The 121,896-nt window shown below is 42.8% G+C and overlaps 1 protein-coding gene across 1 annotated transcript; it reads right to left on the bottom strand.

The window, feature by feature from the left end:
* Positions 1 to 2,397: 2,397 nt before the first annotated feature.
* On the bottom strand, positions 2,398 to 118,554 carry ULK2 (unc-51 like autophagy activating kinase 2). The gene is made up of 27 exons (XM_081110789.1): positions 118,346 to 118,554; positions 117,122 to 117,214; positions 114,806 to 114,847; positions 92,083 to 92,115; positions 91,753 to 91,789; positions 78,024 to 78,197; positions 77,130 to 77,203; positions 74,726 to 74,827; positions 73,352 to 73,410; positions 71,245 to 71,327; positions 67,926 to 67,973; positions 67,501 to 67,589; positions 60,898 to 61,069; positions 46,200 to 46,260; positions 32,760 to 32,897; positions 23,529 to 23,674; positions 21,679 to 21,759; positions 19,304 to 19,590; positions 18,320 to 18,507; positions 17,657 to 17,760; positions 13,118 to 13,258; positions 11,383 to 11,591; positions 9,636 to 9,814; positions 9,078 to 9,196; positions 8,612 to 8,769; positions 5,345 to 5,480; positions 2,398 to 4,543 (listed from the first exon to the last, which is right to left on the bottom strand). The coding sequence occupies exons 1-27, from the start codon at positions 118,433 to 118,435 to the stop codon at positions 4,485 to 4,487; spliced, it is 3,102 nt and encodes a 1,033-aa protein (XP_080966915.1). The 5' UTR covers positions 118,436 to 118,554; the 3' UTR covers positions 2,398 to 4,484.
* Positions 118,555 to 121,896: the final 3,342 nt, after the last annotated feature.

The following is a 121,896-nucleotide window of genomic DNA, read 5'->3' on the forward strand; positions in this document are numbered from 1 at the left end:
AACCACCATGTTGTGGGTACCTAGGTCTTCTCTAAAGCGATGTCCCAGGAGGTCAGGGCCATGCCTCCTGCTCAGGCGGTCCCCCAGGGGTTAGCGGAGTTGGTGCTGAACAGTTTGAATGTATGAGTGAAGCAGACTTAAAGCCGACATCACAGTTCCTTGCGATTTCCCATCAGCCCCTGGCGTAGGAAGCATCTCCAGGGGAGGGTGTGCTGCCTAGACCTTGCCTCACACCAACCCCCTTCCCTCAACTCCAGGCCTTCACTCCTAAATCCAATTATGTTGCAACCCGGGATTGTTTCTTCTATAGCCTTTCTCATCGCCCAGGGCTGTCCTCAACACAAAAGCATCCCCTGCCTGGCTGAGGATGAGGGCCCCTGGGAGGCAGAGTGGGAGGCGCCGTAGGGCACCCTGGGACCCTGCCTCCTGCTCCTCTGGGCTAGCCCCACTCCCGTCCCCCTCAGGGAGCGGCTGATCGGCCCAGCCCAGGGGGCGCCGTTTCCACGGGGAAGAGGCACTGAGGACCCACCTCACTGCCCTCAGGAAGGGCGAGGCTTCTGGGGCCAGGTGGGCATTCAGAGAGCTGGGACCTGTGGGAGCCTGCGTGCCTTCCCTGGGGTTTGTTTTTCTGTTTTAATATATTTTTATTGATTTCAGAGATGGAGAGGGGAGAGAGAAATATCAATGAAAAAGAATCATCGATTGGTTGCCTCTTGAACCCCCGCCCACTGGGGACCAAGCCCGAAACCCGGGCATGTGCCCTTGACCAGAATCGAACCTGGGACCCTTGTCCACAGGTCGACACTCTATCCACTAAGCCAAACCAATCAGGGCTTCCCTGAGGTTTTAAGGTCATTCCTGGGGGGTGGGCGCCCTCTGTCGGCAGTGGCGGGACTTGCCCGGTGGGACCTGGGTGCTGCTCTCATCTGGGCAGGTGGGGCCACCAGGGCCACAGCTGGGCCAGGGTGACCTGATCTGGGGGGCCTTCTCCACGGCCCTGCGGAGGGGCCTGCTGCTGACACGGTGGCTGTGGGGATCCAGAGACTGACGACCTCAGGAAATGACTTGTCTCAATTGACACACACACAGGGTTAAAATATCCATTCATTTCCTACTTCAAACAGAAAAAAAGAGAGAACTAAAATGTTTATGGAGAATCAGCCCCACAGCAAGGCACTGGGACTTGGTGCTGCAAAGCCCACGCGCGTCAGTGCCGGGAGATGGCGAGGGCGCGGGCAAGGCAGACGGAGGAGCCGGGAAGGGTCCGAGTCCCCCGCCAGCGCCAGCCGGGAGAGCTGGCCAGGCAGCAGGGCCTGGGAGTCCCCGCGCACTGGTCGGGGTTCCTCGCCTGGGGTTGGACCCACCCCCTGCTATTCAACTTCCCTGGAACCGGGAAGTGGGCCAATCAAATCCCCGAGTTTATTACCAGCCCCAGAGGCCCTTCAGGGTGCAGGGTGGTTTCTGACTTCACCTGCGTCTCTAAATGCCTGCTTCTGCGAGGCGGAGGGCGGAGGCTCCAGCAGGGCACGAACCAAATGGCTGACTGCCTTCCCCGCCACTCCCCTCCTGGTGCGCCTCCGGGAGGGGGTCAGGGGCGCGGGTGAGGACCTGGGCGCTGTGCAGAGCCCGCCATCACCTGGTCATGGGAAAACTACTCCCCAAGTCCTTTTTTCCATTTGTAAAGGGAACTAAGGGTTAGTATGAGAATCCAGGAAAGTAATAAACATTAGATACAAACATTTCTTTATTAAAGCTGCCGGGTTGACCCAAGGGTCATTAAAGGACACCTTGAAAGCAGGGTGCCCGGTGGGATCGCTGGGGAAGATGCTGTGTCCTTTTTCTTTTAAATCCTCACCTAAGGAGATGTTTACTGATATGAGAGAGAAGGGCTAAGAGGGAGGGAGAAACATCATTCCATTGCCTCCAGTTTGCACCCCAACCCATTGACCAATCGGGGATCAAACCTGCAACCAAGGTATGCTCACCGATCGGGAATCGAACCGGCAACCTTTTGGTGCAGCGGACGGCGGCCTGAGTAACTGAGCCACCCACCAGGGCAAGAAGCCGAGTCCTTGCAGAAAACTGTCTGGAGTACTGTGTTCCAGGAGCCCCACACCCAGGCCTGGCCTCACACACAAAAAACAGATCGTTCTCCGACTGGCTACTCTGCGGATCCCTCTTGGTGGGGAGAAGGGAGCATGTGACTGTGGGAACCATCGGGTCCAGCCCAGGGCGTAAAGGCAGGTTCTCACAGAAGGAAGAGCCCATTAGCAATTCTCTGATCTACATGTGTGTGGTCAATAGCTTTGCAGTTAATGGCCCGAATATACATGTCAACCATGAATGTACGCGCTGTCAATTTCTACGTCATGAAATAGATATGAAATTAAAGAATACTCATGGAAACAAAGTCTTTATTATTGCTATAATCAAGGCAAAAATCTCTTAAAACAATTAGCCTTGATAATGGAAATATAATCAGAACCATTATTCATGATTTTACAGTTTGATCTTCTCTGCTGCTCAGACTTCAGTTTCACAAATACTACCTCCCATAAACCTTCGTTACACAAGAGGATGAGAGAACATGGAAGCCACAGAGCACAGCAAGGCCCCTTCTTAGTGATCCAGCTTCAGACCAACCATTTGCTCACTGTGAACCTGTTTCATCCTGTGTTCAAAACACTGGAGACAAAGGCGGAGAATGACCCGCCCCTTGGAGGGTCCGTTGGGACAGCATGGTGAGAACCACCCTGTAACTTCCAAACCCCACAAAAGGAACATCACTCACACTGGTGCCTAGAGCCCTGGGCGGGGCAGCGTCCTTCTCCAGTCCGTGTTCCTGGCAGTCACGTGACAGACCCTGAGCTTGAAATCCTGGGCAGGGCAAAGGGTACCCATGACCGAGCTCCACGCTCAGTAGGCAAGGACCTGGCTCCAAGAGCCACGCAAAATGGACCCCGCTTTACCCTAGAAAGACTTTGTCCGGTTTATTTTACCTTAATTTACATCTGTACAGGCAATAATAAAAAGGCTATTTATTATACAACAATTCAGTGATTTTTACCTAGTTTCAAGAATAATGCATGCAATTACAAATGAGAGGTAGAAACACTGTATTAAAGACCTAAGAATACAAACATCATATAAATAAGTGTTCAAATTAACTGCTGGAATTTCATACAGATAAATAAGGTAAATTACATTACTTGGTCAAAGTAAAGGGAAGCCTTGTTTATGTTTTTATCATGTCACTAAATTAGATTAATGCCAAAGAGCTTCTGTGCAATTTGTCAGTTCAAATTTATTATCTAAAAGGATTAAAATAAAAGGATTAAAACTGGAGAGTGGTTTATTCAAGTATTCAAGCAGGTAATAAAAGAAACCAAACAATGTACAAGGTAGGAACCATTTCTGGAGGGATGCTAACTGCCCACCTTCTCCATAACCAGCTATTTGGTAAACTGTCAGGATTAACATGAATAACACGTATTAGGCTAGAGAGCTGCCGCTTTCCTAAGAGAAAACAAACCTCACTTCTCAATAATTTCATGTAGGCACTCCCCATCATTAACAAGCCTTTAGATCCCAACATGACTTGGCCCTATTAGAATTCTAGCGGGTATCCCTTGATTGACATTTTTTTCTAATACTGCCCAAATAAACCAGCTGTTAAGAAGCCAAGAAGTCCCGGCCACCAATGCACATCCGCATGCACAATAAAGAATGCAACCAAACGCCAACAGCTGCAGCTCAAAAACATCACAGAGAAAACCTGGGGGTGCAGATGAAGAGGTTAGACAAACGCAAAGGTTCACCTGAACACAGGCTCTCACCACTGAAAAGCCTACTAGCGACTACATGTGATTCTGGAAAGGGTGTGTGTATACAATCAAGTAAAGTATTTTTCAAACAAGTCCATTGTGCCTCAGTTAGTTTTAAATTGCAAAATCTAATACAGAGTTGTTTTAATAAATTAGTGCAATATATGAAAGATTTGGGAAGATTAACAATAACAAGAGTCCATATTAGATCAAATTGAAGATTTCACAATTCCTTTTAACTGCCATTTTTCCCGTCTCCTTAAGCTGTTTCTTCCTGAGCTGTTTAAGGGTCATGCTCAGACTTAGACAACATACCCCCAGGACCAAGCTGCCTGGACGAGATGTCGCTGTTTACTTTACATTCAGCAGACACGTGGAATTCCACACACTGCTCTGGTGAGCTAGCGAAGAGCGACTCATTTTGTTTCCTTAATTGTCCTTAAGAATAAATGTACTAGTGATTCTAGCTCTAAGGTACATTTATTTACCAAGTTCACACAGAGCCAAGCGACATACTCTTGCTTCTGCTTCTACAAAGAAAAAGGAAAGGGTGGCTTTCCAATAAGGCAGGTTTCCTACAAACAGGTGGTTTTTGTTTTGAAATCGCTGCTCATTCTCTGGCAGTGACCAGGCGGCACCAGCCCGGACACCTGCTGCTCCTCAGGGCGTGGGAGAGCTGCCGCAGAGCGCTGACAACCTTCTTTCAATACTAGATTTATCTAGAAACAAAACAAAGTAAGTCACAATGAAGATCATTTATATTTTCAAAACCAAGGAAAGAAAAACTAATAAAAAATCACTAACACTCTACCCACATCCGCATCTCTGTTCTGTTTTAGCGTGAGGTTAGCAATTCTGAACACTTTTTCTTCTTTCTGCCTGCTAATTGTCCGGATATGATTTGTAGTTTAGTACTGCACATTGGTAAGGTTTAGATTAGCATGTTAAATAAAGAACATTTAGATTTTAACAGTGGGCTTGCTCACAACTGCAAATAAATTTTAGAACTTCCATCCCTTATAGTTCCTCAAAACGTGGTATGACCACATGCACTCCAGTGGGCCCACCACCCGCCTCAACGCCCAGGTCGCTGCGCTTGTCTTTGACAAGTGACACATGCTGGCATCCTGGCATCCGACCAGCCTCCACTCTGCCGTCTATACCCAATATGCAGTGCACAGGGTCTTAGGATTCTTCAGTCACTAAGCCCACGAGCTTGAAATAATTGCATGTGTTATTATTTAATAATGAAAACAGTGCTCTGCACACAGACACGCCCACCAGCTCAGCAATGCGGAGGGGACACCCAGGGTAACGGCAGAGCATCAGCTCTTCACAAGCCTCGTCTCTGAGCCTCACAACTCTGCTCCTTTATCTTCCAGGAGGAACTGAGGCCACAGAAAGGCGAAGTGACTTGCCCACGAGTGGAAAACCACCACTCAAACCCAGGCAGCATGACTCCAAACTCTAAGCCCTTCCTAATGGGCCCTGGGAGGCACACCCCCGTCTAAGTCACTTACACTTCTGCACATTTTCCACGTCCGCGGGATCCTGGAGAATCTTGGTCAGGCCTTCGAGGAGGAGGGCCGCCTTGTGATAGCGGTACGCGATGTCCTCCGTCTGCTGAAACATCTCGTCCAGGGCCGCAGACTGCACCTGCGCAGCAACAAGACCAGGAGAGTCAGCTTTCCCCAGACATGTACCCCCGTCTGGGCAATGTGGCTCCAAGATTAGTACCATCTACCGAACCACAGAAAGCTTCAAAGACTCATCGGATGAGCAATATCAAAAAGGAGCTGCCTGCTCTAGCTGGTTTGGCTCAGTGGATAGAGCGTCGGCCTACGGACTGAAGGGCCCCGGGTTTGATTCCAGTCAAGGGCATGCACCTCGGTTGCAGGCTCCTCCTTGGCCCGGGCCCTGGTTGGGACTGGCGTAGGAGGCAACAGATGAATGTGTTTCTCTCACATCGATGCTTCTCTCTGACTTTCCCTTTCTCTTCCACTCTCTAAAAAACAAAAGGAGTTTCCTGACGAGTTATTCTGCATGCAAACACAGCCTTCTTGTCCTCAGACATTTGTGACTCACAGGAATTTGCAATTCCAAACTGGTCCTTCTTCGACGTCACTGCAGAGTTTATTTTAAATATACACATTCACACTAGGATAACCTGGCATTTCATTAAAGTAGATTGTTATAATAAAATAAATCATGTTGAAAGTCATTTCTCAGCTTCCTCTTTTAGTTAAGCGATTATCTGGAAAAGTCACTCATTTCTTCAGAGATACTATTTGAGCACCCATGCTGAGGCTAAGTCCAGCGGGGTCATAATAAAGGCAGAAGTCCTCAAAAGGTTGAGTGGACTCTCTCAGCAGGGCTGAAAATCTGCCTGTTATTACCTGCTTCTGGAACAGCCGAAGGCAGTCCCCCAACCTGATGGTCCTTTATTGTTTACCAGGCCTTAACTGTGACATGTATATCTGCTTTGTTAGACTGCAAAATGTGTGAATAAAAAGCCCTGGGTCTGGAGATCCAGGGAGCCCATGTCACTAGAAAGTGGAGCCTCCCCTAGCTCCCCCATGCCTTCCAAATTTATATTTCATGTCTAGTTTCTACTCATTTACATCGCAGCCCCTTCCAGATCCCTGAACCCTTGCAGCTGCGAAAGGACCCTAGCACACCCACTAAGTGCCAGGCACTGGGCACGCGGGGAGGAAGAGCTCCCGCTCTGGGACAGAGGCCTGCAGGACATGCCATTCCGATTCCCAGGATACGTGGTGTTCTTGGAGGAAGCCCCAGGTGGCACAGGACACGTATGAAGTGCACCCCACATGACTACAGGAGGAAGAGGTCAGGGCAAGTTGCCATGATGTGATGCTCAGGCCAAGTCACAGCGAAGCAGGAGTCAGCCAGGTGATGGGGAAGGGGAGTAGGGCCTTGCCATAAATAGGGGACAGCAGAATTATTCACCGGGTTATCCGTTTTCTCTCTCATTATTAAATGCCTGGACTGTCAGTAACCCAGTATCGCCATTTACTTGTCAATATGCACTGTCCCCATCAAAACATAACTTAAAGCCACGCACAGTAAGATAAATACAGCGCATACAGAAAATCAGAGCCTGGGAAAGGAAGAAGAAATACATGGTAATAGCTCTAAGCTTGCTAAGCAGCCAGGGCAAAGGGAGGGGCGTGTTGAAGTCACATGGCTCTATTATCAGAAGAGGAGGAGCACAATTCCCTCTGAGAGGGCACTTCCGTGGCACAACTTCTATAAAAAACTATCGTGTGAATCTTAATTCAGCATAGAGTGATGCAATGCATGCTATTTGTGTCAACAGTTTATATTCAAAAGTTATTTTCATAGGACTTTTTATTATAATGGCTTTCAAAATTAAGTCCAAGGGTGTACTATAACAGTGCAATGCAAATAAACAAATTTGAGGAGCAGAATGGAGGTCTATTATGTTAATGTGGTAAAAATAAGCTCAGTCAACAATTTTTCCCCACTGAAACTATATTTTTATTGATTTCAGAGAGGAAGGGAGAGAAAGAGAGAGAAACATCAATGATGAGAGAGAATCATTGATTGGCTTCCTCCTGCACACCTGCTATTGGGGAATCGAACCGTCATCTCCTGGGTCATAGGTCAATGCTCAACCACTGAGCCATGGCAGCCAGGGTTACCACTATCCTTTAACAGTCCCTAATTTCATCTGCACTTTAGAGCAATTTGCCCCATGAGTCTGAAGACAAATTCTTCCCAACTGTAAAGCAGATTTTACTTTGTGTCTACACTTAAGGAATCTGAGCACATGAATTTCTGTGGATTAACTAATCTCTATCAAGCCAGTTTCTTATACTGAGGAAAATGCAGAAACAGATCCACGAAAGCCTCAGGACACAAACTGTGGGACGATCAGATCCTGCTATTAGCAACTTTAAAGAGGAATCGTGGAGTGTTACCAAACGTGGTAACCACCCTGACTTACTGTGTTACTTCAACGTTAAGTCCAAGTTACTCAGAGGTGAACACAACACTTGGGACTTGGCCGTGTGGGGCATCAACCCTCTTTAAAGGGCTCGATCAGTGGTCGGCAAACTCATTAGTCACCAGAGCCAAATAGCAACAGTACAACGATTGAAATTTCTTTTGAGAGCCAAATTTTTTAAACTTAAACTACATAGGTAGGTACATTGTTATTAACTTAATTAGGGGACTCCTAAGCTGGCCTTTGCTAAAAATGTCCTCAATCTGATGGAGGTACGCTCACTGAGGTCGACCCCTTCCAACTCTCCCATCCACACTCGTCTTTGTATACTTGTCTCGTCTACCTCCTTTCCGAAAACCGACTTCTGCGCATGGGCCACGAAGTTTCAATTGCACATTACGTGTGCGCCCGCACGTGGTATTTTGTGGAAGAGCCACACTCAAGGGGGCCAAAGAGCCGCATGTGGCTCGCGAGCCGCGGTTTGCCAGCCACTGGGCAATGTCAAGCAGGCATTCGATTCAGAAGATCCTTTTCCTGCCCAGGCCTGTTTGGCTCAGTGGATAGGGCGTTGGTCTGTGGACTCAAGGGTCCCGGGTTCGATTCCGATCAAGGGCACATGCCCGGATTGCAAGGCTCAGTCCCCAGTGCAGGAGGCAGCCAATCAATGATTCCCTCTCATCACTGATGTTTCTCTCTCGCTCTTCCTTTCCCTTCCTCTCTGAAACCAATAAAAATATATTTAAAACAAAAAAGATCCTCTTCCAGACGAGAGCACGCGCAGCGAGCGTGCGAGGCTTACCATCTCTACAGCGCAGCTATAGATGAGCTTCTCTGCAGTGACGCTGTTCACTTCATCGATAAACCTCTGTTTGTCGGAGAAGAAGCGGTTCAGCTTCTCTGTAAGTTTCTTGCACATGGTGATGCACAATTTGTATCGTTCATTCATATTTTTGACAACTGAAAAAGAGAATGAATTTTAATTTTCCTCCAGAGATAAAATCGCAGTGATATGCACCTGTCCTGCTGATTTGAGGAAAGTAACACTAAACAATCATTAAAAAAATGACTGAAAGGTTCATATGCTCTCTTTCCGTGAGAGGACTGAGATAAAGTGCTTCTGACTGCTCTCCGTATCAGTTAAGTGGCAAAAACAAAACACAGAAAAGCTGGCACCTTCTGCCATGTAAGAGTATTTAATAACTGATTCCTCACCCAAAACCTGCCTGGAGTCATGGGGAGGGGCAGCCCCGACACGCCACCCATACCTTGTTTCACTGCCGAGGACGGGCTCAACTTCCCGGCCTTGATCTGGGCTTTAGCAAGATGCAGCGACGCCGCCAGCAGCTGGGCCGCTTTCATGTACAACACCAGCTGCTCCACCCGCCTGCACAGAAGGCAGCAAGTGAGCGTTAGCCTGCGAGCCACCGCCAGACGCGGCCCTGCACGTCTCAGCACCATGACAGCAGCCCTCCACGGAAGGGCACGCGCCGGGATATTTTTAACGCACAAACGACTCCGAAGGGCCAAGTTTCGGCATGGAGAAAGATGTGTGTACTTTGAACACAATGATGCACCCGGATAAAAATCAGTGCGATCGCTGTATCATCAGTACCTTCCCCAATGTAATCTACAGGGAGAAGGCGACACTGAGGGTGCAGAGCCTCAAGCCTGGGCTCATGCAGTGGAATCCAGCAGGACGAGGTAACTCAGGGCCTTCCTGAAGCCTGAGCAGCGAGACAGGACCTTCAGCGATGACAGGCCTCCCTCTCAGACAGGACTACAGAAGCATCAAGAACATGGAAATGAACGCAAAGGGCACCTACCCCCAGTCCTTGCTCAGCTGGCTGATCTGGTCCACGAGCACACTCTCCTGGACCTGGTACCAGGAGACGGCGGACGAGCACAGCTCCGGGAGGCCGCCCCGCGCCGCTGTCAGGTCCAGCACACACTCCGTGAACATCAGCATCACGTTCAGGTGGCGCAGGGTGTCGGTGTGTTCCCGCTGCAGCAAAGCCAGCTTGTCTTAGAAACTCTCAGGTTACGGAGAGGTGATGCTCACCTCTGTGCACAGACCACGCACTGCTGACACTGTCTATACTTCTCAATATCAGAGTGAGCAAAGGAGATGGACATTTTTAAATTCCAGGAAACCAGTGAGAATATAAACACAAATAAAACCAAATGTGGATGTGAGCACGTTTGTGTGTATATATGAGAACCCACAGAATTTAGCTTCAAAGATACGAGGTCACCGTGCTTTTACCAGAAAAAAATGAAACACCAAAGGATTCTATCACTATACACGAGACAAACCATGACAAAATAGATACCAAGATTGCAAGGATATTCTGCACAGTAAACCATTCTTGATGGTTTAGTGAATGCTACTGACTTATAACTTGACTTCTGGTGGTTTTTCAGTTAACAGCGATTCCTAACACCAAAGCTCTGTGATCTTTTCAGTTAGAGAGGGAAGCATAGACAGACACAATTGCATGCAGTGAAAATGTATTTTAAAGTTAATGTTGTTTGGAGATTATTTTTTACCTATAAATATATTTTCAAATCTGAAATAAGAGACTAAGTTTCTTCCTCTCCCAGAGAATCATTTTCCTAGAGACAAGAGCATGAACCAATCAACTCCTGGAAGTCTGCTCCACGCCAGCACCTGGACCGTGTGCTCCAACACAGACACACCCATGATGTCCCACACACAGTGGACACAATTTACATCAAAGTTGATGGAGATGGAAAAACCTCTGAAGATTGCCTTCCCAGTCTCAGATTGTATTACACATTTTCAAAATCACCACTAACCCTGCCACAAGATCACCACTAAAGCTTTGTATGCAGTCTATTGTGTGAAATATGTAATTCTCATTCACACAAGATAGAAATGTTAGAGGCCCAGCACTGAGAGAAAGTTTCTTTTTCAGTTGGTCCAGAGAAGCAACCATTTTAGATTGAAATGCAGACTACATTGGCATTGTACTCAGGGACAGGACCAGCAGAGCCCACAGAATGCTGCCCCAGAGGCCAGTGGGAGCAGGGAGTCTTTGGAGTCACAAAACACACCTCTCTTTTCTGGACTGGTGCTCAGCAAGCTTGCGACATGCTTCTCCCTGCAGAGCTGGGCCCATGGAGACACGATGCTGCACTACAAACCTAAGTGAGCACCCGTCTGCTTGGCAGGTTTCCTTTCCAATGTTAGTAACTAACCTGGCATCATGGTTTATTTTTTAAAACCTGACTTTAAGTGTATTATTTCTATCTTATGAAGAAACAGCAGCTTTAAGAATAAGAAGTTATGGTTTCAGGAGAAAGATTATACTTCAGAAGTCCTATAAGTAGTAAGATTATACTTCAGAAGTCCTGTAAGTAGTAAATAAACTTCAGATTAAAAAACTAAGACCACAAAATCTATGTGTGTCACTTCCCATCAACCAAAGCTTGCCATGGATGAGTGGCATGGTCAACATTATTCTGAAAATACGCCAGTAGCGTTTTTCAAACAGAAAAGGTCAGTTAAAGAGAAGAAAAAAACTTCAGAGTTCTGATTCTCTTCCCTACCTCCATCAGCGTCTCCTCCGGCAGCTCAGGCGCTTCAAAGGTGATGAGCCCCTCCAGGCTGGGGGGCGAAGCCCCATAAGGCATGTATCTCAGGCTGGGGGCTGCCTCTGCTCCCGGAGGGGATGGCCCCCAGCATGGCCCGGGTGGGGAGCCCACACACACGCGGCTGCTTGCGGAGCACAGGGAGCCCCCCGAGCTGCTGGAGCCCACTGCAAGGAGACAGGACACGGCGGCTCAGTGCCAGCAAGGTGCACAGTCCCTCATGCTGCTCCCACTACCAGAGAAACACAGGAAACACGCAACGAGAAGCACTGATCCTACTGAAACATACGAATAGCTTTTATTTTGCCTGTCAACCTTTACACCTTGTCATTATGTATTTCTTATAGAGGTCATCACAGCTACTTTTTAAATATTGCTATAAACAAATTTATAGCTAATACATTTCTTCCTGTTTCTCCACATTTTCATAATTATAAAACTCAGTGGATGCCATAGTCGTTAATTAAATTTATATACATAATGCTCATCTGAAAGCATTTTATACTATTTGTGATCTTTTAATATCAAAAATAACACTAGCCCTAAACGGTTTGGCTCAGTGGATAGAGCGTCGGCCTGGGGACTCAAGGGTCCCAGGTTCGATTCCGGTCAAGGGCATGTACCTTGGTTGCGGGCACATTCCCAGTGGGGGTTGTGCAGGAGGCAGCTGATCGATGTTTCTCTCTCATCTGATGTTTCCAACTCTCTATCCCTCTAACCTTCCTCTCTGTAAAAAAATCAATAAAATATATTAAAAAAAAACATTCCAACTTTTATAAAAAAAAAAAAAAATAACACTAATAAAATCTAAATTTCCCCTTCTTTGCAGTAATTCCCTTGTGATTAATGCTCCAAAGAAGTATGATAAACAGGAATGGGATTACCACAGAGCAAATATCGTAAACTTTCAACAGCTTTGTAAGAACCACCACCACTCTCTGCAGCAGCTGTGAGCCAGCACGAGCCCGCTAACCACACAGCCAGGGAGCCTCTGCTCTGAACGCTGGCTTAGTTAACAGGCGTCAAATGCTCCTTTCTTAGAATGAAAGCTTCTTCTTATTTAATACTTTTTCAATCTTAAAAACAAGATTATTAGCTCTACTTGCTCTCTTGTGGTCTATTTATATCCTTTGCTTACTGATCTACTGAATCTTGATTAGTAACTTATTTAGCATGAGAGAACTTAAAGGACACACTGTGTAATCTATAAAGTAATGTAAATGATGGCTCATTTCAAGTCCAATCTAAATATTCTCTCAAGTTTTGGTATAAATAACCTATTTATAGAGTATAAATGATAAACCCAATCTACCATCCTGTCTAAATGTAGGATTAAGTGCCAAGATTGGGACCCAAAGTACAAAGGAAAAAAAGGGTAAATTAGGTTTTAAAATACACAAAACAAAGATAAACCACCTGTCATTTTCAAAACCTTTCCTGGATGCACTAAAACCAGCCTTCAGTATAACACAAGTATATAAGTATACAACATAGTGCTTTTACTTCATAAAGTTTTTTTAATAAATATTGCCTCATTTATTTCTTATAACCCTTTAAGAAAATAGTTATTTCCGTGTCATTGGAAAAAGAAAGCGAACTCCAGAGCGGCTCAGTGACTCAGCCATCCAGCCACACTATGCCATTCTCAGAACACCCGCTCCAAGCGTGAGACAGACTAGAGGCGAGTCTTCACCTGAGGTTGTCCTTGGTCGAAGGACCGTGTGGGTCCGAGTGGGGGCCGTGGCGCTGTGTGGAGGGGACCCCACAGTGAACAGGACGGCCCTGGAGCTGGCTGCTGCTCCCCCGGGAGGCACTAGGGCCACACCACAGGCTCCTGCAGGGGCGGCCACAGAAAGGCACATTACTTTATAGTGTTTATATTGGGGGTGGGATTATAGGAGACCTTCACTTTTATATTGTTTGTTTTTACAGTAAGCATTCAATACAGATACCCATTAAAACTATTTTATAGTAATCTTTTCATGGCTATGAATCTTTTTCACACCAAAGCCCAGTATTCAGTTACTTCTGTGTACTTTTAAAACACACGAACTGGCCCTGGCTGGGTGGCTCAGTTGATTGGAGCATTGTCCCATACATTAAAAGGTTGCAGGTTCCACCCTAACCAGTTTGGCTCAGTGGATAGAGTATCGGCCTGCGGACCGAAGGGTCCCGGGTTCCATTCCAGTTAAGGGCATGTACCTTGGTTGCAGGCACATCCCCAGTAGAGGGTGTGCAGGAGGCAGCTGGTCGATGTTTCTAACTCTCTATCCCTCTTCCTTCCTCTCTGTGAAAAATCAATGAAATAACTTAAAAAATATAAAATAAAAATATGGGTTTTTTTTTAAAAAAAGGTTGCAGGTTCGATCCCCAATTGGGGCATGTGCAGAAGGCAACCGATCAATATTTCTCTCAAAAAAAAAAATCAATAAAAACATATCTCCAGGTGAGGATAGAAAACAAAACACATTAACTGCAGTCAATTATCCTGTTGAGAATAATTTGAAAAAGTGGAAACCAAGAATAGGGGATAAAAATTTGAGGTAAAGCTGAAGGTAGATCAGGAGTCTCCATAGCAACAGAGCTACAGAAGGATGTTGAAAACTGAGTGAAAGTATATTTATGCCTTAGAATCGCACTCTTACAACTGCAGGAAGACAGGGAGCTGCAACAGGTGTCGAAGGGGCTTAATGGGCTGAAGTTGGGCTAAAGAAGAGAAGGTGAAAAATCTCCCATCCACCAAACTAAGCAGAATCAAGAAAAGTTGTCCAAAGCGGTTCCACACTCAAGCATCTGAAACACATTACATTTCTGAGACCACAGAATGGAGGCAGGAGTTAACTACATACATCATGAATTTAAAGGAGAGACTTAACCAGATACAGAAAAAAATTGCCTCTCAATGTTCATCTTCTCTGCAACAGAGCATAGCACATTTAAAGCATCGACTTAACGGCAAAAATGTGGGTTCATAAAACCTTCCTGGGAGCAAGGAATAAGTGGGAAGTAATTAACAGTACCTACTGTTACACAAAATGTACAAAATGACATAGGTACTCTTGTCACTTACTGTAATATCTTTATGATTTTATTCTATTAGGTATAAAAGTATTTAAAGATGGTCATGGGTATATTTTCAGAGCCAATGACCCTCTTTTTTTTCACTAAGGCTTAAGTTTTTCCTATTTCCTACTATCAATAATTTTTATTTCCAGAAACTGAAATTTCATGATTAGAAAAAATTTATAATTTCAAATGATGATAATAAAATTCATGTGGGCCCTGGCCGGTTTGGCTCAGTGGATAGAGCCTCGGCCTGCGGACTGAAGGGTCCCAGGTTCGATTCTGGTCAGGGGCGTGTGCCTCGGTTGCGGGCACATCCCCAGTGGGAGGTGTGCAGGAGGCAGCTGGTCGGTGTTTCTCTCTCATCGATGTTTCTAACTCTCTGTCCCTCTCCCTTCCTCTCTGTAAAAAATCAGTAAAATATATTAAAAAAAAAAATTCATGTGGAAGAGAGAAAAAAGAATAAGTTATAAAAAATTCATTTTATGGCTAAAAATTTTTTAAGTATGTTTTTATTATTTTAGAGAGAGTGGGAGAAGAAGAGGGAGAGGGAGGAGAGAAAGAGAAAGAGAAATATCAATCGCCTTCTGCGTGCACCCTGACCCAGGATCAAACCCACAACCTGGGCATGTGCCCTGACTGGGAATCAAACCGGTGACCTTTTGGTGCAATGGTTCTCTCATCTCTGCTCAACCAACTGAACCACACTGGCCAGGGCATGCCTAAAAATTAAGAAAAAAAGATCTGGTTTCACATGCACAAACTTGGCCTTAACACCTATTCATGTAGAACTCAAAAGCTCTATGAAATTTAAATTTCTTTCTAAAAGAGAATTAGAAAAAGTCATTCTACATAATATAATCATTCAGGCAAGCTGTTTTCAAAAAATTGGTAAAAAGCACATAGAACGGAGAATTCTGAAACTCTTCCAAGGAAACTGACTTTATTTGAAACAGAACATGGGGAAGTTCATGCCTAAGGGCACTGTCCCCCCAGAATGAAGACGGTGATGGTAGGAAACTGAGCTAAGGGCTCTAATGGAGAAAGTAAAGAACATGTAAGAACCGATGGGTAGCCTAAGTAGAGAGAGGGACACTCGAGAAAAGGAAATGTTACAAGTAAAAATCACTGAAAGACCGATGAATAACGAATTTGATAAGCTCATCGTAGCCTGGACATGGCAGAGGGGAGAATCAGCTTGGAGATACGTCAATAGGAACTTCCAAAACTGAAAAGCAAAGAGGAAGAAGAATGAAAGAATAGAAACAAAAACCACAGAATACCCAAGAACTGTGGACGCCTATAACGGAGTCCCATATGCACAATGGGAATATCAGAAGGCAAAGAAAGAGAAAAGGAACAGCAGAAATATCTGAAGTACTAATGACCGAGACTTTTTCAAAATTAATGACAAAACCCAACCACAGCTCCAGGAAGCTTAGAACACCAAGCATGATGAATACCAAAAAGTCCACACCTGGGCATATGTTCTTTGGATTAGAGATCCTGTTCAATCAGTTATCTGCTAGTCCAGATATTCCCTCCTTCGGATGCTCATGGGAAAATCAATTAAAAAATTATAGTGTGTCCAAGAGACCTCTGCCTGGAGCTCCCAAGCCACAGCTCCTAGGCCACACAACACCTTGGCCCCAGAGGAAACCAATTCTCAGGAATTCTTTGTGGCTTCTTCAAATTCCTACACTAGCTCTATATATTTGGCATGCATAAAGGCGTGTAAAACAGTAAAAACTCTGAGATATTAAAGAGACTATACATTTACCCATTTCTTACTCCTGTGCATACATCTTGACAAATATGACTTTTAAAAAATGATAGCCCTAGCCAGTTTGCCTCAGTGGGTAGTGTCGGCCTGTGGCAACAAAGGGTGCCAGGTTCAATTCCAGTCAGGGGCATGTACCTCGGCTGCAGGTTCCTCCCCAGCCTGGGCCCTGGTCAGGGCTCATGCAGGAGGCAACCAATCCATGTGTTTCTCTCACATTGGTGTTTCTCTCTTCCACTCTCTCTATAAAAGATCAGTGGAAAAAATCCTCAGGTGAGGATTAAAAAAATAATACAGTGGGGCCTTGACTTACGAGTGTCCTGAATAACGAGTTTTTCGAGATATGAGCTGTCTCTCGGCGGATTTTTTGCTTTGAGTTGCGAGCTAAAATTCGGGTTATGAGCCAGCTTCAGATACCCCACCGCTAGTTGGCGCAGCGAACGTCACAGTGAACACCACAACATCAGCCCAGCATCACGTGTCTCACTCATTCACATTAAGATTTGACATATGAGTAATTTGAGTTATGAGCTCCATCACGGAACAAATTAAACTCGTAAGTCAAGGCCCCACTGTAATAGAGAAAACAAGACTAAAGAGGCTACAATAGTGATTTTGAAATTTAGGTACAGATTCCTAAAATCCAAGTCTGGGTTAGGTCTGGAATCTAAATGTGGGTCTACAGACGTAACAGCCCTTGGAACAGCTATGCAAGGGCCAGGGATCTCAGTGACCTATGGGTCTTTATAGGAACTCCTTGCTGTATAAGAAATAGTTAAGAATGCACGAGTGTTTCGCCTAACTTTAGCCAGTATTATCTTACTGATAAAAAATGATCTTGGTCAGAATTCCTTCTAACTCCTAGGCCAATGGTCATCAAGATATGGAACAAGTCCCTGTCTTGATAGGCTACTGAGAAAGACAAAAAGACAAGGACAGGATAAAGAAATCTAGGCCAGTACGCTCATGATCAATCAGTAGAAGCAGGTAGGTAGAATATATATCTCCAGCCCATGTCCTAAGCCCTGGAACCTTTGCATAGACTATCTTACATGCCAAAAGGAAATTAAAGTTGCAGGTGGAACTAGAATTGCTAACCAACTGACCTTAACATAAAAAGATAACCCAGTGGGTCCCATGTAACCACAAGGGTCCTTTAAGTGCAGAATAGGGAGGCAGGTCAGAATCTAGGCTGGCCACTGCTGATTTCCAGATGGAAGGGGCTGAGCAGGGATGAGAGCAGTGTCCAGAAGCTGGAGAAGGCAAGGAAGCACACCCTCCCCAGAGCCCGCAGGAGCCTGCTGGCACCTGGACTTGTCCAGAGAGACCAATTTCACACTTCTAATTACCTGCTCCCATCCCCCTCAAAAACAAATAGTTTTCTCTTACCTATATCCATTGGTCGTTCTGTATTTAAACTGTCTGTGCTGCCTTGATGTCCACCTAAAGGTGTCTTGACTTGTTGATCGGATAGTTTCCCAGTACTGACAGATCTAAAAAGAAGAGTGATTTTAATAATGAAAAATCCACACGTAAATAATAAGGATTTAAGCCAAGCCATAAAAGGGTTAATGCGAAGCCAGAGAACAAGGAGACAAAAATAGATAACAATTCAGGGTAGAGATAAACTTCATTAACCAATATAAACAAGAGGCAGAAATAGGCTATTCAGGAAATTCAGCAGAGCTCTGTATTTCCAGCTACAGGAAGCATCTATGGTTTTCGGACTCTAAATGTATAGAGTTCATATCCAGCTACTCATTTGGTCTGGTTGTTTTGTAACAGAAATATATGCACTATGGTAGTTTTCATGTTTATTTTTTAATTTTTAAATACATTTTTATTGATTTTAGAGAGAGGAAGGAAGAGGGATAGAGAGAGATAGAAACATTGATTGCCTCCTTCACGCCCCCTACTAGCATCAAGCCAGGCATGTGCCCTGACCGGGAATTGAACCGTGACCTCCTGGTTAATTGGCCAATGCTCAACCACTGAGCCACACCAGCAAGGCAGTTTTCATGTTTAAAGCTGGAAGGAAACGGTGTTTTTTACCTGCCAAACAGTGCCTTGCTTTGCTGCTCAGACGTCTGCCTCTCCCTTCCTGGTAGTAAGAGACAATGAGAGCATTCTCGTGGGTCATCCCCATCTTTAGATTGCCCTTCAGAAGGCCCATGGCGAGGAACCAACGCTAGCAGGTTGGAAGATGCTTGTGTTTTGGGGATTTTGAAAGGAGCTGTGGTCTAAAGAAACACGTAAGCTGGTTATTGCGGTGTGCAAAGCATTCAGGACTGGCAGGCTGCATAGCCCAGCAGCCAGGAGCACTGACTCTGGAGTTGGTCAGAACTGGATTAAAATACTGGCCCTTCCACTTACAGCCTCTAACCGTGGGCACCTCAGTGGGATAATGTACATAAAGCATTCAAGTCAAGGGCCTACACTGTACCTGGCACATAGCAAATGCTCATTAAATTGTAGCTCTTCTCATCCTAAGTCCTTTCCATACTAGTTCATGACCTATTGTAGAGAGCTCAGTTCAGCTATTCCATGGTATCGCTGCCTCTGCATCCATTCTGTTTGGCCAAGTGGACTGCAGGGACCTTAAACTGACACTTGCCTGTAAGTGCACGCCCTAGCTAGCAGCCCACACATCACGAGCAAATGTCAGCTCCTGAGGTGACGCCCCACCTCCCCTTAGGTAAGACCCCTATGGAGCTTACCAGAACCCTGCTTTTTGGTTTGAATTGAGCAATCTAGCCTTAGCCAGGAACCCGAAACACTCTACCCATGAACCACAAAAAAGGCATGCACCCAGACCCTGCCTCTCCCTTGCTGCATGCCATCTGGGCATCCCCCCCACCCCCACCCCCACCCCCACCCCCGCCCAGGATGTGCAGGGTGTCTCTTTCAGGAGCTGTGAGTAAAAGACCTCCATTTCAACTTCTCTTGTGGTCTGTTGTTGAACTGGCTCTCCATCCGTCCACTTCACAATGTTAACCTAACAAAGCCGTAACCCCTACAAAGGTTTAATCAACACACCTTGGTAGGAGAGCCAATGATTGTTGGTAAAGGGGTTTTAAAGAACCAGTCAGAACTCCGCGGAGAGGACCCCAGGTGTTTGGTGGGAGAAGTCCCCAGGCTGCCCGGCCGACTGGGCTGCGGCGAGTGACTGCACCCAGCCCCCGTGTGGGACGGGCACACGGGGTCCGAGTGCTGCTTTCTGAGCTTCTGCTTGTGCTGGTAGATGTCAGTGAGGCTGGGGGCGCTCTGCAGCCTAGCACCCAAGAAGAAAGACTGTGGTGACTGAGCCTGCAGCACTGAAGAACCTACCAAGAAAACAGACGCAGTGTTAACCCAGTGGGAAGAAGCACATGGCACAAACATAAGGATTAAGAGAACAGTCTCCCTCCCGCCCCGCTCCTCCTCTCCCTTCCATTTCAAAGCGGGAGAGGGAGAGAAGCATCAATAATGAGAGAGGATCATTGATTGGCTGCCTCCCGCATGCCCCCTACTGGGGATTGAGCCCGCAACCCAGGTATGTGCCCCTGACCGGAATCAAACCTGGGACCCTTTGGTCTACAGGCCGATGCTCTATCCACTGAGCCAAACCAGCTAGGGCAAGAAGACAATTCTTAAAATGAGAATTTCAATGAAAGCCTTTACTTGGCGGGAGACTATTTTTATGGCATCCTTTACAAACCAGTGACAAGAACATTGTCACTGATATTCTCAGGAGACAGAAGTGGATAACGGGTATATTAGCTGCTTTATCAGCAGCTAGCAAATAACTCAGATTAATGCGAGGTCTAATTAGGACCAAAACAACAAACACTGAGCATGAACAGGATCATTTCCATCCTTTACATAAACACATACTTGGGTTTAACAGTGTGATTATTCCCTTTTCTCACACCTCAACTAAAATAAACTTTTCAAACGAACCCAGAATAACCCTTTCTTCCTTTCTTAAAATAAAAAAAAAAAGATATGTAAAGAGAATTAGATAATACACTGTTCCTGAATTTGATTTTATTTGTTTAAAATTAACAAGCTTATGGCCCTGGCCGATGTGCCTCAGTTGGCTGGACATCATCCCATGAACCAAAAGGTTGCTAATTCGCTTCCCGGTCAGGGCACACACCCAGGTTATGTGCCCAATCCCCGGGAGGGGGTGTGCAGGAGGTAGCCATGCAATGTCTCATTCTCACATCAATGTTTGTCTCGCTCTCTCCCTTCCTCTCTTTTTAAGAATCAATAAAACATCTTCAGATATTCTTGACTCTAAGGGGATGCCTACCAGGGGCCTGGAAGAGTCTTGATATGCTGAGCAGTTGGCCACAAAAAGGGACTTCAACCACACAAACCTGGTTGCTGCCAACTTAAGGTCCACTAAGCCTTGAGCTACACTTACAAATTCTTTGGCACTTCTAAGCCAAACTATCACCGATAATATTAAGAACATACAAATCTTCTCAGTGATCTATAACCATCATCTTTCTAAAAACGGACATCAACAGGAGCTTTTGCTACTGACCACTCCTGGCTAACTTCATACTGAATTTGATATTTAACTTTTCATAACAGGGTTCTGCCAAACACACACAGGCACAGGTATATATATGCATGTGTGTACATGCGCATATGCACAAAAGTAAAAAGTGGCAAAGTGTTATGGTCCGGAAAGCTAATTTGTATGCTTTCCCAAGGATCAGAGTTCCTTTAACTGGCCAACTCAAATGCACGTACAGTAAGATTTGACTTTAAAAAGTACGATTTACACACATCTTTGGAAGCATATATGGTACATAATAAAGCAAATAAACATCTATATTTGTTTTTTATTTGATGCTAACTAGTAGTTCTTATCAAGAATAGTATTACTTGGGGACGGGGATGAGCTAGAAGGGGTCAGCTACATCTGCATCTACGTAATACTGTCAACAATAAGGATTTAAAAAAAAGAATAGTATTAATCAAAGCAATAAAATTTCATTACCTAGGTTTTCATTATCTGTGTGACAATGACCAAAATTTAGCTAAGTTACTTAATTCCTAAGACTTATTTTCATGAAAGAATCATATACCCAAAAACAGATGGCCACACCAACTGGGCACCAATTCTGTTTTTTTGATAAGACTAGAAAAACATAACTCAAATCCATCCTATATAATAAAAGGCTAATATGCAAATTGTCCCCTCGACTGGGAGTTCGACCAGGGAGCTGGGCCTGCCAACCGCCCACAGCCCTGCCCCCGATTGCCCCAATTGGGGGTGGGGCCAGCCCGCCGACTACCCGTGACCCCTCCACCCTCCCACACCCTACGGCCGGACCCCACCTGTGCACTAATTCGTGCACCAGACCTCTAGTTCATAACAGGATTACAGTTATTAATATGCCAACTCCATCTCCTACCTGAAGAGTTCCTCCTCCCGGACTCCTGGCCCTGCGGGCGCCCACAGCAGCACTGACTCCATGGCTCTGGAATGGCACCAACTGCAAAGAGGGAACAGGGGCAGGGCAGACAAATGCTTCAAAACCAGCTAAGAATGGAGACAGGCAATACATGCAGATTGCACAGTACATTGTAGTTTACAAAATTTACCCAGCAAACATTTAGCTCAGCTAAACAACCAATGTGCTGGGTACTGGGCAAACTAGGATCAAAAGTACCTATACTCTTAAAACAAGATCAATAGGAAAGAAAGCCATGTACAATCAGTGTCTGCAACAAGTATGTCCTTAAAACAGGGAAGTACAGTTTGTCCAGAGTTGGGGGCTTGTGGAGCTGAATGACAGCCCAGCAACTGTCCCTCTGAATCCACCCTATTCCTGCTCCCCAGGGCTCCCAGATATGACTGCATATGTTCGAGGCATTCATTCAGGCCTGTTCAAGCAGGTCAGGAAATTTGGACAACTCAGTGCATGGGGACACTCTTTCAGCTGGGCTAACCTCTCTGAGCCCTCACTGTAGCCAGGACTCCTCCTTCCTTCCTTTCCCTCAGATGGTCGCATCTGCATGGCAGTCTCGGGGGGCTCCCTGTGAACTCTTGCTCCCTCCCCTTTATCCAGCACAGGTGTCCCCCAATCTCTCTTGCACATCTCTGCAGCTACCTTCTTTGCATGTACCTCTCAGGACCCAAATCAATAAAAAGGAGAGCTGGTGAAGACTTCAGGCGATTTAAGTAGCAAGAGACCTATGTCTACAAAGAGGAAGAGGCACCGCCAAGGGATTAGGTCGGCAGGCAAAGGGTTAGCAGACCCCGAGGAAGAGCCTGTTCCTGAGTTCAAGGGTAAGTTTTGGAACATTTCTCTGGAAACCTTGGAGTGCCTGAGGAGCTGCTGAAGGATGAGGCAGAGCCAAGATTTTGTTTGAAAAAAAATACCAGCTAAAAACAGCTTCAAAACCATTGCAACAGGTGAGGTGGTGATAAACGTTTTTTGGTGGGTTTCTTTTTTAAACATTATCACTATGGTTTTGAAATCAGGGCTTCTGGGCACTGTCCTTGCTCTGCCTCCTCCCAACCTTCCCATTCCCTCTGAATCCTACTCTGGCAGTCCTGGCTGAGGGTGGCGGCCCTCTCCCTTTAGAAATGTGTGTGCGTGTGTGTATAAAAAGTTTTGCGTTGTTTTTCTGTTTTTTCCATTTTGAGATCTACCCCCACTGGGCCTTCTCTGTACCACCTTTTCTTCCCCACCACACGGATGCTGTTTTACACAAATTCTGCAATCCCAGCTGCTCTGGTCTCTCTGTCCTACTTCCACTAAACGTACGCTTTAAGGCTTGTTTTTGTGTTTGGTTGGGTTTTGTTGCTGCTGCTGTGTTTCTGTTTTAGCTGTTCCTCTGCTGTACATAGTTCCCAGGAGGTGGCAGTCTGTAACGGGGCTACCGCCACACCCCTCCCTGGTCACAGGCAGTGCTGTTATGTACACGACTGTCTTTTAATCCTCAGAAATCTGAGTGGGATGTAGGGTAGGGGTTTTATGTACTTTAACCTAGATTTTCTGACTTTGTGGTTAGAGCCCAAACCCAAAGGAGATACTTTTGATGCAAAAGATCCATTTGTATTATATTTCCAATGGACGTCCTAACAGATTTACCCAGAGGTTCTCAATTGGGACTAAGGGGCAGGGTGTACCCAGGGGGGTGGGATATGGTCCCAGCCAACTGAGACTCTTTGCCAACGTGAGCCAACAGTCCCATACAGAGTGCCAGGTCAGATCTAGCAGTAAAAAGGTTGAAGACAACTGCTTTAAACTCGTACCCAAAGGGGAAGGTGAATAAGGCCTGGAAGACCCAGTGGAGAGTCTTCGTCCGACTGTCTGTGCTGTGTCTGCGGGCGCTGGGGAGCCGGCTCCCACTCGGAGGAAGCCCATAGGGCTGGTGTTGGACCTTCGCACCACTGCAGACCTGGGAAGAAAAAGAAAATGACCCCTCTGACAGGTTCTAGGACTCTCTTTACTGTCTTTTTTCCCTAAAACTTCCTAGAAATATGCCATGGAGTAGATTTTTTAAAAATATGTAACACAGTCACATGGCACAGGTATAAAGTGCGTAACATTATACAGTGAAGTAGCCCTCTCCCCCTAATTCCCAGCACTCCCTCCACCTTATGCACAAGGCTCCCCGTTTTAGCGTCTGATCCTTCCAGAGCTCCTAATTCACTGCAGGCACACCCGGCACTGCACACACTGCCGGCCCCTGGACAACACAGGTTTGAACTGCACGGGTCCACCTATATCAGCCGTGGGCAAACTACGGCCCGCGGGCCGGATCCGGCCGTTTGAAATGAATAAAACTAAAAAAAAAAAAAAAAGACCGTACCCTTTTATGTAATGATGTTTACTTTGAATTTATATTAGTTCACACAAACACTCCATTCATGCTTTTGTTCCGGCCCTCCGGTCCAGTTTAAGAACCCATTGTGGCCCTCGAGTCAAAAAGTTTGCCCACCCCTGACCTATATACATTTTTTTCAATAAATACTATAAATGTATTTTCTCTTATGATTTTAATATTTTCTTCTCTCTAGCTTACTTTATTATAAGAATACAGCATATTATATATAACATACACAATGTTAATCAACATATATTAATCGACTATTTATATGGTAAGGCTTCTGGTCAACAGTAGGCTATTAGTAGCTAAGTTTTGGGGGAGTCGAATTTTCAATCGCACAGGGAATTGGTGCCCTAACCTCTGTGTTGTTCAAAAGCCCACTGTATAATCATACTTTCATCTTTAGAAAAGATAATGTTATATATACCAGCCATTTTCTCTCTCATTTTTAAAATGAACTAGCAGTCAATAGTTCTTTTCTTTAATGCTCAAACTGGTATCTAGTGGATTTTTTAAATGTTTTTATTGATTTTAGAGTGAGAGGAAGGGAGAGGGAGAGATAGAAACACTAATGTATAGAGAAGCATCAACATCAATTGATCACCTCCTGCATGCCTCCTGCTGGGGATTGAGCCCACAACCCGGGCTTGTGCCAAACCAAACCAAACCAGTGACCTCCTGGTTCATGGGTTGATGCTTAACCACTAAGTAGCTGGGCTGTACCAACCATTTTCAAATTTGGGGGTGTTAGTACTCCATTATACTCTTAAAATCACTGACAATCCCAGAGAGATTTTGTTCATGCAATATACAAGCTGATACTTACTGTAGTAGAAGTTAAACAGAAATTTTTGCAATTATCAATTCATTAAAAATAACTTCTCACAGGTAACGTAATTATGAAAAATAATTATGTCTTCCAAAACAAAATAAGTTCGCGAGAAGTGTGACATTATTTTACATTTTTGCGAATCTTAGTATCTGATTGAATAGATGACAAGTGGATTCTCATAACTATTTCTACATTCAATCTATATAACATTGGGTGTAGTATATGAAGGAAACCCAGACTTACACAGATATGTAACTGGAAAGGGGAGAAATATTTTGGTAGCCTTTTCAGATACTTCTCTTTGATGCTACATAAAAACTCAGCAAGTCATCATTTCTGAAAGACTATTCACAGCATGGAATTAGAAAACACGTCAGTGAGACTATGTATTCTGTTACATTTGATCACTTGGAAAATATTGGTTGAGCCTGGCTGGTGTCGCTCAGTGGTTGAAGATCGAACCTCTGAAACAGAAGGTCACGGTTCAATTTCCAGTTAGGGCACATGCCTGGATTTCGGGCTCAATCCCCAGCAGAGTCGTGCAGGAGGCAACCAATCAATGATTCTCTCTCATCATTGATGTCTCTCTCTCTTCTCCCCCTCCCTTCCTCCCTGAAACCAATAAAAATATATTTTTAAAAAAATATTGGTTGACTGAGTTATGCAGATATTCCAAATGTTGACACATTATACAATATTAAAAAGTCACATTCACATCAAAAGACCACCATCAATCTTAGAAATGGCTGTCAAGATTGTAACAGGAGCTGTCAAGATCACAATGATGAATACAAGTTTTCCAAAATTCTAATTTTTGTTCAGGAGCTCAAATCTTATGTCATTTGTTTTCTATAAAGTTACAGACTTAGTTCATTTTTTACAAAATGGCTGCCAAATATCCATAACCATAGTTTTGTTCTTTTAGAATGGTGTTCATGAAAAAGTGGCTAGTTCAGCTTGCAACTAAAACAATCATATGAGTGCTTTTCCTTAAGACAACTACTCCAATGTGCAGCAAAAGTACTTTATGCCTACATTCCACTCAAGGCTAAGATTTTCAAAGAAAAATATTAATTTTTACTGCTTTATTAAAGACATTCTTTGGTACTGCAAGTGTGTGATAGTAAAGAACACAAAGACTAACAGTATAGATGGGGGCCACTAGCTTGAGGCGTTTTAAGGCACCAGCAATTTTTCCATCATTGGTTTTGCACTATCAGTATATGTACCAATGCAGTGAAAAAGCAAACAATATCCTAGTATTATTATGAAAATAGTTTTTTCCTCATGGACCTTACAAAAAGGGAGCCATAAACCACACCTGAGAACCACTGCTAGTAACACTCTTCATCACTCTTTTCACTTTATAAACTAAACAATCTTCTACCTCAGGACATAGAGAGCAGCCTTACTCTTTTTTGGAAGATGCTCCATTGTCAGAGATAATCTATAATAAATCAGTCCCTTACTGGTGGGCATTTGGCTTATTTCTCATCCTCTGCTATTATAACAAGAACTCTGTATACAATTTCATACACAGGCAAGGACTGATTATCTATACAATAAATTACCAGAAGTTGAAGTGCTGCTTTAAAGATATATGCATTAATAATTTTTATACATACTGCAAAATGCCCTTTGTAAAAGTGTTCTCAATGGTGAGGATCATTTTCCACTCATTGAGCTATGTATTTGGTGGGCCCTTTTAACCTAAAATCTTGTATCCACCAATGCTGAAAAAATTTTTTTTAATTTCCCAGAAATTTTCTTCCTCATCGTTTTCTTTTTCTTTCTGGAATACCCATACTAATTAACCCTTGAAGAGTATTTTTCATTTATATTTTCCAGCTTTATCTGGTTCACCTATTCCACATACTTCCTCAACTTTGTCTCCCAGCATTTATTTTAATTATTATAATTTGTAATGTCCAAGAAGAGGGCTTTTTAATTTTGATTTTTTCAATACTATTTCGTTCTTATTTATGGATGCAGTTTCTAACCTTTCTCTAAAGGTACTAATTTTTAAAATAAGTTTATTTTCTTTGCATTCTTGCTATTTCTTTCAGATTCAGTTTTCCTACTTTTCGCCATCTGCCTCACTGTCACCTCTCCACGGAGCTCTCTGAGATCTGTTTCTGAGGGCACCATGGGGCACAGCGGTTCTCACTGGCAGCAGCATTCACCTTCCATTCTCTTTGCTTCCCAGAAATTTATTGAAATCTCCCACCCACTGAATAATTATTCCTATTTTCCTTTTCTTTGTGGACTTATACCACTGTCATTCCTTTGCTACCTCAGCGGGGTTTCAGAATGTAGAAAAAATAAATAATATGTAAATAATCTGCTACTACTGGTGGGATTCCATTTTTTAACACACTTTTCCTCAATTCTTAAAAATAATTATATTTGTGGACAAATATATACATACCATATCAACCTGCCAAGTTTAAATATTATCTAAATACATCCATTATAAAAAAAATTTTTAGTCAATTTTTTGTACCATTTTGTACACCTCCATTTTACAGGGTGGGGAAAAGTAAGTTTACAGTTGTGAGTAGATGAAAATAGAGCTTATTCTTGTATTATTTTTATTAATCATTGTCCATACGAACAGCTTTTAACCCACCCTATACACATACATAAGGGGCAAAGTTGGCTATGGAAAGTAACAGATCTTTCAATAAAAACAAAACTCATTTTTTTTAATTAAATCTTTATTGTTCAGATTATTACATTTGTTCCTCTTTTTTCCTCCCATAACTCCCCTCCTCCCAGTTCCCGCCCCACCCTCCGCCCTCACTCCCCACCCACTGTCCTCATCCATAGGTGCACGATTTTTGTCCAGTCTCTTCCCGCATCTCCCACACCCTTTTCCCCCCCAAGTCAGTCCATTCCCTTTCTATGTCCCTGATTCTATTATGATCACCAGATTATTTATTCACTTGATTCTTAGATTCACTTGTTGATAGATGCATATTTGTTGTTCATAATTTGTATCTTTACCTTTTTCTTCTTCTTCCTCTTCTTAAAGGATACCTTTCAGCATTTCATATAATCCTGGTTTGGTGGTGATGAACTCCTTTAGCTTTTCCTTATCTGTGAAGCTCTTTATCTGACCTTCAGTTCTGAATGATAGCTTTGCTGGATAAAGTAATCTTGGTTGTAGGTTCTAGGTATTCATCACTTTGAATATTTCTTGCCATTCCCTTCTGGCCTGCAAAGTTTCTGTTGAGAAATCAGCTGACAGTCGTATGGGTATTCCCTTGTAGGTAACTGAGTTTCTTTCTCTAGCTGCTTTTAAGATTCTCTCTTTGTCTTTTGCTCTTGGCATTTTAATGATGATGTGTCTTGGCGTGGTCCTCTTTGGATTCCTTTTGTTTGGGGTTCTCTGTGCTTCCTGGACCTGTAAGTCTATTTCTTTCACCAGGTGGGGAAGTTTTCTGTCATTATTTCTTCAAATAGGTTTTCAATATCTTGCTCTCTCTCATCTTCTGGCACCCCTATAATTCTGATGTTGGTACGCTTGAAGCTGTCCCAGAGGCTCCTTACACTATCTTCGTATTTTCGGATTCCTTTTTCATTTTGCTTTTCTGGTTGGGTGTTTTTTTGCTTCTTCGCATTTCAAATCTTTGCCTTGATTCTTGCGCTCCTCTGGTCTGCTGTTGGGAGTCTGTATAGTATTCGTTATTTCAGTCCGTGTATGCTTAATTTCTAGTTGGTTCTTTATCATAACATCGAGGGTCTCATTAGATTTCTTGAGGATCTCACTACATTTATCGGTGGTTTCTAGACAGTTCTTAAGAGACCTTAAAAGTATGGTTCTGAACTCAATATCCTCCATTGACAGTTTTGTCCTGTTTCTTTGTCTCCGCATTTTTTATGCTTTCTTGGTGCACCCCCTAGTGGTCTTTGTGCGCAGTCTTGTTGTAGTTAAGCCTTGATTGTTGTCGGCAATACCGGGGGTGATTTGACCTCCAGGCTAACTGGCTATAAGAGTCCGCTGTGTCTGCAGTGGGAGAGCTTCTGTGCTGGATCTCTAGGGCAGTGCTAATCTCCTCTTTTTTTAATTAAAGTTTTTTTTTTCAATTACAGTTTAACATTCAATATTTTGTATTAGCATGGGGGTATAGCATAATGGTTAGACAATCATCTACTTTACAAAGTGTTCCTCCTGACATTTGCAGTACTCAAGTGACACCATACATAGTTATTAAACTACTAGAGGCCCGATGCACAAATTTGTGCATGGGTGGGGTCCAGCTGGCCCGCCTCAATCGGGGCCAATATGGCCGGGCCAGCCAGGGGGAAGTGACGCAGGAGGCTGGCTGGCCGGCCACGCCCCCTGGTCAAACTCCCTGTAGAGGGGACAATTTGCATGCTAGCCTTTTATTATATAAGATTATTGGCTATATTTCCTATGCTGTACTTTACACCCGGATGACTATATTGTAATTACCAATCTGTACTTCTCAATCCCTTTACCATTTTCACCCACACCCTCAACTCCCTTCTACCAACCATCAGTCTGTTCTCTATGAGTCTGTTTCTGTTTTGTTTGTTTATATTGTTCCTTAGATTCCACATATGAATGAACTCATATGGTATTTGTCTTTCTTCAACTGATTTATTTCACTTAGCGTAATACCCTCCGAGTCCATCCATGCTGTCACAAACGGTAAGATTTTAAAATTTTTTAAGGCTGCTTATTATCTGTATTTTTTTAATCCTTTTCTTTTTTTAAAAAAATTAATTTCAGAGAGGAAGGGAGAGAGAGAAGGAGCTAGAAACATCAATGATGAGAGAGAATCACTGATCAGCTGCCTCCTGCATGCCCCCTACTGGGGATCAAGCCTGCAATCCAGGTATGTGCCCTGAGAGACCCCAACATTTCTTGTAATCCTGGTTTGATGCTGATGAACCTTAGCTTCTTCTTGTCTGGGAAGCTCTTTATCTGTCCTTCGATTCTAAATGATAGCTTTGCTAGATAAAGTAATCTTGGTTGTAGGTCCTAGCTTTTCATCACTTTGAGTATTTCTTGCCAATCCCTTCTGTCCTGCAAGGTTTCTGTGGAGAAATCAGCTGCGAGTCTTATGGGAGCTCCCTTGAAGATAACTGCTTTTCTCTGGCTTCTTTTAACACATTGCTTGCGGGTAGTTTTTATCGCGCGCTAACAGGTGGCGCAGGCCATTTTTGCTAATTTTTTGCACAAATGGCAACATTCAGTAAAATTACGATAACTTTAGTTTACGTATTTATACGTTACCCGCATTCTACCGCTAGTCTATAAAAAATGTATTAATACATGTCCTGCGCTCTACTATACTGGTAGAACGTATAAATACGTAAAACATGTAAACACATTTCCTGCATACAATGTGTTAAGATTCTCTGTCTTTAACCTCTGCCACTTTAATTAGGATGTGTCTTGGTGTGGGCCTCCTTAGGTTCGCCTTGTTTGGGACTCTGTGCTTCCAGGACTTGTATGTTTATTTCCTTCACCAGGTTAGGGAAGTTTTCCGTCATTTTTTCAAACAGGTTTTCAATTTCTTGTTTTTACTCTTCTCCTTCTGGCACCCAATAATGTCAATGTTTTTATGCTTGAATTTGCCCCAAAGGCTCCTTACACTATCCTTTTTTAAAATTCTTTTTGCTGTTCTAATTGTGTATTTTTTGCTTCCCTATATTCCAAATTGCTGATTTGAATCTACTACTGATTCCTGTAATTTATTCTTCATTTCAGTTAGTGTATCTGTCATTTCTAATTGGTGCTTTTTTATGGTTTCCATGTCTTTTTCTATGCTGTGAAGTTCTCACAAAGTTCCTTGAGCATCCTTATAACCATTGCTTTGAACACTGTATCTGGTAGTCTGCTTGTCTCCATTTCATTATTTTTTTTTTCTAGAGATTCCTCCTGTTCTTTCATTTGGTACTTGTTTGTTTGTCTCTGCATTTTGGCGGCTTCCCTAGTTTGTTCCCATGTATTAAGTAGAGTTGTTATGTCTGCTGGACTTGGTAGAGTGGCCTTGTGTAGTAGCTGTCCTGCAGGGCCCCGTGTACAGCCCCCCCAGTCACCCAAGCTGGGCACTGCAGGTATACTTCTGTGTGGGCTGTGTGCACTGTCCTGTTGTTGTTGAGCCTTGATTGCTGTTGGCATCACTGGGAGGAATTGACCCTCAGGCTGATCAGCTGCGAGGACTGGCTGTGACTAGAGTGAAGGAGATGCTGTACAGGGGTCAACCCTACAGAACAGGACTTGCTTCAGTGGGTCTTGGGTGCTTGTCAAGTCTGCCTCTTGGGTGTGTTGCTTGTGGAGGCGGTAGGGTCATAATCTGGCATGGTCTGAAACTGTCCATTGAGTGCACTGGCTCTGGGGCCTCCTGGGAGGTACAAGGTTAGCCTGGGACAGTATGGCACAAGCTACAAAGCAATCTGCAGATGGATGCCACTTGTGCTAGGCTTGGAAGTGCCCAGGAGAGGCCAAGCTGCACATCAAGACCAGCTGCCATTAGTGCTGGGCCTGGGGCCACTTAGTGAGAGGTATGGGGTATGCAGAGTCCAGATGCTGCTTGTTTGAGAGATTTTAGGAAAGTCCAAAGCATGAGGCAAGAGATACCATTTGTATAGAAAAGCCACTGAAAATGGCTTGGGTGTGCCCACTAGTTAGGTAAGGCAAGTCTTGGGGAGTCACCAGGGTGGGGCAAATAGTGAGCCAGGTTGATGGAGACTTAGATATGCATCCACTTGTGGGCAGCTCTGTGTGGGAAGGGCTCAGAAAAGGAACAATGGCCTTTGCCATCACTTTTGTCTGGGAGCTGCCCCTCCAGCTCTCACTCTGATGCCAGTCAACTCAGTCCTCCCAGTATGTCCCTGCTGCCTTCAAGCTTCTTCCCCAGAGCTGGAGCTTAGAGCAAGTGCATCCGAGTAAGTCTGTGCACAGGCTCCTTAAGATGAACTGCCTAGAACTCCAGCTGCCTCTGTCTCATTCAGCCACAATCCCCTTAGTTTTTACAGCCTGAAGTTATGGGCACTCTTCTTCCTGGCACTGGAACTCTTGGCTATGAGGTCTGGTGTGGGGGCTGGGACCCCTCGCTCTTCAAGGGGACCCGCACAGCCAAGATATCCCTCCTGATTTTTACCTGCCACACGTTATGGGACCAGACATTCCATGTCTCTGCCCCTCCTACTAGTCTCGATGTGGTTTCTTCTTTTTTTTAAATATATTTTATTGATTTTCTATAGAGAGGAAGGGAGAGGGATAGAGAGCCAGAAACATTGATGAGAGAGAAACATTGATCAGCTGCCTCCTGCACACCCCCCACTGGGGATACGCCCGCAACCAAGGTATATGCCCTTGACTGGAATGGAACCCGGGACCCTTCAGTCCCCAGGCTGATGCTCTATCCACTGAGCCAAACTGGTCAGGGCTGGTTTCTTCTTTATATCCTTAGTTATAGGACTTCTGTACAGCTTGATTTCAGGTGATTCTAAAGTACGGCTGTTCTGCAGTTTAGTAGTAATTTTGATGAGGTTATGAGTACCGCATTTACCTATGCTGCTGTCTTGTCTGGAACCCCCAACATGTTTAAAAGAAAAGCCTGTGGACAAAAGGGTCCCAGGTTCAATTCCAGTCAAGGGCATGTACCTTGGTTGGCAGGCTCCTTCCCAGCCCAGGTGCGTGCAAGAGGCAACCAATTGATGTGTTTCTCTCACATCGATGTTTCTCTGTCTTTCCTTCTCTCTTCCACTCTCTCTAAAAGATCAATGGAAAAATATCCTTGGGTGAAAACTAACAAAAAAAGATTAAGAATACTAGCTTACCTTGGAGAACCATGTAGATTTGTGCCAGAGCTGGCAGTAGATGTAAGATTCTGCTCCATGCGCTGATAATTCCTTATCTGAGTAGGAACTGGAATTGGTGCTGTTTCACTGTGAGGTGACACAGTAGGCGGACACTGTCTGTAACCATAAGTTATTAAAAAAGAAAGAAATCCAAGTAAGACCCATTGGTAATATTTAGAGAAAAATTCTAGAATAAGCAAAATGATCAGTTCTGCATGTAAATAAGAAATGATGATCTTATAAAAATATATAAAGCAAAAAAATTTCATTTGTCATTAAAAGAACTCTCCTGGCATTCATATGCATATTTAAGACTAAGATTTATAATAAGAACTGGAAAAACATTCCTCTACAATAAGAAAATTAAGTTGGCAAAACTTAGTTTCATCTGCTCACATTCTGCTATTCATTACTATATGAGAGAAAAATATAATTCTAGGAAAATATGTTGGTAAATGAACAGGAAGTTCAAGATCAAAGATGACTGGAATGTTTACAAAAGTTATGAATGCAGTAAGCATTCCCAAGGAACTCTGACTTTTATGAAGACTAAAAATAAACTGTGCAATTCTCAAAGCATAGAACTGATCTGAAGTCCATTTTAAATGTTAGGATTTGATTTCTTAATAGCCTCTCATTGATTTTCATAAATTCAGAAATAGTATGCCCTCAGATGACTTTCAATTCAATTTACAACATAATATAGGGCCTTAAGATAGATGACTTACTTCATTCTTTGCCCTTCTATAATTCTAAAAAATACACAAAAATCTCCCACTTTTCCCCAATTATAACATTACAGATGTAAGAGATTGTATAGTTATCTAAGCAAAACAAAGACTATCGTCTAGCTTCATGTTATAACTTTTTAAACCATTAAGAGTATTTCCTATCTAAATCAAAAGAAAATTTAATCAGTAGAAGAGATGTTAGTTGCTTTCCCAATATCCATTTACCTACTATTTCTTACTATCAGAACTCAAATATTATGGAAGGTATGATGTGCCCAGTTAAATTATGACATATCCCAGACTTCTTTGCAGCCATGAGTAGTCAATATGTCTTTCTTGGCGGAAGTCTTTTATCTATTCTTCCTCCTACCTGGAATGTGGGTAGGCTTACTGAAGTTTCAGCAGCTAACCTGGAACCATGAAGGAAAGGCCAGAAGAACTGCAGAAAAGGTCCTTGAGCCACAGAAACGAAGGCAACAACTATTTACCTTGACTTCTAATCATGCAAGAAAACAAAACCTTTAGTGTTCAACTACACTACAGTCAGGACCCTGTTGTTTACAATCAAGTGGAATTCCTTATTGATACACCATCCAGTGTGTTTTTATAAGCTCTCCCTATTTTTCACTTACCTAATTTTATTAAGTATCTTTTAAATACAATGACTTAGTCGTAAAGTATGAGAATGTGATGTGAATGAACAAATACCATCTTTCTACGGTCCCAATTTAGTAAGTACCAGTACTCAAAGAGTTGGTGAAGCAAGTACATCTAGGTTTTTTGTTTTTTTAAAATATTGTTTGTTGAGGTTTACAGTGGTTCATAAATTAGTTTCAGGTGGACAATTCTATTAATACATTATCTGTATATTGTATTGTGCTTACCACCTCAAGTCAAGTCTCTCTGTCCATCATCATTTATTCCCCCTCTCCTACCCCTCCCTACACCCCTTCTCCCTCTGGTAATCACCATAACTGTTGTCTCCATCTATGAGGTGTGGGTTTTTTTTTTTCTTGCTTAATCCCTTTGCTATTTTCACCCAGTCATCCAACTCCCTTCCCTCTGACAGCTGCCATCTACAGATTTCTGTATCTATGAGTCTGTTTCTATTTTGTTTATTGTGTTCATTAGATTCCACCTGTAAGTGAAATCACATGGTATTTTGTCTTTCCCTGACTGATTTATTTCACTGAGCATAATACTCTCCAGGTCCACCCATGCTGTCACAGAAGGTAATATTTCCTTACTCCCCCCCCCCCCCCTTTTTTTATATCCAAGTAGTATTCCATTTCATACATGCACCACAGTTTCTTAATCCAATCATCTATTGATCGGCACTTAGGTTGCTTTCAAATCTTGGCAACTGTAAACAGTGCTGCAAAAAGTATAGGGGTGCATATATTCTTTCAAATCAGTGTTTCAGGTCTCGTCTGATATATTTTCAGAAGTGGAACTGCTGGATCAAGAAGTTCCATTTTTAATTTTCTGAGATAACTCCATACTATTTCCACAGTGACTGCACCAGTCTGTGTTCTAACAGGGTTCCATTTTTCTGCATCCTTGCCAACATTTGTTATTTGTTGACTCGATGACAGCCATTCTGACAGGTATGAGTTGACACCTCACTGTGCTTTTAATTTGCATTTCTCTAATGATGAGTGATACAGGCATCTTTTCATTGGATATTTTTTAACCTATACATTGTCAGGTTCTAACATCTTCCTGCTAATCACCAAAGGTAAATTAAAAACACGGATAAAAATGCCCTAAGAAGTAAACTTAGCAACCTTGTAACTCAAGGCACTCCTCTCAGAGAATCACAAGCAACCAGCTAGCTGCTCTTATATCTCTGGTGCCTCCCCTGCCCAGAACATCAGGAGATGAACAGCCACGGCAGGTGTTCTGTAAATGTCCCAGTTACTGAACAGGAGCTTCGAGCAGGCTACCCAAGGATCTTCATGAGAGCGTCAAGGGACTTAGTGAGACTTTCAAGGATCTCAGTGAGAATGTCAAAGATATGAAAAAGGACCAGTCAGAAATTAAGCATACACTAACTGAAAGAATAATTTACAGGGATTCAACAGTAGAGTAGAGGATTCCTGGAATCAAATCAATGATTTGGAATATGAGGAAGCAAAAAACACCCAATCAGAAGAGCAAAAAGAAAAAAGAATATAAAAATATGAAGATAGTGTAAGGAGCCTCTGGGACAATTTCAAGCATACCAACATTAGCATTATGGGGGTGCCAGAAGAGAGCGAGCAAGATATTGAAACCTATTTGAAGAAATAATGACAGCCCTGGCCGGTTGTGCTCAGTGCATAGAGCATTGGCAGGCAGATAGAAGGGTCCCGGGTTCGATTCCAGTCAAGGGCACATGCCTGGGTTGCAGGCTCAATCCCCAGTGGGGGGCATGCAGGAGGCAGCTGATCAATGATTCTCTCTCATCATTTATGTTTCTATCTTTCTCTTCTGTGGGAAACCACCTATTGTCTTCACTAGCAGAGAGGTGTAGACAGAGAATCCGGAAGGCTGGTGACCTTTGAAGCCCTAGCAAAGGTCAGAGCTGTGCACCACCTCTGTTAATCCAGATAATGGTAGCTGAAGCAACCTCCCCACCTTTAATCATGTAAATCCTTATTGATAAGATAGTCTATGTGTCACTGGAACCTCCCTGCCTAAGGGCTATACTATGGGTGGATCCCAAACCAAATAAAAGCTTGGTGAGGCCTGAGCACCAGTGGAAGTCTTTCCTCTTGAGTTGGACTTACCTGCCTAGCCCCCATTATTTCCAAATTATCTCTTGTCTTTTCCCTTTCATTTGTGTTCAGCTCCTCTTCCAGATCCTGAACCCTGAACTACGTGGGACGTGGACGGAAACATTTACAACATCTGGCACCCAACGGGAAATCTGGAAGTGAAGGTTTCCCTAGAGCGAAAAAAACGAAGTTTCACCGGCAAGGTGGGGAACAAAGAATTCACTGTAAAGGTGGGGAGATATTTCACCGCACGCAATGCCCAGGATCAACTTCAGAAGTCTGGAATCTGTAAGTAGGGTGGGAACGTTTTCTTAACCAGGCTAACGGGGCAGGATTCGGCTTTAAAAAAGGAAGAAACTTTATTATAGACTTTTGATTTGCATGCTTAAGGAGTTAAAATTTTAAGAAGGTACATTAGATCTTGAAAGTTTGCCAAAAAGTTAGTCAGAACTTGAAAAATAAAAGAAAAAAGCTCAGCAGCAGGAAGAAACTGTTTTTCCATGGGGAACACAATATTGCATTTGCTAGATCTTTTTAGAAAGGCTAAGGAGGAGCCTCCTCACCTGGTTCCCTCCGCTCCTCCTAGAGAGGAGCAGGAAGAAAAATTGGAGGAATGGCCTTCACGGCCCCCTCCACCTCCACCTCCAAGTCCTAATCCTGAAATGTTTAATTCGCCGTCAATAGAATCACCTGTGCAAAAAGCCATCAGAGAAGGATTGAAGGACATGCCGGTGGAAGAAAGGTTTGCTTTTCCTATCATACAGACAGCTGACCCACAGCTCCCGAATCAGATAACAAGACACCATGAAAAAACTGACTTTAAAATGATAAAGGCCTTATGTGTAAGTGTAGTTCAAAACGGTCCAACTGCTCCTTTTACAGGAGAAATTATGAATAATATTTCTGAAGCATTCTTAATTCCTCATGATTGGTATTCGCTAGCTCGTGCAACTCTGGATGGAGATTATTTACTATGGAAGGGAGAATTTTTGGAGAAATGCCAGGAGCAAACCCATGCAAACCACGGGCTGAATGTTCAAATAACTCATGAAATGCTAGCAGGACTGGGACAATATAATGATGTGCAAAATCAGTTAAATTATGTGCAACTAGCATATGAGCAAATTAGAGTTTGTGGAAGGAAAGCTTGGTGGGCTTTACCAGCAAAGGGGGACTCTGAGGGAGTTTTTAGTAAATATATGCAGGGGCCTTTAGAATCATTTTCTGATTTTGTGGCTCGTCTCACTCAAGCAGTGAGACATTTTAATTCAGCAATTATGAAAATTAATTCAGCTTATGAAAACGCCAATGATGATTGTAAGAAATGCCTGAGGCCTCTGAGAAAAGGTAGTACCATTACAGAAATGATTTGAGCATGTCAGAATGTGGGGTCAGGAACTTTCAAGCAAATTTACTCGCCGCTGCTGTAACCGTAAAAAATAAAAGGTGTTATAACTGTGGAAAAACAGGACATTTTAAAAAAGAATGTAGGCAACTAAGAAGGACACAAGGTGACACTCTAGGGGAAGTCGAGAACATCCCACCTCCTGAGCTGATCAACACAGATCCAACCTCTCGGTGTCCTAGGTGTCAGAAGGGCTACCATTGGGCCAGCCATTGTAAATCGAGATTCCATAAAAATGGGCAGCCGTTAGATCAAAAACACAGGGTATGGCCGACTGCAGGGAAACGGCTAGCAGGGCTAGCCCCAGCCCCGTCATTAAAAGGGGAGATCTGCCCTGCAAAGCCCACAGTGGACTCTCTGATCTGGGCCACTCCTAGATCTTAACAGTACTATAGCGGTCACTTTGACCCCCGATATGGCTCAGCAAGCTGTTCCTACAGGAATCTGGGGACCTGTGCCACCAGGAACTTTAGGATTAATTTTAGGGAGGAGTGGAAACACCCTGAAAGGATTCAGGTGATATCCTCAGCCCAAGTAGCACGGGTATAGCCTGAATTGCCTTTATTGGGACAAATTAACCATACTGCAAATAGTCCCACTGGAGTCATCTTCCAAAGTAAAGTCTCTCCCACTATTATTGAATGGGTCCACCTAGGGCAGGGGTGGGCAAACTTTTTGACTCGAGGGCCACAATGGGTTCTTAAACTGGACCGGAGGGCTGGAACAAAAGCATGGATGGAGTGTTTGTGTGAACTAATATAAATTCAAAGCAAACATCATTACATAAAAGGGTACGGTCTTTTTTTTCAATAGATAAAACAGGCCGGATCCAGCCCGCAGGCCGTAGTTTGCCCACGGCTGACCTAGGGCATCAGTCCTCTAAAACTGCTGTTACTTATGTAGAACTGATGGCTCAATTGATATCTCAGCTTAGAAAGCGTTGCAGGCAGCTTAGAGGAGAAGAACCAAAATGCATCTATCTTCCCCTCACTGGGAAGCAATTAGAAATGTTATTTCAGACTGATATAAATTGGCAAATTGGGTTAAGTGGATATTCAGAGGAACTTAACTGTCACCTAATAAAAGATAAAGTACTACAATTTTTATATTATACCCCCATTATTATACCAAAAAATACTAGGCAGGAACCTATCCCTGGAGCATTAACTGTTTTTACTGACGAGTCATCTAATGGGAAAGCCGCCTATCATACAATGAATTCTGACCAAGTCATACTGACCAGTCATACTTCTGTGCAAAGAATTGAATTAGAAGCTATTAAGGCTGCATTGCAAGATTTCCAACAGCCTGTTAACATAATTTCTGATTCCTCTTATGTTTTGGGCCTAGTAGGTAGAATTGAAACTGCCCGGTTGAAATGGCTTAGTGACCAAAGTTTATTCTTACTATTTAAACAAGTTCAGCAGATTGTGCAGCAGAGACAATACCCTTTTCATATCACTCACATCAGGGCTCACAGTGTATTACCTGGCCCATTAACTAAAGAAAATGCACATGCTGATCAATAGGTTGCTTTATTAAAAGAGGCCTCAGAGTCTCATCAGCTTTTACATCAGCCTGCCAGAATGTTGTCCAAACAATTCTCAATCTCTCAACAGCAGGCAAAACAGATTATCAAGGAATGTCCCACTTGCATGTTACATCTACCTCAAGGGCCTAACACAGGAGTCAACCCTAGAGGTTTGCTAAGGGACCATATCTGGCAAATGGATGTAACACATTATACTCCTTTTGGATGTCTTGGGGCACTGTCTCTGTAGATACCTTTTCAAAAGTACTATGGGCTACTGCATCTACAGGAGAAATGGCAGAACAGGTTATTAATCATTGCCTAGCTGCTTTTGCCGTCATGGGAATTCCAAAAATTATTAAAACTGATAATGGGCCTGCTTATACAAGCTGTCAATTCCAGGAATTTTGTAAAAGGTGGAAAATTCAGCACATTACAGGAATACCATATAATTCCCAAGGACAGGCCATTATTGAACGACAGCATCAGCGGCTAAAATCCCAACTTGAAAAACAAAAAGGAGGGATGATGGAGAAATCACCTACGGGTAGGCTGCACCAAGCCTTAATTACTTTAAATTTTTTCACTTGTGATACTGATGGAAAGACACCTATGGAGCTATATTGGTGTCAGAATAAAACAAAAGAAAATGGTCTAGTTAAATGGAAGAATCCCGAATCTGGTTTATGGAAGGGACCTGATCCATTATTAACCTTTGGCAGAGAGTATGCTTGTATATTCCCAGAGAATTTTTCCAAACCCGTGTGGATTCCTGCTAGAAATATTAAACTGCAACAGGGATCCAAGAGAGAAACTGGCCAGACTAATGAGGACCTTGTGCCTGGAGCCACACCATGCAGCTGCAGACAATCAACTACCTCAGCCACAGAGAGCAGCAACTCCAAGCAGTCCACTGAAGATGAGGAGCGGGAGGAGGACGAGCCGGACAACAAACAGCCCAGAGACCACCTGGGGCATGGTAAAAAAGATGGTACAGGCACCTGACACCTGAGAACGTCTTTCCTGCCATGCTAGCAGTAATCATCTGTACGGTAATATTACCTAGGGAAACTTCCCCCAAAGCAAGATGTGGGGAAGGGAAGAAGGGAATACATGGCGATCCAATATGGGTGCCTCCTCCCCAAGTATTCTAATTTAAAGTCTCCTTCTCGAATTTGAAAAGTTTTACAAAATTTAGAGATGCATCTGGGATTTTTGTACTCATAAAGAGAGAAACTGGCTGAAGATAAAATGCGTGCACAGTCCGATTTTGGATTTTAATAAAGTCTTGAGCTAGGCTTAAATCTCTCTTTGTGATGGTATAAAATAAAACCCAAGACTAATAATTTCCAGTCAATGGCAGCCCAAGGCTTTGGGAATTTGCTAAATTGAATTAGATATCCTGAAATAACAAAATGCTAAAAATTGCTAAATAATCTAAATTTACCTCATGAAAAATTTAGAGGACAGAATTGAATATAATCTTTAAATCTTATACACATATATATTTGATGGTCTTTCAAGTTGGATTTCAAAACTATAACCAAAGAATGACTTTGAGACATTTCACAGGCCCTGAAATGTTTTCAAAAGTTTATTCTCTATTTTTAAAGGATTTTTTAACCAAATTTAATGACTTTTGACTTGAAATACATGACCTTGCGGCACTATCAGTCAACATCCAAGAAGTAACCCTGTAGGTTACTTGGTGTAAAAGAAAAAGATTTTTCTTTTTTAAACTGAAATTCTCCAAAGTGTAACCCAGCTGTGAGAGGACAAGGATATTGATTGGAAATTACTCTGCAAGAAAATAATAGAAAGAGGTTTTGCCTTCAAACATCTGGAGGACTGTAATTAAATGTACTAGGTTTAATACTGAAAGGTAAATAATTTGGGTTTTTGCCTCCCTGAATATAGCAAGTGTAAAGTTACTGAAAGACTAATTGAAGAAATTTAATTAATGTCATTTCCAGCTTAAAATTGAATTGCCATGGTCTAGAGCAAAGAATACCCTTACATGATATTATTCTACAATGTACATTTCTCCCAAACTTACAAACTAATTCTTTGAATGTCTGGCAGCAATTTAATAAGGACATGAAAGGATTTAATCCCACTGTGTGGAAGGCCCCCTGGGAAGGCACTTGAGCATTCTATATTGATCTCTCTTGCCCTTTTTGCCAAGAGGGTCCCTCTTCTCACAATCCAATTGCCTTCAGCTGTTTCCTGAGCTCTCTGTTCGTGCTGAGGTTGAAGGCGTGAGCTAGGCCCTCCCTTGAGAACCTGGGTTCCCCAAGATCAATCAGTTACTGGGCGTGGAGGCCACAGGGGCATAGGTTACCAAGGAGACAAAACTGAACCTCACATCACCCTGCTTGGCCCTGGAGGATAGCTGGTTAGCCAGAGACAGGTAAGATTCCTCAGGGAAGGAACAACCTAAGACAGGCACAGTTGCAGAGGGGCCATCAGGAGAGAACTTGGGGGTCAACAGAGGTGGGGCACAGATCCTCACCCCCCCAACTATGCAGGGGCTTGAACACTCGCCCCTTCTGAAGGAGGTCTCCTGCCCCCTTGGCTGCTTCCCGCTTCCCATGCCCAGCTCAGATCCAGACCCAGATAACAGAAAGAGACTTGGCCCAGCTCAGATCTCGACTCAAACAACAGAGACTTGGCTGACAGCAGCTACCCTATATCTAAATCCAGCCTAACACCAGGAACGCTCAGGACCTTCCTAAGGATGCAAAATAATCCTTTCCATTAATATTTACAGTGTAAACTAAGATTGTTGTTAGAGTATTAAATTTGACAGTAAAATAGTAATCAAGTTTTCAGATTAGTTAAAATTGGCTCAAGAAGTATTAATGAAAATTTTCATTTCATGATAAAATCACTTTACATGCAATGAACCTAAAGCAGTCATATTTTTGTGTAAAAAATTAAAATTTAAAGTTATCTAGACTGCATTATAAAAATTTTCCAAAAGTCTCCTAATAATTAAATCAAAAAGGGGGGATAGTGGAATAATACCATGTAAGGAAAAATATCCTGTAACTAAATTACATCTAGAAAAATACTTTTTCATTTGTAATGCTAACAGCAAGACACCCATGAAAAACATACATGCTGTCAAAATAAGCCAAAGGAAAATCATTTGAGCAAATATAAAAAGGACCCCAAGTAAAATTTCCTTTATTAACCTTTGGTCGAGAATACGTTTGTATATTTTTAGAAAACAACTCCAAGACCATGTGGATTCCTGCAACAGAGAGGAATTATCAGGAATGCTCCAGCCATGAGGACAAGAGGAAAAACAATCCAGAGATGGAAGACGCTGACGACGCTTTGCCATGCTAGCAGTCAAGCAGCTGTGCGTCGCTGCAGGTTGCCCAGAATCAAACCAGAGAAGGTCGGACCTGTATTGCCACCATTTGTCCACCATCCAGAACTGAAATATCATTGCTGACATATACACATAAGAACTGTCAGACATTGAAACTTGGACTCAGAACTGTTGGACATTGAATTTGGGACTTAAACAATTTTGTTCTTATATGTTTATTTCTGGTCTACAAATACAAGATTTTTAAGGAAAAAAGAAGGGGGAGATGTGGAAAACCACCTATTGTCTTCATTAGCAGAGAGGTGTAGACAAAGAACCCGGAAGGCTGGTGACCTTTAAAGCCCTAGCAAAGGTCAGAGCTGTGCACCACCTCTGTTAATCCAGATAATGGTAGCTGAAGCAACCTCCCCACCTTTAATCATGTAAATCCTTATTGATAAGAATAGTCTATGTGTCACTGGAACCTCCCGGCCTAAGGGCTATACCAGGGGTGGGCAAACTTTGACTCGAGGGCCACAATGGGTTCTTAAACTGGACCGGAGGGCCGGAACAAAAGTGTGGATGGAGTGTTTGTGTGAACTAATATAAGTTCAAAGTAAACATCATTACATAAAAGGGTACGGTCTTTTCTTTTCAATAGTTTTACTCATTTCAAACGGGCCAGATCTGGCCCGTGGGCCGTTGTTTGCCCACGGCTGGGCTATACTATGGGTGGATCCCGAACCAAATAAAAGCTTGGTGAGGCCTGAGCACCAGTGGAAGTCTTTCCTCTTGAGTTGGACTTACCCACATGGCCCCCATTATTTCCAAATTATCTCTTGTCTTTTCTCTTTCATTTGTGTTCGGCTCCTCTTCCAGATCCTGAACCCTGAACCACGTGGGATGTGGAGGGAAACATTTACCACACTCTCCCTCTCCCTTCCTCTCTGAAATCAATAAAAATATCTTTAAAAAAGAAAAAGAAATTTTCTTCCCCTACCTGGATAGAGAAATACACTTACAAGTCCAGGAAACAGAGTCCCAAACAAGAGGAACACAAAGAGGCCCACACCAAGACACATCACATTTAAAATGCCAACGGTTAAAGACCAAGAGAGAATCTTAAAAGCAGCAAGAGAAAAAGCAGTTAGTTACCTCTAAGGGAGCGCCCATACGGCTGTCAGAAACTTTGCAGGCCAGAAAGAAGTGGCAAGAAATATTCAAAGTGATGAAAAGCAAGGACCTACAACCAGTAATACTCTACCCAGTAAAGCTCTCATTTAGAATTGAAGGTCAGTTAAAGAGCTTCCCGGACAAGGAAAAGTTAAAGAAGTTCATCACCACCAAACTAGTATTACATGAAATGTTGAAGGGTCTTCTTTAAGAGGAAGAAAAGGAAGAAGAAAAAGATTAAAAATATGAATAAAATGCCAATAAATATATATCTATCAACAAATAAATCTAAAAATCTATAAAATAAAGGAACAAGGAATCAAATGAATAAACTGATGAATAAAACAGAATCAGAGGCAAGGAAGGGTGGGGGGAGAGATTAACCAAAGAACTTTATATGCATACTAGTAACCCATCGCGCGATATCCGTGCAGTAGGCCACCCGCCGCTTCCGCCAGCGCCCACAGGAGCCAGGAGGGAGCCGCACCGCTTCCGCGGAAGCCAGGAGGGACCCGCGCCGCTTCCCTGGGAGGCAGGAGGGAGCCACGCTGCTTCCGCGGGAGGCGGGAGGCGGGCCGCCGTCTCCCCTCCAGGCCTGCCGAGGAGGCTGCAGGTTGGCCCCCTGTCCCTGTCTGCTCCGGGTCCAGGGGTCCAGCCCAAGCCAGGGCACGGTGGCTCGCTGGCTCCATCTCTGTTCCGGTCTCCGCTCCAGGCCTCACCTGTGCACGCAACCTCCTCCTGTCTGGTCCTGACCCGGCATCCTGGCCTAATTTGCAAATTTATATATATATTTATATTTATTTATATATATTTTATATATTTATATATTTATATTTATATATAGAATAGATATGCATTACCAATTGACACACAGAGTAGGGTGGTGAACACCTGGGGCAGGGTGGGAGCCATGTGGAGGGGGGAAAAGGAGGACATCTGTAATACTCAATAAAAAAGACTTAAAATAAATTTAAAAAACATTAACTCAAAATGGATTAAAAATCTAAACATAAGATCCAAAAGTATTAATACCTAGAAGAAAACAAAGGGAAAAATTTCAAGCCTAATCATTGTATCAGGCAATGATTCTTGGATATGGATAACAAAAAATAAACGAATGGGACTACATCAAATTTTAAAACTTCTGCGCTCAAAGGACACACCAATGGAGTGAAAAGTCAACCTATGGAATGGGATAAAATATTTGTACATTGCATATCTGATAAAGAGTTAATATCTAAAATATATTAAGAATTCCTACAACCTGACAACAAAAAATAACCTGATTAAAAAATGGGCAAAGGACATGAATAGACAATTTCACCAAAGATGATTTACAAATGGCAAACAAGTATATGAAAAGATGCTCAAAACCACTGACCATTAGAGAAATGCAAATCACAGCCACAGTGAGATACCAGTGCACACCCATTAAGGAGATGACTATTTAGGGGGGGAAAAAGGTGGCTATTATCAAGGGGAAAAAATAACAAATGTTTGCAAGGATATAAAGAAATCAGAACCCTTGTACACTGTTGTAGGAATGTAAAATGGTGCATCCATTATAGAAAACTGTATGGCGTATCCTAAAAAATTAAAAATAGAATTATCATATGACCCAACAACCCCACTTTTCAGTATATATCCAAAAGAATTAAAGCAGGGTCTTTTGCCCGGCCGGCATGGCTCAGTAGTTGAATGCTAACTTATGTACCAGGAGATCATGGTATGATTCCCTGTCAGGGCACATGTCTGGGTTGTGGTCTTGATCCCCAGTGGGGGCATGCAGGAGGCAGATGATCAGTGATTCTCTCTCATCATTGAGGTCTCTCTCTCTCTCTCTCTCTCTCTCCCCCCCCCCTTCATCTCTAGAATCAATAAAAATGTATTTTTTAAAAAGCAAGGTCTTTTAATTAACAGATATTTGCATATTCACATTCATAACAGCATTATTCACAAGAGCCAAGAGGCAGAAGCACTCCAAGTGTCCACAGACAGATGAATGGATAAGCAAATGTGCTATACACCCACAATGGAATATTACTCAGCATTAAAAAAGGAATTCTGAGACATACTACAACATGGATGACCTTGAGGACACTGTACTGACTGAACTAAACCAGTCACATAAAGACATATTGTAGTATTCTACTTATATGAGGTTATAGAAAGTAGTCAGATTAATAGAAACAGACATCGAATGGTCGTTACCAGTGCAGGATGGGGGGAATGGGGAGTGTTGATACACAGAGTTCTGGGTTTCAGTTCTGCAGGATGAAAGAGTTCTGCACAACACTAAATATTCTTTACTGAACTGTAAACTTTAAAATGGTTAAGATGGCAGATTTTATGTGTTTTATTCCACAATTATATATATATTTAAAATGATAAATTGAAAAACAAAATAAATTTTAGACTCAAGAACACACAAAGTTCTATAACTGTACTTACAAGAAAACCAAAATATAAAAAATATTTTAATTACTTATGTGTAAGCATACCCTCCAAACACCAAGAACTCATTTGAAGCTCGTCTGCCGGCAGTTCCCATTGGCATATCATCTAAAGGAGAAAGAGAAGAAAAATGTAGTCAGTTCTGCTGTACTGGCTACTTAAACGTAAACTGTTCTACATGATTATTAGCATGGACGAAAAGGGGCCACATACTAAACCTGACAAGCTCAGGGGAGGCCTGCATGGCAGGACTTGCAAACTCAGATCTAAAGGAACCACATAGAATGGTCTGAAATCAAAACTTCCTGACTACAAGTGAGTCATGGCCAGTAGCTCTGTAGTTGGCTGGCATCTTCCCTGACAGAGGTCAAGCTTTACCTTACCTGAGCCTGCCTACTGTCTCTTTGCATCTAGGATAACATACCTTTGGAATGTCAGGGTAACCCCTTTTTCCAGACCCTTCAGGGCACAACCTCCCACCAGAGCAGGAGCCCACAGAGCCCTCATTGTTATCCTGCTCCCCACATACCATCTCCATGTGTGTAAATGTTAACTGTTTACTATGCCCACCAATGGAAGGAAGCATGTGTCTCTAGGGCTTACTAGTACTTTCTATCCAATCCCAGAGGTTTCCTCATTTTGCTTTCTCCCGCCTCCCTAAGCCATCACCAGTGGATCTCATATAATTCCCTTACACCTTCTACTTTGGTTCTAATGTGTAAAATAAGGAGCAAAGCTGCTGTTCTCTGGAGCATTTTCTCAATCCACTGAGGTTTTGCTTCCTCAGTGGATTTGACAACAGTTTGGCTCAAATAAACTCATAAAAATTCTCTACAGGTTTGGATGTTTCTTAGTTGACATTAGGAAACAATTTGAGTACAATCATTTGCCTACATGCAATTTCATCCATGAGTAACCACAGGTGAACACAGAACACTGTAAGCAGCTGAATTCACAGGTTGCAAGCCTTTCAATTCCCACTTCTATAAGCAAATATCAGGTCTCATCAAGGTAAAGTGTCACATTTATTGTAGTTATGTATTTCTTCACCATTTAACGTGAAAAAACTGTGCTGTTTTTTTTTTAAACTGTGCTGTTTTATTGTGCTCCTTTTTATGTCACTGACAAAAGTTTTGAGTACTGTATCCCTTAACCTCAATTTGCCCATAAACTCTGCTGTTTTTACTGAACTCTGCAGGTTCTGGTGATTTTTAGGAACATACATCACCTTCTAGACAACTGATGGTAAACAAAGTCTAGTTCACTCTCACACTGGAGCACCTCCGTCCTCCTGCATAATAAATACTCTCTTGGGTTGTTGAACAAGCTGTCATGGAAACTGGGGCCTCTCAGAGTCAGAAGCCTAACCTCGAGGCTTGGCTTCTCCACTGTGGCCGGACCTAAGGCCTGGGTCCCAGGTGCCAGAGGAAAACCAGGGCCGGCAGCCAGGGGAAGGAAGGCCTATTGCGCGAATCTTCGTGAAACGGGCTTCTAGTCTATATAGTAAAAGCCTAAGTGACCATTACGGCGGAAAGACCAGAACAACTGGTCACTATGATGCACACTGACCACGAGGGGGCAGACGCTCAATGTAGGAGCTGCTCCCTAGTGGTCAGTGTGCTCCCACAGTAGGAGCGCTGCTCAGCCAGAAGCCAGGCTCACAACTGGTGAGTGCAGCAACTGAGCACTAAGGAGCCAGCGGGTGGGCGGTAAGGAGGGAGGGGTCCAGACTGCGAGAAGGATGTCCGAGTTGTCATGGACTGTGAGAGGGCGCAGGCCAGGCTGAGGGGCCCCCTTTACCCCCAGTGCATGAATTTCGTGCACTGGGCCTCTAGTAATTAATATGTATTCATGTGAAATTAATGTTGACCAAATAATATACATTTTTAAGAAAGTAAACTTTTCTGCTAACTGGTACTCAAAAAGGTGGAGGGGTCACAAAAACCCCTCTGACTCGTCCTGAAGGGGAACTGAGAAATGCATTTATTTGGCACATCTCAGGTCCCTGCTCTAAAGAAGATTCTATTCTAGAAGTGAAAGAGGGTGATCAGGTCAGAAGTGGTAAGAGGTTTAAAGAAAATAAATTAGAATAAAAGAATAAAGACCAGTGGGCAAGGAAGCAGTTCTATTTTAAAGACAACAGTTGCCTATAGGGTAACAGAAGAAAAGAGTAGATGGGGCAGGGATAGAAGCTAGATTTCACTAAGTGTCCTTCATTTTGTAGCTTTGAGTTTGAAACCATACATAATTATGAAACAAAATTAAATTTAAAAAAAAGAACAATCCCTAGAAATCAAAAGTAGAATGTAGCAAGCAAAGGAACCTAACCATATATTAATTTGATAGCATAATCACCAAAATAGAGACAGACTAATAAGCTAGGACAAGCAGAATAGGGAAACTGAGACAAATAATTAAATAGCAGTTTGCAGTCACCTAGAAAATCTAGATGCCAAGCAGTTGGCCGCCATCTAGTAAATCCTATCTTCCATAAACCAAGGACACTTGAGAGGCATAAATGGCTCACACTTCTCCTCCCCAACCAGAGGGCAATAGCTTAAATCACCCTACTCAAGGAGACAGAGCAGAAATCCAGTGAGTGCCATTTTCCAGCCACACCCAAGGACAAATGAAGAGACTAAATCTCATTTTGATACATCAGCATAAAGCTGATGACTATTCTATTGATCCTCCCCTAAAACCTCCCAGCCTTTAAAACCCCTCAAAACACAGGCCCTAGTATGCACTCTCCTTCCCAGGAGCACTCCCGCTCCCCTCTTGTTCCCCCACCAGCATGCACTTCCTAAACTCTAAGGGACCCCACAAGGCTTTCAGCCAGGGCAGCAATGGGGAGTGGCAGTTGGTCTCAGGCTACCCTCCCGAACCTGTCCCCAAAGCCCCCTTTTCTCTGACTTCTTAGTGAGCCCAAGCAGCCCGCCCTTCCTTGTGTGAGGTCCCCAGCGCTAGCAAACGTCCTCTAACATTCACAGGGACTTGTGATGTGAAATCTTTCCTGCACCGAGCCAAGAACACACTCATGGGCAGCCGGCTCTAGGCAGACCCCTCAGGGCCAGGTCCCCTTTCCAATAACAAAATGAATTTTTCAAGAGACTGTAAACTTGGTGATTTAATTGGACATTCCTAATGGTATTATCCTAAGGACAAAAATACCCACAAAAAGTTTTTAAAATGTTTTTTAGTAATCATATTATTCTGATACCATGTTGTTGTTTTGAAACTATAGGGGGAAAGGGAAGGAGAGATTAGAGCCTAAACTTACAAGGGCAAAAGAACAGAAGAGTGAACAGCCACAAAAATTTGGAAGCTAAAAGTTGATGTAAGCGGTGTTTGACCTAGTAGGCCGAAAAAGCCCACAAGTGCCATCTTATCAGACTCACAAGCGGCTGGTCAGTAGTAGTGCCGGATCCCCATATAGGAAAAGACAGGGACAGACTCTTCAGGCAGAAGACAGGCCGAGTCTTCTCTGGGACCCGAGAAGCCGCTCACAAAGGAAGCTCTCCAAGGCAGTGACTCAGCCTTACCACCCGAGAGAGGCTTACTGTTCATAAGACCTGCAGGGCTTTCGAACTACGTTTTAATTTTCCATTCTTAATTATGAGCATACAACAATCACCAAATAGCCCAGGAAACAATCTAATATGAAGCCCAGACTCCAAAACAGGTAGAAAAAAAAAAGAACTACAATATTTTTCAAGGAAAAGTTAAAATATATATATATAATTAATGACTTCAGAGATAAAACAAAATATTTCACCCTAAGGTAAGAACAATACTACTCAAAGGAGGAAAAAAGAGCTTCAGAAAATTCAAAATACGAGAGCATAAATGAAAAATGCAATAGAAGTGTTAGAAAAAAACATTAAGGAAATTTCTCTAAAAATGTAAGACCAAAAGATGGAAAATCAGACCCCCCCCCCCCCCCCCCCCCCGCCAAATAAAGAAAGAAAATCAGAGAAGGGTATTCAGGTATCTGTTATCACTTTTAAATTGTACAGATGTTTTAAATATCTTATATAGGTTCTTCCCATATCTATTTTCCCATGTAAGGGGCTTAAAAGTCATCATTCCAACCTAACAAGTAAAAAGCTGAACAGACTGAAAAGTCAACAATTCTTGGATCCAAAAGAGAGGGGAGGACACAGGGCAAACCGATGCCCCCAAGATGAGTCAGACAGACAAGCCTAGGGAGCTCGGGCTTACCTGAGGAGAGAAACTCGCCAGCAGAAACCTCCCTGGAAATCAGGGCCAGGACAGGGAAGCTTGAACCTAATTGACAATTTGCTGGACACGCAGTGCAGACAACTCCAGGAGTTACAAACCCCAGAGGACCCAGTCAGAGGGAATCAAAGTATTGTCAGATTTAAGTCCAGGAGCTCAGACTCCCACAGTGAATATCTGAGAAAGATCTCTTCTTGCTTCCAGGAGGGAAAGGGGAAAAGAAACATTTTTAAGTCAGAGCATTCTGAGATTATTAACAAGGCCTGCCCTTGGGGAAAACTATTAATCTGCTCAGGTTAAACTCAGAGCCAACTGCCCTGGGGGAGGGGAAATACTCAATGCCGGCCCCTCCGGCCATCCTGTCCCACCTAAGGCAGGAGACTGGAAGACTGAGCCTAATCACAGGCCCCTCCCCTCAAGCCCCACCACCACATCACTAAGGCCTCTTTACAACAGTTCCTTCCCCCTATACATCAAGTGTAGCTATCAAGAAAAAATTACAAGGCATACCAAAAAGCAAAAAATAGTTTGAAGAAACAGACATGGCAGGGATCTTAAAGTTACCAGGCCAGGAATTTGCAACAACTGTAATTAATATGCTACGGATGTTACCCGGGAGATGAGACCTCGGTTGTTGTCTTCTTGAGGGAAAGATCTCAATCAAGAGACAACGTGCAGAAAAGCGAGAACGTATTGGGCGCAGCAAAAATAACACTGAGGAGAGTGAAAGAAGGAAGAGCAGAGAAGCAGCAGCAGGAGAGCCCAGGCTAGGCTGCTCGGGCTCACTGAGAAGTCAGAGAAAAGGGGTCTTGGAGACAAGCTCAAGGGGTAAGCCTGGGATGAGCTGCCACTGTTGCTGCCCTTTGCTCCCCTGGGGTCCCTTAGAGGTAGGGACATGTGCCTGTGTGGAAAGGAGAGAGGGAAGGGAATGGCAGGGCATGCCCCTCGAGGGAGAGCACCCTGGGAATGAGCTGAAGCTGCCCATTACTCCCTTGTTGTAAGTCTCTTGGGGGTCCCTTAGATGATAGGGGATAAGTGGAGGGGAGAGGGAGGACAGCATGGGTGTGCTTCCTAGAGGGAGAGTGAGCTGGGACCTTCACTTTCAGGGGTTTAAAGGCTGGGCATTTAGGGGAGGTCTTAGGGACGGACCAATAGAATATTTATCAGCTTTATGCTCATATACCAAAATGAGATTTATTCTCTTAATTTGTCTGTCCTTGGGTGTGGCTGGCAAATACATTAACTGGATTTCTGCTGTCTCCCTGAGTAGGGTGATTTAAGCTATTTGACCTCTAGTAGGGAAGGAAAAGTGCAAACTCTTAAGTGTCCTTGGTTTAGAATAGACAGAATTTACTAGGTGGCTGCAAACTGCTATTTATCTGTCTCAGTTTCCCTATTCCGCTGTCCTGGAGTTTTCCTAGCTTCTTACTGTTCTCTAACAACGGCTCTAATGGAAAAAGTAGACAGCATGCAAGAACAGAGGGGCAATATAAGCAGAGATGGAAATCCTAAGAAAGAACTAAAAAGGCAAGAGATTAAAAACAAAACAAAATTCTGTAACAGAAATGAAGAATGCCTTTGATGAGCTTCTGAGGAGACTGGACACGGCTGAGGAAGAATCTCTGGGCTGGGGAATATATCCACAGAATCCTCATGAACCGAAAAACAAAGAGACCAAGACTTAGAAAACGAACAGCACACCCACGGTCTGGGAACAGCTAGTAGAAAACATGCTCAATGAGATTACCAAAAGGAGAAGGAATGAAGCAAACATTTAAAACCATAAGTAATGTCAGACACCAAGGCACAGATCCTGAAAGCTCAGAGAAGACCAAGCGAGATAAATACTTAAAGCAAGTACAGTCATGCATTACTTGACGGCCCTGAGGATGCACTGTCAGGCGACTTCATCATCGTGGGAACGTGAGAGTGCACTTACAAACCCTCGATGGGGTAGCCCCTACACACCTAGGCTACACGGCATGTCCTATTGCCAGTAAAAGACAAAAACAACTTTCCCTCCAGCCCCTGGGTTCCTGGGCGAGACATCCTGTAGTAAAAGACAGATTAACGGAGGAAAAAAGCTTAATAACATGGGAGAGACCCAGGAAAACTGAGTAACTCCCCAAAAGAGCTGAAGCCACCACCTTAAATACCATCTTCAAGTGGAGACCAAGGAAAATTCCCAGGGAGGAGAGTCAGTTACGGGAGGTTACCAGGAAAAGCACAGGTTAACAAGAGTGCGGCTGTTGAGCAAATTTCAGTCCTTGTCTTCTGAGCTGATAGAATATCTAGAGATAAGGTCATCCCCCCCTCTTCCTGACAACCTCACAATGAACACCTCCCTTACAAATGTCTTTTATAAACGGTAACTTTTACCATGTCTGCTATTTCTTAAAATTAACCAGCCAAAAAGAATCCTTATGCCAAAGAGATATATTTTGGGGCAAAAAATTCTGTTTCCCTACAGCTCCCAGACTACAAATCTTTACAGCATGTTGCTGTATTGAATACTACAGGCAACTGTAACACAACGGTAAGTATTTGTTAAATATGTTGCTCTGAGATGTTACAAGGCTAAGACATTGCTAGGCAACAGGAATTTTTCAGGTCCATTATAATCTTACTAGTGGCCCGGTGCACGAATGCGTGCACAATGAAAGGAAATTAATTAGAAGAAATATTTTAATACTGCTATTCGCCCTTTCTCTATAATATAAGTGTCAACAAAATTCATAATCGACAATGACAGATTGAAACACACGTGTGCGATTGGTGCAAGAGCTTTATATTTATCGCACATGCACAAGTCAACTTAGCCTTTTATAGATATAGAACAAACTTGCTTAATTAGACCTGCTTTCTGATTTAGCTACGTTTTCCAGCCCAGTGAAGCACCCTACCTTCTCTTTCAGGTAACTGTCAGCAACACAGCAGTAAATATCAACACAAAGCAGATTATTATTGTAGATCACGCAGGGAGAACAAAGGGTAAAATATTTAGCTGAAGCAGTGTTTGACTACATTCTGCACAGTGAGAAAACCTGAAGTCATTTTCAAGGTCCACCATTTCTTACTTCTTTTCAGCCAGGTCAAGTTTCTAAGCTTTCTAAATCTCCATTTTCTGGCTAATGGAAAGAAAATAGGATCCCACCAAGTCTCCTATCTACCCACTCCAGGACTTCTGTGAGGATCAAATGAGATAAGGCACAAGAAAACACTTCACGGGCATTTGGTGAAAGCGTAAAATGTTTCCACCTGGCTATAAAGCAAGTTGTGTTCCTGAGCTGAAAAAACTGCAAGGAGGCTATTCGCTAGGGAGAAGTAGCTGGGCGTTGCTCCGTGACATCATTACCTGGCGCCCACAGCCACCGTTTCTGGGCAGGGCTGGGCTGTGGGCCGCATTTTGCATCATGGGGTCTCAGCAGCACTGGCTGTAATTTGGTGGGGTGTCACTCCAGGGTGGTGGCAGGGCCTGTGTTGGGGGAAGCCAAGTGTTGCTTTGTGGGCGCGAGGTCCATGGTACTGTTTCTCTGTAAATGGCCAATACGTGTCATGGGAGCTCCTGTGTTGAGCGTCTGCCTCCTGGTGGTCAGTGCGTGTCATAGTCACTGGTTGGACAGCCGGACACTTAGCATATTAGCCTTTTACATATATAGATGGGCCCACCTTTGTATATGTCAGCAGTTCTCAACCTGTGGGTCACGACCCCTTTTGCGGTCGAATGACCTTTTCATAGGGGTCACCTAAGACCATCCTGCCTATCAGATATTTACATTACGATTCATAACAGTAGCAAAATTACAGTTATGAAGTAGCAACGAAAATAATTTTATGGTTGGGGGTCACAACATGAGGAACTGTATTTAAAGGGCCAGAAGGTTGAGAACCACTGGTATATGTGGTCCGTCACTGACCTAAACATCATAATGCGGTACATGACTGTACCCCTAGGCATATCATTTTCAAAGAACAGAAGATCAAAAATAAAGAAAAAATCCTGAAAGATGCCAGAAGAAAAGAACACTAAACCTAAAGAGGGACAAAGATAAAACCTTCATCTACGTCTCTTCAGAAACCATTCAAGCAAGAAAAGAGTAAAATGAAATATTTAAAGTGTTGAGAGAAATAAGCCACCAACTTAGAATTCTGTATCCTGCAAAATTATCCTTCAAAAGTGAAGAAAAAGACTTTCTCAGACAAATAAAAATTGAGGAATTTCTTGCCACTGGATCTGCCTTGCAAAAAATGTTAAAAATTCTTTAGAGAGAAGGAAAATAATATAACAGAAAAATGGGGAGAAACTAAGATGGCAGCATAGATAAACACCGGGAAATTGCTGCTTCCCGCAACAATTGATAAATGCATCAAAAACACAAGGTGGACATCATCCAGAACTACAGAGGGGCTGGCTGAGTGTAAATTCTACAACTAGAAGGAAAGAAAAGCACACTGAGAGCCAGAGGAGCTGCGGAGGTGGAGTGCAGAGGCACGGGGGCTCGCGCGCACGGAAAGGGGGTGGCACCTGAGGACGCGGCTGTCTTTTTGAATCCGGAGGGAGACACAAGCTCCCGACGGCTCTGAAATCCGGTTCCGGGAAGTCTCTGGGAACCCAGGACTCATACGGGGAGAAACTGGACTGTCTGGCAGCGGGCGAGCTTGAGAGCGGCTTTCCCTCAGAGGTGCTTGCAACCATTGCCGGGACACTGGGACTCGCGACTCCTTAGGGCAGGGCTGAGGCTCCGCCATAGCTGCTCTCTCAGCCCTTTGATTCCTTGAGACTCCGCCCCGCCCAGGCTTCGGGCAGAGGCTTTTGCATATGAATGCCCTGGCCATTTGCAACCTGTAATTACCTAACAAACTGCAGCTGGGCAAGACAGACCTAGAACTTCCAAGAGAAGGCCCAAGGCCCCACAGCGGCTTGCATTGCTTCACAGCTGAGCCTCATCAGGGCACCTCCAAACTCCAAAAAAGGAAGGGGAATCTGCAGTTCTCTTCATAGCTCCTGCTGTGTAACCTCAGGCAGAGGCTAAATTAGCACCTCCTTAGATCCAAGAGCCACTGTGCCCAGTGGTCAGAGGGGGGCCATCCAGATCACAACTCCTCAGATCCATAAGGGACACACTCAGGGTGCAGTCTCAGTGAGCACCAAAGCCCCACTGAAGCAAGTCTTGCCCCAGAAGGGTGTCTCCAGCACAGAAGTTCTCCCAGTGCAGACACAGCTGATTCTCACTGCCAATTGGCCTGGAGGTCAATTCCTCCCAGTGATCCTACAACAACCAAGGCATAGCTACAACAAGACTGTGCACAAAGCCCACAAGGGGGTGCACCAAGAGTGTCCATCTCAGGTAACTGGGGAGGCTGAGCCACTGGGCCCTACAGGACACCTAGCACACAAAGCCACTCTATCAACACAAGGAAGCAGCCAAAATGCGGAGACAAAGAAACAGGTCACAAATGGCAGAAACAGAGGAAAGCAAACGACTGGATATAGAGTTCAAGGCCACGTTTATAAGCTTTTTCAAGAATTTTATGGAAACCGCCGATAAATTTAATGAGTCCCTCAATAAGTATAGTGAGACCATGGAGGACATGAAAAAGGACCAACTAGAAATTAAGCATACACTGACTGAAATAAAGAATAATTTACAGAGATCCAACAGCAGACAAGAGGATCCCAAGAATCAAGTCAAAGATTTGAAATACAAAGAAACAAAAAATACCCAACTGAAAAAGAAAAAAAGAAAAGAGATTCCAAAAATATGAAGATAGTGTAAGGAGCCTCTGGGACAACTTCAAGCGTACCAACATCAGAATTATAGGGGTACCAGAAGAAGAGAGAGAGCAAGATATTGAAAACCTATTTGAAGAAATAATGACAGAAAACTTCCCCTACCTGGTGAAAGAAATAGACTTACAAGTCCAGGAAGCGCAGAGAACCCCAAACAAAAGGAATCCAAAGAGGACCACACCAAGACACATCATCATTAAAATGCCAAGAGCAAAAGACAAAGAGAGAATCTTAAAAGCAGCAAGAGAAAGACAGTCAGTTACCTACAAGGGAGTACCCATACGACTGTCAGCTGATTTCTCAACAGAAACCATGCAGACCAGAAGAGAGTGGCAAGAAATATTCAAAGTGATGAATAGCAAGAACCTACAACCAAGATTACTTTATCCAGCAAAGCTATCATTCAGAATAGAAGGTCAGATAAAGAGCTTCACGGATAAGAAAAAGCTAAAGGAGTTCATCACCACCAAACCAGCATTATATGAAATGCTGAAAGGTATTCTTTAAGAAGAGGAAGAAGAAAAAGGAACTCTTACCATTTGCCACAGCATGGATGGAACTGGAGAGCAGATAAATACCACATGATCTCACTCATTTGTGGAATATAATGAACAACATAAACTGATGAGCAAGGACTGATCCAGAGACGGAGAGGCATTCATTGGACTGTCGGGCTTTGGAGGGAGGGTAGGGGAGGGTGGGGGTAAGGGGGAAAGATCAACCAAAGGACTTACATGCAGGCATATAGGCCTAACCAATGGACATGGACAACGGGGGGGGGGGGGGGTGAGGGCATGAGCAGGGGGGTGGGGGGATAGAGGGCAATGTGGGGATAAGGACACATATGTAATATCTTAATCAATAAAAATATATTTAAAAAAAGAAAAAAAAAGAAAAATGGATCTACCAAAAAAAAAAAAAAAAAAAGGAAGATCATCAAAGAAGGAATAAGTGAAGGTAAAATAAAAACTTTCATTTTTCTTATTCTTAAATGATCTAACAGTTTGCTCAAAATAATAATAGCAACAATGTATTCAGTTATGTATGCTTGTATATACCTTATGTGTAATACTTAGGAATGCTTATACTAGCGAAATGAATGACTGCAATAATACAAGAGATAGGAGAAAGGAATAAGGATTATTTTGTTATTAATAAGGTGAACTCACACTACCTGCGAAGTGGTATAGTGTTAGTTGAAAGTGAACTTCGATTATTTATAAATGTATATAAAACTTTAGGGCAACCACAAATGCCTTAACCAGGAATCGAACCCTGACCTCCTGATTCATAGGTTGATGCTCAACCACTGAGCCACAAAACTATAGATTTTAAAGTTTTAAAAAGTATAATTGATATGCTAAGTACAGAAAGAAAATAAAATCATAATTGGAAAAACAAAAGACTGAAAGACAATAATTGAAACAAAGAACAATGACAATAGAAAAAAGTTACAAATATGGTAGATATTAACCTAACTCTATCGATAATCACTTTTAAGATTAATGGTCTAAATGCACCAATTAAGAGAAATTTCAGAGTAAATGAAAAAATACAACCCAACTATTTGTTGCCTACAAGAAACTCAAGTTAAAACAGAGAAACACATAGAGATTAAAAGTAAATGGATGGCCCTGGTTGGTGTGGCTATGTTGGTTGGATGTCATCCCATGCACTGAAAGGTGCCGGTTCAAATCCCAGTCAGGGCACATGCCCAGGGTGTGGGCTCAATCCTCCAGTAGGGGGTGTGCAGGAGGCAGCTTATCAATGATTCTCTCTCATCACTGATATTTCTATCTTACTCCCTTCTCCCTTCCTCTCTGAAATCAATAAAAATATATTTTTAAAAAGAAAAGAGCTTATTTGCTCTTTATTAAAAAAAAAAGAAGAAGAAGAAGAAGAAGAAGAAAATATACCTGGTCGGTGTGGTTCAGTGGTTAAGCATTGACCCATGAACCAGGAGGTCACCAGATGGATTCCCAGTCAGGGCACATGCCCAAGTTGCAGACTCGATCCCCAGTAGGGGGCATGCAGGAGGCAACTGATCAATATTTCCCTGTCTCACTGATTTCCCTTCTCCCTCTCCCTTCCTCTCTCTCTAAAAATCAATAAAAATATATTGTTTAAAAAAAAGTAGCCGAGACCGGTTTGGCTCAGTGGATAGAGCGTCGGCCTGCGGACTCAAGGGTCCCAGGTTCGATTCCGGTCAAGGGCATGTGCCTGGGTTGCGGGCACATCCCCAGTGGGGGATGTGCAGGAGGCAGCTGATCGATGTTTCTCTCTCATCGATGTTTCTGACTCTCTGTCTCTCTCCTTTCCTCTCTGTAAAAAATCAATAAAATATATATTTAAAAAAAAAAAAAGTAAATGGATAGGGAAAAAAACCCATGCTAATACTAATAGAAAGAAAGCAGGAGTACTATATTAATTTCAGACAAAGCAGACGTCAAAGTAAGAAAAGTAATCAGAGATGAAGAAGAGCATTACATAATGATAAAATTATATTTACGTAAATATAAATTCTTCAAGACATAAAAATTCTTAACATGTATGCCCTTAACAACAGAATCAAACCATTAAGGCAAAAACTGATACAAGTGCAAGGAAAAATAGATGAATCCACTATTATATTTGGAGACCTCAATAATCCTCCCTCGGAAATAGACAGATCCAACGGACAAAAAAAATCAGTAAGCACATAGTTGAACTCAACAACACCATCAATCAACTGGATATAATAGACATCTATAGGCTACTTCATCCAACAACAGAATACACATTTTTCTCAAACTCACCAAAATAGATTAGACCATAAAACATACCTTAACAAATTTAAAAGAGTAAAAATCACTTGTCTCTTCTCTCAGATAATGATGGAATAAAACTAGAAATAAATAATAGGCCCTAGCCAGTTGCTCAGTGGTTAGAGTATCAACCCACGGACTGATGGGTTGTGGGTTTGATTCCAGTCAAGGGCACCTACCTCATATCTTGGTTGCAGGCTCAATCCCTGGCCCTGGTTGGGGAGCGTGTGGAGGCAACCAATCAATATGTCTCTCTCACACTAATATTTCTCTCTGTTCCTCCCTCTCCCTTCCACTCTCTCTAAAAATCAATGGAAAAATAGCCTCAATGAGGTGCCGGGAACCAATCCCAGCATGTCGTAATTTCAAGAGTTTCATCAAAAGGTTGATGAAACTTGGGGACTCAACAGGGTTGAGTCACACATGTAATCACCATCTGGGAATGGCTAAAGGCATTTCCCCAAACCTGAATAGGAAACCGATTGTGGCTGCCAGACAATTAAAGAGCATCTTAATCTACATGTTATTGCCTCCTACTGAAGAAACACCTAAACAGCCGTAGGCTATTCCCCAAACTGACAATGCTTCTGTACCCTTTGACCTTGTCTTAGGACAAATTGTGTTAATAAAAGCAAGGGTCCTAGACAAGGAGGGAGTCTTCAGTTCCTTTAGCTGACCCCCAATGCCTTTCAAAATTATATCTCATCTCCGGACTCTTTATTAGTCCCTGGACTCTTTACGCATCAGCCTTTTCGAGATTCCTGAACCCTTCTTGATGCTGGGACAAGAACCCCAGCAATGAGGATTAATTAAAAAAAGAAAAAGCAATCAATAACAAAAAGATAACTGGAAAATCCCAAAATATGTGGAAATTAAACAACAAACACACTTCTAAATAACTCATGAGACAAAGAACATAGTACTTCAAGAGAAATTTTAAAGTATTTTGAAGTAAATGAAAATGAAAACACAACTTATCAAAATTTGTGGGAAGCAGTGAAAGCAGTCCTTGAAAAGAAATGTATAGCATTGAATGCATATATTAGAAAACAAAAAAGATCTGAATTCAATCTAAATTTCCATCTTAGGAAACTAGAAAAAGAAGAGCAAATTAAATTCAAAGAAAGCATACTAAAAGGAATCATAAAAATTAGAGCAGAAATAAATGAAAGTGAAAACATAAAATCAACAAAACCAAAAGTTGGTTATTTGAAAAGATTGAGAAAATCGGTAAGCTTCCAAGGTAACTAAGAAAAAAAGAGAAAGGACACAAATTGTAATTTTGGAAATGAAAGAAGGGACATGCCTAAAGGTCCCACAGATATTAAAAAGACAGATAAGGGGTGGGGATAGATAATAAAGTGCTACTATGAATAACTCTATGGCCCACGGATTTGATAACCTAGATGAAATGGACCAATTCTGTAAAACACCCAATTTGCCAAAACTCATACATGAAGACACAGGCAATATAAACAGGCCTGTAGTACTTAGTATAGAAACTTGGATTCATCTTTCTTTATAAAAGTTCTTCCTATCTATCTATGATGTTCATTCCTCCCATTATCTCTGAAGGCATCCAGATTTTTTTGACTCCTTTGACGCTTAGGTTTTTTCCAAAAGAGGTCTTCCCTTAATTCCTCTCCTTAAATTTAATTTAATTTATCTTATTATGTTGGCTTCTCTATTTCTTTAGACACAAACAGAATTTGAGATCATTTCCTATAGTTTTCATGTACCTTCAGAATCCAAAGTTACTGTTGTATGGAAGATGGCCAAGCAGATTTTAGAAAGGTAGGCATGTAATACTGGAAATTCAAACAACTAAATAAGAAAGCATATATAAAGGTTAAAAAATGCTAGTCTAGTAAATTAAAAAGTAGAATGTGTACAAGTAGAAAAGATTCTCACATGAGTGGTCTGACGAGATGTTGTGTGGAACCAAAACAAAGTCATCCGTGTCACAAGAAGAGTTCTTGCTACTAGTACTGGCAGAATCTTTGGACACTTGTAGATAGTTGGGAGGACCCAATGGTGGGGAGGATAGGTTTTCTTCCTGAATATGCTGCATATCTGCAAGGGACTAAAATTAACAACGCAAAGTTAACACTGGCCTAATAATAAAGTGCAAGTCAGAACAGGCATTACAATAAAGAGTTGGTGTGTGTTTGTTTTTTTCATTCAATTAGGCATAAAGTTCAATTCCATCTAAAATTTTAATAAATCTCTTTGGAAATCTTTCCCTTCAAAAAGCACAGTTTTTAATCTCTTTGCATAAAGACTTCTTAAATGTTTTCCAAAAGTGATACTTAAAAATATATCATGCTGCCCTAGCTGGTTTGGCTCAGTGATAGAGCGTCAGCCTGGGGACTTAAGAGTCCCAGGTTTAATTCAGGTCAAGGGCACATGCCTGGGTTGCGGGCTCAACCCCCAGTAGGGGTCGTGCAAGAGACAGCCAATCAATGATTCCCCCTTATCACTGATGTTTCTATCTCTCTATCCCCCTCCCTTCCTCTTTGAGATATATATATATATATATATATATATATATATATATATATATATATATTTTGCCATTTAGCACATGTACCTGTATGCCTCACCTACAAGTTTTATGATGAGTCTGTACTGTCCCAACATCCCCAGTTTCAGCTCATTGCCTAGCAAAGCAGATACTCAATAACTGTTTACTTAACTAAAACAAACTGTCCAGGGACTTTAATGGCATCTTGCAAGCACACACAGTTTTAAATCTCCAATTGCAAAAAAACACTGTAAACGGGAAAGCAGACCATATTAGGTAAAAATGTAAACAAATCAATAAGGATAACTGCATTTCAGCCAAGAGATGTATTTACACTCACAAAAAGAAAGATTTGGAAAACCTTCAAGGTATGGGTGCACTTCTTTTGTTTTCCTTTGTTAGGGGGAGGAGTTGGTCTGTGGGAGATGGGACAGCAAGGGTAGAAAACATATGAATATATGTAAACAAATACTCAGGTGTAAGTAGCTCTTTGCACCTTTTGGCACTTGCCTAGTTCAAGGTTTCTAGTGACAACTCTAATTGAATGTCTTGATTATGCAATGGTTTTCTAAAACATCAAAATGCATGAGTTATTATGTATTAAGTCCCTATTACATTTAACCTTTGTTTCTATTTAAGAAGAGAAAACATACTTTGTAATGCTCTTTAAATTCATTGAAAGTTACTGTGCAATAAAACCCGTCTCAAATCTCCTTATCTCTTCTTTTTGTGTGTGATGCACACTTGATATAAAACCTCATTACTTTTTTTTATATATATATTTTATTGATTTTTTACAGAGAGGAAGAGATAGTTAGAAACATCAATGAGAGAGAAACATCGATCAGCTGCCTCCTGCACACCCCCTACTGGGGATGTGCTCGCAACCCAGGTACATGCCCTTGACCGGAATCGAACCTGGGACCTCTCAGTCCGCAGGCCGACACTCTATCCACTGAGCCAAACCGGTTTCGGCAAACCTCATTACTTTTTAAAAAATATGTTTTTATTGATTTCAAAGAGAGGAAGGAAGAGGGACGGGACGGAGAGATTGAAACATCAATGATGAGATACAAACATTGATGGGCTACCTCCTGCACGCCCCCTACTGGGGACTGAGCCACAACCGGGATGTGTCCTGACCAGGAATCGAACTGTGACCTTCTGGTTCATGGGTCGACGCTCGCTCACCCACTGAGCCTCTCTGTCCGGGTCTCCTTATTACTTTTTGAAGATAATTTACATCTCAAGGAAGGTAAGACGGAAGGACTAACTATTCTGAACATCAACCATGGGCTGGACACTGTGAAGAGCTTCCCTTAACTTCAGTCCCATTATGGAATCCATTCCATCTTTAAATAAACAGAACTCAGAAGGTCAGGATTTGCCCAAAATCACACAACTAGAAGCAACTGAGTTGAGATGTTATTCCAAGTATGACAAGGTCTTTCTAGCGATTTAGGCAGAAACTTTCTGAATTTCTTCTTCTGCTATTTATAAAATTACTTGTATCCACAGCCGTCTTGGGGAAAGAGATGCTTCTCCTTGTTCAAAGCTAATCTCTCCACCATCTGTGTTCCAATTTCATTCTCCCCACCTCTTCAAGCACCTAGGTCAACTTCCCTCTCTCTGACCTTCTACCCTCTGCACATAAACATGTTTCATTTTCTCAGATCTCAAATACCTGCAACCCTCTCAATTACCATCTTCTCTTAACATTTCTTGAAATTATCAATCTGTACTGACTCAAATTCCTCACTTCCCGTGTACCCCTAAACCAACCATAATCCACTTTCTGCCTTCAATGCTCGGATAAAATTGCCTTTACTAAGTTTACCAGTAACTAACCACTGCCTACTCCTTAAGTTCCTTGAATTCTTTGCTGCAACTGAACTGTGGACCATTCCTTTCTTGACACTCAACCCCCCCATTCAGTAACCCTGCTCTCCCTTGCTTTTCCTACTTCTCTCTTGGGAGTGCCCGCTTCTCACTTGCCCCTTAGGAGAGAGGAGTACAGAATTCCCCCAGGTGCCACCCTGCTTCTCTACTCCTCACGTGCTTTATACTCACCCCGTCACCATGCTACCCTACCTTCAAGCACCATTACATAATGAGGACTCCACAGCGCAGGTTCTCTCCAATGAGTTCTAGCCCCTCCGCTACTTGCCTGCACAATGTGAATTCATCGCTTTTGTACTCCCAAGCATTCCTCCCCAGGCTCCCTTACCGAGAACCTTCACCATCATCCCTTTATCCACTGCCTTTAAGGTCCCCCTCTTCCTTAAATCCCAAGTTCAAGCATCTCCAAGCTCTGCAAACTCATTACCTTTCTCCCACCTGCTTTCCATCCCCTTCTCCTTTTTTTGTTTCTGCCTTAGTTCAGGTCCTTATTCTTTTTTTTTTCTTTTAATACATTTTTATTGATTTCAGAGAGGAAGGGAGAGGGAAGGAAAGAAACATTAATGATGACAGAGAATCATGGATCAGCTGTCTCCTGCACGCCCCCTACTGGGAATAGAGCCTGACCCAGGCATGTGCCCTGTCTGGGAATCAGAGCGTGACCTCCTGGTTCACAGGTCGATGCTCAACCACTGAGCAACGCCAAAAAAAAAAAACAAAAAAAAAAAAAGCTGCAATAGTCTTGGGCTCTTTCCTCCAGTGGAGAGACCTCTCTACTTGTCTCCAGGCTGGTCCTCCACCTGCTTTTAGAGGCACCTACCTTAAAAAAGAAGAAGACTCTAGCTAAAACACACAATGGATCCTATCATACCTCCACATAAAATCATTCAAGTACCTCAAATAGCTTTAAGGGTAAACTTGAACTCCTTAGCAATGCCTAAATTCTTTCAAGGTACAGCCTATCCCTTTAACTTGATTTTCCCTTCACCAATGCTCTTTATACCCACCAGACTGGACTGCTTAGAAGACTTGTCCAAGAGTACTTCCTGCAATGATGGAAAAGTTCCATATCGAAGCTGTCCAGTATGGCAGCAACTAGCTATATATGACTACTGAGCACTTGAAATGTGGCTAGTGTGACTAAGAAACTCATTTTTTAATTTTACTTAGTTCAAACCAATCCTATATAATAAAAGGGTAATATGCAAACTGACCCTAACAGCCGAATGACTGGGAATGACTGGTCACTATGACACACACTGACCACCAGGGGGCAGACGCTCAATGCAGGAGCTGCCCTCTGGTGGTCAGTGTGCTCTCACAGCGGGGAGCTCTGCTCAGCCACAAGCCAGGCTGATGGCTGCCAGTACAGCGGTGGTGGTGGGAGCCTCTCCTGCCTCCTCAGCAGCGCTAAGGATGTCCAACTGCAGCTTAGGTCTGCTCCCCACTGGCAAGTGGACATCCCCTGAGGGCTGCCGGGCTGCCAGAGGGATGTCTGATTGCCATCTTAGGCCCAATCCCCCGGGGCGCCACCAGGTGGTCATCCCCCAAGGGGCCCCAGACTACGAGAGGACACAGGCCGGGATGAGGGCCCCCCCCCCCCCGGAAGTGCACAAGTTTTTGTGCACCAGGCCTCTAGTTTGAACATAAGTGGCCATGGAGGGCAACAGAGTTCCTTCAGTGGGCTGTGCTTCCGTGACTTCGTGAATGAACATTTCTCTGCCTACAATACTATTCTTTTACTGATTCACCTTGCTAACTCTTCCTTCAAATCTCAGCTCAATGCCCTCTTCTGAGCAGCCTTCCTTAGTTCTTGGTCTGTGGTCTGATCTCATGCCCCTCATCCACATTCCCACAGGCAATAAAGACATTGACAGGCCTGCTTCTAATAGTGATTGATCAGCCTGCCTCTTCTCCACACAATTAAAACTCCTTACTGTCATATCATTCATCAGTATCAACCAGGACCTCACACAAAGCAGGCTTTTAGTAAATGAATAAAACTAAATAATACCTTTAAAGAGATATCATCTAAAGAGCATTTAATCTATAGCCATGTGAAAGTAAAAAAAAAAAAAAAAAAAAAAAAAGAATGTGCACACTTGTGTACATTAACCCTGAGTAAGAATCTACTCCAGCCATAGGAAGGGAGAGAATGCATGTATGAAATCATCTTACTTTTGGGAGATTATGTTAAAAACCAATCAAACCTGCCATTTTCTAATCTCACCAACTGGAAATTATAGAAACATTCCTTCATTCCTTTTATTCTCCAGCTTCCCTTTTTATTTTCACTTTAAGCGTGAGCTTTCCATAGAGGCCTTCTAAAAATGGGTTCCCTCTGGATATGCCTCCTCTCTCCTGTGCCCCTTCACTCCCGTCAGCGCTCTGTCTTCCCCAGTAGCCCAAAGCCTCGCTCCTGTGGTGCTCTGCTTTTCAATGCTACCTACCCAGCAGAAACACCACCATGCTCTCACCAGGTAAAGCCATTTCCAGCTCCACATCCTTCCCACTGGCCTCTTCCTCAACCCTTGGTTATTCTACCACCCAAAAGCTCCATTACTCCTGCTCCCACAGATGCGTCCTGTGTCCCTTTTCTAGCATAAACTTTGCTTTCTGTATTATGTATCATGCGTATCACATATATTACTTCATAATAATAGCTACGGCTTATCAAGTACTCACTATGCCAGGCACCCTGCACAGATCATCACACGTTGCCTTTATGCAAAGGTTAATTAGGCCTACCTTACAGATACAGAAGCCAGGCTCAGCTCTGGACCTGACTGGCCCAAAGTCACGAATGAGCAAGCGGCCACAGCACTGAGGCCAGTTATGACGACTCCAAACAAAGCCCACAGTCTTTCCATGGCAATAGCCTTCCTCCCCACTTATCCCGTCACTCCAAATCCAGGGCTTGTCGTTCTTTAAACTCATGGGAATATGACGAAGTCTTGTTCGCCCACCTGCTTGTTCTATTCAGCTTGAGTCTGCAGGGCTTTGAGAAGGATGTTTGCCATAGGCTGACTAGCATCCCCTTAGCTAAGGGTTGTTAGGTTTCCCAGGAAAATAACAATAGCAGTTGCCCTTCCTAAGTATTTATTGAGTGTCAAGCACTGCAGCAAGTGCTTTTGCTCATTTCTCCTTTTAAAACCCCATGAAGGAGGTAAATTATACTCACTTTACATATGAGAAACCAGTTTAGAGAGATTACGTCTTGTCCTAGTTAGTATGGCGAGCAAGGGTTAGGAAGCTCCCAAGCCCCATACTTTTAGGCCTCTGAGTGCCCTCAACCAGCTAATCATACAAGCACCTCCTTTTATGGCTCCCCACCCTCCTGCCAGCAGAGTTGAAGAAATTCATGGTACCAGGCTAACCTGGAACATACAATAGCTGACACAGGAGCCCTTGGACCTTCTGCTTGTACAAAATCCTCAAGGTCACCACCCTCCCAGGTTGCAACAGAGATCTGGGGAAGGGCCAGTCTGGGAAAATACAGAAGAGGGTAAAGGAAGGCCTTGGGAGTGGAGAGGAAGCAGCAGTGACCAGACTGAGCAGTTCTCAGGGTCAGGAAGGAGCACAGAGGGGAGGGAAGGAAGCCCTGAAGAAAGGGCTTGGGAACCCTCAGCAGAAAGAAGAGGCTGGAGTGGACCAACCCTGCAGGGCCAGTAACCACAACTAAGGGAGCCCAAGTCAGTGCCGGACTCCAGGGTGGCTCCTCCACACGGGCATTCCATGCATAGTAACTATCCAAACTGTGCACGACATTCAGATAAAATAAGTCTTATTAATTCCTATCCGCCAGGATTTAAGTAAGAGGCTCTCTTGGTTTGCAAGTATCATCCTTCCCAACCCCAAGGGCATGCAGAGACCAGAGTAACACACTCACTATTCAGAGGAAAACAGCCAGAAGATAAAACTTCTTGCTGAGGCTAAAAAAGGGTGGAGATCAAAAGCTAGGTCCATTTGACCTAAGCCTCAGCTGCAGGCAAACACTACATATAAAAGGCATACCTACAGTGTAGTCACAGGCTCCATCAGTGCACAGACAGCAGCACAACTGCAAATATTTTAATAAAACCAGAACTCACTGGTGGAGAGGCAAAGCGACAAGGCGGAGAGCTGCCGCAGGCGCTTCCCGAGGCAGAGCCAGCACACAGGGGCACGGGGACGGGGCAAGCTGTCAGAAAAACACAGGAGAGGAGGAACACCACTTGTAGTTCAACCACATGACTCGACTGACAGAGAAACCTGTCAAAACTGCTACAGGTCTGTGTAGACCAAAAATTCACATTAACCTACTTGTTAAATGCAGCAACAACTAAAACTATTTCAATTTGGCTTCAGAAGTAAAAAACAGAACTGTTATGAAATAAACACAACTATAGGTATTTTAAAAAAGGTCAATGAAATCTTGAAAAACATAGGAAAAAATTAATTTTGTAATACAAAATACTAATGTTTTCCTTAAGCTTGTATTCTCTCCTTAATAAAAATGCAAAAAGTGGGTACTCACATTTTTTTACTGGAACTTGCTCAAGAAAAGGATGGCTAAAAAACGCTTCTGTAATGAGAAATGAGAACGCAACCTTACTCAGTCGTTGACTAGAAAATAGGTTAATCTTGTCGATGTAGTCAACATAGAGATCATAAACAATTATTAACTCATTTATGTTGCCTCCATTTCCTTTAAATGTAAAAGCATATTATTTTTATAAATCAAAATTATCAAATTATACGTAATTCTTAATCAATGAAAATTTTAAAATAATTGTGAATTTCCAAAACATCCATTACCAACACAGCACACCCTGAGGCACTGAGGCAGCCGCGGTCCGGTGTGTGTTCTCAGCAGACCAGCCAGGAGCACGCAGCCCTTCCTCGGCATCTTTTGAACTATGGCTGTTCACTGTCCTAAGAGGAAATCTAGGTAGCTGATTTGTACACTAAATTCTATCCTTCTATCCCAGAAGTAGTCCTGCAGCTGGTTTCAAAAAAATATTTTTTTAACTATTTAAAAAATATATTAATTTGATTTAATTTCTTCACTATCCATCAAGAATAAAAGCTACACAATAAGCCTGATAATAAAAGATAGTAAGTAGCTCAGCCAGTGTTGCTCAGTGGTTAAGGATCAAATTATGAACCAGGAGGTCAGGGTTCAATTCCTGCGCCTAAGCCGGCAGTCAGACATCCCTCTGGCAGTCCGGGGCTCTCGCAGTTGGGGACCCCTCACTCATTACTGCCCGCCTACAGCGGAGGCAGGAGAGGCTCCGGCCACTGCTGCTGCACTCACCAGCTGTGAGCCCAGCTTCTGGCTGAGCGGTGTTCCCCTTGTGGGAGCATGCTGACCACCAGGGGGCAGTTCCTGCCTTGAGCATCTGCCCCCTGGTGGTCAGTGTGCGTAACCAGTCGTTCTGCAGTTCAGTCAATTTACATATTAGGGTTTTATTATATAGGTTAGGATTACTACAGAAAAAACAGCAAACACATTTTTTTCTAAAAAATTTAAAGATTAGCCGAGGCCGGTTTGGCTCAGTGGATAGAGCGTCGGCCTGCGGACTGAGAGGTCCCGGGTTAGATTCCGGTCAAGGGCATGTGCCTGGGTTGCGGGCACGTCCCCAGTGGGAGATGTGCAGGAGACAGCTGACCGATGTTTCTCTCTCATCGATGTTTCTGGCTCTCTGTCTCTCTCCCTTTCTCTCTGTGGAAAATCAGTGAAATATATTTAAAAAAAAAAATTTAAAGATTAGAGTTATCTGATAAGCAACTTCATTATACATGTTTTATGGGTTTTTTGGTCTGTCATTTTGGAGTCTTGCTATTTTACATAAGATTGATAAGAACAAGTTAACAAACTATCCCTCAAAGAGGAGCTGATACCCAAACAGTTTCAAGGGTAAATGTTCTCTCAAAACCTTAAAAACTACATAATCCCTATAATACTAAGCACTCTAAGTTCTTTCATTAAGTGGTAAAATAGTATATGAAGATACACTGTGATATATTAAAGTACTGAGGGGGAAATTTTTAGCTTTAATGCTTATATTATAAAAGAAGAAAGGTTTAAAATCAATGATAGTAGCTTCCACCTTAAGCATCTAAAATTCTGAGATAGCCGAAACCGGTTTGGCTCAGTGGATAGAGCGTCGGCCTGCGGACTGAAGGGTCCCAGGTTCGATTCTGGTCAAGGGCATGTACCTGGGTTGCGGGCACATCCCCAGTGGGAGATGTGCAGGAGGCAGCTGATCGATGTTTCTCTCTCATCGATGTTTCTAACTCTCTATCTCTCTCCCTTCTTCTCTGTAAAAAATCAATAAAATATATTAAAAATAAATAAATAAATAAAATAAAATTCTGAGATAGCCCGGCCAACGTGGCTCAGTGGTTCAGTGTCGACCTATGAACCAGGAGGTCACAGTTCGATTCCTGATCAAGGCACATGCATGGGTTGTGGGCTTCATCTCCAGTGTGGGGCATGCAGGAGGTAGCTGATCAATGATACTCTCTCATCATTGGTGTTTCTATCTCTCTCCCCCTCTCCCTTCCTCTCTGAAATCAATAAAAATATATTTTAAAAAGTAAAATAAAATCCTGAGACAGGCAGTGGCCTCTAAGAGGCCCCGCAGCCCACTCCCACAATGCACGCTGGAGCTCAGCTGCCGCGGAGCACAAGCACCAGGGCCGCCATGAGGAGGTGCTGCCCTGGGCCCTAAACCCCATTCTTAGAAGTTAGGAACTTTTCTGCCAGGATACTGGGGTGTTTCTCCTCCATTCCTTCTTCCAGATCTTTTCCCAAATAGTTCACCAGCCTCAACCTCTCCCCTCTGATATCCAGGTGCCTGTGACATCTGTACTTAGATACCAAATGGCCATCTTAAATTTAACATGTCCCACCTAAACCCTAATCTTGCCCCCACACCTGCTCTAGCCACACACTCTTTCCCAACCTTGTAACTGACAGCTCCATCCTTCCAGCTGCTCATGCCACAAACCTGGGAGTCGTCTTTAAGTCTTCTCTTTCTCTCACACCCCACATCCAATCCATCCAGAAATGCAGTGCCTCTGCCTCCAAAAAGATCCAGAATGCACCACTTTCTTCCCACCTCCCTTGCTTTTGCCGCAGTCTAAGCTGCTTCATCTCTCACATGGTGGCTCTCTGGTCTCCTTGAGTCTGCCAGCCTCCTCCTGCCTCCTCACCCCCAGCCCCCACCACAGGCTATTCTCACCAAGCACCAAACCGGGCCTTTTCACATTAGTCAGATCCAATTCCAATCGTTCCTCTCCTCGAAACCCTCCAATGGCTCCCCATTACACTTTAAGCAAAAGCCCAAGTCTTTATACGACCTTCCCAGCGCAGGGCAGTGGTATGGCTACTCACTCTGCCTGAAAAGCTCTCCCAGAGACACCCACGTGGCACACACACATCAATCCAGTCTTTATTCCAATGTCACTTTCTCAGAAAGGTCTTCACTGACTACCTTAAAATTTTAATCCCCACCCACCCTCATTTCTCTTCCTTCTTTTAGTTTTTTCACAGTACTCATCACTTCCTAATATAGCAAGGAATTAGAGTTATAATTTGTTTGGGTCTCTTCCCCACTAGAATATATGAATCATGAGGGCAGGGATTTTGTTTATTACTCTATCCCCCATACTAAAACATAGCAGGCACTCAATAAATATTTACAAAGTAAGTGAAAGAGAGACATAGAGAGAAAAGTGAAACTGACTTTAATTTTCTTCTGAAACCTCTATAGTGTCTTTTAAAAAAAATCTTTTCAGAATATACAAATAAAATCAGAAAGTATGAGAAAATTGAAAATATTACTTACCAAAGTCCATTCTATCTTTTTGGTTTTTCTGAAGCAAACCCAAAAGAAGATTAGCCAAATAAGGGGATGTTTCTCTGGGGATGCTGAGGGAAAGGGGGAAAAAAAACAAAACAACCTAAGTGGTGAGTTTATATACTACATTAACTACGCGACTTTTGCCTTAAATGTGATAAACAAAAATGTATATGCGATTTCACAAACACTACATCTCATACCAATACCATAGTAAAGCCTCAATCCTCAAAGGAAAAAAAAACATACAATAAGGAACTGCCTTTGAGAATGATGCCTGTTATGTGCTCACTCCTGTGGAATGCTGGAATATCTACATGAAGAAAGCACTTCACAAGCACAGGCAACCTTGAGTTTTAACACAACTGCAACCTGGGACTAACAGTTACTATAGAGTTCTCTATTAAAAGAAGAGCTACCTCCAATTCATTCTGAAAAAGGCAGAGCTTAATAAACACAAGTGAGAAATAATACAGCTTCCTGAAATCCAACAAGAAAAACACAAGGCAACTGAAAAAGGAATAGTAGAAATATGCAATTCACAGAATAAAACTACAGAAAGGACATTAAACAAATAAAAAAGAGTCAACCTCACTAAGACAGAGAATAATGCCAAGTAAGCTCTAGCGCTCCGTCCGTCCCATTGGTGAGGCAGGGGTCTGACGGCACCCTGCTGGGTAAGTGTGGGGGAGGTGCCCTCTGTGCTCTATAAGCAAGGAGCAGCCAATCGGGAGAGCTACCTTCAGTCCAGCAGGTCCACCTTACAGCTCCATCCGAAAGAAACGCACAAATGTGTGTACACTCTCCCTCCTTGTGCCCCCCACTAACGCCTATTTGTAGTAACCAGAAAATAAAAACAAGCATCTGATCAAACAAAACCTGATATTACATATAACTATGAGACTCTGTGTAGCCATTTTAAAGAATGCAGTAGTTGCTGAACAATGTCTATGTTACACTGTAGAGTAGAAAAAGTTGCAGGACAATTTGAAAAATATGATGTAATTTGTATTGAACTATACATGTGTATATAAATATATATATACATAAACAAGCATTCAAACGTGCAAAAGGAACTTGCAGAAGAAAGATTTAGAAGGATACACAGCAAACTCTCATTATCCCTAGCAGGGGAAGGCCTAGGGGGAATTTATTTTCTACTTTATGTACATCTATTCTGATTGCATCTCCTTCCTCTCACAGAACAAATATAACTTCCATAGTTTTTCTTTTCTTTTTAAAATATGTTGTATTATTTTTTAATATATTATTTTTTATATATATTTTTAAATTTTTTATTTCAGAGAGGAAGGGAGAGGGAGAGATAAAAACATCAATGATGAGAGAGAGAACCATTGATCAGCTGCCTCCTGCACGCTCCCTATTGGGGATCGAGCCCGCAACCCAGGCATGTGCCCTTGACCAGAATCGAACGCAGAAACCAGCTAGTACTAAATATATTCTTATTGATTTCAGAAAAGGGAAAGGGAGAGAGAAACATCAATGATGAGAGAGAGATCCCATTGATCAGCAGCCTCCTGCATGCCCCCTTCTGGGAATTGAGCCCGCAACCTGGGCATGCGCCCTGACCAGGAATTAAACCAACTGACTGGTTCATAGGTCAATGCTCAACCACTGAACCACACCAGCTGAGCAAAATATGTTTTATTGATTTTAGAGAGGAAGGGAGAGGCGGGGAGAGATAGAAACATCAATGATGACAGAGAAACACTGATCCGTTGCCTCCTGCATGACCCACATGGGGGATCGAGCCTGCAATCCGGGCACATGCCCTGATCAGAATCAAACAGGAGACCTCTAGGTGCATGAGACGATGCTCAACCAACTCAGCCACAGAGGCCAGGCCCATAGTTTTTCTTTTAAATACACTTTTAAATATATATAAAAAAGAAAAATGATACAGCACTGCACAGGCACCTATGATGCACTAGTAATTTTCTAATTTCCTATTATAACAAATGTTCTCGTTGTCATTGACAAAAAAGGCTCAATAATGGCAATACATAAAACAGAAAGAGTTCAAATAAATAACATTGTATTAACAAAGAGTAAAGCTCAGTGTAATGAAACATACCTAGGCATTAAGCTTCTGTGTTTTTCATAAAACATCCTTAAGTCTTGAGGACTATTGGCCTGTTTAAAAAAAAAAAAAAGGATTAATTTACTAAATAACAGGGGCAAAAATTCTAAAGCATATGATTGATGTTTACATTCTTGCTATAGAACATAGATTCTGAACTTGGAAGCCACAGATTGCTGAACAAGCCATAGAGGCCACCAGGAACTTAATAAAAACTCTGAAATGATATGCAAATTCTACATATCTGGGCACTGAGGTCAAACACTCAAGAGGCCTGAAACTTAGAAAAGATTAAGAACCACTATTCTAGAGGTTAAGAGCTAATGTTCATGGCCTATCCAACAGGTACACTGTTACTGTGTAAAGTCAGGGTGTATTTTAACCTTAAGACCTTCAAGGGATTCCAGGAGGAGAACTAAGAATCCCGCTACTCTTCCTACTCTTCCGTCTCTCCACAGGAGCAAGCAGCACCCTCCCAGAAAGAGCTGCCGAATGAGTGAAGCTGCTGGTGCAGACAAACTGACTCTGAAAACTAACTGCCTGACCTGGTTGTGTCACTGAGTTTTAAATACCATCTTAGGCTAATAAGTTCACTTGGATCCAGCATTCAGATTCAGAAAACCTCTATGCAAATATGCAATACGAACTCAAGAGGAATCATCATGATTACATTCTAGACTCGCAGCCGTGGGCAAACTACGGCCCGCGGGCCGGATCCGGCCCGTTTGAAATGAATAAAACTATTGCAAAAAAAGACCGTACCCTTTTATGTAATGATGTTTACTTTGAATTTATATTAGTTCACACAAACACTCCATCCATGCTTTTGTTCCGGCCCTCCAGTCCAGTTTGAGAACCCATTGTGGCCCTCGAGTCAAAAAGTTTGCCCACCCCTGTTCTAGAGGGCCTCTTTTTGACAGGATGTTAGGGCAAAAGAGGAAATGGAGACAGACTCCAAATAATTTCCATAAAACCTAAGCAACGAGCTCTCTGAGCCAGCAGTGATAGGTACAGCTATCTGAAGACAGTTTCCAGTGATATTCCCAGGCTAGCCGTAGCCCTCCTTGGATTCCAAGACCCCAAAACCAGGCTAAGCAGGAAACGCTGACATCACAATTCATACCCACTAGTTTCCAATACCCTGGAAAACCTGTAACGGGCTCAGTCCAACTACAAAGGAAAGGCAGATAAAAAAATTTAAAAAAACTGTTTTGGCTCACTACAGCAGTTTTTGCCTGTAACTAAATCAAAATAAGTCACAAAGGAATCAAAAACACTGCTTTCAAAGTATTCTCCATTTTATAAGTCAAAGGCAAATGCAAAATGAGAAGATCCCAAAACTGAACACATAAGAAAAAGTCAGGATACCTGAAACGGTGGTTTTCCAACGAGGCACTGGTATATTACTGTTCCTATGCTCCACAAGTCTGCCTTAGCATCATAATGTTGAGACATAATAACCTCAGGAGCCTGGGGTAAGAAAGTTCAAGAGAGAGAGCATTATGTTATTTACATAATTAATATGCACATATTAATTAACTGGAAAACAAAACTAAAATAAACACCAAACATTGTGATATTTTCCTAATTAAAATGAAACTGTAATGAATACAGAACTACTTTCTTACACTGACATTTACTGGTAAATCTCAAAAACAATGTTGCATGAAAAGAAGTTGTAGAAACAAGCATTTTTATATATTATGAAATACAGTAAGAGTACTAAAATAATAATAAAGAAATACACACAGCAATTACAGGATAGAGGTTACTTCTGGGGGAGGAGAGGAGAAAAGTGGGAAATGGGAAATGGGAAAAGGGAGAGGTACAACAGAAACTTGGACTGTCACTGAAATAATCTTTCTAAAAAAGAAATCAAGGCAAACATGGCAAAATGTTAACTCTGCTAAATACAGATGGTAGGAACACGTGTTTGCTATACTAATCCTTTTTTTTCTGTCACTTGAAAGCTTTTAAAATAACAGAAAAACTGTACTACAAAACACAATAAAAATTATCTTAAAAACAAAGGCATTTATTTATCTGCTGCTTTGCTAGAGCCATTTTCTCACCTCTCATTAGATGCTGCTTTTTAAAAATACCATCAATCAGGACAAGCATTAAACAGAAATGTGAAATATATTAAAGATAGTGAAATTTTATTTTCCAGGCATAACATTTTTATTGTCCCTTGTAAATTTCTTATTGAGTCAATTTCCTTTAAAAACCAGTTCAAGCACTCTCTCTACCCTCAAAGCTATTAGCCCAAGGCCGGACTAATTTCATACTCAACAAGTGAAAAATAATTTCTAAATTATATTAAGTTAAAAATTTTGTATATAAGCAGTAAAATTATGATCAAGAAAGTAAATCTAATGTAAAATTTTTTTCAACTTTGATTACTAGTTCCCTTGATTTCAAAGTTGATTTTAGATGAGACAAAATCCTAATTAAAAATAAATCCATTTTAAACTTAGAATTGAAACAGGTACATTTATTTACTACGCAGGATATTTCTAGGCGTAATACTTCACATTAGTTTAGAAGTTTCATAGCCTAACCCAGTGATGGCGAACCTATGACACGCGTGTCAGAGGTGACACGCGAACTCATTTTTTTGGTTGATTTTTCTTTGTTAAATGGCATTTAAATATATAAAATAAATATCAAAAATATAAGTCTTTGTTTTACTATGGTTGCAAATATCAAAAAATTTCTGTATGTGACACGGCACCAGAGTTAAGTTAGGGTTTTTCAAAATGCTGACACGCTGAGCTCAAAAGGTTCGCCATCACTGGCCTAACCCCATCAGACCTGGCAATATGCATATGAAAGAATAAAGAGGAAAGCTAAGATTGTTCGGCTTTAAGTGTGACACTGAGTAAAAAAGCTTCTACAATATAGGGATCTCATCAAGAGAGACAATATGCAAAAAATTAATGTATCCTACAGCTGAAGAGATGCCCCAAAAAGTGTTTTGTAAGTATTCCTAATATTACACATCAAGTATAGCATGACCATACTTCATCAATTTTTATTTTCAATTTAATCTAGTAAGAAATTTCTACAATAATTAATTTTTAATTTATTTTAAAATATTTTTTATTGATTGATTTTAGAGAGAAGGGAAGTGAGAGAAAGGGAGAGAGAAACATAAATGAAAGGTACACTGATGGGTTGCCTGCTGCATACCCCCTACTGGGAATCCAGCCTGAAACCTGGCATGTGCCCTGACAGGAAAGGAACCTGTGACTTTCTGGTGCACAGGACTGCGTTCAACCAACTGAGCAACACCGGCCAGGGCAATAACTAATTAAAAAACAAAATTAAAACCAATGGGCAAAGATGACTAACTATTACAGTCCACTGTGCTAAAGCAAAAGGTGTCTGTATTATAGCATTATCAGTAACATAATTAATGCTAGTGGCATAAATAACAATTCAGACTCTATAAAAACTGACATCCGCCGAAACCGGTTTGGCTCAGTGGATAGAGCATCGGCCTGCGGACTGAAAGGTCCCAGGTTCGATTCCGGTCAAGGGCATGTACCAGGGTTGCGGGCACATCCCCAGTAGGAGGTGTGCAGGAGGCAGCTGATCGATGTTTCTCTCTCATCGATGTTTCTAACTCTCTCTCTCCCTTCCTCTCTGTAAAAAAATCAATAAAATATATTTTAAAAAAAACACAAAAAACTGACATCCTACTTGGGAACAACCGTTATACTTACCATGCTATGGCTGTAAACACACAAGAATGCGGACACTCACTCACCATGTACATTGGGGATCCGCACAGTGTTGCAGCCATCATGTTACTATGTAGGTAACGAGCAAAACCAAAATCCGCTATTTCACAAAATAAAAAGAAGAAAAACAAATGATACTTTTGCTCACACTTAACACAGATCATGTAATTCTTCAGGAGATAAGAGGGCACAAAAGAAATTAACAGCCATTGAATAAGACTCTTTATCAAAGAAAACAGTAACTACTTCAATTTTGACAAGCTAAGAAATAGTAGTAGTCAGCAATTGTTCAAGTCAGTGCTCTGCCAGTTTTGTAACCAAGGAGAAAGCACCAAGCTTTGCAAGGGAAAACGCTAATTATAATAAATAATTCATTAATATAGCTCTCATTAAATATCAATACCAGGTGTAGAATTTGAACTGTTTTTGTCCAGCAGATATCAGATAACATTAGAAAATTTTAAAATATTGCTAAGAAATTATTTTTCTAAAAGCCATAAAAAAAGTTTTTAAAAAAATCTAGCATTACAAACTGCTTCAAATAATTTTGAGATACAAGAGCACTAAAAAACCTGCCAAATAAGAAGGCTGAACTGAACGGTCTTATGTTAAAATGTTAGATTTCTTGTGTTAAAATCCCGAGTTGTAGAATTGGATTATGGCTTTGCCACCAACAACTGCAGTACTTCCGCTTCCCTCGGACGAGAAGACCAGGATCTCCTAACCTGAGCCCCCTGTCCAAAATTTAGCACATGCTGCCAATACTGTAAAGTGTTCGCTATCTCATACCTCACTGACCTCAATAAAAACTTTCAAAGTGCATCACAAAATCACTCATTCTCACAAAGTTGAACTATAATTATTTAAAAACACTGAGTCTCAAAAATGTTCTTTGCATGAAACACTGCACAGCCATTTACCTATTTTGATGCGAATACCACTGACACCGGACTTCCTGCGATTGGCGTACGACAGCAAGATGTTCTGTGGTTTGAGATCCCTGTGGATGATGCCTTTGCCGTGCAGAATCCGCATGGCAGCTGCAATCTGGTGCAGAAACACTCTGATGGTGTCTTCACTAAGAGTTCCTTTAGCTGGTAGGAAAGGAGTCGCATAAATATTTAACCACAAAAAATCAAATACCATCTGTACATGCCAGCAACAGAAGCGATTTGCTAAGGAGGCCATGGAAGGAACTGGATTCAAGTTTTCTCCCCCTTTTTTTACTCTATTAATTTAAGTCTCTGAAGAGATATCAGATATCTCAAAAGTTTTCATTAGTTTGTTGTAAAGGGAACTGATTTACATTTGCATCTTGTTTTCACTGGTGTTTATGTTTGTTTTTCCTTTCTCATTTCCCTCAATATAACAGGTGCTCAACAAATGTGAGTCCCCTCTACAAGCCAAAAAGTAAGTTCCCCTTCATTTTAGTTAAATATCTGGGTCAATGTCCACATTTAATTCCAACCACTTTATGAGCACAAACTTAAAACAGGTGAAATGCTTGAACGGAGAGACTTGGCCATTACTGCCACTTAGACCTGTCAGGAGTCTGTTCCCACATCTGCCTCCTTTAACCTCCCTCCTGACTCACACTCCTGTTCCACCACAGGATCCTTCGTACCTAAATTCACCTTTAAGAAGAAATGTTTTAACCTGTTCTCACTACTATAAAAAGGTAGCAGGAATGTTATTTTTGAGGGTAGTCGTTATCCAGTCAGTAAACACTGCAGTGTTTCTGTGTGTACGCCGGACTGTGCAATGCTTAATGAACAGCTTGGTCTGGAGTCAGGGTGCCTCTGCTCAAATCCTAGCTCCTCACCTGCTTTGTGTGACCCTGGAGATTACCCCGCTGTGCCCACCCCACATCCATAAAAAGCTGAAAATAAACCAACCACGCTGGATTTCTGTGACAATCAAACAGAATAGCACATTTAATAATGAAGACTTTAAATAAGTATTCAAATATAGTCAGTACACAAATATAAACTTCTTATTTCAACGAATCTAAAAGTCACAAGTAGCCCTGGCCAGGTAGCTCAGTTGGTTAGGCAGTTTTCTCAACCTTCTGGCCCTTTAAATACAGTTCCTCATGTTGTGACCTAACCATACAATTATTTTCGTTGCTACTTCATAACTGCAATTTTGCTACTGTTATGAATCGTAATGTAAATATCTGATATGCAGGATGGCCTTAGGCGACCACTGTGAAAGGGTCGTTCGACCCCCAAAGGGGTCGCGACCCACAGGTTGAGAACCTCTGCTCTAAATCATCCATACAACTCTAAAATATGTTCTATATAACCTTTCCATATGCAATTAAGACAAAGAAGCTAAAAATAACATTAACACTTGGAACAAATGAAATATTATGGTTTTAAAATCATCTTAAAGGCATGTTAAATGACACTTTGTATCTTTTTTAACATCTTGAAATAAAATAAATCCTTTTGGTTTAAAAATTATGGAATACTGCCTGGCTCGGGTGGGTCTGTGGATAAGTGTCAACCCAGGAACCAAGAAGTCACTGGTTCGATTCACGGTCAGGGCACATACCTGGGTTGTGGGCTTGATCTCCAGTAAGGGGCGTGCAGGAGGCAGCCAATCAATGATGTTCCTTTCTCATCAATATTTCTCTCTCTATATCCCTCTCCCTTTCCCTCTCTCTCTAAAAATCAATAAAACATATTTGAAAAGTAAATCGCAATACACTTGTCTCTCAGTATCATTGGGGTGACCCCCTGCCAATAACAAAATCCATAGACCCTCAGGGCCTTTTATAACAATGTACACTGTTGGCACCCTGCATCTGTGGATTCCCAACCTCAGATCAAAAATATTGGGATTTGGGTTTCCAGGGATCTGGTCAAGATGACAAAGTAGGTAAGCAGTGTGCTCACCTCTTCCCATGACCACATCAAAATTACACCTAGAGCCCTAGCCAATTTGGCTCAGTGGATGGAGCATCGGCCTGCGGAATGAAGGGTCCTGGGTTTGGTTCCGGTCAAGGGCACATGCCTGGGTTGCGGGCTTGATCCCCAATGGGGAGTGTGCAGGAGGCAGCCAATCAATGATCCTCTCACATCATTGATGTTTCTATCTCTCTCTCCCTGTCCCTTCCTCTCTGAAATCAATAAAAATATGTTTTTAAAAAATTACACCTAGATTATAGAACAATCAACCTGGAGAATTGTCTGAAGACAAGTTGAACAGAAGTCCTATAACTGAGGAACTAAAAAAGAAGCCACAGAGAGACTGGTAGGAGGGGCAAAGACACGAAATGGGCTGGTCCCACATGCCCAAGTGGTTGAGAATCAGGATGAATATCTCAACTGCAGAAGAGGTCCCAGCCCCACACAAGCTCCCCAGCCTGGGGCACCACTGCCAGGAGCCACATCTGGCTATGAAGAGCAGCAGGGATTCTATGCATCCAGGTGAGACGGAAGGCTGCTGGTGTCTTCCTAAAGGGCCCCCAACACAGACTCACCTGCTCAAGGGCACTTGCCCTGGGCCCTGCCCTGGTGGAGGGCCAGCAGCTCAGGAGGCGCCAGAGACATACGGGGAAAAACTGAGTGTGGGGCTTCTGCAACGGTTATAGGGACAGCCACTATTTTTTTAAAAAAATATTCTGTAATTGATTTCACAAAGGGAGAGGGAGAGAGAGATAGAAACATCAATGAGAGAGAATCATTGATCGGCTGCCTCCAGCCCACCCCACACTGGGGAACGAGCCTACAACCCAGGCATGTGCCCTGACCGGGAATCAAACTGTGACCTCCTGGTTCAAAGGTGGATGCTCAACCACTGAGCCACGCCAGCCAGACAGGACAGCCACTATTATGTCTGTGTTGAACCTTCCTTGCACACCGCCAGCAAGCGGCACCATTTTTCCTGTGTTGAGTCCTCCCCTCAAAAAAAACTTTTTAAGAAAATCTGAATCTGCCTGGTGAACACCACAGGCTCCACCCTAATGACGCCCCTGAGATCCTGCCAAACCCAATTCTCACACTGCGAGAGGCTCTTTCCGGGCCACACAGCCAGCCTGGGCCACGCTCTAGTCTTCCTTAAAGAACTCTCAAGTTCTGCAGGCCTTGGTGTGTCCAGTGCCTTTTGCCAAGTGGCCCCAAACAGCACTACTGCCAAATCTAAACCTGCATTAAACTAGTAAACAACACTCACCCCACCCTGTGACTCTGAGACCCCACCTCACACAACTCAGGTACCAACAGAGGCTCTTGCAGCGGCTGTGCCTCACGGGCAGTCGCCAGGTGGCAGCAAGACTCAGGAGCCCTACATCTTCTACTAAGCAGCCCAAGGCCTCAATGGGAAAAAACTAAAAGCATGTCCCTTAAGAACAGGAACAAGACAGGAATGTCCGCTTTCACCACTCTTATTCAACATAGTACTAGAAGCCCCAGCCACAGCAATCAGACAAAAAGAAGAAATAAAAGGCATCCAAATTGGAAAGGAGGACATAAAACTCTCATTTTTTGCTGATGATGTGATATTGTACATAGAAAACCCTAAAGCCTCCACCAAAATACTACTAGATTTTAATAAATGAATTTAGCCATGTAGCAGGATACAAAATCAACACCCAAAAATCGATGGCTCTTTTATACACCAATAATGAATACTCAGAAAGAGAGACTAAACAAGCAATCCCGTTTACTATTACAACAAAAAAATTAAGATAATTAGGAATAAACTTAACCAAGGAGGTAAAAGACGTTTACTCGGAAAACTACAGGACGTTGAAAAAAGAGATAGAAGGAGATATAAACAAGTGAATTGGTAGAATCAACTTCGTTAAAATGTCCATACTACCGAAGGCCATCTACAGATTCAATGCAATCCCTATTAAAATACCAACAGCATATTTCACAGATCTAGAACAAATACTCCAAAAATTTATATGGAATCAAATAAGACCCCAAATAGCTGCAGCAATCATGAGAAAGAAGAACAAAGTTGGAGGAATCACAATACCAGATATCAAGTTATACTACAAAGCTCCGTAACCAAAACAGCCTGGTACTGGCACAAGAACAGACCAGTGGAACAGAACAGAGACCCCAGAAATTGACCCAAACCATTACGCTCAATTAATATTTGACAAAGGAGGCAAGAGCATACAATGGAGTCAAGACAGTCTCTTAAATAAATGATGTTGGGAAAATTGGACAGATACATGGAAAAAAATGACACTAGACCACCAACTGACACCACACACAAGAATAAACTCAAAATGGATGAAAGACTTAAATGTAAGTCAAGAAACCATAACAATCCTAGGAGAAACCACAGGCAGCAAAGTCTTGACATCTCTCATAGCAACATGTTTACAGATACATCTCCAAGGGCAAAGGAAACTAAGGAGAAAATAAACAAATGGGACTACATCAAACTAAAAAGCTTCTGCACAACAAAAGAAACAATCAACAAAATGAAAAGGAAGAACATATTTGGCAATAATACATCTGATAAAGGGTTAATAACCAAAATATATAAGGAACTCATATAACAAAAGGAAGACAAACAATCCAATTACAAAATGGGCAAAGGACCTAAATAGACCCTTCTCCAAGGTGGATACACAGACAGCCAAGAGACATATGAAAAAATGCTCAAAGTCTCTGATCATCAGAGATACAAATTAAAACAACAATGGGATTCACCTCACAACTGTCAGAATGGCTACCATCAACAAATGACAAATGTTGGCAAGGATATAGAGAAAAGGGAACCCCGGTACCCTGCTGGTGGGAATGCAGGCTGGTGCAGCCATTATGGAAAACAGTATGGAGCTTCCTCAAAAAATTAAATATGGAACTGCCATTTGATCCAGTGACCCCACTTCTAGGAATATATCCTAAGAAACCCAAAACACCAATCAGAAAGAATATGTGCACCCCTATGTTCATAGCAGCATAATTTACAATAGCCAAGATCTGGAAATAGCCAAGTGCCATCACTAGATGAGTGGATAAAAAGCTGTGGTACATTTACACCATGGGATACTATGCAGCAGTAAAAAAGAGGATCTCCTATCCTTTGAGACAGCATGGCGGGACCTGGAGAGTATCATGCTAAGTGAAATAAGCCAGTCAGAGAAAGACAAGTATCACATGATCTCACTCATATATGGAATCTAAGTAACAAAATAAACTGATGAACAGAGTGGATCCAGAGACATAGAATCATGGAACAGAAAGCAGAATCTCAGAGAGAAGGTGGGGCAGGTGGGTGGGTGGGAGGTAATCAACCAAAGACCTGGTATGTATATATGCATAACCCATGCACATGGACAATTAGGTGGTGAAAGCCTGGGGCAGGGAGCATGGGCAGATTGGAGGGGCTTAATGGGGGAAAAAGGAGACATATTTAATACTTCCAAAAATAAATTTTTAAGTGTTTTTATGAAACCATCAACAAAACCAAAGGACAACATACTAATTGGGAGAAATATTCACCATTAATACATCTGGTAAGGGATTAATATCCCAAATAGATAAGAAACTCTTACAACTTAAATACACATACACACACACACACAATCAAATTAGACATATGAAAAGATGGCTAACAGACAATGAAAAGATGCTTAACTTCACTAATTATCAGAAAAATACAGATTAATGCCCAGCCAGGCATGGCTCAGTGGCTCAGTGTCGACCTATGAACCGGTGGTTGAGGTCACGGTTTAATTCCCAGTCAGGGCACATGCTAGGGTTGTGGGCTCGATCCCCAGTGTGGGGCGTGCAGGAGGCAGCCGATCAATGATTCTGTCTCATCACTGATCTCTCTCTCTCTCTCTCTCTCTCTCTCTCTCTCCCTTCCTTCCTATCTGAAATCAATAAAAAAATATATTTTTTAAAAGAAAAATACAAATTAATTCAGTATGTGTTATCACCTCATACCTGTCAGAATGGCTATCATCAATAAATCAACAAACAACAAATACTGTCGAGGATGTGGACAAAAAGGAACCTTGGTGCACTGTTGGTGGAGATGCAGATTGGTGCAGTCACTATGGAAAACAGTATGAAAGTTCCTCGCAATTCCATTTCTGGGTATTTTTCTGCAGAAATCCAAAATATTAATTTGAAAAGATAGCATGTACACCTATGTTTGTAGTAGGGTTATTTACAATAGCCAATATATGAAAACAACCTAGTGGTCATCAATAGATGATTGGATAAAAAAGTGGTGGTACATATATATGATGGAATATTACTTGGCCATAAAAAGGAACAAAATCTTACCACTTATAACATGGATGGACCTAGAGGGCTAGCCAGCGAACCATTCTCACCTGTGGGTCGCAACCCCTTTGGGGGTCTAACGACCCTTTCACAGGGGACGCCTAAGACCATCCTGCATATCAGATATTTACATTACGATTCATAACAGTAGCAAAATTACAGTTATGAAGTAGCAACGAAAATAATTTTATGGAGGAGAAACCAAGATGGCAGCATAGGTAAACAACAGAAATTGCTGCCTCACACAACAACTTCAAAAATACAACTAAAAGACAAAAACGGACATCATCCAGGACCACAGGAAGGCTGGCTGAGTGGAAATTCTACAACTAGAAGGAAAGAGAAAAGCACACTGAGACTCAGAGGAGGTGCGGAAATAAAGTGCAGAAGTACGGAGGTGCACGTGGAAAGGGCTGGCAACGGAGGACGCTGGTGTCTTTTTCAATCAGGAGGGAGTCTCAAGCTCCCGACTGCTCTGAACTCCAGTTCCAGGCGAGTCTCTGGGGACCCAGACTCATATGGGGAGAAACTGGACTATCCAGCATCGGTGAGAACTCGAGGGCAGCTTTCTCTCAGAGGTGCTTGCAGCGATTACCAAGACACTGAGACACGGGGCCTCTTAGGGTAGGACTGAGAAGCAGCCATTGCAGCTTGCTCCGCCCTGTTGATCCCCTGAGACCCCGCCCCACCCAAGCTGTGCACAGAGGCTTTTGCATATGAAAGGCCTGGCCCTTTGCAACCTGAAAATTACCTAACAAACTGCAGCTGGGTCAGAGAGACCCAGAACTTCTAAAAGAAGGCACAAGGCCCCACAGCAGCTTGCAGTGCTTCACAGCTGGGCCTCATCTGGGCACCTCCAAACCCCAATCAAAAAAGAGGAATCTGCAGATCTCTCCATAGCTCCTGCTGGGTAGCCTCAGGCAGAGGCTAAATTACCACCTCCTTAGAGATCTAAGAGCCAGTGTACCCAGTGGTCAGAGTGGGACCATCCAGATTACAACTCCTCAGATCCATAAGGGACACACTCAGGGAGCAGACTCAGTGAGCACCGAAGCCCCACTGAAGCAAGTCTTGCCCCAGAAGGGTGTCTCCAGCACAGAAGTTTTCCCACTGCAGACACTGCTGATTCTCACAGCCAACTGGCCTGGAGGTAAATTCCTCCCAGTGATACATACAACAATCAAGGCTTAACTACAACAAGACTGTGCACAAAGCCCAAAAAGGGGTGCACCAAGAGTGTCCACCTCAGGTAATTGGGGAGGCTGAGCCACTGGGCCCTTTAGGACACCTCACACAGAAAGCCACTCTATCAAACAGGGAAGCATAAAAAAATGCGGAGACAAAGAAACAGGTCACAAATGACAGAAATGGAGGAAAGCTGGATATAGAGTTCAAAACCACACTTATAAGGTTTTTCAAAAATTTACTAGAAACCGCTGATAAATTTAGTAAGACCCTCAACAAGTCTAATGAGACTACTGATAAATTTAGTAAGACCCTCAAGGATATGAAATAGGACCAAGCAGAAATTAAGCATACACTGACTGAAATAAAGAATATCATACAGAGTTCCAACAGCAGACTAGGGGATCCCAAGAATCAAGTCAAAGATTTGATACAAAGAAGCAAAAAACACCCAATCAGAAAAGCAAAAAGAAAAACGAATCCAAAAATATGAAGATAGTGTAAGGAGCCTCTGGGACAACTTCAAGCGTACCAACATCCGAATTATAGGGGTGCCAGAAGAAGAGAGAGAGCAAAATATTGAAAACCTATTTGAAGAAATAATGACAGAAAACTTCCCCTACCTGGTGAAACAAATAGACTTACAAGTCCAGGAAGCACAGAGAGTCCCAAACAAGAGGAACCCAAAGAGGACCATACCAAGACACATCATAATTAAAATGCCAAGAGCAAAAGACAAAGAGAGAATCTTAAAAGCAGCAAGAGAAAAAAAGTCAGTTACCTACAAAGGAGTACCCAGACTGTCAGCTGATTTCTCAACAGAAACTATGCAGGCCAGAAGGGAATGGCAAGAAATATTCAAAGTGATGAATACCAAGAACCTACAACCAAGATTACTTTATCCAACAAAGCTATCATTCAGAATTGAAGGTCAGATAAAGAGCTTCACAGATAAGGAAAAGCTAAAGGAGTTCATCACCACCAAACCAGTATTATATGAAATGCTAAAAGGTATCCTTTAAGAAGAGGAAGAAGAAGAAAAAGGTAAAGATACAAATTATGAACAACAAATACACATCTATCAACAAGTGAATCTAAAAATCAAGTGAATAAATAATCTGACAAAAAGAATAAACTGGTGAATATAACAGAATCAGGGGCATAGAAAGCGAGTGGACTGACTATTCTCGGGGGGGAAAGGTGTGTGGGGGGTGCAGGAAGAGACTGGACAAAAATCATGCACCTATGGATGAGGACAGTGGGGGGAGTAAGGGCAGAGGGTGGGGTGGGAACCGGGTGGAGGAGAGATATGGGGAGAAAAAAGAGGAACAACTGTAATAATAAAGATTTAATTAAAAAAGAAAATAATTTTATGGTTGGGGGTCACAACATGAGGAACTGTATTTAAAGGGCCAGAAAGCCCTAACCGGTTTGGCTCAGCGGATAGAGCATCGGCCTGCAGACTCAAGGGTCCCAGGTTCGATTCCAGTCAAGAGCATGTACCTTGGTTGCGGGCACATCCCAGTCGGGGGTGTGCAGGAGGCAGCTGATCAATGTTTCTCTCTCACAGATGTTTCTAACTCTCTATCCCTCTCCCTTCCTCTCTGTAAAAAATCAATAAAATATTTTTTTTTTTTGAAAAAAAAGGGCCAGAAGGTTGAGAACCACTGGATTTTTTTAGAACAAAATTTAATGTCTTTTCTTTTTTAAAAAATATATTTCTTTATTGATTTCAGAGAGGAAGGGAGGAGAGAGATAGAAACATCAATGATGAGAATCATTGATCGGCTGCCTCTTGCACACCCCCCACTGGAGATCAAGCCCACAACCGAGGCATGTGCCCTTGACCGGGATCGAACCTGGGACCCTTCAGTCCACAGGCTGATGCTCTATCCACTGAGCCAAGCTGGCTAGGGTTTTTTTTGTTGTTGTTGTTGTTGTTTTTTAATATGTTTGTAGCTCTGACCGGTTTGCCTCAGTGGATGGAGTGTCGGCCTGATGACTGAAGGGTCCCAGGTTCAATTCCGGTCAAGGGCATGTACCTTGGCTGCGTGCACATCCCCAGTAGGGGGTATGCAGGAGGCAGCTGATTGATGTTTCTCTCTCATCGATGTTTCTAACTCTCTATCCCTCTCCCTTCCTCCCTGTAAAAAAATAAAATATATTTTAAAAACATAAATAAATATGTTTGTAATTGATTTTACAGAGAGGAAGGGAAAGAGACAGAAACATCAATGATGGGAGAAAATCATTGATTGGCTGCCTCCTGCATGCTCCCTACCAGGGATCGAGCTGGAAACCTGGAGGAAACCTGGGCATGTGTCCTGACCATGAATCAAACCGTGACCTACTGGTTCATGGGTCAATGCTCAACCACAGAACCACACTGGCTGGGCTATATGTCTTTTCTAGTGTTTTGAAACAAGAACTGTGGCAGACTATGACAGGTATTTTCGGACATAGCGTCTTTGCAGTATATATTTGTCACAAGCATTTTCGCCACAAAACTAATTGGCTATAAGGAAATTTTGCTGTAAAAGAGATAAATTAACCAGTTGAAAGTTTGGGTTTTTTTGTTGTTGTTGTTACTGTTAGGTTTCATTGCTCTATTGATAAAGTTCTCACTGTTACTCCCATTCTCGTATTATATATAAATCACAGCCAGCCCTCATAATGACCGACACAGTACCAAGTAGATGTGGTGGGGTCTTAAAATAGTTAGCATTTCTTTCAGATGATGATGATTTGCCCCAACAGTTTCTTATTTTAAAATACATTGGGAATGCCCTAGCTGGTTTGGCTCAGTGGATAGATCGACGGCCTATAGACTAAAATACATTGGGAGACAGAGGGTCTGGGCCTTCTTTGGGGGAATATGGTTGAGCCCACGTTTCCCACAGAATAAAGGCAAGTGCTTAGTTACAATCCATAAAATAAAATCAGTTATTTACACAGTATTGCCATGAATATACACACATTTTAAATGCGTATAATTATTTCATATTTCACAATAGGATTTTTTATTTTGTTACTCATTTTTTCATGTTTCATTATAACCTTTTAAAGATGCCTTTTATTTGTCACTAAAGGCCCGGCGCACGAAATTCATACACGGGCACGGTCTCTAGGCCTGGCCTGTGATCAGGGCCATCTTCCCCAGCTGCCCACAGCTGGCCCCGCCCTCCACCCGCCACCTACCCCTGGTTTCCCATTCGCCATCGGGTGATCGAAGCCTGGTGGCCAGGGAAAAGGACCAAGAGGTGGTCAGTGTGCCTCATAGTGACTGGTCCAGCGGTCATTCTGCTGTTAGGGTCAATTTGCATATTACCCTTTTATTATATAGAATGATTTTACCTTTTTCATTGCAAAATTGCCTACAGGCAATTGTTTATTTGGCAAAACTGTTTGGGGGGGCAAAACCGGTTTGGCTCAGTGGATAGAGCGTCGGCCTGCTGACTGAAAGGTCCCAGGTTCGATTCTGGTCAAGGGCATGTACCTGGGTTGCGGGCACTTCCCCAGTAGGAGATGTGCAGGAGGCGGCTGATCGATGTTTCTCTCTCATCGATGTTTCTAACTCTCTATCTCTCTCCCTTCCTCTCTGTAAAAAATCAATAAAATATATTTTAAAAAAAAATGTTTGGGGGAAAAATGCTCGCAGCAAAGATGTCTATGGAAAAGCTGATTATGGCAGAAGTACCTAGAACCAGCGCAAACAGGGAGCAGGGAGAGGTTAAATAACTTGACCAAAAGCAGACACAATGAGTAATGTGAACAGTGAGAGTGCTGCAAACCTGCTGGCCTGTCTGACTCCCATGACCAAGTAAGCTCTTCACACTTCGGTCTCCTTTCTAACACTATTGCTCTGCAACATCAAACACAGAGTTCACATCACAGACACAGCGCTGTCAAGCTAACTTAAACATGCTACACCAACACTAGCGCCTATATGAGTGAATTAAACTTCTGTTAATGAAGGAAACTCATGTTCTAATGAGGGCTCTGCACTGACAAGCTGCCATTCATTCTGACCCCAGAGAAAGGTGCTTTTATCTACATCACTAAGAATGTCAAGGAACTCAAGACTGAGACTGAGTCTTCCAGCTTCCACTCCTTCCCACCAGTAGTGAGTAAAAGTTCCTGTCTCACTGCTTTCTACTGGAGAGTGACACTTAAAAATTTTTTTAACCAAATTTACTTATTTTTAAAAAAGAGAATCTGAGTTGGGATCAATACAAAAACACATGTGTAATAAACTACCAAATTCAGGGTAATGGTTGTCTCTAAAGGGGAAGGCAGGAATGAGCTACAGAAGGACTTTCAGAGCCTCATCTGTATTTATAATTTCTTTTCTTTAATTGTGGGAGTGGAGGATACCAGTGTTTTTGTTTTTAAATATTTTTATTAATTTCAGAGAGGAAGGGAGAGGGAGAGAGAGAGAGAGACACATCAATGATGAGAGAGAATCATTGATCAGCTGCCTCCTGCATGCCCCCCACAGGGGATTGAGTCCAAAACACAGGCATGTGCCCTTGACTGGAGTCAAACCCACGACCCTTAAGTCCGCAGGCTGATGCTCTATCCACCGAGCCAAACTGGCTAGGGCACCAGTGTTCTTTATATTATTTTCTACACAGCTTTTGAATTTCATCAGTATTTTAAGTTTTGTTGTTGTTGTTATTCCTCACCTAAGGATATTTCTTCCATCGATTTTTAGAGAAAATGGAAGGAATGGAGGAAAGAAGGCAGTGTAGAGAGAGGGAGAAGAGGAGGGGGAGAGAGGAGAGAGAAAGAGAAACATTGATGTGAGAGACACATCAATTGGTTGCCTCCCACACACTCCCCAAACCTGCAACTAAGGTACATGCCACTGACTGGGAATCGAACCCATGACCCTTCGGTGCACAGGATGACACTGTAACAACTGAGATACCAGCCAGAGCCAATCTCACTTTAAACTGCATTCCCTGTTTACTAGGTGAAACCGAACATCTTTAATATGTTGCTTCTCTTTGGTATACTGTCCATACTTTTTGTGGGTATATTTATCAATGTCTTAGTGTTTTTACCATCAGTTCCCATGATCTATTTATAGGTTGAATTATAAGCCTTTCACGATATTTTTGCATATTTCTCTTGCATCTTTAAGGGGTAATCAAGTAGATGCTTACCTCCTCTAACATCATTTAAAAAAAAAATACTGTTGCCCAGCCAGTGTGGCTCAGTAGTTGAACATCGACCTATGAACCAGGAGGTTACAGTTCTATTTGTGGTCAGGGTGGGTGTGGGCTTGATCCCCAGTGGGGGGCATGCAGGAGGCAGCCAATCAGTGATTCTCTCTCATCACTGATGTTTTGCTCTCTCCCTTTCCCTTTCTCCCTGAAATCAATAAAAATATTTTTTTTAAAAATACTTCTGAGAGACACAATTTGACCTGAATGCTTATCCTATATGTACACATTTTGGACACAGAATTTCAAAAATGATCTAATACTAAAATCTTATCTCTGTGCCACAAAATATTGTCAATGTTACTTTTAATCCCTTATAACATTTTTTAATTTACATAAAACACTCACATTAATCAAGATATTCTTGGATTCATTCTCCCATTACAGTTTTATTTTCATTATGAAAGAAACACCAGGGGCTCAAGGTTCACTGATGGCAACCCCTGAAGAAGAAAAATCTATTTGATTTCTTTCTCTCTGGGGAAGGGGACCCACCTCTCCAACACAGCAAAGGGAGGCATACATAAATGAAGTAGCGATACACAGTGTAGCATGAGAACAGACTATAGTTAGTCAGCAAAGTGACTATAATTAACCATTGTGGACCAGTAGTTTTATTGCTAGCTTTACCCACTGGCCAGATAAGTTTCTACTGAACGAGTACAAAACAACGTTTTACATAAATGTTAAAGGCACGCTTTAAAATTAAATACCCATTGCCTTTTGAAGTTATTTATTACATGTTCTTACAAGCTAATATCTTTTTAAAGTATGATACTTTGTAAAACACTATGTAATATGAAGCGAGAATTCTCGTGATCCGTCCGCAATGTGTTAAGCAAATACACAAATATTTATTGAATATTTCTACATATAAGTGCAGAAAACAGAGATAGTATTTCAGAAGTAACTCTCAGAATTAAACAGATTAGAGTACATCTTTATTGAACACTGACACACACAAAAATTACCTTGCAAATAATCTGCCAGGTCTCCACCATTGCAATACTGATATATAAAAGAAAGAGTAATTAAAATAAGGACACCAGTTCAAGATTAATCCAATCCACTACCAGTTAATTTTAATTAAAAATTCATTTGTATGTAATGTAAGTCTAGTCTGAAAAACATAAGTATAGAATCAAAAAATTTTAAGACTATTTTCCTTATAAATAGAATCTAAATTACTGAATCAACTTTATTAATTCAAAATTTCAAATAATTATATACTCTCAATTTTAAATTGCGTATTAATCAAAAGGAATTGAAATAAATTACGCAGAAACTTATATACTACCTACCTCCATCACCAGGAAGACAGAGTTGGGTAATTCCTGAAAAGTAAACAACATAAAACATCATTTAGATTAGAAAAAAAAATTAAGCACAAATTTAAAAAGTAACTTTAACAAAAATACTATACTTGTTCATTATTAAACAAATAAAAATAAATCACAATATCCACTAGCAAGTGTAATTTTAAATCCCCACCACAGTGATTTAAGCATCTCAGCTTCAAAGCCAAATCAAATTTTGCTGACACTAATGTAGTCATCAAGAAATTCAATTCTGGTCGTGGGAAGAACAAAAGAAAAACTCATCTTTTGGTCACAGTTATGGTTATGGTTATGATAAATTTATCATAACGATAACCATAACCAGAGTCCTCAGGGAAGCACTTCTACTTTGAAGGTTCATGGTCTGGAACAATGACTTGGTAATCCTCCCTCCAACACTAAATGCACAGCTTCTGGAATACATCATCCAGGATACTTCATTTTTGTTTTTCTGGTTTTTATGTTTATTTGGAGGCAATCCCATTATCTGGGAATTTTTAGGAATTCTCTTGAAAACATTTCATCACATCTTGGTAACGAACTGATTTAAGAAATTTTACCCAGTCTCTCAAATTAATATAGCTCCGGTTCTGTTGCTTGGTTAAGCAATTCAATGACTGATTAGCTAATTCTTCAAAAACAATTTTTATAATGTTAATTAAATTTTAAATTGGGCTTCCGCTTCCGTATGGCTTAACTTGAGCCACTGTTCAAATGTGACTCAAGAGACAGCCCTTCCAAGTAGCACTTGGCTTCACCAAGATCCTAAATTCAAGAGTAAGGTATTCTGTGGGACTCTCCCCCTCCTCATATGGGTGTCCGTTCTGTGGGACTCTTCCCCCACCCAACATGGGAGTCTGTGCAGTGAGATTCTTCCCATCCCCAGATGGGAGTCTGTACTTGTTCTTCAATAAAGCTCCACCTCTGCTATACAAAATAAAGGCAGTAAGGTATTCTATGGAAAAAGGAGCAATAGGGCAACAAGAGGCAGGTGTAGGGCAGTATTCCTGAGTGTGAGGTCCACGGTGAATTATGTGGTACTGGCTCACAATGAAATACAGAAATTAAGAGTAAGAATTGTTTACAGTTTAAAGTAATTTAACAAAATAATTTTATGCCTGTTAAACCTAATAATAAAAACTATGGACCGTTTGTAGGACTTTTTACATTTCATTGTCAAAGTTCATTTTTATTGGATTTTATAAAAGTACTAGAGTCCCGGTGCACAAAAATTTGTGCACTTGGTGGGGGGGGGGGGAGGCCCTCAGCCCGGCCTGTGCCCTCTTGCAGTCTGGGACCCCTTGGGGGATGTCCACCTGCTGGCTTAGGCCCGCTCCTCAGGGGGATCGGGCCTAAGCTGGAAGTCAGACATCCCTCTGGCAGCCCGGAAGCCCTCGGGGGATGTCCACTTGCCAGTGGAGAGCAGGCCTAAGCTGCAGTCGGACATCATTAGCGCTGCTGAGGCGAGAGGGTCCCACCACCGCCGCCACTGTGCTGGCAGCTGGCAGCCTGACTTGTGGCTGAGCAGAGCTCCCCCTGTGGGAGCGCACTGACCACCAGGGGACAGCTCCTGCAATGAGTGTCTGGCCCCTGGTGGTCAGTGTGTGTCACAGTGACCTGTGATTCCCAGTTATTCTGCTGTTAGGATCAATTTGCATATTATCCTTTTATTATATAGGATAGAGGCCTGGTGCATGGGTGAGAGCCGGCTGGTTTGCCCTGAAGGGTGTCCTGGATCAGGGTGGGGGTCCCACTGGGGTGCCTGGCCAGCCTGGGTGAGGAGTTGATGACCGTTTTCAGGCTGGCCACGCCCCACAGCAACCCAAGCTCCCAGCCTCTCCTTTTTTTCTTTTTTTTCAGCGCCTCCTTGAGCAGAAGCCAGGGCAGGCTGGAAGCAGGTATCTGGGACTTATTTATCTTCTATAATTGAAACTTTGTAGCCTTGAGGGGCAGGAAGCTTGGCTTCCTCCATTGCCGGGGGCAACCCAAGCCTCCTGCTCGCTCCAGCTCCATGGCCACCACTATCTTAGTTGGGTTAATTTGCATACTCGCTCCTGATCGGCTGGTGGGCGTGGCTTCTGGGTGTGGCGGAGTGACGTTTATTTGTATCTTTCTCTTTTATTAGTGTAGATCAGTTCACACAGATTAGAAATAAAAACTGGTTTCTCACAACAGCTACTTCAGGGTGACCAGGCCGGCAGGGGGGTTAGTGAGGGATGACCAAACGACTAAGCAGCAGGCTGCGTGGGGCGACCAGGTCGGCAGGGGGAGTTAGTGCGGGATGACCAAACGACTGAACAGCAGGCTGCATGGGGCGACCAGGTCAGCAGGGGGGGTTAGTGAGGGCGACCAAACAACTGAACAGCAGGCTGCGTGAGGCGACCAGGCTGGCGGAGGGGCCGTGAGGGGCGACCAGGCCGGCAGGGGGGGCAGTTGGGGGTGATAAGTCTGGCAGGAGGGGCAGTGAGGGGCGACTAGGCCGGCGGGGGGTGGGGGGGGCAGTTGGGGACAACCAAGCTGGCAGAGAGGGGCAGTTAGGAGCAACCAGGCCGGCAGGGAGGGGGCTGTTGGGGGCAACCATGCCAGCAGGGGGGGCAATTAGGGGCAACCAGGCAGGCAGGCAATTAGGAGCCAGCAGTCCAGGATTGTGAGAGGGATGTCCAACTGCCGGTTTAGGCCCGATACCCAGGATTGGGCCTAAATCAGCAGTCGGACATCACCCAAGGGGTCCCAGATTGAAGAGGGTGCAGGATGGGCTGAGGGGATCCCCCCTCCATGCACAAATTTCATGCACCGGGCCTCTAGTTCAATAAATAGGATGAAAAAAGTGTCCATCTTTAATGAAACCAACAAGTCATCAATAAACAAACTTAAGTTCAAATGACACTGGAGCACCAGGGAACAACTTGAAGAGAGACTTGTTGGGTCTGAAAAGCTGAGAAATGGGGCCAGTATAACCTGTGAGCCAGACCACAGAGGGTTTTCCGAAGCTGCACACGTTTATCCTCCTTTCCTAATATCAGGGAATCTTCGCTCCCAACTACCCCTCCATGTTGCCATCAACAAAATTAAACATCATGAATTTCATTTAATTATTTCACTACTCAAATGCCTTAAAAAGTTAAAAACCAAATCTCCAAAAAGAAAAAATTAGGATACTATTATGAATGTTATGCCAGTATTCCAAAATTTAGATGAAACATTAACAAACAATTTAAAGAAAAACACAACTTACTAAAATTGACAATAAACAGAAAATTTGAAAAGGCCCATATTCATTAAAGAAATTAAATAATAATTTACAACCTTTCCACACAAAACTACCCCTTGTAATCCCAATCAAAATCCAAGGTTTTGTGCATGTGTGGAAATTGACAAGCTTATTCTAAAATTTATGTGGAACTACAAAATGTGAAAGAATAACTAAATATAATCTAGAAAAAGAAAAGTTGGAGGACTTATACTACTAGATAGCAAGGCTTACTATAAACTACAGTAAGGGCCCTAACCGGTTTGGCTCAGTGGATAGAGCATCAGCCTGAGGACTGAAGGGTCCCAGGTTCGATTCCGGTCAAGGGCATGTACCTTGGTTGCAGGCACATCCCCAGCAGGGTGTGTGCAGGAGGCAGCTGATCGATGTTTCTCTTTCATTGATGTTTCTCACTCTCTATCCCTCTCCCTTCCTCTCTATAAAAATCAATAATATATTCCCCCTCCCCCCCCAAAAAAAAAACTGCAGAGAGAAACCAAGATGGTGGTATAGGTAATCATCTATACTTGCTGCCTCTCACAACCACATCAAAATTACAACTAAACAGCAGAACAACTACCACCCAGAACTGCAGGAAAGCTGTATGAGTGGAAATTCTACAACTAGAGAGGTGAAGAAAGTGCACTGAGACTGGTAAGAGGTGCGGAGGCGCGGAAAGTACTGGCACCTGGATGTGCTGTTCTTTAAACCAGGAGGGAGATACAAGCTCCCACTTACTCTGAATTCCAGTTACAGGCGAGACTCTGGGGGACCCAGACACATACGGGGAGAACTGGACTGTCTGGAATTGGGACAGGAATGTGAGGGCAGCTTACTCTTAGAAGTACTCGCAGCAATCATTGTTCCTGCACGGGTGCGCGGGATGCGGAGAACCAGGGACTTCTCTGGTTCAGGGAAGCCATTGCTGTTTGTTCCGCCTTGGTGATTCCTAGAGACCCCGCCCCACCCAATTTACAACCCCACCCAAGCTGTGTACATCGGCTTTTGCATATGAAAGGCCTGTCCTTTCGCCTAAAACAAACTGCAGCTGGGTCAGAGAGCCCCAGAGATTCCAAAAGAAGGCCCACTACCTGGCAGTAGTAGCAGCCTTGCTTCACAGCTGGGCCTCATCTGGGTACTTCCAAACCCATACAAAGAGGAGGAATCTATAGATGTCTCTGTAGCTCCTGCTGGGCGGCCCCAGACAGTGGCTGACCTTGCACCTCCTTGGAGAAGATAACGGATTACAACTCTTCACATCCATAAGAGACACACTCAAGGGGCAGACTTAGTGAGCACCAAAGCCCTACTGAAGCAAGTCCTGCCCCATAAGCGTGTCTCCTGCGCAACAGATCTTCCAGCGTAGACACAGCTGGTCACCACAGCCAATTGGCCTGGAGGTCAATTCCACCCAGTAATACCAACAGCAATCAAGGGTTAACTACAACAAGACTGGGCAAACATCCCACAAAGGGGTGCACCAAGAGTGTCCACCTCAGGTGACTGGGGAGGCTGAGCCACTGGGTCCTGTAGGACACCAACCACACAAGGCCACTCTATCAACTCAAGGAAACTTAGCAGGTACCCAGTACATAGAAACAAACACAAGGAAGCAGCCAAAATACAGAGACAAAGAAACAGGTCACAAATGAATGAAATGGATGAAAGCAAAATACTGGATATAGAGTTCAAAACCTCAGTTATAAGGTTACTCAAGAATCTTCTGGAGGACTCTCATAGCCAGTTAGCCTGGAGGCCAAATCACCCCCGGTATTGCCGACAACAATCAAGGCTTAACTACAACAAGACTGCGCACAAAGACCACTAGGGGGTGCACCAAGAAAGCATAAAAAATGCCGAGACAAAGAAACAGGACAGAACTGTCAATGGAGGATATTGAGTTCAGAACCACACTTTTAAGGTCTCTTAAGAACTGTCTAGAAGCCGCCAATAAATGTAGTGAGATCCTCAAGAAAACTAATGAGACCCTCGATGTTATGATAAAGAACCAACTAGAAATTAAGCATACACGGACTGAAATAACGAATACTATACAGACTCCCAACAGCAGACCAGAGGAGCGCAAGAATCAAGGCAAAGATTTGAAATACGAAGAAGCAAAAAACACCCAACCAGAAAAGCAAAATGAAAGAAGAATCCGAAAATACGAAGATAGTGTAAGGAGCCTCTGGGACAGCTTCAAGCGTACCAACATCAGAATTATAGGGGTGCCAGAAGATGAGAGAGACCAAGATATTGAAAACCTATTTGAAGAAATAATGACAGAAAACTTCCCCCACCTGGTGAAAGAAATAGACTTACAGGTCCAGGAAGCGCAGAGAACCCCAAACAAAAGGAATCCAAAGAGGACCACACCAAGACACATCATCATTAAAATGCCAAGAGCAAAAGACAAAGAGAGAATCTTAAAAGCAGCAAGAGAAAGAAACTCAGTTACCTACAAGGGAATACCCATACGACTGTCAGCTGATTTCTCAACAGAAACTTTGCAGGCCAGAAGGGAATGGCAAGAAATATTCAAAGTAATGAATACCAGGAACCTACAACCAAGATTACTTTATCCAGCAAAGCTATCATTTAGAACCGAAGTTCAGATAAAGTGCTTCACAGATAAGGAAAAGCTAAAGGAGTTCATCACCACCAAACCAGTATTATATGAAATGCTGAAGGGTATCCTTTAAGACAAGGAAGAAGAAGAAAAAGGTAAAGATACAAATTATGAACAACAAACATGCATCTATCAACAAGTGAGTCTAAGAATCAAGTGAATAAATAATCTGGTGATCATAATAGAAAAAAAAAAAAAAGAATCTTCTGGAAACCTCTGAGAAATTTAGTGAGACCCTCAAGGATATGAAAACGGACCAAGCAGAAATTAAGCATACACTGACTGAAATAAAGAATAATATACAGAGATCCAACAGCAGACAAGAGGATCCCAAGAATCAAGTCAAAGATTTGAAATGCAAAGAAGCAAAAAACACCCAACCAGAAAAGCAAAAAGAAAAAAGAATCCAAAAATATGAAGATAGTGTAAGGAGCCTCTGGGACAACTTCAAGCGTACCAACATCTGAATTATGGGGGTGCCAGAAGAAGAGAGAGCAAGATATTGGAAACCTATTTGAAGAAATATTGACAGAAAACTTCCCCTACTTGGTGAAAGAAATAGACTTACAAGTCCAGGAAGCACAGACAACCCCAAACAAGAGGAATCTAAAGAGGACCACACCAAGACACATCATCATTAAAATGCCAAGGGCAAAAGACAAAGAGAGAAACTTAAAAGCAGCAAGAGAAAAACAGTTAGTTACCTACAAGGGAGTACCCATATGATTGTCAGCTGATTTCTCAACAGAAACTATGCAGGCCAGAAGGGAGTGGCAAGAAATATACAAAGTGATGAATACCAAGAACCTACGACCAAGATTACTCTACCCAGCAAAGCTATCATTCAGAATTGAAGGTCAGATAAAGAGCTTCACAGACAAGAAAAAGCTAAAGGAGTTCATCACCACCAAACCAGTATATGAAATGCTGAAGGGTATTCTCTAAGAAGAGGAAGAAAAAGGTAAAGATAAAAATTATAAACAACTAAGTGACAACAAATATATATCTATCGACAAGTGAATCTAAAAATCAAGTAAATAAGAAATCTGAAGAACAGAATAAACTGGTGAATATAATAGAATCAGGGGCATAGATAGGGAGTGGACTGACAATTCTCGAGGGGTAAGGGTGTGTGGGGGGATACAGGAAGAGATTGGACAAAAATCTTACACCTATGGACGAGGACAATGGGGGGGAGGGTAAGGGCATGGGGTGGGGTGGGAACCGGGTGAAGGGGAGCTATGGGGGGAAAAAAGAGGAACAACTGTAATAATCTGAATAAAAATTTATTTTTAAAAAAACCTACAGTAAGGAAAACTGTGAGGTAAAGGCAAGGGGACAGAAAACAGTCTAGAAACAGGCCCAAACATATGTGGTCACTAATTTGTGACAAAACAGACATTACAGTACAGAAGAAAAAGGAATGTTGTTTAGTAAATGGATCAACTGACTACCCATTTGTAAGAGTAAATGAATCTTGACCCCTAAACCTCATGCCACATACAAAAATCATTTCCAGGTAATTTATAGCACTAAATGTGAAAGATAAAACAATAAGAACTCGGCTGGGGGGGGGGGGGGCGGGTAGAATATCTTCATGACCCTGGTGTAGGCAAAGTTTTCTTAAGTTATGACACAAAGCCATTAAATAGAAAAGAAACATCAGCCCTGGCTGGTGTGGTTTATGGTTAAAAGGGTCTCAGGTTTGATTCCCAGCCAAGGGCATGTATCTATCTACCTGGATTGCGGGTTTGATTCCCCAGCCCTGTTCGGGGCAACCAATTATGTGTCTCTTTCACATTGGTGTTTCTCTCTCCCTCTCTTTCTCTCTCCCCACCCGCTCCCTTCCACTCTCTCTAAAAATCAATGGAAGAAATATCCTTGGATGAGGATGAACAAAACAAAAATAAAACAACAAAGAAACAAAACACCGGACCATATTAAATTTAAGAATTTCTAGTCATTAAAAAATAAACCATTAAGACAGTAAGAGGCATGAATGTGGATAAGTCATTTATAACATACTAAAGGCCCGATGTATGAAATTTGTGCAAGAGTAGGCCTTCCGTCCCCCAGCTGCCAGCACCGGCTTCCCTCTGGCACCCAGGACCCAGGCTTCCCTCCTGCCACTGGCAGGCACTTGGGACCCGGGCAGCCCTGGCTTTGTCCCGAAGGTCATCCAAAAGGATGTCCGGAAGGACGTCTGGTCTAATGAGCATATTATGCTTTTAGTATTATAGATATATCTGGCAAAGGATTTATATCCACAATACATAAAGAACTCTAACAATTAGTAACAGAAAGACAACCCAATAGGAAAACAGGCAAGAGACTTACATAGGAATTTCAAAAAGAAGATATTTAAATGATTCATAAACTTACAAGAGGTGTTCAAACCAGCAGTCATCAGGAAAACCCTAATTAAAGTCATAATAAGCTACCTCACCAGAATGGTTAAAATTGTCAAGTGTGGCAAGGATGTGGAACACCTGGTGTTTGACACTTCGGAGTGTAAACCAATACACTGACAGGATCTACTAAAGCTGGGCCTGCACACACCCCATGAGCCAGAAACTCCCAGCAGGTGAGATCCATTTCAACAAGGAGGAATGGTGAGAGGGAGGAACCAAAGAAGAAACCATAGCAACAAGCCATTTTTATTGCTTCTTTTAGCCTCTTAACTCAAGGAGGCACTGGGGTGGGTGGAACACAACAGGGTTTCTTCTAAAAAAGAAAAAAGAGGCACCAGAAGAGGTACTTTACATACTGCTGGCCACTTGAATTGTTTTCCCACTTAGGGCCTATTAGTTTTCTAGTTTAAAAAATAATAAAGTGAATTTCAAAAGTAAGATAGCTCGAGTAGATGGTTATCTCCAGTAGAATTCAAACATGTGGAAGTGGGGAACTAAAAGGTAACGAAAGAATTAAGTAAATAGCAAGAGAACTATTCAAAGAAAAATTCCTGGCTCTGAAGACCCATACTGCACATTTCTCTGCTACTTTTCCTAATTCCTTCTCTAATCCTCAGTGAATTCCTATGAGGTTATCTCATAGGAAAAGAGGAATGAAACACCATTACAGCAGACCTCAAACTTACTCCCCTCAAGGTTACCGAGTACTGGACAGCTTCATAGCATCCTAAGGGTAAATAAGATTGGATTATCATTCCCATTATACTAGTACTTAGGGGGTGATGTTAAAAAAGAAAAATAAGTATTTTATAAGAATAGTACTCTATACTCAGGTTCCCTTATTTCCATCCAGGACTCTTCCTCTCAGATTATACTCTAAAAAACTTAGAGATACAAAATGTAATAGAGAAAGCCAGCTGGTTAGAGCCTTATCCCCAGACATCAAGGTTGCAGGTTCAATCCCCAGTGAGGACAACATACAAGAATCAACCCATGAATGCATCATACGTAACTGGAGAAACAAACTGATGTTTCTCTCTCTTTCTCTCAAAATCAATAAATAAATGTTTTTTAAAAAAGCCAGGCCCTAGCCAGTTTTCTCAGTGGTTAGAGTGCTGGCCCACAAACTAAAGGGTCCTGGGTTTGATTCTGGTCAAGGGCACACACCTGGGTTGTAGGCTCAATCCCCGCAGGGCCACATGTGGGAGGGAACCATCGATGTGTTTCACATCGATGTTTCCCTCTCTCTCTCTCTCCCTCCCCTCCCCCCTTCCTTCCACTCTCTCTAAAAATCAATGGAAAAATATTCTCAGGTGAGGATTAACAACAACAAAAAGGAAAGCCAGTTCTAGCTTACTTGACCTGACACAAACCAACATAGGTTTGTAGAAAAGCCTTTGCCTTAAACTGTCTCTCAATAATACTAATTACACTAAGATTTCAAAATATCCAGAATACATTTATGGTTATGATTTATAATAAGATATATATTTGGTCTATGTTCCTGTTCCTGGCACAGAGCTCCTAAAACCTTTAGAATTTCCAAAGTGATGTCTTTTATTATGATAATGATGTGACTTTCAGAAAGATTGGGGGCTGGCTTCCTAGCCCAGTGGTCGGCAAACTGCGGCTCGAGAGCCACATGCGGCTCTTTGGCCCCTTGAGTGTGGCCACGAAGTTTCAATCGCACTGCACGTGCACACCCACACGTGGTATTTTGTGGAAGAGCCACACTCAAGGGGGCTCAGTTTGCCGACCTCTGTCCTAGACCAACCATGTGATTAGAGGTTTGGAACTTTCAGTCCCACTCCCTGACCTTCAGAGAGCAGATAGGGCTGCAGGTTCAGTCCAATCACCAATGGCCAATGAGTTAATCAATCGTGCCTGTATAACAGACTCCATAATTACCCAAAGGAGAGCTTCCTAGAGCTTCCAGGCTAGTGAACACATGAAGGTTCGATGAGAGCGCCTACCCAGAGAGCATACCTTGTTTATGCATCGCTCCCATCGGGCAGTTCCTGATACAGAGGAACCTCGGTTCTCAAACTCAATTCATTCTGGAAGGCTGTTTGAGAAGCGATTTGTTCGAAAACCAAATAGTTTGTTTCCTTATAGATCAGGTAAATTGAATTAATCTATTCCAGACACCCAAATGATTCCGTTTTAACCTTTCTTATATACAGTACATGCCTAATGTAGTTTAATCTATAAACAAACACCCCTTAAATTTATCGAACCACCCCTACTAGCCTTAAACAAATCACTTTAGCACTCGGTCCAGGGATGTCTTTCAGGTCATCATGCAGCATCTGTGCTGGTTCATATAGCACTGCCTGAAAGTGCCTCTGGCTCACTGCTTTTCGTTTATCCCAATCGACAACAGTTTTTCTACTTCTTTAATTGTCTGTAATCATTGTTTCTTTCATACTCTTAGCAACATTAGCACTCTAGATGGCCTCTTTCTGCTTTAAAATTGTGTGAATAGTTGATTTTGCCAGCAAAAAAAGCATTCCCTCCTGTTTGTTGCCTGAGAGACGCTTTTTGTCATGCTGAGGTATCAGCTTGAAAGGGTTGTCAGGTAGAAAAACCTAAGTTTCATTCGACAACTGAGACATTTTTTCTGTGAACAACTTGGTCGAGAATCAAATTGTTTGAGATGGGAGATGTTCGAGAAACGAGTTTTTATAATAAACTGATGATCTGGTAAATAACATGTTTCTTTGAGTTCTGTAAGCTACTCTACCAAATTAACTGAACCCAAGGAGAGGTTCCTCAGAAGCTCTGGCAACAACCTAAACTTGGCCATTAGTGTCTAAAGGGGTGGAGGGGCAGTCTGTGGTACTGAGCCTTGAACTTGTGTGATCCGATGCTATCTCTGGTTAGATAGTGTCAGAATTAGGTTAACTGGTGGGTGGTGCTGGAAAAAAAACACACCTCATTCGACCATCACTGACCTCAAATGAATTTGTAAGTTGATAATGAAGTACCCACCTACTCCGAACCTGATTTGCCCATAATTCTTCAAATGTCTGAAGTCCTACCTTTTTAACAGTCAAACAGAAGACATCAGCCTCTTCCACAGTTACAGTCAAAAACAGTTTCTCAGGCCCTAAACGGTTTGGCTCAGTGGATAGAGCGTCGGCCTGCGGACTCAAGGGTCCCAGCTTCGATTCCGGTCAAGGGCATGTACCTTGGTTGCGGGCACATCCCCAGTAGGGAGTGTGCAGGAGGCAGCTGATTGATGTTTCTCTCTCATCGATGTTTCTAACTCTCTATCCCTCTCCCTTCCTCTCTGTAAAAAATCAATAAAATATATTTTAAAAAAAACACAAAAACAGTTTCTCAGTAGTTAGAGCGTTGGCCCTCGGACTGAAGGGTCCCAGGTTCAATTCCAGTCAAGGGCATGTACCTCAGTTGCAGGCTCAATCCAAGGCCCGGGTTGGGTCCCGTTCAGGAGGCAACCAATGGATGTGTCTCTCTCACATCCACGTTTCTCTCCCTCTCTCTCTCTCTCCCCCACCCTCCCACTCTCTCTAAAAATCAATGGAAATACATCCTCAGGTAAGGATTAACAACAACAACAAAACAGGTAAAAGTTTGGGATAACTTTCTGGAAAATAAGTGAATCACCATATCACTCTTTTGCATATAAATACATTCCAGGGATCAAAGATGTAAATGTGAAAAAAAACTGAAACCATAAGTACTACAAGAAAACAGAGGGGGTCATTTTTACAATCTCAAGGTAGATAAGTCCTTAACATGATATGAACCCTAGAGATCATTAAAGAACAGACAGGTATGTTGAGCTATATTAAGAACTTCTATATACCAAAAAGAGGCTAAAAAAAGACCAAAAAGAGAGAGAGAAACTGGGGAAAACATTTTAATACATACAACAAAGAGTTACCAACTCTGATTCCCTCTTTCTTCCTAACCTCCCACAGCCCAAGTACCAGAGTCCTAAAAACCCTAGCTTCTAAACATCTCCCCAACCTCTCCAGGCCTCTCCATTTCCACTGTACCATCACCCACCCTAAATCCATTCTTGCCAATTCTCCAGAGTATCCAGTGTTTTATATACTTTAATAAACTCGTATGCCAGTTACTTTATAATAGAGAATACTCCTCTCAACCACATAGTTAAGTCTAATACTCAGACATATATGTGCTCCCATACTAGCATAAAAGTACCTGGAATACTGATTTGTAATCAGAAAATTACCCAATGTTTACAGAAAGAAAGCAAAGTGGATACGCCCCACACCCAAGAAAAGAAAAACTGCTTTTTTTTTTCTTGACTATAAAAAAAAACGTGCTTGCTCTGGCCAATGTACTCAGTGATTAGATTGTCAGGCCGCACACCAAGGGGTCACAGGTTTGATTCTTGGTCAAGGGCATGTGCCTGGGTTGCAGGTTCAATCCCTGGCCCTGGTTGGGGCATGTTCGGGAGGCAAACAATTGATGTGTCTCATGTGTCTCTCTCACATTGATATTTCTCTCTCTTTCTCCTCCGCAACCCTCCCCCTGTCCCCCTCCCTGCACCCTCTCTTCACTCTCTCTAAAAAGCAATGGGAAAAATACCCTCAGGTGAGGAATAACCAAAAAAATTTTTTAAGTGCTTATTGCAAAATCTTAAGATACATAAAATTTGAAAGAAGCTAGCTTTAAAAATCACATTTATCTCACCATCTGAAAGAAGCCCCATTAACATGTTAGAGAGCATGCACCCATGCATCTATTTATAGACACACACCCCCAGCCCCACAAAGGAAGCATGTACTTGCTGGGGGGTTTTAATTTTAATATAATCCATTTCCACCTTTTTGCTTATCTTCACCTCTCTAAGCAGCCAGTTTACATCTGGTATGTATCCTTACATACCTTTTTTCTGCTCATACAATCTTAAGTTAAACACACACACACATTTTATTTTGAAAAAGCGATCATAAATAAATGTCTGAATCTTGCTTTCCTCACTCCATACTACACTACAGAAATCCCTCCAAGTCAACTGTATACAGACAGCTCCTTAAGCACTGCACAGTATTTCACAGTGTGACTATTTCACCATTTACTGAGCTGCTCCCTCACTTAGGGTCACTCACTTGTTTCCAGTGTTAGCCATTTTAAGGAATGCTACATTGACTCTTGGGCATACAGCCCAATTCTCAGGCTCTTATGGCTATAAGATAGATGCCAGGAATCCAGGTTGCTTAGTAAAAGCTTATCTCTAATGGTAACAGGTATAGGTCTTCATTCCAATATTTTTACCTACCTACTATATACAAGACACTAAACTAGGCACTGAGGACACAGCAGTAAGCCAACAAGAGTTAAATGCCCAGAGTTAAGCTTACATCCTAAGAGGGTAGGTTTAGAAGAGAGACTACATCAAAAGAAACACGTGACACATATGTAATACCCTTTGTAATACTTTAAGCAATAAATAAAAATAAAAATAAAAAAAAAAGAAACACGTATTTACAGTATGCTAGAGAGTGGTAAGTGCTTTGGAAAATAAGTATGGAAGCAAGGGTAAATAGGGTGAGGGAGGGACTGCCATCTTATTTAGGGTGGCTTAAGAAAGCTTCATAGAAAACAGCATTAGAGTAAAAACCTAAAAAAGGGTGGGAATGTATCTGCATATAGATCTCTCTGGAGGAGGAAGGTCTAGGCAAAAGGAAAAAAGAGCAATGGGCCAGTATAGAAAGCTTCAGGAGCCATGAGGAGGCCGGTGTGGATGGAGCAGGAGCAGTGAGGTGCAGAGAAGATGGAGTTGGAGAGAGCAGGGTTGGCCTCTACTCAGAGACATGGGAGCACTGCAGGCCTGCGCAGAGATAGCAGGCCCTGACTTGCATCACCAGGATTACTCTAATTTCCATGTGGAGAATATTCTTCAGGATATGGAAGCAAAACATCACCAGACAGCATTCCAACAACCTATCTATAATAATAAAAGCGTAATATGCTAATTAGACTGGACGACCTTCTGGATGAAGCCAGGGCTGCGAGGGAAGCCGGGTCCCGGGTGCCATAGGGAAGCCGGTGCCAGCAGCCGGGGGAAGGAAGGCCTACTCTTGCATGAATTTTGTGCATCGGGCCTCTAGTATAATATAAAAGCCTAAGCGGTCCTAGCCTGTTTGGCTCAGTGGATAGAGTGTCGGCCTGAGAACTGAAGGGTCCCTGGTTCGATTCTGGTCAAAGGCACATGCCCAGGTTGTGGGTTTGATCCCCAGTAGGGGGCGTGCAGGAGGCAGCCAATCAATGATTCTGTCTCATCATTGATGTTTCTCTCTCTCTCTCTCTCTCTCTCTCTCTCTCTCTCTCTTTCTCCTTTCCCCTCTGAAATAAAAAATATATAAAAAATAAAAAATAAAAATAAATAAAAAATTAAAAATAAGTAAAAATAAAAGCCTAAGCAGCAACTGGCCAATCAGCCAGTAGTTATGATGCGCACTGACACCAGGGGGCAGACGCTCAGTGCAGGAGTGGAAACCACAGGCATGGAAACGTGGAACAGACTGATGAATCTCAGAGGGAAGGGGGGTGGGGGGAGGGCGGGAAGAGATTAACCAAAGATCTTACATGCATACTAGAGGCCTGGTGCACAGATTCGTGCACTGGTAGGGTCCCTTGGCCTGGCCTGCGGGGATGGGGCCGAAACGGGCTTTCCAACATCCCCAAAGGGGCTCCGAATCTGGTTTACTGCACACTTGCATTTGCGTTCCACACCCTGTATGACAGCAACTTTGCAGAGTGCCCTCTCATATATCTGAGACCCCTCGGGGGATGTTGGCAAGCTGGTTTCAGTCCAATCCCCGCAGGCCAGGCTGAGGGACCCCACCTGCCAGAGGGACCCCACTTACTTCGCAGACGCCCTCTGAGCCATGGCACCACCCCAGGTGCTGCTGGCCGGGGAGAGACCATGGGAGGTTGGCTCCAGGGCATGTCCAGCCCATCTCGCCCAGTCCCTCCCCTCCAGCCACCTTCTAATTAATTTCCTTTCAATGTGCACCGGGTCACTAATATTCTAATAATTCACATTTCCACAAGTGATATATGAGAATATTTTACACCTCCTTCCTAATTCCACCACTAAGAATTATTGCACTTTTTAATTTTGCTAATTGAAGGGTAGGAAGTGACATCTCACTGTTACTTTAATTTACAATTCCCTACTTGTTCATGAATATTATTTCATATATTTATTAGTCATTTTTATCCCTTATAATAACCAATAACTTATATACTTTGCTTACTTTCTCTTCAGGTAACCTTTTCCTTATCAATTTGAGAGAGAATTTGTATATTTTAGATATTAGCCTACCTGTTGTGTTAACAACACACAACAGTATTTCCTCAAACTATTATCTGCCAATTGCATTTTATTATGGTGTAATTTACATATGCTAAACACACAGATTCAAGTGTACAATGAGTTGTAACAAATGTATACAACCATGTATAACTACCCTTTCAATCAAAATAGATAACATTTCCATCACCCCAAAGAGTTCCACCCTGGCCAGTGTGGCTCAGTCGTTTGAGTGTAATCCCATGCACCAAAAGGTCATAGGTTCGATTCCCAGTCAGGGCTCATGCCCAGGTTTCAGACTCCAGTAGGAACTGTGCAAGAGGCAGCCCATCAATGTTTCTCTCTCTCCCCCTCTCCCTAAAATCAATAAAAACATATTTTAAAAAAAGGAAGTTTCCTCATGCCTCTTTGCCTTAATTTCAGCTACCAAGAGGCAACCTATATTTTGCTTTCCCTGATTTCTGTCACCCTAGCTGAGTTTTGTATTTTCTTGAAACTCACAAAAATAGTCATACAGTAGCTGTATATAGCTGACTTCCTTTTCTCAACATGTTTGAGATTCGTGTTATTATTTGCCATAAAATATGGTTTTTAAATTTTTATATGTCCCTACCTTTATAGCTTCTGAATGTCTTCCCTTCATTTAAAATATCTTTCTGGAAAACCAAGATGGCGGCATAGGTAAACACCGGAGTTAGCTGCCTCAAACAACCACTTCACAAATACAACTAAAAGGCAGAACGGACATCGCCCAGAACCACAGGAAGCCTGGCTGAGGGGAAATTCTTCAACTAGAAGGAAAGAGAACAGCATACGAGACTCAGAGGAGGCGCAGTGAGGAAAATACAAAGGTGCGGAGGTACACGCGGAGCGGGCTGGTAGCTGAGGGCCCGGTTGTCGTTTTCAATCTGGAGGGAGTCTCAGATTCTGAGCTATGGTTCTGGGCGAGTCTCTAGGGACCCAGACAGGACTGTCTGGGATCGGTCGGAACGCGAGGGCAGCTTTCTCTCCGAGGTTTGCAGCAGTTGCAGAGCCTCTGGGGACGGGACTGAGAGCAGCCATAACTGCTCCCTCCACCCGCCCTGTTGATCCCGTTGATCCCGTGCGACCCGCCCCGCCCAAGCCCTGCGCAGAGCCATTTGCCAGATAGCCTCAGGCAAAGGCTAGATTAGCACCTCCCTAGAGGACAGAAGTTTTCCCACTGCAGACACAGCTGATTCTCACAGCCAGTTGGCCTGGAGGTCAAAACCCCCTAGTATTAACTACAATAATCAAGGCTTAACTACAACAAGACTGCGCACAAAGACCACTAGGGGGTGCACCAAGAAAGCATAAAAAATGCGGAGACGGAGACAAAGAAACAGGACAAAACTGTCAATGGAGGATATTGAGTTCAGAACCACACTTTTAAGGTCTCTCAAGAACTGTCTAGAAGCCACCAATAAACTTAATGAGATCTACAAGAAATCTAATGAGACCCTCGATGTCATGATAAAGAACCAACTAGAAATTAAGCATACACGGACTGAAATAACGAATACTATACAGACTCCCAACAGCAGACCAGAGGAGTGCAATAATCAAGGAAAAGATTTGAAATGAGAAGAAGCAAAAAACACCCAACCAAAAAAACAAAATGAAAAAAGAATCCGAAAATACGAAGATAGTGTAAGGAGCCTCTGGGGCAGCTTCAAGCGTACCAACATCAGAATTATAGGGGTGCCAGAAGATGAGAGAGACCAAGATATTGAAAACCTATTTGAAGAAATAATGACAGAAAACTTCCCCCACCTGATGAAAGAAATAGACTTACAGGTCCAGGAAGCACAGAGAACCCCAAACAAAAGGAATCCAAAGAGGACCACACCAAGACACATCATCATTAAAATGCCAAGAGCAAAAGACAAAGAGAGAATCTTAAAAGCAGCAAGAAACTCAGTTACCTACAAGGGAATACCCATACGACTGTCAGCTGATTTCTCAACAGAAACTTTGCAGGCCAGAAGGGAGTGGCAAGAAATATTCAAAGTGATGAATGCCAAGAACCTACAACCAAGATTACTTTATCCAACAAAGCTATCATTCAGAACTGAAGTTCAGATAAAGAGCTTCACAGATAAGGAAAAGCTAAAGGAGTTCATCACCACCAAACCAGGATTATATGAAATGCTGAAAGGTATCCTTTAAGAAGAGGAAGAAGAAAAAGGTAAAGATACTAATTATGAACAACAAATATGCATCTATCAACAAGTGAATCTAAGAATCAAGTGAATAGCCGAAACTGGTTTGGCTCATTGGATAGATCGTCGGCTTGCGGACTGAAGGGTCCCAGGTTCGATTCCGGCCAAGGGCATGTACCTGGGTTGCGGGCACATCCCCAGTGGGAGATGTGCAGGAGGCAGCTGATCGATGTTTCTCTCTCATCAATGTTTCTAACTCTCTATCTCTCTCCCTTCCTCTCTGTAAAAAAATCAATAAAATATATTAAAAAAAAGAAAGAATCAAGTGAATAAATAATCTGATGAACAGAATGAACTGGTGATTATAATAGAATCAGGGATATATAAAGGGAATGGACTCACTATTCTTGGGGGTGAAAGGGGTGTGGGAGATGCGGGAAGAGACTGGACAAAAATTGTGCACCTATGGATGAGGACAGTTGGGGGGGGTAAGGGCAGAGAGTGGGGTGGGAACTGGGTGGAGGGGAGCGATGGGGGAAAAAAAGAGGAACAAATGTAATAATCTGAACAATAAAGATTTAATAAAATAATAAATAAATAAATAAATAAATAATAAATAAAAAAAGAAAATAAAATATCTTTCTATCTCTTAGACTATACATAGCTAAATATTATTCTAAGATTGTTATTAGTTATTTTATATATTTAAGAATTTAATCCACTTGGGAATTATTTTAGAAAATGAGAATAGGGATCCAACTTTATTTTTTCTCAGATGTCTGTTTGCCAGCATCATCTATTAAATGAGCCATCTTTTCTTCCCTATGCTAAAAATTACCGAGAGATGGACATTTACCCAGATCACTGGCCTTCATGTAGGTATTCCTAATGACAATACTTATCTCGTGCCCAGAATGCTCAAAGATTTGTAGCAGACATGAAACCACTCTTCTGCCTTTGAAACTGGCCCATGGCTCTGCACTGCCCTTAGAATGAAGATCACATGTGGCCCTGGGACCCTCTCCAGCATCATCTAACACTGCTGTCCCCCACCGACACTCCTCCCACAGTGATCCTTCAGTTCCTCAAACCCTGGCCTTTCCTGTCTGCTCTTCACAGAAGCTTCATCTGCTGGGGAAGCTTAGCTTCCTTACTTGCTCTTCCCCCACCTACCCAATCCCAGCCTTCTCTCCCTCTTACAGCAAGTCTTCTGTTTAAACATCCTTTCTGCAGGGAGTCTTCCCCAGCTGCACAGAGTGGATTGCCCTACTTCCTAACCCCTGTACGTTCCTCCAAATATCTCCCACAGGTCTCCTCACAGCATTGTGCACACTTAGAATTAGTACCTATCTGCTTCATGCATCTTCCCCAGTGTACTGCTCTAAGTCCCACGAGGGCAAGGCCCATCTCTATTTTGTTCACCACCATCCTCCTCTACATCTCCTTTCCTGGCTCAAGAAACACTGATCACAAAAATCAGTAAAAAAAATGAACACAACTGAAGTATCACAGCACAGCAACAAGAAAAAGTCACAGAAGAAATAGGAAAAAGCAAATAAAACATGAAGATGGTCAGTGCACTAATAACTTACAATATAAAAAGAAAACCTAAGGTATTTTTTCTCCTATGAGAATGTCAAAAAAGAAAACTAAAACATGGGCCATTATTGGTCAAAATAAATTGGTACAACCTTTTGGAAGGCAATATCTACATATATAAAAGCCCAGCGACCAGAACAACCAGAACGACCAGTGGCTACAATGCACACTGCGGCAGCCAACCAGACTGATCTGAGCCCTGATCGGCCCCCGCCCCGGCCGGCCCAGCCCCTGATTGGCCCCCAACAGCCCAATTGGGGGCGGGGCCAGCCAGCCAACTGCCCACAGCCCCTCCCCGCCGCCGCTGGCCCAGCCGGATGGGTCTCCATTGGGGCAGGCCAGCCGACCCCACCCATGCACGAATTTGTGCACCAGGCCTCTAGTAGTAATGTCTTTGACCAAGTAATCCCACATCAAGGAATTTATTCTATAGGTACACATATGAATAAGCAAAGATGTATGTACATAGCTTTCTTTGCAGCACTGTCTCTAATAGGAAAATGGTAAGAAACAATGGTAAGAAACAAAATGGTTTTAAGTAAATAGATCATAATTTAGCCCTGTATATATACTGATATAAAAAGATAGCCAAGATACATTAAGTTTAATAAAAAGTTGCATTTCTGTAAAAAAATACTATTAATTTCCTCACAATGAAAAGCTTAAAACCTAAGTATAAATTATTAGAGACTCATATATGTATTTAGAAAACTCTAAAAGAAATATAACAAACAGTGGCTATCTCTGAGAATTGCTGTTTCTTTTCTAATCTCATTCTGACAATGTTTAATTACTTTCACTATGGGAATATATTATTTTTTTTTTTATTTTTTTTTTAAATACATTTTATTGATTTTTACAGAGAGGAAGGGAGAGGGATAGAGAGTTAGAAACATCGATGAGAGAGAAACATCGATCAGCCGCCTCTGCACACCCCCCACTGGGGATGTGCCCGCAACCAAGGTACATGCCCTTGACCGGAATCGAACCTGGGACCTTTCAGTCCGCAGGCCAACGCTCTATCCACTGAGCCAAACCAGTCAGGGCGGGAATATATTATTTTTATAATTAGGAAAAATTTGTTTCTTTTTAAGTGTCATCTAAACTAAAACCTAATTTTGATAAACAATGTCAAAAGTTCTTAGTTTTACAAAGGGTATACAAAAAACTTTAGATGAATCTCTAAAACTGATGCCCAATAAAAATTATGCTCAAGTTGATAAAATTATTGTCCCAGTCCTTACAAACACACTGTACCTCTTGATAAATAGTTAAAATCAAGGAAGCAAATTTAAAATATTAGATCAAGAATGTTTACTCGATAGCCAAATGCTCAAGACTATATTCATTTGACTATTTCTTAAATGTATAAACTAGTTCCAAAATAATAAACATTTTAATGGAGTCGCCTTGAAAATTCCTATTTGATAATTCAGGTGTTTTAATACATATTCTCCCTAATGAAATGATATTTCGTTCTGCAACCAAGGAGGATAATACTTAAAAATATTTTTCATTCTGATACACTAATCTAAGTACACTCTCTACTCAGAAAGCAAAACCTTCTCTACAATTAAATTTTCTGTGCATCTCAAAAATGGAAAAGTAAGAGTTAATACTTAACAATTTTTATTCTAGGCGAGGACTGGTACCACTTGATGCCCGCTACCCACAGAAACTAAGCCCAATTACACAAACAGCTCTGAGGAGAACTGACATTTCCACTAGGAATTGTGAGATCAACTTAGTTTTGACTTTAAACTTTTTTCCACTTTGTTTTTAGGCTGCTTTGAATTTCTGAAATGAAGGAATGAGTTATACCAATTTAAACAGGTAACAAAACTCTCCCCACAGCACTCACATATTCTGTGCATGGAGTTTAAATTACAATTTTTGGAGAGCAATCACACTCTACAATCAAAGAACTTTAAAACTGTGCCTGCTATTTGCCCTGGTAATTCCAATTCTAAAAACTGAATTCAAAAGAAATTCAGGTATGTTCAGTAGGTATATACAGGGTGGGGCAAAAGTAGGTTTACAGTTGTGAGTACCCAAAGCAGAGTTTATTCTTGTATTATTATTAATTATTGTATTATTTCCCATATAAACAACTGTAAACCTACTTTGCCCCACCTTGTATTATCCTCACTGCACTTTTCTATAATAGGAAAAACCTAAACATCTCACAACATGGGTTAAATATTTTGTGATGTGGTATGACTTCATGAAAAATGACTATCTGGAGAAAAATGTACATCTAGTGCTGTCCATTTTTTCTCACCCCCATTAACATTAAATACACACAGAGCAAGGACTTTGTTTTACTCACTGCTTTATTCCTAGTTTAGAACAATGTCTAGCTTATAGTAGCCACTCAAAACCTTACAAAGTGAATGAATTTGAGTAATCCAAGTACATACAGAAAAGATTCTAGCCAGAAATATAGTATAATAGCAGAATCACATAACCCATCCATTTACTGAGATTCAACTGTCCAGCAAAACAAAAGAATGACATCATGTCAGTGATGCACTGGCGGCTCTGCAGTGAGAATGGATCTCAGATCCCGCGGCTCTCATAGGGTGAATGCCACACTAGCCAAGTGTGATTCTCATATTTAAAGAAGGATTTTTAAAATGCAATATCCCCTCTAAATATAAGCCAACTACTGGCTCTGGGGCTCCACCCCAGAAATAATAAGTTGCTCCAAAGATGGGCTTTTTAAAAGGATTCCCAAGGGTAATTTTGACAACACAGAAACTCTGCCTTAGAAGATAACTTCAGAAACCAGCCTTTCCACCTCTAAATAAAATGCAAACCTACATTATGCCAGAGAGATAATCACAGATATATCTGGGATATGAATACACAGTTCCCTTTTTATTTAATTTATTTCCTAATACCTCTACAATTAGCAAATGTTGCTGTTACAATAAGAAAAAAGCTCTATACAATTTTTATTAGTCCACAATAGTCCTTTCTACATTTATCACAGAAATGCTAGATCTGGTTTCAATGCTCCTCTACTTGACCTATAAAACAACACTACTCCTTTAATATATTATCACTTGCTAAAATGTTTACCCATGCAGCACATTGTTTATTTTATCCTATTGCCCTATGCTATTTTTAAAAATTTCTTAATTAATAAGTATATAACTCAAGTTATATATATTTTCAACAAGAATAAGGCAATTTCCTATTTCTATTAAGATTCACTTAAATGTCTATGAAATAGAAAATGTAAGTTCCTTATTGACATGAAAGTTTTTAAAAAAAAAAAAAAACAAAATAAGTTACCTGAACATCATAGAGTGCTACGATATTTTCATGCTGAAGTTCCTGTAAAGAAAATTAAGAATTCAAATATTTGTATTTATTCTAATAATGTTAATATATTTCAATATGCAAATAAAAATTAATTTAAGTATATACACACATACACATGCATATATGCTATTTCTAGTATACTACAGTTCTTTTACAACATTCAATCTACTAGACAGTAAGAAATGTGCCTCATAAAATTTACTTGGGGCCCAAGTATTTTTTCAACACTATTGTTCTTTAGACTCTTAACAAGGTATTTCATGTACAAAATAAATGTCATAGTAAGTTTGTCTAAAGACTTTCTGCCAGTCTTTTAAATTTAATATACGATTTCTAACAGCAATAGAGGCATGAAATTCCAAAATGCTTCTTTTTTTTTTTTTTTAAATATATTTTTATTGATTTTTTTTACAGAGAGGAAGGGAGAGAGATAGAGAGTTAGAAACATCGATGAGAGAGAAACATCGATCAGCTGCCTCCTGCACATCTCCCACTGGGAATGTGCCCGCAACCCAGGTACATGCCCTTGACCGGAATCGAACCTGGGACCCTTGAGTCCGCAGGCCGACTCTCTATCCACTGAGCCAAACCGGTTTCGGCCCAAAATGCTTCTTAAAAGCACATTATGCCTTGGTCCGGTGGCTCAGTTGGTTGGAGCATCGTCCTTGCACAAAAAGAGTTTCAGATTCAATTCCCGGCCAGGGCACATGCCTAGGCTGAGGGTTCGAGCCCGGGTTGGGGGCATACAGGAGGAAACTGATCAAGGTTTCTCTCTCAAATCGATGTTTCTGTTTCTTTCACTTTCTTTCCCTCCTTCCTCTCTCTCTAATTGATTTTTCTTTTTTTTTAGAGGGAGAAAGAGAGGCGTCAACGTGCTCTGACCCAGGAATGGAACCGGCAACCTTTCGGTGCACTGGAAGAAGCCCAACCAACTGAGCCACACTGGCCAGGTCTTCTAAATCAACCAACATATCCTCGGGTGAGGATTAAAAAAAGAAAAGGGCCGTGGCCTGTTTTCTCAGTGGTTAGAGCGTCGGCCCGCAGACCTAAGGGTCTCAGCTCAACTCCCAGTCAAGGGCCCCTCGGCTGCAGGTTCAATCCCCAGCCCCGGTCAGGGTGCGAGTGGGAGGCAACCAAAGTATCTCTAACACATCAATGTTTCTCCTTCTCTCTCTCTCTCTCTCTCTCTCTCTCTCTCTCTCTCTCTCTCTCCCCCCCCCCCCATCTTGCTCACTCTCTCTAAAAATTAATAGGAAAAATATCCTCACTCCTTGGGTCAAGATTTACAAGAAAAAAAAAACAACCCTAGCCAGTTTGGCTCAGTGGATAGAGCGTCAGCCTGTGGACCGAAGGGTTCCGGGTTTGATTCTGGTCAAGGACACATACCTCAGTTGCAGGCTCCTCTCCAGCCTGGGGTCTGGTCAGGCTCGTGCAGGAGGCAACCAATCAATGTGTTTCTCTCACATGGATATTTCTCTCTTTCCCTCTCTCTTCCACTCTCTCTAAAAATCAATGGAGGAATATTCTCGGGTGAGGACCATAAATAAGTAAATAGAAAAATTTAAAAAAGAAGCGTATTATTTGCCGGGAAGAAAATGAAGTGTGATTCTTTGCTCAGCGAGCTGTCCAAAGACGAGCAGTGTTGATGAAAACTGGTATTAGATGAGGGTTCCATGTGCATAGTAGTCTGGGAAACACTGGGTTAAATACACCTACACCAGTTTCTTCATTGCATCACTTTCAGGCTTTCTTTAATGAGCCAAGTGCTCTGAAACTCTCCAAGAAGTATTTAGTAAGAAGGACTTATCAGACCATAGGACTCTTTTTGTCCTTAAAGCATCTCACTTGGATAACATTGCTTGTGAGTGATCTAAAAAGACCACTTCTAAGGAAAATAACTTTCTTCAATTTACAAGGAAAGTAAGATTTCAAGTGCACCCAGCTCTCCAGCTGTCCCATGAAAGGGATCAGGAGAAGAGGTAAGTGATGTGCAAGGGGGGCCGGCCTCTTCCCAGACAGTAACACAACAAACAGGGGAAAGAAGGAAAGAAATTATGAGTTTTCACAAAATCACTCTAGGCATTGGACAAGAACCGCAAACACCTACTTTTTTAAAAAAGCTTCCCAGTTTCAATGTTTCAAAAAACTGAACATGCAAAAGTAAGAGCAACAGGTGAAAATTCTCAAACTTGGGTAACTACCAAAATTACAAAGTATGTCATCATGTATTCATTTAATTTAAAATAAGTGTTAACCCAGTATGAAATATCACATAAAGGAACATACCTTTAAGATTTTAATTTCCTTCCCAAGCAGTAGTTGTGATTTTGACAAGTTCTTTTTATTAATACTTTTAATAGCTACCTCCCAATCAGTTTTCTGAAAAGAAAAAAATAGTGTTACTTCTGGAAATTACTTCATGGAAATAATTCAACGGGAAAAATATCTGTAAGCTTAATTTTTTTTTTTTTTTTTTTTTTTTTTTTTTTTTTTTTTTTAGCAAATTCATGTACAGCACTGAGGGAAAAAATGGAAAAGAACCTGAATCTCCAACTACTGGAAAGTGATTTCATAAATTACAGTGTAACAGCTAACGTCCTAAAAGACAGCCGCTAAAAAATAATACGCAGATCACACAGCAGCCAGCATTAGGTGAAAAAAAGAACAGTGTACAACTATGGAAGTTATGGGGAACTGTGGACAAGAAAGGAAGGTCGTATGTTTAATGGAAAACAGTATTGGATAGCTTGGCAGGAGTAAGCCATGTTTTAACTATTTTTTCTTGAGTTTTAAGTGATTTTCCTAACAGATGAAAAGCAGTATTTATTACTTGATCAGATAAGCAACAAAGCCAGCCCCTTGGCAACAACCAGAACCGCCAAACCCTGTAAAATTATTTCCACTCCCGAGGTGACTTTCCAAATTCTCTAGATTCTAAAACCTTGTATGACCCGAATTTTCAAAACAGGAAAAACTTAAAAAAAAAAAAAAAAAAAAAAAAAGCTGAACCTGCTTCGTGTTTATTTGGGTCGGAAAAAGGAGCGTCCACCCATCTTTCCCACTCGGACCCGCCTAGTCAGGCGCTCGTCAGGGTGTCGAGGAACCCGTGCAGGGAGACGGGACGCCCCGAGTTTGAGAAAACCTCGGGCTAACGGACCACCGGCCCGTTTTCCGCCGGGTGTGCGATCTCCACCCAAAGCGCCCAGGGAGGGTTGACATCAAGGGGCGCCCACACCCGCACGCCCCGGGACCCCGGCGAGAGCTCCCCCGGCGCCAAGGGGCGCGTCCCCGCGGCACCTGCCCGGGCGCTGGGACCGGCGCGGACCCCGAGGCCGCCGGGCGGCAGGTGGGGCGCTGCCCAGCGCTCGAGCCGCAGAGCCACCCGCGCCGACACGCGACGCCGACAATGGCAGCGCTGTCACCGGCAGGGCCCGCCTCGCCCTCTGCGGGGCCGCGGTCCGGCGGCGGCCGCGCGGGCGGGAGGGAGGCCGGCGCGGAGGCCCGGCTCACCTGGCGGTGCCGCCCCCGGAAGACCACGGCGAAGGCCCCGTGTCCCACGAGGTCCCTCTTGCTGTACTCGAAGTCGCCCACCACCTCCATGGCCGCACCGAGGGCGGCGGGGCGAGCGGCCGGATCAGCACCGCGGCCCCGCCGGCCGGGAGCGCGCCCGCGGGCTGCGGGGCTGGGGCAGCCGCGGCCCCGGGGCCCGGCGGACGCTCATGCCGGGAGGCCGGTGCGAAAACGGGAGAGGCCGCCGCGCGCGCGGGGCCGGGGTCAGCGAGGCCTGGCCCGGCCCCGGCCGCTCCTCATGCCCGGCCGCCGCGGGCCGCGGGCTCCCTGGCGAGCGGCCTGGCGCCACCCGGCCGGACCGTCACTGGGCGCCCGCGGAGCCGCACGCGCGCCCGGGAGAGGTGCGGGGTCCGAGCCTCCCCATCCCTGGCGCGTCCCGCCGCCCCGACCCTCCGCGCCCGGGCGCCGCGCCTGCAGCCGCCGCCCTGGGCCCCGGTCACACAGCCGCGCGGCCCTCGCGCCTCCCGGCCTCACGGCGGCGCCCCGCGCGCCGCTCCCGCACCGCCCGCCGGCCCCGGCGACGTCACGCGTCGGTAGGACGGCTCACGCGGCCCGCGCGCTCCCTCCGCCGGGAAAATGAGTGCGCGCTCCCCGCGGGGCGGCGCCTGGGCGGTGGCTCCCGGCCGGTGGCTCCCGGCCGCCCGCGGCCTCCGGGACGGAGGGGACTCGCCACTCCGGCCACCACGGCCCCGCGCAGCCTCCGCGCGCCCGGAGCAGGTCGGGGAGGCCAGGCCACCGGCCGGCCGCGGGGAGCGGGTTCCTGGAAGCGGCCTTGAAGGCCAGCTGTCGGAGGGACTGGGACATGCGGGTGCGTGCGGAACCCAGAGATCCCAGGGCACAGGAGCGCGGCTCCAGGTTGCTTGCTGCGCCCCTGAAACTCTTCAGAGCGGCTGGGTCCGAAGGCAGTTCCATTCTTCATCTTCCGAGGTCGTTCCATACTGCTTTCTCCAGCGGCTGCACCAGTCTGCATTCCCACCAAATGCAACCCTGTGTTCTTTGCAGCGTTATGCACAATAGCCAAGATTTGGAAGCAGCGCAAGCACCCATCAGCAGATGCGTGATAAAAAAGTTGTGGCGATTTACACAATGCAATACTACTCAGCCCTAAAAAAGGAAACCGTACCCTTTGCCACAGCATGGATGGACCCGGAGAGCATTATGCTAAGTGAAATAAGCGAGAGAAAGACGTATGATTTCACTCATATGTGGAATCTAATGTACAAAATAAACAAAATAGAGAGAGACTCATAGAGAGCAGACTGACAGCTGTGAAGGGAGGAACTAAGGGGGTGGACAGATTGAGCGAAAAAGAAAACTCATGGACACGAAACAGTGTGGGGGCTGGGGGGCGGGGGGGCAGGGCAGCTATAGGAAGGACAGAGGGTGATCCAGGGAGACTTGACTTGGAGCGGGAAACGCACTGCACCGTGTACAGGTGATGTGCTGTGGAGTTGTGCACTTGAAACCTGTATAATTTTGTTAACCAGTGGCACCCCAATAAATTAAATTAAAAAGGTAAAAAAGAAAAATAAAGGAAATAGGAGACACAAAATAAAACTATTAGGAAAAGAGTCTCAAGGTCTTCTAGACCATTCTTACTAAATGCTATTCTTGCTAAATGTAAAATGTAGCACAGTATTTTGCAGACCAGCTATAAACAGGATAAGATTGATAGGAATCCAACCTGATTAAGTAGCCAACTGCAAAGAAGACATAGACATGTGATTAGCCAAATTAAGCAATGGCTGGCTCCCTTCCCGCTTGGGAGGTGAATCCGGTCTCCTTGACTTGCTGTAAGTAAATAAAGCGTCCCTGCAACAACCACGTCTCATTTTTTAATAGATGGCCCAAGTAGTGAACCCCTGAGTTCAATAACAAAACCAGAAGTCATGGTGCTTAAACCGCCCGTTCCCCCCACCCCCACCATCTGTGTTTACCGCCCAGGGCCCCTGAAGAGATGGGTAGGGCAGGGATCATGCACCTTTCGGGGTGCTTTGGCTTCTGTAAGAAGCAGAGGACAGCTCAGAAGCCTCTTCCCGGAGAAACGCCTGTGCACGCGGACTCAGGATTGTAGACCGTGGCTCTAATGAGACGCCCTGCTGCCCAGCTTCCCTCGTCCTTTGGGTCTGACCTCAGGCTCACCCTGATCGGGTTAAGGGAGCTTTCTCTTCTACCTGATGATGTTTCAAATGCAGGGGAACTCATTTGTCAACTTACCCTCAAGGATAATTAATAAAGAATGGCTTGAAAAATGTCATAGAAAACTCAGGCTCCATACTGTGCTGTATGTTCAGTTGGTTAGCATATTTGCTCTCGGGCTAGCCCTTACTTCCAGGATTACATTTCCCACCTTGGGCCCAGCTCTGCAAACTGACATCTGAAGGCAGCCAGCCCTGGAATTCCTGTGAGGAACCCCCTCCTTTTCTCAAACCTTCAAAATGTAGGGTCTTGGATTTCTGCTCCCACTGCTGTGCAATTCTCTGCCTCCTTCAAAATCTGGCCCAGGTGAGTGCTAGACACTGAAATCTGGAGCCTTCAAAAATTAAGAGTACTAGTAGATGAAGCAAGTTTGCACATACACACTTACATTAATTTGGAGATGAATTCTTAACCTCTGAAAGATTCTCTAGAGCAGTGGTTCACAACCTTCCTAATGCCGCAACCCTTTAATACAATTCCTCATATTGTGGTGACCCCCAGCCATAAAATTATTTTCGTTGCTACTTCATAACTTGTAATTTTGCTACTGTTATGAATCGTATGTAAATATCTGATATGCAGGATGTATTTTCATTGTTACAAATTGAACATAATTAAAGCATAGTGATTAATCACAAAAACAATATGTAATTATATATGTGTTTTCCGATGGTCTTAGGCGACCTCTGTGAAAGGGCGTTCGGCCCCCAAAGGGGTCCGACCCACAGGTTGAGAACCGCTGCTCTAGAGTGTATTTTGTAAGTATTTAAATAGGCTACAGTGAATTTAAATGTATCAAAATTCACTAAAAATAGCTCTTCCGGAATATGTGTCTTATGGGTGTAGGGCCCTAAACTTCACCTCCCATGCCTCCGTTTCCTCATCTGTAAAATGAAGATAACAGCAAGTACCTCCTTGAGTTGTTAAGAGGGTTAGATGCGTTAAATGTGACAGAGCTTAGAGCAGTGCGGGCTTGCACAAAGCACTGTTTGAACATCTGTTAGGCGAGTCAAGTGAGATCAAAGCTGGCCCTAGGCAGGATGCTCCCCGCTTCCCTCCCCGGCCCGCTCCCCAGGTGGTTCTTAATGAACAGAAGCCAAGCTTTCTCCTGCTAGGGTGAGCCATCTACACCCATGTGAGGGTTTACCTAACCCATGTCTGGAGAATTCACTTCTGTTTAAAACATTCAGCTGAGTAAATTTTAAATATCTTGTTGGTTTCATGCAATGACTCACGAATCAGGCAGCCTCCCATGTAGGCAGAAGGGACAAGAAATTATACTGCCCCCAAGA

The sequence above is a fragment of the Myotis nattereri genome (genome assembly GCF_964212035.1).
Source record: "Myotis nattereri genome assembly, chromosome: 16".
In the NCBI taxonomy this organism is placed as follows: Eukaryota; Metazoa; Chordata; class Mammalia; order Chiroptera; family Vespertilionidae; genus Myotis; species Myotis nattereri.

Coding starts and splice junctions, on each gene's coding strand:
- ULK2 (XM_081110789.1), bottom strand. CDS start 118,435: ATGGAGGTGGTGGGCGACTTCGAGTACAGCAAGAGGGACCTCGTGGGA. Junction 78,198..91,752: donor CCTGGCAGATTATTTGCAAG/GTAATTTTTGTG, acceptor CTTTCCTACCAG/CTAAAGGAACTCTTAGTGAA. Junction 17,761..18,319: donor AGCAAGGCACTGTTTGGCAG/GTAAAAAACACC, acceptor TCTTCTTTTTAG/ATCTGTCAGTACTGGGAAAC.